Genomic DNA, 144,179 nt, shown 5'->3' on the forward strand with positions numbered 1-144,179 from the left:
CGAGACATAGGTGTCAGTAGACTCCTTTAAGAGTTTTAGCTTGTTCAATGGTCGCAACAAAGAGAACAGGGGCAGGGAAGGAGCTTGTTCTTACTACGTCTCTTTAACTAAGGCAGTTCTCAGTGTTTCCAGAGCATGCACAGGATCTAAGCCCATGTGCACAGGCATCCCAGCTGTTCCCACTCAGGATTTTTACCCATATTTCAAGTACTGCAAATTTCTATATTTTCATAAGATACACATTAAATTTCAGGGCTTCATTAACAACACTATCAGTTACCTCACACCACCTTTTGAGTTGCAGGTTCAGGGGAAGGCTTTCAAACATTGACCACATTTTGCACTCCCAAGTCTCCACTTATGCCTGTGTATCCAAACATTGTCAGGTTTACAACAATATCTCCAAAAACTTCACATTCCAAATCTTTTGCCTGTTATGTCATATATGCTACTTGTTCAGAGGAGTGGTGTTTGAGTTCAAAAATTTTCTTCCTGTTACAGTGATTCTTTACCTCATTTGTCCAGGAATATGGGAATTTCCATACCTTTAAAAATTCCAGTACTCGTGCTGAATAAAACAAATTGTATCTCCTTCAGTAGTGAATGAAGCAGGTTTTAATCTGTCTCTTCATGACAGTGGTAAATTTGGCCTTTACAGGTCTGCCCTAGCAGAACAAAGGATTTGAAAAATGAGGTGCTAACTGCATTTTTATCTGCAAATCCAAATGTGGACTAATCCATTACAACCTCTTAAGTTTGCTGGCAATTGCTTTGTCTTTTTGCTTAAGTGGAGGTCTATTTTTGTAGTCTTTGCCATCAGATCCTAAAGATTAATAGCTTAATATAATTGTTGTGAGGGTTTACAAAAAGAATACAATGTTGCCTCTATACAGGTACTAAACAGGGTGCAACTTTATTTACAGTGTAAAGTGCATCACATGGAAGTCGTTTAAAACACACAACAAGCAGTGACATAAATGACAATACAGTACTGGGTAGGGTGGGGAAAATATTCCAGCAAGTATCAAAACATCATCAATAGCACTAATATGACAGCCTCTAGTTTCAGCTATTCTGTCCTAACGCCCTATCTCCTTACAAAACATGTTGACTGGGTTGATCCCAGGACTCCATGTACAAGTCACTAGTGTGAAGCTGGGGTGCTAAAAGCTGTTCTCCAACCCTAAACTGTCCAGCAATGTCCTGCCAGATCTAAGCACTCTCCTTGCCACTGCTGTTCTGCTCTGGACAAGACCAGGACAGAGTCAGAGGACACACCAGAGAAGCACACTGGAAAAGAGACAAAAACACGAGAATGACATATAAATAAAGATCTACTTTTCTCACCTATCCACTTTTTCCCTTGAGAAGTCCTGTGTTGCTTACTGCAGCTTTCCTTCATTTGCTGTTAAGGCAGCAAGGAAGTCAAGGAAAAAAGTGCCTACAAATGGTGGTGACTGTGTGCTGAAATGTGGACATTACTTACTGAACACTAACTTCAGTCAAAGCTGTAAACGTCGATGGCTGTGGAGCTGGGAGACAGAAGATTTTGCTACGTGCTAGCAGACTTCATTAGAAAAAGAAGGTTGTGGGAGCTAAAACCACAACTCTTCAGCTGGTTGCAGCTCCCACTGGGAAGGAATCTACATTCACATTAATTTGATCCCCTAATGACTCCTATTCTTTACTATCTGTTTTTCTTTTTATTGGCTGAAAGCTCCTAATGGCTGACAACTTCGCTTGTTTCTTTCTTCTTCTTTTCTGGTTTTGGGCTAACAGCCATCAGTTATGTGTCAGTATTTACTAGAGCCCTGTTACTGTAACTGTGAGCTTGTTTTGGTGTCCTATCACTTTCCTGTATCAGGGTTCATGCATAAAAGGAAGGTACATCCATAAAGTGGGGTGGGGCAGTTGTGCAGACTCTTAATCTGGAGGGTAACTAAGCAGGAATAGGAAGCTACAGAAGGTAAAATTTATTTCTCTTTTTCTTTCCCAATGATAACTGCAAATTAAACTTTTCTGTTATTATTGGGAAAAATGGAGCTTCTGATCAATGACTCTCGTTCTGACTCTAAGACCTTTTTTCATAGATCAGACTTTTTGCTAACTGATAACAGTTACCAAACATGTGACTTTGAAAGATGCAATGCATGAGATTTCTGTCTTGTAATTCCACCACTCTACTTAATCATAAATTTTAACATTTCAATTCATCAGAGCATGACTTAATGATGGAATTCATGTGTGTTTTCCTCAGACACAGTGGGATCACCAGTCTGAGAATGAGAAATCTGAGAACATGTATGCTCTCAGTATTTTTCAGCCAACTGAGCATTTCTGCCTGTGTGTGTTCAAGAGAGGCCTTTTCCAATTTTTGAGGATTCTGCATAACAAAACCACAACATTTTTGCACGCAATAGCAAACTTTCACTCATAAACCTAGCTGGTGCCTTCTCTCTCCATCTCAGGGGCAGTCAGATATTGGGACCCAATCCTAAGATATCAAAAACAATCACCTAGCAGATATCTATGAAGAGATGTACTTCATTTATATAGGAAAGGGATGGTGGTTACAGGCAGGTTGTGAATCCCATGGCAAATGGAAGGTGCAAGTTTCAGAGATCCATCTGCTTCCTACTGCTGGATCCTGGATTATTCAGCTCAGAGCTACACCTGAACAGCCTGTAGGTCAGAAAGCTTCAAAGGCTCTTGTTGGCTAGACTTAATCCATTCTTCTCTGAACGAGATGATGTTCCCTCATCTCTTTTACTAAGAAATCTCACGTAAAACTCATGCTGATGCCTCCCATTAAGTCACTCTCCAATGAAGTTAATGTCACATAAACTACACTACAGAATCTTCTTCTTATGCTCACCAGAAACTGTGGTTACAACACAGACCTTATCACATGCAGTTATAATTTTTATCAGCTGAAGTTCCAAGGCAGAGTTTAGAGGCTCATTCAGCCTTGTGTAACACACTTTACTGTTGAGAGCTCGTAAGCAGAGTTGCCATATTCTGTTTAATCATGACTGACAGTATAGTACAGTTTAATTAGCTTAATTAATGTAAGAAATGGGAGGGACTTCACCTTAAACAAGCACTCCTCAGTGGATTGTAGGAATCTTTACATTTGTATGTGTATGTGTGTATGACACCTGTGTAGCAGCATATATTTGATAATACTTTTATAAATGAAAAATACAGAGGATTTCTTTAAAAATTGAAAGATGTATCACAAAATAAAATACAAAACAAGGGAGCTGGGGAGGGGTGGGGGAAGGGAAACAATGGATTTGATTTACAATGCATTAGAATCCAAGCCTTGGTGCCTAGGCTGAAGAAAGATATCTGAATGTAGAATTGCTGCTCTGATGTTAAAAGGGATAGAATCCAGCCTTCCGTTTCCTGCATCAAAAACAAAATAAAATCAGTGGTGTACTGAACATATCAAATGATCAACACTGAGGCACAAGAGGATGGTGTCTGAAAGTATACCACAGATTAGAATGCCACGGCTCAAAGAGGTGGAGAGAGTGGCCATGGGAAATAGAAATATCTGACATTTAATTTAAGTCATGGTTTATCACAGAGAAGTTTGGAACTAGTCTTATTCTGCATGCTGATAAAAACTTTGGGACCTTTCAGCTTCCCCTTATAAATCCACATCTTGTTAACTGCAGCAGGGAATCTCTGGTATCATGTTATTTGCCTGTATTGTTTTAGAATTCCCAGGTATCATATCCCATAAAGAGCCACAAGTAACTGAGGCCAAAACATAACAAAATGTGAAACAGATCTCAGAGCTCGTTTCTGTCTTCACTTCACCCATCCAGCTATGTTTGGGAAATGTCCTCTCAAACACATGTCCTCTCTGGAAGGGACAAGCTGCTAGATCCCAATCCTGCAGGGCTAATGACCCACCTTCTGTGCTCTGCTGCACAGAGCTATGGACTTGGACAAAAAAACCCAACAAAAGAAGCCAAGGATAGTCCAGTTTGGGAATAGCCTGAAACTTTTATAATGAGATAAACTCCACTATTTTTGGCTATTATGCCTGCTGGATTTGGGCTTCTCTACTTCATGTCCTAAATGGATATACTACCAGACTTCAGATGCATACCTTTCTAAAGCTGAAAGATACTGTTTGTTGGCAAGACATTTAAGTTGCTTCACAAAGGCACATATAATCACAGCTGACAATTGAACACTCTTTGTTTTGGACAATGTGATTTCTCAGTTAAGCATCTCTTCTATAGTTCTGAGATAAACTGTCTATCAGAGGGATAGGAAGAAATGTCTGTCACTATCTGCCCAGAAAGAAGAACAGAAAAAATTACAATGTCACAGGCTTCATCTGCTCCCTGCAGAAAAATATTAATATTCATCTGGTTCTTATTTAGCTCTCCAGGATAACGACCACTGTGTTCAGCAAGAGCCTGTGTGAGTTGAGGTATATACATTTTTTGCTATCTTGGCCCTAGAGCTGCCAGGAGATTTGAACTTGGACTTGCCTCACAGGCACCTTGTTGCACTCTTTAAATGATTACATCACTCAATGCTGGGTGTAAGATGACTTATTATTTATGACAAACATTGCATAACCCCAGTCTTAAACATGGACCTAGCTAAGGCGTATACAGTTCAAAATGAACATTAGTAAAGAGTAAGCCACCAAAATTTCCCAAAGAACATTCTGTATTACATGTCAAAATCCCACCTCCATTTACATAATGAAAAAATCAGTCTAAACATTGTGGGTTTGCCTCTCTGATTACATGTAAAGATAGAATTTTCAGAGTTTTCTACAAGTTTGGCAATCATTTTGCAGAGTACCTTCTAAGGTCTTTACATATTGCCCATGAAACTTGAGGCATCTAAAGGTTACTGATTTACAGGATCTAGAGATGCTCAAAATGTTAAAATTATTTCCTCATTCCTCAGGTTTAGAGTTCAGTAGGGTGTGATTCAGTCTAGCCCTGGGACAGTGCTCAGTGACACTTACCTAGAGCAGTCAGGTCCAGTCCAGGAAGAGGGACAGTAGCACCGGTTTGGTCGTATGCACCTCCCACCATTTAAGCAAGGCAACTGGCAAACAGCTGCACACAAACACACACAAATTTGCATTAATGAACACATCCACAACAAGGTGATTTGTTGTGGAATAGTAGCAGGACACTGAAAATCCATCCTGCCTTATTCTCTTAAGAATGGAAAGGGCAGCCTGAGAAGCATACGTCTGCTAAGTGTGATTTGACTCCTTCTACTACTTTTGCTGTCTGATGCATTGTATAAGCTGCCTGAAACAGCCAGTGTGTAATTTCACATTGCCTTAAAAATTCTGTTGTTCTTTGATTCCAATTAAGACAACAAAGGAATGCAAGCAGAAGTAGGAGCAAGAATTAGAAGAATCGTGAGATGAACAGGAGAACAGGAATAAACTAGATTTTTTTTTTAAAGGTATGTGACAGCTTAACACTAGCCAGGACAAGCAGACACCAGACATGGGAAAAAAGTATAGAAAGAGACAGCAAAAGCAGAAGAAGCTGAAGGTCAGAAAGCCATGTGCAGACCAATAGCAGCAAGGAGTAAGACTTCATGGAATGGCACCTGCATGGAGACAAGGAAAGGAAGCAGAGAATGACAGTAAGATCCTGAAAGACACTGGATAGCCCTAAGAGGTGAGACTAGTTGCAACAGGGCATTAGAGAAAACACCCTTGTCTGCCTTACAGGTCACACTGAGCCTGGCTGAACATGCTTTTGTGTCACAGTCTAACCCAAGCGTATCACGTAACCAAACACAAGTCAAAGTTTCAAGTCTTCCTATCAATTTTGAGATTGAAAGGTAAAGAACCACACAGTTTATAGAACCAATTTAGATATACACTTAATGAGGTCCTTCAAACACAAACATTTATATTGCAGGAAAGATGTGAATACTTTAAAGCAGATAATGCCACATGTAGAGGACAGACCTAAAGATACTAGTGAGGAAAAAGTCTGGGTAATATTTTTGCAAGGAATATGCATCAGGGAGCACTGATTATTATGGAATTACAAGAAATGGAAATGAGTAGTCACAGGAATGCAAAAAACCTACTCCAGTTCCTCTGGGCCAAACAAGAACAAAAAATGGCAGGAGGCTACTGTGATAGACCATCCATATACAATTAAGTGCACCAAGTGCATAATGTTGAAAATTACTTCTGATTTTGGAATGAAGCATATGACCAAAACATCTTTAGCTGTCACTGAAGTATTTCTCTATCACAGCAAAATGTCAATATCAGTAGCTGAAACAACAAATGATTAAAAAACTTCATAAGCAGTGTTTATGATGCAGATGCAGTTGTTCACTATAATTTTCCCTTTAGCTACTGAAAAGCAAGTCAAGCCTGTACAGATTTGAATGGCTGGCCAAAAAGCCAAGAAGCCTTCAATCCTCCTCAAGCACCTATTATAGCTGCAAAGCTTGTGAAATATGAGAGGAAATTATGCATTATGCGTTAGGCAAGAGTCCCTTCAAAATACAATAGTTCAGAGTAAAAATGTTCTCTTTGGTATTTCAATTTTCTGCAGAAGGATTTGGTTTGCAGTGTATCGCACAGCTTATCCCCCAGATTCACTATTCTTATCAGTTAAACAAATACTATGAACATTCATTAACAGAGGCATGAATTACTTCCCAGCTCATCCCATCAGCTACTTCAAGGTCTTGCAGGAAGACAAAACTGGGCTTTAAGCTCCTGTTAAAAATCAGTTAAGGTACACCTGGACAATAAAAATACAGTGAAGAAACTGAAATAAATGTTTAAAAATAGCTAATATTTGTAAATGTTTAAGATTTAACAATGATTGAAAGATGTTTCAGTAATCAGTCAATTGCTGAGTTTTATTGTCTTTTCACAGGGAAAAGTCTTTCAAAATCTGGTGTTTGTTCAGTCTTCATATGAAATCCCATATTCTAAACTCAGATTCAAATATTTTCCATAAGTACAGCCAACCTCATCTCACACAAATGGACTGGTTAGGCCACAAACCTGGACACTAGAATCACTCCCCTCCTACCTCTCACTATTTTTGTGTGCTCCATGACCTTCACCTTTGGTTAGGTGCAAGTAAGATCTAGCAAAAAGAAGTGCACATTGAATTTGCTCAAAGAACTTAGATGATACCTAATGCAAGGTACCCGTGTACAATGTAGCCATTGAACTCAATCACCCTTAAATCCTTGCTTTGGTGTGCTCTCTGTCCTGATTCAGTACCCAGGCAATCAGTGGGCATCCACCAAACCAGACAGCTATGTGGTGAAAAACCTCTGTAATACCTGCAGCTTGTTTGTGAATTTAATGGTGACCTGCATTTCCTGAAGATGAAAATGAAAATCATGCCCCTGGAATTGAGAAAAATAGTTTTATTCTTCTCCTTGGAAACCCTTTCTCCTTTGCACTGCTTTTTGCAGAGAGTACTTTTGTGAATACTGTCTGTCCTTTTTGAGAACAAGCTTTTCTGGTACTTTTAAAGACTCATAAGGGAGGACTAGTCTGAAGGTAGTTTACAGCTGGGAACAGCAAATCTTCCAGGAACCTTATTGTAGGCCTGGGTTTTCCTGTGACAAGCTCAGGAGTTTTATGAGCCCTAGAGAACTGTGCTAGGTATTGCTAGCAGAGTCCCAAAAAGTGAGAAAAAAAGCAGGTGAGAAGTTTTACCCATATGGCAGCGTGATCCAGTCCATCCGAGGGGGCAGTCACATTGGTAAGGGGCCACACAGCGACCTCCGTTGAGACATGGCAGAATGCATATTGCTAAGGAGAAGAGAACCAGAGAAAATAATTATCTCCCATGAAAGCAAAGAATAGAGTGTGCAGGAGACGAACTTATGTTTAACTAGAAACTCTACTGCCCCTTGAAGTGTTTGCATGGAGTATCAGCAGAGCTGAGCAAGACCTACCCACCAGGCATGAGCAGCTCCTACAACTGGCATGACAGACAGATTTGACAAAGAGTAGTGGCAAAGAAATGGATAGGCCGGAGCAATTGCTGGAGTCCTTCAGGTGCTTGTAGGCTCTGTGTTCCTGTGAAATGAGTCAGGGCTGTTTGTAATATCCACAGATATTGGCCACTTCTGTGATGGTGCTAACAAACCAGTTCATGCTTTAATCACAAAAAACTGGATTGTTCGTGAATTCTCTGGGCTTGCAGATGTAGCATCCAAAACAAGTTAATCTGTTCCCTGCCCATAGAAAAGCACTTTGTCTAGGCCAATAAAAACATGTTGAGACAGGTGAAACTATATGCCCCTTGGGAAAGGCAGCTTGGATACAAGGCATTTTGGGTGAAAAAGGCTAGGGCTGGAAACTCTGGGGAAGAAACAAAGCACATACCAAGCAGCGGATGGCCTCTGGACAGGGCAGCAATTGAGCTACGCTGCTCCTGTGAGCAGATCTGCAAAATTCCCAGGTGTTCATGCTTTAAGTATCTTCACAAAACTATCATCTCCACTATGCTAAGTGAACAAAATACTTGAGCGTACCTGCTCTAAGAAGAGCAAAACTTGAGCTGGGTCTCAAATTTGGACCTTCAAGAGGCATTTCCAGTAGAGTTTAATACTGGGAGGGTGGATGGGGGCTGCGTAAGACTGAGGTAGGGGTTCTTCCTTTTCTTCTTCTGCTGCACAGCACAGTATTTCCTGGTGATACAGCACTAACCTGTATCACCAGGAAATACTTTTCTAAATCATTAAACTTGTAGTACCATGCAAGTTTTTTAGAATGGTCAGCACTCTCTCAAGAAGATGAATCCTATCTTTTTTGTGAAATGTACTGTGAACTACAAGGTGACTAAATTATCTCAGTGTGCTTACTGTGGCCTGATACTGACAAGTCAGTGCTCAGTGCTCAGTGCTAGCACTCAAAAATTCCTTGGGCTTCCAGAACAGGCCCTCAACTTCAAAGACTAAACCTGTTTTTCTCTTCACTGCTGCACCTTGTTTGACAAGCAATGCAAAATTGGTGTTGTACTGACCAATTGCGGGAATTCTTTTCTCTTTTCTAACTATCTATACTAAAGTAAAACAAAACAAAACAAAACAAAACAACCGAACCAAAACAAAAAAAAAAACCCTAGTGCCTGTACCTTCATGAAGTGTGACCTGCCTGGTCAGTTGCCAGTCTGAATTGGATGATGACTGAAACGGCTGGGATCATAAATGAAATGTCTAGTTCTGGAGAATGCTTCAAGTGTCATTACTGATGAAATTAATAAATGCAATTGTGGGATACCAAACACAGTTTTTTCAGACACAGGGTGCAAGCCTCTTCTGCTGAGACTGTGAGACTTACAGGACTCAGTTGCACAAATGGCTGTGGTGATACTGCCAGGCACAGGTACAGAAAAAGAGGAGCTGTGTGAATATACAACATAGCTGGAGTTTCCATAAATGCAAAAAGATAAAACTTGCTGAACCTCTTGTTCTCATTCTGTATCTACTACTAATTTCTGCCATGTGCAACTGATACTGTCACAGAGAAGACTTGAAAGCTGCAGAGATTCAGAGGACCATTGTAACATATGATACATCTTAAATACTTGAACCATATTCTTTTCCAAGAACTAGATGAGAATGTGCACAATTTTTGTAGGTTTCCATGTATATTCAGAGTCAGGGGCAGTGACTCAGATTTGGGGACTGTGACACCACCCCTGCTGTAGATCTTGGACATGCTAAAACCTTACATCAGGGCCATACTGAATACTAAATACTAAATAAAGGCACTTCCTTTTCTCTCCACATAGGCCTATGCCTTACTATATGTACAGTAATAAGGTTCCTCATGCAGCAGTTATGCCAGGCTGAAAGGGTTAAATCTCCCTAATTCCTTGTGCTAAGACCACCATGAAGAGGAACATGGATCAAACTGGCATCCCAATGTCATCCAGGGAATCTGATTTGAGAGTCAGATTCAGCTCTTTTCAGCGACAACAGATCCAGTTCTCTAATAATTTGGAAATCCATGACAGGAAAAACCAGTCTAGAACTTGTGAGGGGCAAGTATACAGGTCAGGAGGGACAGCCTGGAAAATGTGACACATTACATTATTTGAACATGAACTGATGAGGTTCATAACCACAGACTGATAAAAACAGAAGCCAAGAAACTAATGCAGCCACCAGCAGAACACTCATGTCTCTTCTGTTCTAATCACTGTTCATTCCCCAAAACTACTATCAGGTATTGCTATTAGAAACAGACTTTGGAGAACTGAAACAAGGTGTTCTTCAACCACAGTGAAAGAGCACTGAGAAACAAAATCACATCAATTTAAAAAGTGCTTATTTTGCTTTGAAGATGTAAGGGAATGGTTATTTTTCTAGAAACAAGCCAAGTATATACCTTTCTGTTCCCTTACATTTGTCAAGCAGAATATATTAATGATTTTTATGGTTTTATCTCTTATCCCTCTTCTGGTTCACTGCAGTAAATTCATCTGTCTTACCAATAACACCCTTAGGATTACAGTTAGGGATGGCATACATACGCTCTTCACAGAGACGGCCCATCCAGCCATCGGGACAAGAGCAGGCGTTGGGTCGCTCGCAGACACCGCCGTTCTGGCACGGGAACCGGCAGACAGCTGGAAAAACCGCGATTTCATTACAAACTCTGGACACTGAATTAGAAGCCTAGTAACTCAGCAGTAACTTGCACAGACCTTTGCAGAGTAAAGCTTAGAGCAGAACAAACAAATGCAGTGAAGTTCAGAAACATTGCCTGATTTTGATTTCCAGGGCTACATCATCTTCTGGCTCTATGTGTTTGATTAGGTACTGTAAGCAAGAGTGTGGAATCATTAAGATAATCAAAAGATTGTCCACAGAAAGAATGAAAATGTAGACATATTTATAGTTGAATAAATTATTTGGATAGTGTTTCAAGGCTGACACTATTCTTTATCTGATTTTTCCACTAACTTTTTTAATACAAAATTAAAATATCCATACAATACACCATAAAAACCTATTACCCTCCTCACCCCTTCACCCAGGCCTTCTACATTGACTCTGGAATAGAATCAAGCTTTCTTCTAACCTTGGTATGAAACACCAAGATAATGCCATCTGGCATACACTGTCTAAAGTAAGATTAACTGTGTGATAGAACAGGCAATTTTTACTGCACTATCATCCACCATAATGAGAAGTGACCAAAAAGGGTGCAGCAGTGGCACCGTAAGTGTTCACCTCTGGAACTCAAAGTATGACTACAAACCTCACCAAGCATTCACACTGACTGGGGCTCCTCGGCTTCCATTCCTATTAATATGCACCTGACCATGAAAGTGAGGAATTTGGAGTGGAGTCTGTCATGCTGGGCCAATGTGGTGCCTGGGCTGGACAGACTTTGGACTTCTTTGTCACTTCTATGACACCGTACCATCTCTTGTCATACACATCCAGGGAAACCAGGTCTACCTTCGAAAACCAGGTGAAAGCTATGCACAAACATGTTATACTTAAAGATTGTTGGAGGAAGCACGATCTTTCTCATGTTGGTGTACACACTATACAGAGAAAATGAAAAATTGCAGCTTCAAGACAATATGACAGAACAAATAAGTAATAAGACTGACAGTAATCTCAGGAAACTCAATCTGAACTCCTAATTGCATCTGAACTGCTATTGTTAATTTGTTATTAGGTGAGCAAAATATGCATTTAAGCTTTGAGTGTTTGTTAGCATTCAATACAAACAGTGGATTGGCACACTGAAACACTGTTCAGACCTGAAATCCTCATTGGAAAGAATGCAAATCTTTCCCTCAGGGAGACAAACTTGAGTCACTCCTGGAGCTAAGCCATGCTAAAATGCAAGATACAGCTTGGAGTCTGTTGAAATGAGGCCAAGGCTCTGCCATGTTATTTTTCAGTCTCAAGAGCCTTCCCATCAAGTGTCAGCTGATAATGAGAATGGGAAGAGATCTCTGAAAGATTAACATAATTTACAATATTTTAACAGTGATTTTGAAAATTTTTGTTGTAAAAATATATATTACTACATAGACAGCTTGTCTCTGGGTGTTGACTAAAGCAGAATAGTGTGCCAAACAGGTTTTCTGCAATGGAAGAACCATTTAAAACTTTGTGTGATCTACACCACTTAAACAATATTACGTGAATGCATAATGGGATGTGAGATAAAATATTCATGTATAAATGATATCCCACACTAAATTCAAAGCCCACAAAATAAAGTCTCTGAAATATTCTTCCTCTCTGTTGATGTAGAAGATGCAGATATTTCATGAGTTACAAAAATTGCTTTGGATGGCAACTCCTTGCTAGTCAGCAATCAGATGTAGAGATAGGCTTTTCCTGGGTTTCTGTCCAGGTCCTAGTTGTGAAATTGAACGAGAACGTATCATCCCTAGATGTGCACTTGTTATACACCAATTTAGGCAAGCAAAGGCTACTTGTCTGTAGCTGTGAGGATTATTCTTATCAACAGACAAGACTAGAAAAATGGACTGGAAGTTAAGCTGAGATCTCTTTTTTATTTTTTTGTCTATTGTAAAAATAAGCAAATGAAGTCCTGATGTGCCAGGGAGAGAACAGAAAGTATCAATTGTGACTTTAGTTTATGGTAGCAAATCTCACATCTATGGTATCAATCTTTTGACATCCCCTTGTAAATTTATCTACACAAAAGCATTACACTGCTGCAAGTCAAATGTGTCAGAAGGGGAAAAATAAATTCTGTTATCTGTTTTCAGCTTTACAAAATGCTTCCTTGCGGTTGTAAGTGAACAATTTCCTCAGGCCCCAGCTTCCCTCTCATAATGTTCTTATTTGCTGATGGGGTACAAACTTTCTTGTTGACAGATCCACATGGACCACTCAGAGTCAGCAAGATGTGAAGAGGGCAAACAGAGAAGAGTTTCAGAGCACTTCAGAAAGAAGAACCCAGAGTCAGGTAAGCTGTGTGCATCTGTGCAGCTTAATGAGTCCTGCAGATATTTACAATCAGCAGATCCAGGCTAGTACTTCTCACCCCTGAAACTCAGATCAGAATCTGGCCAGCAACGTCTAACCAGTGGTGATTCAGGCAAGTGTGGCTGTGGTGAGAGGCCTTTCAAAGAAGTCTGCTTTTTAATTATAATATTTACATTAACAAACCTGTTCATCTGGGTCAGAACGTTTCAAGCAGGCTTAGAACACAATAATCAATTCACACAGCCATAAACAAGAAATGCAGCATGAGTCATTACAAAGAGTACTTTCATGTAGTTTCTGATGTAGACCACAAAGGCTTGGGTCCTGTAGGACTTTTGTTAGGAAAATCACTCATATGAATTACAAAGCTGTTTTGAAAGATCACTTTGACATGTGTCATGAAAATGCAGGACAGTCCTCTCAGAAACATCTTTAATTCTTTTAAAGTCCCCTTTTAGAAAAGAGGAGGGAAATTGTTATTCTCCTCCCTTAATACACAGGTTATTCTGCTTTGTTTTCCACCTTCATCATGTCTCCACCTCTTCACCTCATTTTTTGAAATAATTTTGCATAATACTTTTTCCTCTGAACAGTCCCAGTAGATATTGCAGTGTTGCAAACAGAACGTTTGACAGTGCTTTGCAGATCAGCCCTTCTTGGTTCCTGGTGACCTTTCTTAGCAGACAATTGCATCCCTTGCCATAAAGGAGTTCTTTGTAACTAATAAATACTAAATAAGAATAAAAAGTAAAGCTGGTGATATTAAAAGGACAATTGAACAATCCAAAGTGCTACAACTGGAACAGATATTATCCAAATAATTTTGCTATTGAATTCTATCTTAGGTAAAGTAGCTATTATGCAGAGATCCCTTGAATTCTGTAGCCATCACAGTTTAGAAATATGAACTTTTTAGAAACAGCCTTGTGCTTTGGGAGTGCAAATTTCCAACAGCACTTTTGGATACATCATGACAACTGAAGTAACTCAGTTGCTTTTCCTTCAAATCTTCTCTACTTGGCTGCGTGATGGGTAGTTGTTCATGCCAGTGGCAAGCCATGGTCACAAACCCAAGACAAACCTGTTTCTCAGGAAAAGTTACTTTACTCCTGAAATATTCAGGAGCTGCAAACCCTCTTCTTTGGTTCTGGTCTCCTCAAAATGCTCTACTGATCCATGATTTTTAGGCAAGACATTGTAACTATCAGATACAGGAATTTAATTGAGTGCCTGCTTTCATAGAGAAGGGTATCTCAACTTATTTAGCTATTACCATTCATAATATTTTGCTGTCAGAATTCATATAAAAAAACTGATGAGGGGTCCATGATTTTCCAGGCTTAGCACAGTATAGAATCCTCTATCTCCAAATGATTTCTGACCTAAACAGGAAGGAAGAAATGTTGCTTGTATTTTGACATGGGTAGCTGAGACTTGCAGGAGAGGCTGACCTGGCAGTTCTGATAATGACTCCAATGCTCCCAGGTGAGTGTCCTTGAACTTTTCTTCTTCTGTGTGAAGAGGAATGGGGCTGCTCATGACTGGCCACTGCTGTGTTGTAAGGTTTTCTGCTTTCTCAATAAAATACCTAAAGCTCAATTTGTCATGGTGGCTGTTCCACAGTTTGAAATAAGACTTCAGGGTGCAGCTAACTCCCTGCTCCACAGCTGCCCAGCAGCAGAGAGCAAGCCAAGCTTCTGACATGGAAATGGCAGATGACAAGATCTCTTCCACCAAAGCCCTATGACCCTGAACTCTTTTGCTGTGCCTCATCCATGGCTTTAAGTTAGTATTTGAATATGCTTATATATGTTTTTTATTGTTAAGTTTATTTTCTCTTCAATTCTTTGTTTCCCCCATTTTCTGTTCAAAACCTTTTATTTATTTGAATCTTCTAAATGGAAGAGTTAACTCTTGGCTTTAAAAAAGTGAATGTTTTAGCTCAACAGACCAAGAAATAACAAATACCTGCTGATCTGCCAAGTGTAGAAAGCCTGGTATATTGTTAAATCTATGGATTTTCTAGAGGGCTCAGTGTGTATTATTTAGTGAGCTATATCAATCTACCTCTTATTGCAAATTGAATTTCAGGAGTTGCCACACTTTAAACATAGTGAGGGACTATGAACACATTTGATCTATTTTGGTTTCTGCAGTGTTCAGTTTTTGACTGTGAAAAACTGACTGGCAGTGCTTATCTGAAACAGGTCAGCTTGTCAGGAAGATAACTAGTTCTGTCACTTTTTGCAAAAGATGTCAGGAGAAAAGATACTAGGTGTGGGATACAACATTGTAGCAAAAGAAACCCTAAGACTAGCTGGGACTAAAGAAAAAATTATGGAAGCCTTCTCTTTAAATTGGAAATAAAGCAATAACATGGAATTAAGTGCCCTGAGTGAAAATATGACTGCACTAAAACTAGGAAAAATTTCACTTTAATTTTTATTGCACCCAGGATGACACCTCTGTGTTTATGGCAAGTTAAGCTATCATTCTGTTAGTAATACATACTTACCTTTGCAGGTAGGTGGTGTTGTCCATGTTCCATTTTCCAAGCAAATACTCCGCAGGGGCCCCTCCAGCATGTACCCACTGTAGCATGAATAGGTGATCATGTCTCCATACTGATAGAAGCTACCACGAATCAGAGCATTCTCTACATGAGCTGGGGGACCGCAAGATATCTCTAAACAAAAGAAACCACCCAGATGTTGGTGAGCTGCAGAGCCTACATGACACAGATTTTAATGCTGTTGTGGGGGGAGGTGTCACAGACACCTTCCAGATGGTCAATCAGCAATGGAGTCCAAGGATCCAGACAAACTTAAGAAGTAGGCTCATGAGAATCCCATGATGTTCAACAAGCCCAAGTGCAAAGTGCTGCACTCAGGTCAGGGCAATACCAAACGTGAGTACAGACTGGGAGAAGAAGTCACTGAGAGCAACCCTGAGAAGGGCTTGGGGGTTCTTCATGGTGAGAGGATGGACATGAGCCAATAGCTGCATTTTTGGATGCAGCCCTGAAAGCCACTGGTATCCTGGGCTGCATCAAAAGAAGTGAGACCAGCAGGGTGAGAGAGGGGATTATCTCACTCTATTCTGCCCTTGTGAGATCCCATCTGGAGTGCTTCATCCATCTCTGGGGTCCTCAGGACAAGAAAGAGTGGGTCCAGAGAAGGGCAGAGAGATGGAGCATCTCTCCTAACCAGACAGGTAAAAAGAGCTGGGATTATTCAGCATGGATCCAGGAGAAGGCTTCAGGGAGATCTCATTGCAGCTTTCCTGTTCCTTAAAGGGTCTTATTAAGAGGAGGTAGTATTTATATAAGAAGATAGAGACAGAACAAGAGGCAATGATTTTAAACTGAAAGAAGGTACATTTAGTTTAGATATTAGAAAGAAATTCTTTACCCAGACAGTGATGAGGTGCTGGAACAGGTTGCCCAAGGAAGCTGTGGATACCCCATACCTGTAAGTGTTCAAGGCCAGGCTGGATGGGACCCTGAGCAACCTGATTTAATGAATGGCATCCCTACCCATGGCAGAGGGGTTGGAACTAGATGATCTTAAACGTCCTTTCCAACCCAACCCATTCTGTGATCCCATTTGTCTAAATAGTATTGCTTGCCAGAAGTCAAAAGGCTTTCCAACATGCTTGCTAAAGGATACTGCCTTCTGTCAGTATCAATAAATAAAATGAAAGGCAGCACCTCTTTCTGCAGCTCTTGTCTCATCACCCATAATCTCATAGAAATCATTCTTAGGGTATTTAGGGTATCCAACAATCAACCCAGTTCCAGGGGTTGCAAAAGGTAAATGAAGAATATATATACAGAAGGGCCTAGTAAATAGTAGGATGAATACTGTTGAAACACCAACCCACACAGATGTTTTCTGAGTCCTTCTAAAGGAACACCTCTGTTAGAAAGAAAGAAAACATAGCTCTTCTCTAGAGCTTCTTAGAGCCCTCTGGAAACTACCAATCCCTGTGGAACAATGTGTCTTGTACTTACTTTCACACTTTGCTGTGGCTGGAGTCCAGGTCTCATCAGCATTGCAGGTGATCACAGACTGCCCTTTCAGCTGGTAGCCTTCCCTGCACCTGATGGATACATTCTGGCCAACATGAAAATCCACCTCTGACAGAAGGGCATTCTCTGGGATTATGAAAGGCACAGGACAAGGGTTTGCTGTTAAAAGTAAGGGTGTGAGGGAAAAGAAGGGAAGAAAAAGAGATGGAAGGAAGAGAGACCACTTTAGAATAGTTTCTGAAAATTTCAAACCCAAAACATATGAGAAGAAATGGACGCTGTATGTGAACCCAATTTGTAATTTGATTTGAAATGATGAGATTTGGGTCATAAAATAATAATTAAAAAAATTCTAATTCACTGCTGCCACATGGCTTGCTATCATGTTCTGCTGATGCCAGGACAGGGCATACTAAGGATTTAAGTGAGAAATATCCTACTTGTTACTGTGAAACATTCTCTCTTGTCCTTCCTGTTTACCATAACCTTCCTATAAAAGAGAACCAGACCTATCCTACTTCATGTTCGGAGGGGCTGGATCAATAAAGAGCAGCAAAAATTCAGATATTTGATTAGAGACTTACTGTGTCATTCATTGGAGTTTAGAATCTCTCTAATTTTATTTATTGCTGGCTGTAAGCTTGCTGGGCTATTTTTGCATGGTCTATTGGTGATCTCATCACCAGTGTGGAAAATATTGGCTCTATAGAGAGCAGAGATTTATATCAGTGTCTTGATACTAAAATGAATAAATACGTTGCAATACAAAAATTAAATGTCTAAATTAACCATCCTAAGAATACACTAGGTCTTAAAATTAGTTACAAACACATACAGTAACAAGAAAGGCTATTGTGGGTTTGTGGGTACAGTGCACATGTACATAACACAATATTTCACAGAATTGCAGAAGAATTTATACAGCCATTAAGTACAAGCTTCTTCTCCAAACAGGGCCAGTTAGGTTAGAAGTTGCTCTGGAACCTGATCAGAAATTTCAGTTAAATTTGAGTAACTGTGGATGAGATCTCATGTCCTCTCTGGGTTTCTTCTCCTCTGCTTGACTCTGTTGATGGCAAAAAGTTTCTTCAAAAACTTCACTGGAGCTTGCTTTGTTGCAACTCGTGTGCATTGCATTTCACTCTACCACTGTTCAACTCTGAGAAGAATCTGGCACTTTTTCCTTTGCACCCTGTCAATATGTCACTTGTGGATGACAATGAAGTCTCCCTTTTGCCTTCTCCTCCAAATGATTCTCTCACCTGCTTCTACTATATATCAAGTGTTTGACTATAGTAACTCCATTTTACGTCATCTTTCCAACTAGAGGGACCTATGCAGAAGGCAGCTTGTTCTCTTACTGTCACAAAAATACACTCAGAGAAATTAATGCTTTAACTTGCATCAGTAACTGCCCCTAGTGTTTCTCTGCAAAAACTTTTCCATTATGAAGCAAACACACACGTTTACAGAGAGGCAAGGGATTACTCCATCTTCCATCTCTTGTGCACTCTGCTGCTGGTTCTCCTTCCAAGCTGTATCCCCTCTCACAGAGATATGTTACTGTACTGCCAACTGTATTGTTTTCATAAATTGCTTTCCCATTCAGCAAGGAAACTGGAATTTTGCATCTGGTCTCTGCAAAGGAAGGGGTCTTATTAATTCAGCTTGATATTTAGTCCTGGACTTCAAACATTTCCTGAATTAATAACACATTATGTTAAAAGTCACTACAGATGTATAAATCATGAAGAACATTGATTCAGTAACCCTGGGAAGGATATGTAGCCAGCCTAGAAAAGAAGCTTCTTCTGGTGATGGAGAAAAGCCCCAACAAAATGGGAAAGTGAGGGCACATTTATGACTTCAGACTGGGGCCAGTAGGGCAGAAAGATGGAAATCATTCTTTCTTGCCACTGATAGGTTCTCCAGAAACCCCACATTACAGAATCAGTCTTCAAAAGCAACTCAGTCTCTGGATTATATAATATCCATGCATAAGGGAGGAGCTATTGCTTATCCCATATTGAAATGTTCCAGGACATGAAACCAAACAGTTACCTTCACACAATGGCAAGGGCATACTCCAGCTCCCATTGGCAAGACATGTGATATTCTGGGGCCCAACAAGATGGTATCCAGAGCTGCACACAAAGGTTACATTACTTCTGTATGTGCTTCCAGTAGAAATGGCCTCTGCTTTTGCAATGGAAGGATGAAGCCCACAAGTAATTTCTAGGAGAGAAGAAAACTTTTGGGTTTTATACACAATGAAGACTATTCCTTCTATGAGTCACACACCATCTGATAGCTCTGTTCTCATCCTGAATTAACAGAAAGACAGCAGGAAAGAAGCTGTGAACTGTTACATGGAGAAGAGTTATACAATTCCTTTCCCACTCTTTCTCCTGGGGTTCATACTGCAGACACCTGAAAGTGTGTCTGAATGTATTTGGTGGTGTTATAAGACATGAGGTGTGTTCAAACTGACAGAGGATCCAGAATATTTCTTCTGTGCATGACTGAGGCTGCATTTTCTGTCCCCTTTGTGCTCCTACAGTGGAAGATGATCTCAAAATGTGCTCCAGAACAATGGCAGTACTTAAGAAGAATCTTGACCCCTGTCCCACACTGTGGAGACCAAGTAAATTCATTAAAGGTGAGGGAGAAGAATGCAAGGCATAGGACTATGACACCAGCAAGAAAAGATGGAAAATTATTTTTTTGCAAAGATTATAAATATTTGCATTTTATTTATACGCCGTATGAAATAAGTCATAAATCCTTCTTCCTAAGCTCCTTCAATTAGTTATTTTCTTGATAGAGAGCCAAGACTTGATCCTAGGGAGCATAACTGTGGTATCCAGACACACTGAGTGGCCAGGATATACTTGCTTTGGCATGGCAGGGGTGAACATGTCCAAGGCTCTGCACACCATAATTCAAGGCAAGTCAGATACGGCAGGCCACATTCCTACCCTACTGGCCTCAGCATGACCCTCTCCATGTTTATGCCATTTCAATGTGCCAAAAGGAGATTGCTTCTGATCAGAGAAGTACTGCTGGCTTTTCCTCTTGCTCCTCCTCTTACAGCCCTTTGCTGGAGAGAAAGACAGGGAGGAAGCCAGACAAAACACTCTCCTCCTGCCCTAGCTTTCCTGGACGTCACATTGCTCTGCTTGCTACTTACGTATGCATGTAGGGGCAGAAGGGCTCCACTTTCTGTCAACGTGGCAAATCCTTCTGCTTGGCCCCTGTAGCTCAAAGCCAGGGTCACAGCTGTAAAAAACTTCACTGCCAAACAGGAACTCCTCTCCCTGAACAGATCCATTTTCTATCATGTCTGGGGGTCCACATGATATTCCTGTAATGTAAGCAATACTTTCCAATCAAACAAAATGCATATGGCTTGTTCTGTCCATAGCTCCTCCACAGGTTTTACTCTGAGAAACAGGAAAGAACACAGCAGTTACCTGGTCATTGCCAGGAATTTGCCCATGAGTAGCAGAGCAGAATCATACTTGGTGCTTCCACTTCATGCTAAAAGTAAAAAATTGATTGCGATTGTGTTGGCAGGAAGCCTCAGGAAACTGTTGTCTCCTTCAGCCAACAGCTGAAGTCCACATAAACATTTGTGTAGAAACTCCTATTTCAGCACTGCAATCAATGACATCTCAGAGAAGTGAAGTGCCTTTGAGAATGATATCCACAGAGTTACATTGGAGGATGCTAAATATGTGTAACTCCTGGCAACTAACGTGCTCAGAGGTTCTCAGTAACCGCAGAACCCATGACCTCAAGTGTCAGACTGGAAGCTCTCTGCAGAGGAGCAAGGCAGAAAGGTGTAGAGATTTTCTTCACACTGCTACCTGCACACACCAGCAATTCTGCCCTTCCAGGTTGTTACCAGCAGTACTTACCAAAAATATTTAGGTAAATGCAGACAGTATGGGTTATAAAGCAAAATGAGCATTAGTGATTTCTGTTGAGTGATATCACCCTTGACCAACATTAAGCGATAGATTCAGGAAGAACATACTTCTGCACACTGGCACACTGCCACTCCAAAGCTTGTCTTCTTGGCAAGTCCGTTCTGCATCACCCTGTGAAACAAGACAAAATGCTCAAAGAACAACTTTGCTTTAATTAACTCTTTTCTCCCATCATCTTTAGTATCCAGCAAAGTGAGGAAGTTTTTTCTCCATGTGCCACCCATCCAAAGAGAAAATGATGTGCTACAGCCCAAGTTTACTCCTAGAGTTTATGGCACAACTTTCTGCAAAATGATGGGTGTCCTTTATAAATCAAAAGTTTGTGGGGCCAGTTAGTTCTCTTGTCCTTATATCTCTGGAGAATCATCTATTTTGGTCAGTTTTATCATTCTTGTTCCTAGGAATGTGTTGTGATGACAATTTTTCTCCTTTCAGGACTTATAGGAAATTCAACTAGCAATTTTTTCAACAACTATACAAGCTCGAGTTTGATAAACATGATGTGCTGATTTAACCACATCCCAAACACTCATTCTTTATATTTGCTATAAATTACATTATTTCTTTCTTACATACAAGTTTTATGGACAGCCTAATAGCCTAGGATTTAATTTTTATTTTATTCTGAGACATGGAGGACAATATTTAATTATGTCCCTTGCTGTAATGTACTTTTATTACAAAGCACACCTATCGATAAAGAGTAGATGTTTGACATGTTGTTGTAGGGCATCACACCAAAGGACTTTGCTTCCCAAAGGAAAAAAGCAGGACTCCTATAGTGGGGACACAGTTTGACACTAGGTGGCGAAACTGGATTACGAAGCTTGGAAGAGTTTATTACTGTAAAACAACACTGGTTTACTGCTTCCTAGAATTATTTGAAACAGCAACTCTACCTTTTTGTCTAAATACTAACACCTTCAACTCCAGTGCATATTTGCACTATTTGACAACATAATGAAAATTAAAGTCTTTGTTACTTAAGCATTCTCCAAACTCTAATTTTAACTTGACTGAGTGAATTAACTTCTGACTGGGTGATTTTACATGCATGAAGTTATTAATTAGTTACTGGTGTTACAACAGTATGAAGGAAGTGCAATCCTGCACTCTGCTTGGCCCTCACAAAACCAGCATTTAGAGCCAGCCTCTGTCCTGGAGACATCTCACCACCTCATGTCTCACTCATCACCTGGGAACAGTGCAGATCATGCTGTGCCTCAGCAACCTACTGTCATTTCTGAATTCACTGCGGCTTTTGAAAACACCCCTGAGGCAGCTCTGAACTTGGTAGCCTGAATCCTGATACTGGGAAAGCAATGCTATTTCAGAGCTCAGGTGGGGATAAAAGCTGTAATAAAAACAATGGACAGGAAAGAACTTTGATTCCTCCTCCATCAGGGAATAAAGCTGTCATTGAACAAAATGGAATATCTTTGATCTATCACTTTAATACCATCTAGCAATGTCATAGAACTGAGGGCAGTGGAGTTTATGAGGAACTTTAAGTCTGGAAGGCACAACTTTTGGCACACAGACATAATGATTGGGACACTATGAATCAGAAAAAAAACCATAGTCTAGCTCTGGCTAAGGAACCAGGTCAAGGGAGTACATGAGAAATTAACTCTTCTGTGACTTATGATCACAAGCATATGTAATGCTGCATTTGCAGAGAACTTCAGTTAAGAAAACTCAAATACTGCAAGATACCTGCTGGACATATACCTCTGAACAGGATATTTGCTTCAACTATACCCTTAAACCATTCAAAGACTGTCCCAAACATAGCATGAACTGTCTACAGACAATAACAAAACCAGCAGACACCCAGCTTCCATGGTGTCAAAATGAATGAGGCAGTCCATAGCAATCACTCAGGAACTGAAAATGAGAACTTAAAGTTTAGAGTGTTGGAGATTTGAGCTTGCTTACTTGTAATTCATAGCCAGAGTCACATTTATAAAGAGACACATCTTTGAAATAGTATTTAGTGCCAACCACAAATCCATGCTCTGGAGACTCTGGAGTTCCGCACGACACAGGACTGCAGATGTCATCAGAAAATGGTGGCATCCAAACACCATTTTCCTGAAAAATAAATGTAATTAGAAATGTAAGAGCACTGCTTTATATGTGCAATCATATCTAATTGAAAAAGAAAAATCTTGGTAGGAGCATTCAGTTGCTGTGGGTATACAGATATAATATTATCTGCTCAATCCTTTATAAAACTTGGTAATTTAAGTAACATTTTCAAGATGTTAACATAGACTAGTGTTATCTTTGGCAGGAACACTTAGCTTGAGATTTAAAAGGCAGAAGGAACAAAAAAATGGGGAAAAAAAGCTTGGAAAAGCAAGTTCACTGGAGCAAGGTCACCTAACCACTCAGGGAACAACACATCAGAAGAATGAAAACTTACATCTGCCTGATTTCATGTTTTGTATTTCTCTCCTGGTTGAATGTCTAACACCATGACTAAGTGCTTCAGCAGCCTTCTCTGACTTACTGAGGGAAGTCTGATAGCTGAAGAAACACTTGTCAAAGACAACTACTCCTATTTCTACAGATATTTGAAACAGCAAAATGAGGGGAAAACATTTCATAAGAAAGACTTACTCTGCAAACCCACACATGCTCAGCTTTTCTCATACAAGTATACCGTGACTTTAAAAGTCGATTTACAAACTCAAGATGAGGCTGTCCATATCTAATGTGACAGGAGGTTACCAGTGGAACTGATTAAGATATTTGTTCTTTAACAGAGGATTCAAGTTTCTACAGGCGTACAGTGGATGTCTACTGCCTCTTATTCTAGAGATAAAGCTCTGCCTGCAATCCTCAAAATATATTAGAAATCTTGGACATAATTTTTTTTTAAATCTCAGACATGATTTAACGCTTGGCATGTGATAAAATGAATGGTTTTCTAAAATGAATGCTTTTCTAAAGGACAGCCTTTTGATAGAAGGAGAAATAAAATATTTTTAGATCTGAAAGTCCATACATAGAAAACAAATAATATTCTTATTTGGAAACAACTAAACATACAATATTTTGCAGAATATGCTTTGAATTTTTTAGTTGTGCCCAGTAAAGGGCCAAAAGGTAAGGAAGATAAGAGAAGCACTCCTGAATTCAAGAAGGCCAGCAGAATAAAACAGTGCTAATAAAACTATACCTTGCATGTAGATGTGCTTGCTCCCACCAGAGTGTAGCCTCCTACACATGACAAAGTGATGCTTGAGTTCACAGTGAAGTTGTTCCCAAGAACAATTACATTAGTGATATTTCCTGGAAGGGGACACTTTCTGGGGCAACAGGAAATACTTTGAGGGGACCATTGTCCATCCTCCTGGCAAGTGCATATATCCACTTCTGTCGCCATTGTGTAGCCTTCCAGACATCTGCAACACAGCATGAAGACCTGACCAGAGAGACACAGCTAGGAATAACCTATAAATTAAAAAGTCAGGACAGTAACTTTTCAGCACTAGTTGTTAATAATATGTTTTGAGATTTTTCTATTACTTCAAGGTAAGCCTGTAAGAAGTAGGTCTCAACTGAATTAATTCTTTTGCAAGAGCTGGAGACTTCAGACTTCATTTCCAGCTGTTTCATGCTGCTGTAGCATCACAATGGAAAATGAGTTGGTGGCTTCAGTACTCAGAGGGTAGTTTAGGAAGTTTTAGGGCAATTTCCACACTGCCCATCTCTTTGCTAGGAGGGCCTTTGGCGAGGTAAAGAGAGTGTGTGAGCACCAAGCAATTCTAAAGATGATCTCACTTTCTTCCAAGAACAAACTAAGCCTTAGCCTTGCTTAGACACCCGAGGCTGACTCAATGGTGTTTTACCAAGAACAACTCAACCGGTTTGCACTAGTGGGTTTAGTAGTGGGCAGCAAAAGTACTCCAGGAAATTAACAAAAACCCCTCAGTTTCTCATATCTGTCAAAGGAGTAACTTGCTCCAGTGCTCCAGACACACAGTGCTGCAGTGCAGATAATGGGAGAAGAGGGATATCAAGTCTTTTGTATTACAAGAGGCACCTGAAGCAGAAGGAAACCATATATACAATGCCAAGAGGAGAGAAGCTGCACACCCTGCTGACTGTTGCTGTCACCTGATAAAAAACTCTATATGTTGAAAACAGTGCTTCAGTGGAAGAGAATAAGAAAGCAAATGGAAATGGAAAATTAAACTCAGTGGAGGCATCAGCCCAACAGGCTGAAATGCCTTTCTGGAGTTTTCCTGAGTGGTCCAAATAGTATTTTATAAAGTGCATGGCAATGTGAGCTTTGTCAACCTGAGTATGTAGAAACTTGCACTAACTGAAGGTACATGAACCTTCCATCTTATTTCCTTCAGAGACTTTTAATGAAAACAGAATAGCAGTATCATCCTTACCTGTACTGGACCTTACTTCCATAGGTGTAAATGTTCCCAAGAACCTCTGCATTTGGGATAGATGGTGGTGGGCCACAGCTTAAGAGCTCACAGCTTGGGTATGGCTTCTTCCACACACCTGTCTCAACACAAGTCAGTTCTGGATCCCCCTTCATGACAAAACCTGTCAAGCAGGTATAGATGATTGTGTTCTCATCTTCAGAGCTGCTCCCATTGATAAATGTGTTGGGGATGATGGGTGGAACACCACAGGAAATCTGTCCGCAGCGAGGAAACCCAGAACTCCATTTGCCAGCTGCCTCACAGGTGACTTCAGGAGGTCCCAGCAGTTTGAAGCCCTCCAGGCACTGAAACTGCACACTTATCCCACAGCTGAAATCTGTACCAAGAACGATCCCATTTTGAATCTGTGGTGTAGGACACACACAGGCTAGGCAAGATGGAAGGCTCCCACTCCAGGAGCCATTGGACAGGCATTGCCGTAAGGGATCGCCATGCAGCTCATAACCAGGGAAGCATATATAGTGGACAAATTCCCCAAAAGTGAAGGCTGAGCCATTCAGAAAGCCATGGGAGATGTCTTCAGGGGGTCCACAAATGACTGGTTCACAGTGTGGTGCTTCTGAGTCCCAGGTACCGTCACGCCGACAGGTAAGCGTCGATGCTCCTTGCAGGCTATAACCATCATTGCAGTGATAGTGCACTTCTTTATTAAAGCTGAAATCTGAACCAGTAGTTCTCCCATTGGGAAGAGGCAGCGGCACAGGGCAGATCACAGCTTTGCAAACTGGAGTGATTCCACTCCAGCTTCCATTTTCAAGGCAGACTCTACTCCTGTCGCCATCTAACAGGAAACCTTCATTGCACCTATACTCTGTATGTCTCTGGAATGTGTAGTCCTCTCCAGTTACCTGACCGTTCTCCAGAACTGGTGGTGGGCCGCAGGAAACAGGAATGCAGATTGGTTCACTGCCATCCCATTTCTGGCTCTCTTGGCATCTCCTCTCTGAGGGTCCATTTAACTGGTAACCAGGATCACATTCATAGTAGACAACACTCCCATATGTGTAGTTTTCCCCTCTTACCTTCCCGTTCAAAGGATGGTTAGGTGAATTGCACATTAATGCTTTGCAGTAAGGAGCAGTGTGACTCCACTGCCGACTTTGCAAACACAGCCGTGTGTCAGAGCCAACCAGTGTGAATCCTGGCCTGCAGGTGTACCTCACTGCACTGCCAAGCCTGTTCTCTGTGACGTGCAAAAAACCATTCTCTGGGGGGGATGGCAAGGTGCACTCTATTGAAACACAGGCAGGGGCAGTGCCGTTCCAAGCCCCATCTTCTTGGCAAGCTAGAACAGGGTTTCCCAGCAGCTCGTAGCCAGAGTAACATGTGTATAAAATGATAGTTCCAAATAAGAAAGTGGTGAGCTGCATTGCACTGTCTTCCTTCAAGGAACTTTTGAAGTCCTTCATGTTGTCAGCCAGCAACACATGTGAAAGGGAGGGGTTCTTTGTAACACTCTCCTGGTCAGGACGCCTTTCCCCGTGTCTCAGCTGCACGTACTCTCCGAAGTCAATGTGAGGAGGCAGGCCACAGTCTGTCGGAAGGCAGGTTGGTGTAGAGCTAGACCACCCAGATTCTTCACAGGTCTGCATGGCAAGGCCTGACAGCTGGAAGCCTGGCACACAGCTGTAAATGACCATGGCCCCATAGCTATAATCTGCACCCTCCACAAAGCCATTCTCAATGGGTTGAGGGGGCTGGCAATTTATGGCCTTGCAAGAGGGAACCTCTGTACTCCACTCTCCCGTTTCTAGGCATCTCAGTGTTTCCTCCCCTTGGAGCTGGAAACCTCTGTCACAGAAATACCTAACTGTCTGTCCATAATGGAAATTTGTGAATGAGTATTTGCCATTGAGAATCTTCTTAGGCCTTGGGCATTGAATAGGTTTGCAAACTGGCTTTCCCCCAAGCCACTGTCCATCTTCTCCACAGAGGACAGTTGTGTTTCCTAGAAGTTCAAAACCTGGTTTACATGTGTAGAGGGCTGTGCTAAGGAAGGTGAGGCCCTGCACATCAACTATGCCGTTCTGAATTTCTTCTGGTTGAGGACACTCCACGGGAATACATTCTGGCAAAGGCAAGCTCCATGAGCCATCAGCCTGGCACCTGATGGTGGACTCACCCTTCAGCAAAAACCCATCCACACAGATGTATTTAACAGTGCTTCCAAAATGAAGGGATGAAGTCAAGGGGTCCCCAAAGGGGATATAGGGAGGTGCAGAACACTGTACAACTTTGCAGAAGGGAAAGGAATCATTCCACTGCTGGGACGGCAAGCATTTCAGTACAGAGGAGCCATGCAAAACATAACCCTCCTTGCAGGAGAACAGTACAACACCGACTTGGTAAGACACTTCTCTCAAGACCAGCTGATTTTCTGCTAGGGGTGGTTCTGGACATTTTGTGGGCACACATTTGGGGCTTTGCTTTTTGCTCCATTTCCCAGACTTTTGACATGTCCATGAAATATCTCCAATCAGCTCATAGCCTTCATCACAGAAGAACTCAACTTTGGAGCCCATATCAAAAGTTTCTCCCTTGGAGTAGCCATGCTGGATGGATGGTGGTTTTCCACAGCTGAGGGGAGCACAGTAAGGGGGCGATTCACTGTACCACTGCCGGTTTGCTTGGCAGATAAACACTGGGCTCCCAACCATGTGGTAACCAGAGTCACACTGATAATTTGCCTGATTTTCAAAGAAGTGCCCAGTGGTGTCCTGGAAAACAGTTAAGACAGAGACATGTCTGAAATGAAGACGCATGATTTGGGCAACAGGAGACTGATTTAATTTCTTGTGTTCTCCTGGTCTAGCTTCTAGCTGAATCCCTGACAGCAGTAAAGGCTGTCTCAGAAGGAATGAAGGCAAGTAACTGGCACAAAATATCTTGCCTCAAATAATGCACTCTTCTTTTCAGGAAATCTGAGACCAAAATAAAACAGAAAATTCAAGCCTTAAAAGGTAAAAGCTAGAAAAGAATTCCTCTGCTTTCTCCCTTCCTGATCCATGAGACCAAAATAGGTGTGGAAAGGAAGATGGGAAAAAAATGGATCAGGGGAAGCTGCCATCAAATGGCCTATTATTGTCATGATTCTTTACCTTCTGTGTGTATCTAAGGTTGGAGCCCTCAAATCTACTGCAACTAGGAGACATTTATAAATGCCACATATGCAGCTGCAGGGCCTTGAGCAGGCAGCTGAGGAGCAACTAAAAGTTGCAGTCTGGGCTTTGATTAAGGCAATAAAATTTTTTTCTAACTGTAAGGAATAGATGAGGGAGTGCTCCTACCTAAGGAAGACAAAACAGAGTGATATGCATTAATTAGAAGATGCATCTGTGTGGGAGTCTGAACAGAAACTGTTGTTAGTACTGCTGGAAACCCATGTGGAACTGGAATGTCAACCTCCACCCTCCAAATTTAGCAAATGCAGATTCTCTGGTGTCTGGTATCCCTGGTATCTGGTATCCTGATATCTTAAATCCCTGGATTTAAGAAAGGAAGAGGGATGCTCAGAAGAAAAATGCTTCAAAAATTCAATGTTAAATCTTTATAATAGTGGTTTTGATCTTCCTTACCACAATATTGTCCTTGTGCACCAAATGTGCAACGTTGTTGCAATTTAATTTGCTAAGGAAAGATAAGTTCTGACTTCAGTAAAGAAATGTGTTTGCATCAAAAGAAGAAAAAATATCTCAAGGTGATTTATCTATTGCATATCAGATTTTTTTATCGCAATGAGAAGAGCAAGGCTTGTGAACTGGCATCAGTTCTTCAAATCTAAGAAGGCACTTGAAAGCTACTCAAGAACCAAATAAATGAAGACTAAGACATTAAGGAAATCAGTTGAATATGTCTCCTAACTGATAAACCATTTTATGATAGGAAATCCCATGGAAATAGTCATGCTTTTCAGGTATGATTCTGATGCAAATCCACCCGCTTTTCCCCTTCCTTATCCTATCCAATCATGTACTTCCTCAGTTTTAACAGAAGAGCAAAACAGAAGGAAGAAAACCCCAACAGCAACAGTTGTGAAGATATATTCAGTTTGCCATGGTACCAGGCAGATGAGAAATCACATTCTGTACCTTAATAAAGCCATTCTCAAGCTGCGGTGGCTCTCCACAGGACACTGGGTGGCATGTGGGCAAACTGCCACTCCAGTTGCCGGTGGCCTCACAGGTCCGCTTCTTCTCTCCCTTGATGTAGAACCCCTTGTTGCAGCTGTAAGCCACCACTGCTCCAAAGCTGTAGTTGGACCCACTGGCATAGCCATTGCTAATGTGGGGAGGCTCTCCACAGCGGACGGGGATGCACTGGATGCTCAGAGGAGAAGGATTCCACTGGCCCCCTCGCAGGCATTCAATCTTGGCTGAAGTGTTCAGAACGAAGCCTTCCATGCACTTGAAGCTCACAACAGAGCCAGCTGCAAACTTGGCTTTACTAATGGACTCCAGGATGCTGTATGAGACGGTGGATGGCTTTTCACAAAAATCAGCTATGCAGTGGGGCATGTCCCTGCCCTCTGGAGGCACCCATGTCCCTTCTGCATTGCAAAGCAGCTGAGAGTTATCAGCCAGGCTGTAACCATCCAAACAGAAGTAATAAGCTATATCACCAAAGAGGCGGTGGCCACTCTCTGGTGATGCATTTTCCACATGGGGTGGTTCATCACAGGATACTGCCAGGCACTGCTGGTGGCTCACACTCCACTTGCCACTGGCTAAGCACTCTATGGTTTCAGGGCCAACTAATGTGTAACTGTGGATAAGGAAACCACATAGGAAGTCAAAAATACAAGCACTGTCAAACTCTCCCTAAGGTTTCCTGAAGCCCTTGCAGTATGAGCTTGTTGCTAGAACCCCAGAACAACAGGATCTTTTAAATTAGCTATGATCAACTTCAAAAGGAAAATCCTAAAGCCTACATATCCATGAGTGAAGTATCACAAAGGTGGATATACTAGCACACCTTGTGCACCTTTACCTCTCTCTCATCTGTCTGTCCAATGACCATTTCTGAGCTTCCATTTTGGCCTCAAAGTACTACAATAAACCTAGTATTGTGCTGTAATGGTCCATGCAATCCTCAAGGAAATGATCCCACTCAGAAACTATTTCTTTTTACCAAAACTGATTGGAAAAGAAAGAGATGAAAAGCCTAGAAAGGTCTTTTGGGTTTCTGTATTAGCCCTTTCAATCTATATTCACACTTGCAAGCAAAGTGAAACCTCTTAGTGAGTTACCCAGAGGTGCTCTTACCAATAACACATATAGCAATTTTAAAATAACTTCTTCCTAAAAACTCACTGTTAAAAAATATTAGAAAGTCAATAAAAAAATTAATGCTGACTGGAAAAAACCCAATGAAATTATTTATAATAAAATTCTACCACATTAATACTGTTAGTGTAGCTGTAGTTCTCCAGTCTGTCTCTTGGAAGCAGGGACAGGCATTAATCCATGCAGCTCATCATCCCACTTAAACCCCTGCTGCTTAAATATGCAACAGGCAGTAGTGTACTCACAGTACCTGTGACTGTTTTCTTAATTTTTTTTCTCTGTAGTGTGCTCTCACAAAGAGCAAAGAAACAATAACTACTGCAAAGTCCCCATTGACTTTCCAACTGCAGGCTGTTCAGATCTTGAAGCAACACCTGTAAAACTGTTTTGTCTTCTTTGCAGAATTTATTTTCAAGGCCTCATGACTGGACCCCAGAAAAAGAGCCTATTATGTGCCAATGTTTAAAATAATCCACTGTCACAGGCAAAGAGCTGTGACAGTCTTTAAATGCTGCTATCCTTCCCCATTTAAAATGCTTCCACAGGAAAGAGAAGCAGCTTTTAAAATCACAATACAGTCTAGAAAACATAATAAGGATGCTGTGTGTCAATTATGTTTCAAATAACATTGCAAAGCCAATTTATAAGAAAAATGCTGGCTTGTCATTTACCATTTTACACCGAGAAAAAGCAGAAAATCCTTCAGTCACTTTGGACCTAAACTGGCAAAAGCTCTGCTTACCTGCTCTGCCTTTTAGACAGAACAGTTTCAAGAAATTTTATGCAACTGCTTATAGGCTGTAAAGATTATTGTGTGCAAAGGTTCTTGCAGGATCAGAGTCCAACATTATACTTTCATGCTTGATGTCATCAAAACTGAGCCTCCTCTTTGATGAAAATTTCTCTACATAGAGTAGATAAAAATAAATTTAAAATAATACACGTCAATAAACAAAGAGTCTTAATTTTAAGGAAATAGAATTTAGAACACCACAGCAGACAGTTGTTAAACTGCATCAAAAGCATTCTTACACCCTGATGAGACATAAAGAATTTGCTATGATCAGAGCCTTGAATTTAACAGAGAAGTACTGGTTCTCTAGTAACTCCAAGGAAAAGGGTTTCTGATTGAATTGTGCTACCATTCCCCCGATTCCTCTCTATTCTTCTCTTCCTGAGTGTATTCAGTTCCCCTGAAACTACTTTAAGAAATGTCTCTGTCTCATACTAACCTGACCACCCACACAAAAAATCTCCATTGCATTTAACTTCCAAAAGTTAAGACAGAAGTAGTAAACATGAATTAGTGTGCAGTTAGAAAGGACTTGTCAAACAGTGCACCAGTTTTACCCAACCTGATCCAGTAGTGCTGATCCAGTAGTGTTGATCTACATACCCTTCCTTACAGGTGTAAGAGACCGTGTTTCCAAAAGTAAAGTTATCTCCTTTGATGACTGCATCTTTGATGGCAGGAGGGGGACCACAAGACACAATGTTGCAAGCCGGTGGTGTGCTGTTCCAGCTCCCTGAAGATGCACAGACAAGTACAGAAGGTCCCTGAAGGCTGAGACACAAAGATTATTATTAAGGCATCATTTCATTCTGGGTGAGGGATGGAGAGTGAAAGAGCTGCTTTGCTTTCTGGCCCCAGTGAAACTAGGGAGTCTTTCTCACTAACTTTAGTAGAGGCCAGAATCTCATGCTTTGCTTATGGAAAACCACCCCTGATGCTATTAAAAAAGGCTGGTCTTCACATCACTTTGAAGAGCAAGCTGGTGGATTTCTTGTGAAGCCTCAAGACTCTGTGCAGACACACACCATTTCTGCTGCAGCTTTGCCCCTCTTTGAGCACAAAAGAAATACTTGTTTAACCTTAAAAATGTACTTGTATGCCATCAACAACATGCCAGTCTTGAGACTTGCAACTAGGCCTCTGCCTAACACCTGATTCACTCAGTGACTTAAAACACTATCTTCAGCCAGGACACTGAAGGAAAAGCTCCAGTTCAAGTCTGTTCACAAAAAGGCATTCAGGAGGTAAAGGATATTGCTTGAGTGAATGGCCACACACATTTGAAGTTGATGATATTTTTTGGCTTCATTATCTGAGGAAACAGGATTGGTTCAGATGGTGTGACTCGGATGTCTGAACAGAGTGTGAAACACTTCTCTGAGACCACCCTTCTCTCCAGCTGCTATGTCAGTTATCTGTGGGTTCCCTGTAGGGCCCACATCATATCTGAGAGCCCTACATGGGAGTGTCTGATTCCCTACAATTTGGTGTCAAATTGTATTAGAACCCCATGTTTAGCTGACTGAAATAAGTTAATGGAAAAGAACACTGACCTGTAATGCTTTTACAAATTTGGTACAGGCCCTTATGAGGGAAGTAGGGCTTTGCCTACCCGTGGCAATACGTTTAAGACTAAAAACACCTAAAAGGTGCTTGAAAGAAGATATTGGGTCCAGAAATAATGCATAAGATGGACACTGTTTGAGAGGGCTTCCTCTGGAGTGGTAACCACAGGAGAGAGCATCTCTCTCACCAAGCTATGGTAGACAGGTAAAGACAAAGAATCAAAATTGACGTGGTATTTGCTGCCTGTATGTCCAAAGTCCACAGTCAAAAAGCTCATTGCACTGCCTGGTTTAGTGGGGTACAGATAAACCCACAATGCAAATCTATGACTTAACACTACACTTAACTGCAGCTGAGTTATCCATTTGTACTAACAGAATTAAAGCATTCACCAAATGAACACACTTCACCTACCTGCCTGCATCTAGACAAGGAAATGATTGCAGCAGGAAAATGTCATCCCTAAACAGGTCCATATGGGACAACTTATGTCAGAGCATATCTGCTAGAAGTACAAGCAGATATGAGGGGAGGCAGAAACCTGCATGAACAGCCACATCCTTGGATATAGCATTAATGTGTTAATTTTTAATTGCAGCATGTTAAAAATATGTTTGCAGTACAATTGCTTACAAATGTAAAACAGAACAAATACTTAGAATAAATTACTAGTACAAAGAGTTAAAGGAGTAAATTAGTAACTTCCAGAAAGTTCCTTCACAAAAGGTGCTGTAAAGTAATAGCAAAAGTAATATGAACTACAGTTGTAGAGGTATAATGATATTTAAAGGCAAATGAAAACTTTCAGAAATAATAAAAACTATTTTTCTGAATATTCAAAATATTTTTGTAAGTTTGATGGTAAAATGAAAGCATTACATATGTATATAGCAAATCCTGAGTGACTTTTCTGAACTGCTTTTCCAATTCTGTTTTAGTATTTTATTATTCTGAGCAATGATCCCAGCTTTTTTCTTTCAGATATAAGTCAGACCTAACAAGCATGCCACCTGCATTTGGCTCAGGCACATTTGTGCATTTACCTGTATCCATTGTCACAGGTGTATGATACAGAGGAAAGATAGGTTGTGCCACTGAGTGTGTACTTTCCATTGCTGATATCCTGTGGGCTAGGGCACGTCACCATTTCACAGGAGGGGGGAGCATGACTCCAAATGCCACTAGCAAGGCACAGAATTTCCTTTTCACCCACCAAGTTGTATCCATCATTGCATCTGCATTAGAAGAAAAGAAATGCTATCAAACACAGGGCCTTTTATGCACAACATAATCAGCCATCCCTTTTTTCTCATCATCCACACCTGCATAAACCATCTTTCTTTTCAGGAAATAGAGAAGTAGCACTGGAGTAAACATTCAGCTCTGCTAATGAACAGCCACTCTATAATCAAATGTCTTTCCATTATTTTAATCCCATCTTGCTCCTCTCCTTCATTTCAACCAATCTCTCAATTCAGCCATACTCTTATTTGCTGCCAGATTGTCAATCAGTTATTAATACAGCACTTCAAACATACTGAATTCCTACCTGTACACCACCTTATTATGGTATGTAAAATTTGAGCCAAAAATGGCACTGTTCTCTGGAATAACTGGATCACCACAGGATATAGCTTTAAAAAGACAGGAATACAAGAGAGGTTGATATAACACAAACAAAAATGAACAGAAAATTAGGATTTGCTTTGTTTTCTCTGAAAAGATTTGAAGAAATATAAAGCCCTAGGTAACAGTGAGTTCTTGACTAATCTGTAAGTGACATTTAGGACTCTTTATCTGAATTCACCCTACTGAGAAACTGAACTAATTGGAAGTAGGCAGTTTTAACCATGCTACAAACCACATGCTTGGTTATCAAGAGGACTCCATATCTACCCCTCTCTATGGACAAAGTAATTGTTTTTTGCTCAGATAGTCTTTGTCAACTCTTCACTTTACCTGTTGCTTCATCTCATTTGTTCTGGTTTTCTAAAGAAACAATTTCTGCTATTATACCATGACTATGTACATGCATCAGCCTGTCCTTTCGGGTTGCTTTTAATCCACTGAGACAGTTAATGGTCTTTAAGTGATTAATTGCTTGAAAATGGAAGGCTGGGTGGAGAAGAATTAGAATTAGAAGAACACTTCTAATGCTTGCATTAGACTGAGTCTATACCTCTGACGCACTGGAGAATCTGCGTAAGAGAGAACCACTACAGACATGACAACTATTCTTATGTCTTAAGAGAACAAAGACTTCAACACTGACATCCAGATCTGTTAGGACAGGGTTTCATAAGCTGCCATGGTTCTAACGGCTCTTCACTATTACTTTTCCCCTCCCATCTGTCTAATGTTAAAATCACATTTCAGCATGCATTACCCCTAGGAACCAACCTTCACAATAGGGTGTTGGGTGGCTCCACTCTCCGGACTCCATGCAAGTAAGTTTCATCGCTCCTGTCAGCTGGAACCCTTCTTTGCAGGAAAATGTTACTTGACTGCCAACACTGTAAGTATCCCCATGTAAATGACCATGCTCTGGATTTCCTGGATTATGGCATTTCACAGGTTCTGAGGAGAAAGAGGGAAACTACAAATAACATACTTATGTGACAGGTTTTATGAATAAATTAAAAGAGATATCCTTGGGAATTTGCTGAAAGTAGAAGGCAAAGCACATGGAAAACACTGAAGTAGTTTACATAAGTAGTTTACAGCCTTTTCTCTTTTATATGTTAATGACTGAAGACTCATGCAAGTAAGCTAATCTCCATGTTTAAGGACGTGGAAGAGCCCTCTGTAACTGAGTTTACATTCCTTGTCAGAAGCAAACATATCTTACAGTAATTTCTCCCTCTGTGAGGGAAAGCCCATTCCAGCAGGTCCATCCCTGAAAACGAAAACTGCTCAACTACCTTTTATGCCAACCTATGTCACTGTCTAGTTATCTTCTTCCAAAGTTACTTGTTTAATGTTTCCACAGGTAGCTCTAGCCCTAGGCAGAAGCCTGTATTAAAATGTTTCTTCACTGCGCAGCTTTGCTGTGAGAAGTGAAACACTGTGGCCTTCCCAGGTCTTGTGCTTGGCATGCAAGTAGGTTTTTGCATGTGTGTATGTCTTGGAGCAGCATCCCAGTGACAGCTGTATCCTCACGGAGAGGTGAGTTTTCAAGAAACAAAAGGAGACACTATCACAGCCCCATCCAGACTAAACCAACCTGGAGATGAAAGCATGCCTGTCGTAGATATCAATTGTTGTCTCACAACTGGAAGGCAGGATACTGGCCTATACAGAATCTCAGAAATGCTAGCTGGATGTTTTTCTTTCCCATACCTGCACATTTTTTGCCATCTCCCGTGTAAGGAGGGATGCAAGTGCAAACATAGGATCCGTTTGTGTTGAGACAAGATGCGTGCTTATCACAATCTGATCCAACAGCGCATTCATCAACATCTGCAAAAACCAAAACAAAACAAACCCACAAAACCCATGTCTCTAGTGTGTTATTTATAGCAAGCATTTGCTTTAAATTTCTGCCTTACTGTCAACAGGAATTACTTTAAGTAGTAGAATTAAAAATCACTTACTGCAATCACATTTTTCATCCATTGGTAAAAATACTTAATATTTAAACAAATATTTATAACTCACTGTAAAGTTTTATTGTAATTTTAATTATAATTTACTCAGCAGTATTGCACAACATGAGAAAATCAGAGATAAATGTTACTAACTTTCAGTCACTACTTCCACATAAAGTATCTGGTTTCCAAACTGCAAAAGAACAGATATTGTAACTATTGTACTACTAGTCTGTGTAGACACCCTAAGGAAGGATTTTAGCATTAAACTCTTGCTTGGGAAATCCTCTTGATCTCAACCTTCCTACTAAGAAGACAGGAAAACTTAGTCAAGAGGAGAAACACTCTGAAAATATCAGAGCCCCATCTTTGGTGAAGATAATTAGACTAGGCCCAAAAAGAGCATGCAGTTGCCAGAAGAGTTAAAAATAAATCAAAATATATTAGTTATTATAATTAACTATTTACATGATAGTAGCACCTAGAAATCCCAACTGATAATTTATGATCTGTGTAGTTTGATGCTATGCTGCAAAAACAAAATTAAAAAAAAAATCCCTCACTCCAGAATACTTCATAAAATCTTTTAATCTTGACAAGGATTAAGTAAGGAAACATCCTTGGTATGAAAACAATGAATCAAAATTGCAAAAAATCAATTTCAAAGTATCTAATTGAAAAGTGCTGGCATCAGGGATTATTCTCAGGGATTATTCTTCTCTATAAAAATGCTTGTTTCATACTGTTAGAGAGAGGTAGAACAATTCTTAATCTAAATGCCCTGCTACAGGACCCCTGTTGATCAAGGTATGCCATGCAGACAAACAGTTTGGGTTCTTTGCCCATTTCCAGTAAAAAATCACTGGTTAAAAAAGCAAGAAAATTTACTGAATTGGAGGGTTATTCTTCACTACTGGATGAGTCTGATCAGCATGAAAGGACCACAACACATTGAAAAGAAAAGGAGTTTCTGATATGCAGCATGACAGCTGCACTGTAATACCAAGACAGTTGCCAACTACACAAGTACCAGGAGAATGCAAAGTGCTGCCACAGCAGAACTGGAATGACTGCTTCTTCTGTAATGTCTTGTTAGGCAAGAGACTTCCAGTGGGGTGGAACTACATGGTGAATCAGACCCTAACAGAACAAAAGGAATGCTTCAGGGCATAGGTGTGCCAGGATTTGTTAGCACCTCCCTGAAGCATGAGTCAGAAAGGTAAATGGTGGGTCAGGGTGCCAAATCCACTCTTGTTTTCATTTTCCCATAACACAGCTTTAGGAGAGACAAGGCAAGCTGGAAGGTGGGGCGCAGGCTTTTTCCTTCTGAACATTGTGACTCCTACAGCATGGAAGTTGAACTATTTGGACAGCCTTGATGTACCTGGGATGATGTTTGTAGATTCTGAGGAAGTGCTGCTGGACAGGATGCTACAAAACTAAATGGATCCTACTCCAAAGTGAATTCTGGCAGAACTAAAAGACTTTGGTAATTTCTTTTGCTTGTCTTGACTGAAAAAAATATGTGCTATACCAAAGAATTAGGAGTCAAACACAAATCTTGCCAGTTTTTTACCATGCAATTCCCATGGCTAAGATCCAGCACAACCAGATGCAGCAATCCAAGTACAGCTAGGTAGTGGACTCCAGCAGGGGAATGCTGGAGACATGACCCTGCAAGACCAGTGACACCTAGTCCTCGGTACACAGTCCAATGCCAGCCTCTCACACCTTTCAGCTTGTGCCACTGCACCTGGCACATCAGACCCAACTGACCAGCGAGTAAGTTAAGGTGTGGCAACTGTATGAACTGCGGTCACAAGTGTACTCCCAGCGCTCTCAAAGCTGCAGCTGCTTGCTGGCAGGCATATCTGACCCACCAAAAAACCCCCACAACAGAAAAAAGGCTCAGAGAACACTGGCAGAGGTGATCTGCCCATTAAGTTAGGGACTAAGGAGACAGCAAGGTGGCCTTTTGTTCAGGTAAACATCAACCAACAGTTGAGTGGATCAACTGACAGTGTAAATGCTTCTCCTTGAGCTCATTAAAGAGTGTGAACGTCTTCTGACTTAGCCAGACCAGCATAGAGGAGTGGAAATGAACACATGGTCAACAAGAGGTGTAAATGTCAGACAGGTACCAATGGGCTTGAGCTGGCCTCACACATTCATTCCCAGCTACTGGACATGTGCAAGGTCATGAGGGTGAACATATTACAGAGCTTGATAATGCAAAACACACTGGAATTATACCTAAACTGTGTATTACAATTGCTGTATTTTGTTAAGTAACTTGAATTTTTTCTCTCGTGCTATGCAGTCCATTTTGTATCACTCAGCTTGATTGGAAATCCTGTGCAGCATCTACTGTCCTCAGGTCAGTAAATCTGATATTAAATACACAATGTCCATGTGTGAAATATCTAAAAGAACCTGGTCAGAGAGCATGAGACACTGACAGCATGCTGGAGAGCAACAAAATGCACAGGTCAGAAGCACAGAATGCAAGGATTGCAGGACATGGAAGGAGAAAGGTTGGGAGTGCAATGCAGGCCTATATAATTTTATATATGTTTGATAAAAGCAGGATGTGGGGCATACAAGAGGATGGACAGAAAAAGGTGACAGAATGTAGTTTTGGTTTCACGTAAGGCTGAGCATGTTATTTCAGAAAAATGAATATTTTGGACTGTGGGATTATGGTTAGCCTCCACAATTTCAGAATCAATGTCTGCTCAAACCTAAGGGCACAGGAGAAGTGTGAGATTGTCAGTGCATGCAGCCAAATGTATGGCACATCTTACCAAGGCATGATGGTGAAATGCTGTTCCAGCTTCCATTGTCCAGGCAGAGCATCCTGGAGTCACCCAACAAATAGTAGCCACTGTTACAGTGATAGGTAATAGTACTGCCAGCAAAAAAGTCCTCAGCTGAATAATATCCATTTTCTAAAGTTGGAGGCACTCCACAGCTGATTCCTGCAAGGTGGGTGAAAAGAGGGCACAGGCATTAGCAGAGCAAACACAAATCATCTTCAGAATAATTCCACATGAGAGCCATTACCACATGTTTTTCTCTGCAGCTGTACAATCCCATTAGCAAGAGGGCCCAGTCCTTTTCTGAAGTAGCTAATCAATTCCAGGTCTAGCAGAGAGTCTTGTTTTCTGGGCATTTTTCAATAAGAGTCTTAGCAGGACTTTCCAGCTCTTACTAAGAAAATTTTGCTAGCTCTTGAGGACACATCTGTGGCTGAGATCTGAGCAGATGCCCTTCAGTCACAGAACACTTCTGATAAGAAATAATCCTTGGTGAGTTATAAAGAAAAAAGAAAACTGAGTTTGCCTTGTTGTTGTTACTTCCCTTTGCTGAAAATCAGGCTCAGGATTGTTGTGCTTAAACACTGCAGAAGTAGCCAACAGAGACTGCTAAGAGTTACAGTCCTGGCCTGAGATGAGGGAGTGCATGAATAATGGAGAGACTGGAGCTGACTTCACATACAAACCTGGGCATCCCTTCGATTGACTAGAGTAAATAATCCCATCTGATCCCAGTTGTGACAGCAGAAATCATCCCTGTACCTGCCTGCCAGAGGTTTTTATTTATTCTAGCAGAGTTTCTCCTGTGCATCCTTAACTCAATCAAAAAGTCTTAACTTATTCCAACAGCTAAACACAGCTCATCTTTGTAGATACACGGGTTACAGCAAGTCCTAGTCCCCTAGCTGTGTGCAAGGATCATGCAACAAGAATTTAAAGCCTATAGTTATGGAAGCCAAGTACTTGTTGGGAAGGAATAGAGCTGGAGAGTTTGTAACAAAGACAGGCTCTTAGGCACCTGTGGTTTTGGGGGTACTTAGCACCAAGAAGAGGAAAAGGATTCTGGTGGGTGAAGACAGTGATTACACTGAGCCTGATTCAGTCAGTACTTTTTCAGGCCTACACCATTAGTATAGCCTGTAGTTCATTATGCAGGAAATAGGCATCTTCAAGTAACTTTCATTCATCAGGTCCTTGTGAAACAGGTACCTTAAAGGCCAGTGGGCAAGTCTAGTCTTCATCTACTCAGCCTGTTTGTGGCAGGTCAGCCCTCTTCTGTCTCAGTTCTGTGCTCAGCAGGTAAAACTGCTTGGCCCAATGCAGAGAAAAGAGAAACACTAACAGGATTCTGGTGGTTGTCACAGCTCACACACCAAGAAAGTGCAAAGCTGTTTCTGCCAGTGAGCTTTCCTTCTGCCCAGCAGGACTTGCTTTTGGGTAAATCCTCATGGGCATGCTTTTGTTTACACAGAAGATGAGACTTTTGCTACAAATTACTGAATAAAGAATAAAGAGGAAGACATTAAAACTTAGATCAAACTATTTTAAAGGCATTTTTAACAAATTTGATGATTTCCTCCAAACTACATATAAATTCTAGGATTATGCAATATCTGCTTCTGGAGCTAATTTACTATTCTGCTGAAATGAAAAATGTAATCAGCTCCAACACAAGCAACTGCAGTCATATGTGCAGTCACAACAGAGGAGGACCAAAGGAAAGGAGAAAGCAGGAGCAGGAATCATATAATCAAAAGAAACTTGGCAGCCTGAATGCATACAGCTCACTTTCTTTGAAGAAATCCGGTAAATCTTGGAGCACTTCCAAGTCCTAACAGAAATATATACTGCCTATAAAGAAATTAGGTCATGATTACTCAAGTCAAGGCTTCTACTTCAAACCAGACATTCTCAGTGACATCTAAAAATTACAGAAATATTTTAGCATTTCCTGTGCATCTTCCACACTCCTAATGCCACTGGGGAGGAAAGTACCAGATTGCTGATCCAAATGGACTAATTTCTCTAACAGCCATGGATGTTAGAAACTGGCTGAAAAACATGTAAGAACATGGTTATGATACAGTTTCTGCTCAGCAAAACATGAGTTTAGTTTTAAGCATACATGTTTACGCTGTAACATGAATGGATTCAAGAGCATGACAGCTGCAAAAAAACCCAGGCCATGAATAGTGATAGGATCCAAATAAACAGCAGGGTTTCCTAATCCGGCCAGCTCACTGAGACAACTCACTTTCACATCGGGGAAAAGGCCGCGTCCACTGTCCCAGGTTAAGGCAGTGTTGAACAGAGTTTCCCACTATCTGGAATCCTGGGTCACAGGAAAGGCTCACTTTTGACCCTGGCTTTAAATCAGCAGAAGAGGCCCGCAGATGAGGTATGGATCCTTGCAAAGATGGACAATCTGTGAAAAGAATATATGCATTCAGTAAGAGGTACAGCTACATGCTGAAATGAACAAACTGGTTATGTGATTGTTTGATCCCGTATAAGTTTACCCAGGAAAAAGCTTTCAGAAATGTTATGCATGCTACATCCCATGGGTCCAAAGGGTTTTGAGAATCATCAACATATAAAAACAGAAAAGGAATCTACAGAAAAAGAAGCGAGGAGGCAGCAGGTATTTTAATACTATACAATAATTATTAGAATACAAGGCAGGAATTTTTTTTTTCTGATCCACTACCATCTTCACTCTTTTCCCATCTCAATTCAGGAAGCAATAAATTTTTGTCATAGATTTCAATGAACTTTTGTTACAAAACCCCGGAATTTGAAGAATGAAGGACTGCATGTTCTAACTGTCAAATTATCAAAATAATTTATTCAAGGTTAGTAGAGCAAAGGCTGCAAGTTTGCTAGTTGACCCCATAAAAGAGTCTTATAGTGTTGCTCAGAAAAAAATGGGTTCTAGGAAGTAAAGTTCTAACCAGCACAAAATATACTCTTGTAATCTATCTTCACTCTTCCAACAACTCCTGGCAGGAAATCTGGCCAGGCTAGTACATTTCCTTTTTGCAGTTCTTCTGGACAGGATGTAGCCAGAGATTCTACCTATGGATTTAAAAAAGTTGGTTAGATGATGTTTAAGGACAATGTAGGAAAAGAATATTAAAAAAAATATTCCCTTCATGCGTGTATGCAGCACTAGAACAGATGCTTGAGGGAGTAATGCTCATCTTTTCTAGCACAAGAGGTTCCTGGCTGAAGTACTTATTATTCTGTTCTTATAAACCATCTAGATATGGCTGAGTCACTACCTGAAGGACTACTTGACATACAGACAAGGTATTGAACACAGTTCTTGAGACACAATTGCATTTGTTAGTGTAAAAGAAGAACACATCTACGTCACAGAAAAAGACAGTAATGAGGCTGCAACCTGAAGAGAACACTTATCTATTTGCAGAAAATGTCAAATAGGAGCCAAGAGGAACTTAGTGTTCAAGATCTGGATCCTGAAAACTGCTAGCCCTGCACCATATAAAAGGGACAGAAACACAAAAAGGAGAAGCTTAATAAGGCAATTAGTTGTTTCCAGAACACAAGTTTTGTGAACTGAATTAACTAGACTCTGTACAACACTGTAGGCAAGGCCCAGCCAAAGTGGGATGGGGACATAAATAATGGAGTATAGAAACAGGAACTATATAGGTCAGCTAAGTACAGGAGAAACAAAGGATCACACTATTAGACCAATAGCAGATTGGTATCTTGAAAGAAGATCTGGTCATATGTCTTGGATAGAAAAGTTTTCTCAGATGGGTGATAGCCTTCTGTCAAGTTTCCAGCAGATAAATTCAACCAAGAATAATATTCTACAGTGTCTGTCCTTGTGAGATGGAAAGGTACATGATGAACTTTGGAGTGATTTGTTCTCATATTGTTCCTACTCTGAACCCATTGAGGCAGATTGGACTTTTAGCAGTCAGTTAGACTTTTATACAGTCAGTATAGGTGGAGAAGGAACCAACATTCTCTGTTTATTCTGAGGCCATTTCAAAGTTCTCATTTCAGCAAACTGTGCCAATGGAAACTGCTTAGGCCAAAGGCTGCAAACAAATTGCAAGGGATCTGCATGAAAAAATTTCCAATGTAGGAAAAACAAGTTTGGGAATCAGCGCTTCCAAGCCATATGATGAATGGAGGGTCAGAAAGGACCTCACAGTTCCCTACACACAACTCATATTTCTGTTGCTGCCTATTCAACAACAAAGCTACCAGAGTGACAGTTTACCTATACAAAATTAATGTGCAAGTGAATAAACAACTAAAGCATGTATGTAAAATCTTAAAGACTAGATTCCACCATCCTTTATTCACTAAGCAACCTATTCTGTCACCCTGCTTTCCTTTATGGCTGAGAATAGAAAGTTAAGACTTAATGAATAGTTCCAGCTGGCCAGAACAAACCTAATGATTACAGATTACAATAGCACTTTACTATTCCAAGCTCTGAAATAAATGAGGTAAAAATTGTATTGGAAGCTTGACTCAGCTTCCTGTCTGGTGTTACATCTGTCTTTTCAGATGAGCAACACGGATACTATAAATGAACAGCAGGATTTTCTTCCTTGTCCTAACTGTTGCATCTGAAGCAAGTGGGAATTCAATCAGACCTGTCATTTAAACAGGGGCAACTACTGAGAAAGTTTCAGAAAGTTGCACTTAAAACTCTTTACCAGTGTGCCCTGTAAAATCACATGTACGCTTATCAGCTTCAAAACTGCTAGTGAACAAAAACTGGAAGATCTGATTGGCAATGCAACAGTTGGTGACCCTAAAAGTAAAGAACTGTAGCAGATAGTTGGGTGGTTTTAAACCCATCAGAGAGGCAAAGTAGTAAAAATACAGAGAAATAAACGGAGGAGACATATGGATGCTGGAAGCAAAGATTCTGCTTTACTTTTTTTCCTATTCATGCTATTATTTCTTATTTGGGTCGGGGATAACAAACAGCTATAAACCATCAATTAGTGATGCAAATTTAAGAAAAATCAGGAGAAGAGCAAAACTTTGTAATCCAAAGATTCTTCCTCAAAGAAATTTCTCTAAGATTAAACATTTGCCTTTGTTGTTCAAGTGTTATCAATAGTTTAGCACTTCTGACCTTCAGAGTTGAAATAGTAATGAGCAGGAAGCAGTGATGGAGCACTGTCCTCAGGTTCGCAGATAATATCAGACAGGTGATAATATTACCAATCAGTGTGCTCAAGGACAGAGTTGCATGCATAGGCACTTTGACATGCTGGAGTAAAGATAAACTTCAAAAACTCAACAAGGAAAAATGGCAAGGAAAAAAATTCTGAACAATATAGGTGAGGAGAGCCAAGACCAGTAAAAGAACTCTGTGGAAAAGAACTTAGGGATTCTGGCAGGCAGTGAGCTGAGTACTGGCCAGCTGTGCACTGTGCAAATATTGGGGACCAACAGCATCCTTGGCTGTGTGAATAGGATTACCATCAGAAAACCAAGAAAGTGATTATTCATTCTCAGTGCTTATTAGATCACATCTGAAGTACTGCATTCCATTTTGGGTAATTCACAGCAAGAAAGACACTGACAAGCTGGAGCAAGCTCAGAGATGGAATGGAACATTTGCCCTGGGAGGAGAGCTTGGTTCAGCCTAGAGCAGAAGCAGCTATGGGACATCTCTCAGCAGCCCTGTGTGTATTGGGAGATGATCAGGTACAGACAGGCTTGTACAGCAGTGCATGGTGGAAGACACAAGCAGTAGTCATAAATGGAAGTGGGAGGTCCCAACTAGGCATAGAGAAACAAATTCCACTTGAGGATAACTGAGCACTGAAGCTTGGCTCCCAGAAAAGTTGAGGGATTACTGTCCTTGCAGACATCTTTCAGTCTTTATTAATTTTTAATTCAGTGGAAATTTGGTGCTGCCAAGCTTTTATTTTGGGTACCTGAGTAGGTGTAATTCCATATTAAGTTATCCTGCCCTTTCAGACTTTTTCTGGAACCATAAAGCTCAGATTTTTCAGTGTCTAATGCATTGACTGAAATTGTGATGTCTCCCCTCTGAAGTTTTAACAGCAGAATGAGGAAACTGTATGTAGTCTGAAAAACAAGCACTTTACTTATTCCACTGAATTTCTCTCTCTTCTAGCAGTACTGTTAATTTTTATGCATGATTTCCTTCCTGTTTTGAAGCCACATACTACAGAAAGGCTCAATCAAAACAGAAGGTGACTCAGTGTTGCTTTTACCAGGCTTAGTTCTGCTTAAAGCTACTTTACTAACTACATTAAGCTTATTACCCTAAGCCAGAACTCCATCTGATCCCACTGACTTCTGTGGGAGTAGGGGTGTCCCCAGTATGCTGACCTAGAGTGCCTTCTCAAATGTTCATCCTAGGTTCAGAGCTCTCTGCTCAAACACTGCACTCAGGACTTACCTGCTGTGGAGAAAGTACATAGTCCCAAATGTTGAGCTGGCTGATGGAGCCCACAAAAGATTCAGCTGGGTTGAATCCTTCTCCTTTTTGATCTTGCTCTTGACCCAGCACAAGTGCACCACCACCTAAACTCAGAATTTGAAGAGGGGTAGGAAACAAAGCCTTACAGCAGGGATCCCATAAGAAGATTAATAACTAAACAAAACAAAAATTTTTGCTGCCCTATGTTACTTGGATTTTGCAGTGAAGACCAGCCACTTTCAAACTCTCTCAGAAAAACCTCTTGGAAGACTTATGTTAGACTGAGATAGGTCAACCTAGCAACTTGGAAGTGACTGTCAAACTCACATGGGAGCAGAAATCACCTATGGCTGCTTCAGGAATGATATTGGCTCAATGAGATCACTTATAGGTCAGTATTTGAAGCATAACACACAGCAACGTAAAATACAGTTTTGAGCAGGTGGGGCCCATTTTACAATACCAACTTACAGTTCCTGCTTCAAACAAAATCATACAAACTCATACAGATCAAATGTGATTCTATACCCCCCTTGTGTGCCATGTCTCACAGCATTAACTACCCTCAGTGTGGGAGTATGATTCCATACTCCCACACTGTGGGTAGTTAATGCTCTGAGACATGGCACACAAGTTAAATTTATTCACCTTGTCCATTAATATGTGAACATGCATCTTCTACAACCTAGGGTATGTGGACAAGGTCAAAAAGTAATGGAGACAGCACACTTCAGTCTTATCTCTGGAGAGAAATCCAATTTAAGTGGGAAAGACAGGGGCAAATGCAAGGGTCATGGACTAAAATGCTTTAGTACTGTATTTTTTATTTTAATGAAATAGTATTTTGAAATTCTATGTAAATTTGGATGGTGGCAGTACGCAAACAGTACCAAAACAAAACCTCTTTGCAGCCAAATGATACCAAGCTTTTCATAGCTCTTTAATGCTGAAGATACTATTTTTTGTGCCCTCTGATCTTATACTATAGATAACTGGTCACAGGAAACAATGAAATAGCAAACTTCACTTGTTAGAAAAAAATACAAACATAACTTCAAATATATGCCTGAAAAGAACAGGAAAAGGCTAAGTCAATAAACGCTGAACACACGACACATATGTAAGGGAAATGCCCAATAAACTTTATTTTGTTGAGTTAGACACTTACTCTCACAAAGCCATTCCAGAACCAGCCCTGCACAGGTTTCTTTGTGGACTAAACTGTGATGTCCATAAAACAAGCTACCTACCAATATACCTCAGAAATGTGCATTTTGTCTTCAGTGATGCTGAGTTCGGGGAACTGTCCTCACAAAATAAGAACAGCAAACATGAGCTTTTCAGAAATGCTGAACATGCGCATATATCCTAAAAACACCGAAACATTTCCTTGCATATTCTGAATAAAAACAGAACGAAGGCAACCAAATGTGGTATAATATAAATAAAGCATACCAGGGATTTTTGATCCGACAGAGAGCCCGCTGCCTCCATCAGACAGTTTTCCATCGATGTACACCTTCCACGCCCCATCCCTGCACGTCCACGTCACTGCAATGTGGTGCCAGTTACCATCGTTCACTGAAGGACAGTCTGTTATCTTCTCTTTCCCATTCACATAAAGAACCCAGCTGCAGGGAAGACACAGCACACTCAGCTGCATGCAGCTACCTTAAAAGCATGGTCTGTCTCCCATGACTCAAAGAAATGTTATTTGACTAATAAGATAACAGGCATGTAATAACTATCATGTGAGAAATCTCTCTTGAAAGATCATCACAGAGCACTTGGAAGTTGGCTATCATATGCAAAGCATGGTGAAATGAGTGACATGCTTTTGTAACAAATATGAAGGCTCAAGTCATGGCTGCATAGTGGATTCTTAAATTTTTCTTTTGAGTCACACTGGAAGTCACACTGCTTTTGCAAAAGTGCAAGTCATACTCTGCGTTTAGAATCATGCAAGAAGTACTTTGCTGAGCTCCATTTGTTCCACTCATTGTCTCAATAAGCCATTAAGAAAAGATGTGAATATAGTACAGAAAAAAAAAATGTTGTCTAAACTCACAGCTCTCTTGCCATTACTCTTCTATAGAGCAAAAAGTGATGGGAACAAAGCAAGAAGAAAATAAAAACAAAGAGACAACTCTGTCAAGGGAGTTTGGATGCAGATTTTTCTACCCCAAAGTACGCAAAGCTTACATTCAAACTTCTGTTCTACACTTCCTTTATCAATCCAAGACATCTGTAAGCTATAGAAAAGCAAAACTGTGATTTACCCATTGTAATCAGTCAGAAGAAATGCATTATCACTTCCATTTTCTACCGCATAAGAAATGGGAGTCCCATAGTTTGTGGTGTCAGTGGATTTCATCCAGAATGTACAGGTGATGTCACCAAGAGATGGTAAAATACCATCAAGCATGACATATCCATAGATACCAGAGACTTCAAAATCAAGATTGAAACCAGAGGACTGTTCTGCAACAAAGACAAAGAGTATTCAGAACAATAGTCACACAAACATGGAAAGAGAATCCAATGAAATCTAAGCAAATGCAATAAAGTGGATTGAAGTCCTGCACAAAAAATATTCACTAATTTGAATAGAGATAGAAAGAACTTTTGGTAGTGTAACATCAGCCAGCATACAGAGCTTTCCAAGGCTAAAATACAGTGCTTGAAGACAAATATCCAGAAGACACTGTTTATCTAGCAATAACATGAACTGAATCACTGACCTGACATATCCATCTACCATCTACCATCCAACAACATAAAGAGGTATAATCACCTCGTTCCATTTAATCAAGTTTTGAAGAAAAAACCCAAAACAACTCAAGATTTTTCCTGTTCTGGACTTACTGAAGTACACTGCCTGGTATGGGACAGCACTTCTGTGCTACTGTTCAATGCACAGTGACATGCTTTACAAGTATGCTACATGTAATGTTATATAGTGGAGCTCTCCTGAAAGGTGGGTGTTAAACTCTGACATAGGATGGCAGGTGTAAATGTCTTCTACTGTCTTTGGGAAATCAACATGGCTTCTGTTTAAAGATTCACCGGCTACTTTATAATTTTCAGGGAAAGGGATTTGAGCCTTGTGATCTCCAGTATCCCCCAGGAAGTTGTGCTATGGGTGTGACCCATGCCACCTGTCCACAGCAAACTTGATACTCTTTTGCCTGTAGGGAACTTGATGCCTTTAGGACTTCTGAAGCTAAGACTACCCCTTACTAATCTCCAGCCCTGTGATACAAGGCCCGACACAAAATACAAGAAACAGAAAGATCTACTTAACCCAGATAAACAGAGTAAATACAAATTAAACTCAATAGACCTATGGGGTATTAAAAAGCTAGAACCATGCCTTAGAAAAGAGAAATGACTCAGACACATGCTGTTACTTGTCTGCAATTACACTTATTAATGCTGCAGTCACACACTCATCCTCTCACAGTCCCACCATCCTAGCTACTTTCTGAGGAAGCTGTATGAAATCAGCCCAGCCAGTGAAAATCTTGCACAGAGACTTAGTCAAGCCACCTTTTTCTGAGACTTAGTCCTGTGTACCTGTTTCACACCTGCTGCCTGTAAAGCCAGGGGGACATTTACAAACGTACGAGTTCAAGGCATCCACACACGTGGCTTGGTTTAAGCAGGGACTGGAGGCACAGTCATTGATGTTCACTTCACAGTTCTGTCCTGTGTACCCTGTCACACACAGACACCTATGGAGGAAGAGAAGCACACTTCAAAGGTGACAGCCATCAAAACAAAGAGTTCTGGCTATGAGGCCAGATCTGCCAATGAGAACAGTATATAACAATACTAAGAAAAAAAAACAAACAACAGATTATATACTACAGAATTAATGGAATTTTATTTTGGTCATTCCTCTTAAGCATGCATAATAAGCATGTTTAAGAGGTCATTTCTGTTAAGCATGCCCTCTATTAGCTGCATAATAACATGTCTAGACAGGGACAATGCAATATTTAAAGAGCCTGCATTTTTTATATGAAATAATGAGACATAAGCATTACACTTCCACAAGTAAAACATACCTCTTACATACACAGAATTAATGATGAGAGGTATTCAATTTTTCAGATAGTCACCTTTATATATAGGGAAAACCAAGCCAGTATAAAACTGATACTTGGAAAACCAAAACTGATACTTGGAAAACTAAAACTGATACTTAGAAAACCAAGGTGCTTGAAAGGCACTAAAACTTCTGGGGCTTTTGGGAGGGAAATGACTAAACTAAACACAGATGTTAATAGCTGGCCCATCTACCTATACAGTGATCTAGGATATGACACTTCTGATGGCATTTGTAGCTTCTGATCTGAGTTCAGATACCCTAAATCATAAAATTAAATAGCTGGAAGTTTCCACTGGGGTTTGTATTTTAACCTCTATTGGCTCAGTATGTACAGCTATCCCTGTCCTTCCAAGCTATAGAAATGTAGTATTAACAGGTCATCATTAATGTAGTATTAATTGGTCATCATGTATTATTCCAACAGAAAGCAAGATAAGCCCCTGAAATTTGGAAAAATGGTCATCTTTTGGAAGATCAGTATTAAAACCATGCAGTCCTACCATGCTTACATTTCAAACTCTGCATATTTTCTTTGCTGTTTTCCTTGGAATTTTTAAGAGTCAAGACACTAGGATATATTTTCTTGTCTTTTAAGATCTCCTTCTTCATAAAGGGACCACTTATTTTGGATCAGGCTGCCAAAATATGCTTGTTGAAATCTGAGAAGGCTGAGGCACCTCAACATGTCTGACTTTCCACATTATATTACATCAATCATCTGTTTTTCACCTGAAGCTGTTGATACCATCTCTGCATGTAGCTCCATTCCTACAGGGTCTGCTGAGACACTCATCAATGTTTCTTTCACACAAGACACCAGTAAAACCTGGGAGACATTTGCAGGAGAAACTTCCAACTCGATCTTCACAAACAGCCCTATTAAGGCAGGGGTTGGAAAGGCATTCGTTCATCTCCCTTTCACAGTGATCACCTGAGGGGGAAAAGAAACCAACAAAGTAACAGCTCTGGATTGAATTAACCTAAGAAAAAAGATTATTAACCCATCTCCTTTTTTTAAAGGATGTAGCTGATCTTCTTAGAAAAAGCAAACATCAGAGTAACCATGCAGGTTTGGAATTTACTCCATTAACAGAGGTTAAGTAAACACAGAAGAATTATGGGAACCATGTTAACAGTTACAGAAATAACTGTAGCAAACTGTCAAATTTAAATGTGACTAATTTGGGGTGAACCAGGAAATCACCTGAAAAACTATTCTGAGTAAGTAATGAAAACCTGCTATAAAAGACATTTGGCTGAAAACTAACTCTAAGGAGAGATGTGAAAGCCAGAAACATGTGACTCTGTGATTTATGATGTGAAAAAGGCCCTATGTCACAAGCACTGCATGTGATTTTATAGTGGAGCTTTTTGGCAACAGCTATGTGTATTTGTTATAGAAATCTGTAAAAGCAGACTATGGGATTGGGGAGTAGTTTTAATATAGACCATTTTGTCTACTGTTATAATATTTTTATTTTTAAATAAAATTAAAAACAACAATTTGAACCCATTAAAATGATGTTGTTAGTTCCTTAACATCACACAGCAAGTTCATTGCAAAATTAGTAATTGAAGATCTAGCACTTAGAAAATCCTTCTGAAGTCACATTTACACTGCGGAGAATCTGAGAGACTAGATGGACCTAAGGAACATCCATAACTAACATTCATATCACCATGTAATATATGTATTGCTATATAGCAGTGGGATGGAAATACTTTGGGTAGGGTAGGAAGACACATTTTTTGGTCAGAAAGAGTAAAAGCTGACTTAAAGAGAACAACGTGTACCTGTGAACCCTTCTGCACACGTGCAACGGTAGCCATTCTTGCCATCAACACAGTGGGCTCCATTTAAACATGGACTGGAGCTACATTCATTTATGTCCTCCTCGCACAAGAGACCTTTGAACATGCAGGATTACAAGGCATGATCAAGACACAGTGACAGACTGTATGCTGCAGTGACTGGATGTAGACAACAGAACAAAACCACACCACAAGCATGACAAAGGTTACCGAGAGCAGGTGACAAAATTGCATGATTGACTGTACTACTGAAACACTCCAAAGATAATCTGTGTTATTTAGATGTTGGAATCAATATGCAAAGTCCACTGTGAATCTTTATAATGTTTAAAAACCCATCCAGCTACTGCTAATGTTGACAAATGTATAGTCATAAATACGAACGGTGGGGGAGACCATTTCTAATGGAAAACACAGCACCTTATTTTTGATCAAAATCAACCCCTCAGTAGTTTATTCCATACTTAGAAATCAGGTGCTGTTTTGGCCAGCTATTCGAGTGTGTTAGTGTCCCTGCAAATTTCAATACCTTCAATGTGCATGAGAAAGAATATAATCAAAAGTCCACTCACTTATTCCTAAGGCTACAGTAAAGGAACCGCATAAATGCTGTGTCTAGTCTCACAAGCACCTCCCCTGTTAGTATTTACTAATTCCCTAACCCTTATTCCTCTTTTCAGACCAGAAATGTCACAAAGGAGAAGGGTACATACACACACACACACAGACACACACACTCCCACACCCTGTCCTTGGATGCTTGCCCTTGTATTTCAAAACCTATTCACATATAGTAGAACCTTACTCTAAGCTATAGATCATATTGTTTTCCTGTTATAATTGGATGTGGAATGACACAGCATTTGAGCTTTGTGTTACTTACTTGGCACAGAAACCAAGCCTGTCTGAAGAAAAGCTATGAAGTGAAACAAATTACCTGAATAGCCTGGTTGGCAGTGGCAAACAAAGGTCCCAATGCCGTCTTTGCATATTCCATTGTTTTGACAAGGAGATGATTTACACTCATCAACTTGTGTTTCACATTTCAAGCCTAGAATGCAAAATAAAGGACTTAGAATTGGAAGCCAAAATTTAAAATTCTTCAGAAAAATGGATGCCATGACTATCTAATGTAGGAAAACATGATTAATTCCCTACATTAGCAGACATTCAGGTTTATCATCTTTTCATTAGGTTATGCTTTAACACAGACCTAAGACAAATGTTGCTAGAAAGGTGTGATGCACATTGGGCAACAGACTTCAGCTTCAGAGAGGGGCAATCAAAAATAACTTCTTGATAACAGCTGGATTATAAGATATCTCTTTGATTTGAAGCAACTGGGTAGCTAACACTGAAGACAAGTACAGGCTCTGTACAGGTAGAACTAGCTGTCAAGACTGCAAATTTCTAGCTTTTGTTAATCATAAATATTGCCAAGTGATAGGATTTTCACATCCACCAATTCCATTAAAAGAAATCCCATTCAAAACCTTTTCGGCAAAACACAACATAATTCAGCAAGGACATGAAGAAGTATCTATTTTTTATATATTCTAAACATGTGATGCATATTCCAATTAGTTAGGCTTATGCTGAAATGCTTTGCTCCTTAAAACGTCCTCATTTTAAGGGCATCATGAAGTAGTAGCTACTTCACCTGCTTCCCAGTTTTTTACCTGTATATCCAAGTGGGCATATGCAAATATATCCACTTCCTAATTGCTTGCATGTCCCATTATTGTGGCACGGTTCCAGGAAACACTCATGAAAGACCTGCCAAAGGCACAAATGATACACTTACAGCAAAGCTGGCACACAATACTCTAGTTTTAAACTGTATGCCCCACTAGTCACACTGGAAAGGTGGGATAAAAAGTCACCAGCTTTAGCTTCTAGCTCCTCCTCTGTATTCTCAGCATGCTAACCATTTGTGGGTTTTTTCCTACTGAAAAATACAGCAAATCTGAATATTATTTTAAAATTACATTTTACTTAATAAAATCTCAAAACTGTCTGAGCTATGATTCACAGTTTTTATTAAACTACATTTATATGCAAGTTCTCCACTTTGCATCCCTCTACATCAGCTATCGCTTCCTGCTACTGGCCATTAGGTGGCCTGGCAGGGAATTTAACCATGTGGCATTATTTCTCCTGTTCTTGCAAACCGAAATTCATCAAAGCCCTTAAGTTAATGGTCAACTAAAACCACAGGAGATTAATTTGTCTCCTGTCCCTGTGTTATATAATAGTTCAGGCCAAATTTGTCATGAGTCAACTTTGCTCCTTTTTACACAATTCCAAATTCCAATTCAATCAAAGCAGTCTTGTCAAGAGTTACAGACTAGAGGTGAGAGGCTGAGGGCAAGGAGGCATCTCCAGCAAGCACTGTCACTAGACCAACTTCACTTGTATTTCAGAGAGGGTACTCACAGCAGAGGGAGCTCTGCTTGTGTCCTCTCAAGTGTATCTGTGTTACAACATGTAAACTCAAGATTTTATGTCTGAGGCGTAGATGTCTGGTAGAATTTTCTGGAACTCAGCATATGGAAGTCCTCAGATGACTGAACACAGTCAATATACTTTTTCTACATTGATTGAACCTCTTCCATGTAGTTTACTTTTCTTTTACAAATGCAATAGGTATTTAATACATCAGGTGAAGGCTGTCAACAGCTGATGCCACTTCCTCTGTTCAACGAAATTGCTTCTATTATTACAAAGAGAGTTTGAGTGTTCCCCTCTTAACCATTGCTTTCATCTCTTCAGGAAGTAAAGTCAGCAAAAGAATTACAGTTAAAAAGGTCTTACTTGTTTACTGCTGCATGAAGTGCTTTTTCTTTCATTTGAGATAGCACTGGAAAATAACACTAAAATAACACTGTCCTTACCTGACTGCTGGCTTTATACTGCTTGCTGATATTTTCTGGGAAGGCTGGTACCATCATTATACTTTCCTCAGCTGCTGAAAAAGTAGAGCCAAAACCTAAAGAGTAAAGATATGAAAGCACTGTTAATAATGCTGTGAAACAAGGTCCCTATTCCATGGGGGCATTAAAACTGCATGTAAGTAATGTGCCTAAAGAAATGCTGAAAAAAGTGAATTTGATAAAAAGAAACTTTAGAGTACCCATTACAAAAATATGTAAGGACAAACATTTCTAAAACACATACATGTATGTACACAAAAAAATATTTTGTGTCTTTTTATATGCAGTTACAGGCATGCATATACGTATTAGTGTATATTTATATATATTTCTCTCTATAGTATATTTGTATAGTACACATAGGAAATGTACACACACACTGCTTATGTATACTCTGTTTATTGAGCCTTGGCATGCATCAGAGTTAGTCTTAAAGTCAGAAGCAACACCAGTAGGCAGAACCAGCTGAGAATTTCACTGCTTGAAAACAGAGTCCAGAGCGTAAGTTGGATGTTTTCTGTTAGGACTACTTCTGGCTATATGTTTTAGATGTTCCCCTTAATCACTTTATGCAGCAGAGATTATTTGGCTTACTTGAACAGTCGGTGATGGATCTGGCACCAATAATGGTTGTTGTTCCATAAAAGGGACAGGACAAGCAGTAGGACTTCCCCGGGTCTGGTTGATAGTAGTCTCTGGGACAAGGGTAGCAAGGTGTCAAACCTGTACGAGAGAACTCGCCTGCAAGACATGGTACTGCAAGAGGAAGGAAACCTTTTTGAGCGACCTGATCTCTTGCACATGCACTTTACTTCCCTCCACCTCTTTATTATCACTTTTTCTTCTCCTGTCATAGTGTCTTCTTAGACTTAAAAGGAACAAGATGAAATCTGCCAAGAATTTACAACTCTGGGAAATGTTAATTTAAAATCTTCTGTGAGAGGCTATGTTGTTCTCAAAGGATTATGGCAATATCTGGGAAGTATTTAATTCTACTACTTTTGCTGCTCTGGAGGCAGCTTTTAAATGGAACTTCCCTTTTGTCTTTCACACCTGTTTTTTTGTTATTGTTTGGTTGGGGTTTTTTAAAAATTTGTTTGTTTGTTTGTTTCAGTTGTTGGTTTTTTCCCCTTCAAGAAGAAATAAGGACAAAGACAAGACTTTTTTGCACCTTGAATCCTTACAGACTATTTCCCCGGGAGTTCTTCTGGCAAAGCTTGCCAAAGACAATTGAGGAGAACTGCTTTGAAAAAATTACTGAGCAAACTGTGTTAGAATTCAGAACTTTTGTATAGAAAACAAGGGAGAAATTATAGTGACAATTTCCTTTCTCTTCTGTAAGGAAAAATTTTCATTTAGGTACCCATCACATATCTCATTTTATTCCTTATTATATAAGAATCAGAAGGATTCTGATTCTTATATAAAAATAAGGAGGGGAATTGGTAACAGGAAATAACCTATCATTTTGATGGAAATATTCCTTGGTCTACACTTAACCAGAAGAGGAATTCAGTTTCAGGCAGATGAATTGGATAACATTAGCTGATATTTAAACAACAATTTACACATTTTAAATATTTAGTCTAAAAAAAATTCATTACCCTTTTTGTTACAAACCTCCACAAGCTGAGACATCCACTGCACCTCTTTTTACTGTTGATGTATTTTCTGGACAAGAGATGCAATTCCTGGATCCAAATGATGGCTGATATGTTCCAAGTGGACATGTTTCACACGTCTCAAGGCCATTAGGTGAATAAGTTCCCTGCTTGCACTGAGCTATAAGGCAAAAGAGTTCAGAAAGTTTGAGCAATGTCCAACAGGAAACAGGGCTTCTGATCTCTGAAAATAATGTTGAAATCACAATACACATCACAAGGAATTTTATTTCTGGAGCACACTCTACTCTGAAGGACTTAATGGGTACAAAGAGCAAAAAAAAAGACTGTTGTGATAGGGTACTGATAGTGCAATTATGAATTATTAACAAGTGAATTCTCTGTAATCAGCCTCACAGACTGCAACTCAGTTACTCATTGTAATCAACAAAACTAATGGCAATAAAGTCAATAAAAATTAAATCAAACTAGCTATTTCCTTTTCAGAAGAAGTCATGAACACATAGTGGTTCTGTGCTGTTCAATGCCTCAGCACCGTAGGGTAGGATGGAAAGTGGCTGGCAAGGATGACAACGGAATTATTTTAAGTGTATTAGTGTCTGAAAAATGCAATCACAGAAATGAAATACAGAAATGAAAGACAGAAATTAAACAAAGCATCAAAGGCCAACTCTTCTCAGAACCTCCGCCTGGGCATCCTGCATGGTAGAGCAGTGATGAAAACTTAGATATTTCCATATGCATTAAGGTGCAATTAGGACTGCTCCTTGTTTCACATGCTAGCTTCATTCCAGTACTTCCACCATGGGTCCAGAAGGATGTCACCAAGAATTCACAAGTGGCTGTCCCAATAAGACAGAAGTCCCTACCTTTGCACTCGGAGATGCTTCTAGAGTGTAGATACTCAGTATAGCTTCCAGATGGACAACTTTTGCATTCCAGCTGCCCTTCCTCATCTTGATAGGATCCCGTCCAGCAGCTTTCACAGGTAAGATGTTCCAGGGAGTAATAGGTACCCAAAGGGCAGTTGACTGTAATGTAATGTTGGAAACCTAAGTTTCCCTCAGAGTGAAAAATCATACATACCTCTCTTGCCCCTGGAGTTCCCATTTACTCAAAGTTTTTATGAAATGTGGCTCTGTTCCCCAGCAGGTGGGGAGATATCTGTCTGGAACACTGCAAAGATTTAATTATGCACAAGAAATGGAATCCAATATCCACCTTAGCTACACATCACTCACAGGACTACAAGGGTTAAAAGACTGCATATCAAGCACTGTTTTCTCTGTATGGCCAAGCAAGGATATGCCTGATTTCCCCCTGGGAGTGGAATCCTGGGTACAAAGCATCCCTTTTCCACAGGCCTTGGTTAGGAATATAAACATCCTTTGGAAGTCAAACTGTGCAAAGCATTTTTGCAGTTTATTGTTATGGGAGACCACAAACACTGGACTGTGTCAAATCATAACCCTCTGCAAACATCCTCTAAAAGCTTGTTTTGCAAAAGGATTTTAAATACACATAAGAAACAAGTTATCTGGCTTACCACACATTCTCCCTCTCAGCACAGAACCAGGCCTGCAGAAAAGAAAGGCTTTCTCGGTCTCCAGTGAGTTGGTGTCAGCTACAATGAGTTCAGATGCAAACTGAAAAGAATACATAGGTTCCTTATTGAGAGTTCTATTCAGCCTGTTTGTGATCATTTCCAGAGTTTTAAGGAGCCGTCTCTGGTTTTCCAGTTCCACTGTATCATTCCTTTCATCAGGCAGTGGCACGCTAGCTGGAATATAAACAGCAAACACAAAAAACACAAAAATTTTGCAGTCAGCACTTCCGGCATACTCTGGAACTTATCATGAGTGCAGTGCTAAAGCTTGTCAGTGGAAAGTGAAAAGGAGGCCATGTGCACAAAGCTCTCCATGACAATGAGGCTGTGATCTTTCCCTCAAGAAGAAAGTATGTGATGAAATGGGGCTATCAAATGTGTCCAGAGAACTGCCATCTGCATCTTCACCAGGCTTCTGTGAGCTAAAGAAGTTTTATTGAATCTCTCAGAGACACAATTTTTAAAAAGAAGGAAGCAGAAAAGTTTGGTGTTTTGACTTGTCTCACCTGTGATGTTAAATATTAACTTGATTTTTTGGTCAGTCATTGGAACATTCAGCTTATGCCTTTTGACCCGAGCAGGTGCTGCTTTTACAGAGGCAGAGAGATGCTTGGATAAATCTTCCCCTTGTACAGCATCAACAAAATCACCATAGGAATAATCCAGGTGGTTTGCTGTTCCCCAGCCAGCAGGTCCTGTGGGACATTAAGAAGAAAACAAAAAAGAAATCAACATCATGTGGAAAATAAGAACCTTCGCTTATTTCTAAAATACAACTCCAATATAATCTGTCTGAAGCTCTGGATGACATGCGTTGGCTTTGAATCTGTACAAGTGGCCACTGTACCTGAGTTTTTACTAACGAAAAATCTTACTCCTGACTGATACCTTAGAGGTCCTGAGTCTGGTGAAATTAGTCAAAGCTTTAAAGAACTAGTTATAATAGTCACATATTGCAATTCTTTCTCTTCATGCCTTGCATGAACCCTCACATGCACCCTCATCTGCCAACAACTTCTTCAACAATTCCATATTGCCTTTGATTCCACCTCTTGCCAACTTACAGACAGCATAGCCTATGCCATGTCTCCACTGCATCTTCTAACAACTCCTGAACAGTTCTAACATTGTCTGGCCTCTCAGAAAAGGCATCACCCTATTTGTGTATTACCCCCAGACTGGCATTTCTTGTTATACACAGTGAGTCAAATTCACCCTTCTCTAATGTCCTTCATCACTCTAACATGATTTCAATCAAAATATTTTCTGTACATAATCTACTTTTTCATGATTACTAAATCTAGAGGGATGTGGTCTATTTCATTGATCTAGATTATTTTTTAAAAGACATGAAGACAGAAAAAAAAAATCTGCCGATTATCTGTTAGCATCACAAATATTATGTTTTGTTTACAGTGGTAACTAGGACAAGTTAACTCCACAGTTTAATATTGTGTGTTTCACAACTAATTTTCTAAACTGCTGTCCCTTATGCCTTGAAGAGAGTTGTCTCCTGCTTCCACAGTGTAAAATTATGAGAAACTCCTGGAAAAACAACAACAAGGTTATTTTGGTAAGAGGTTGACATGAACCAGAAGAGAATAGGACACTAAATTCCATGTCTGTAAGTGTTTTTTCCACATGCCTTTACAGATTAGTTCCAGCTGTCATCAGCATTCATTCTTACCCTGATGACAACTGCAGACTGAATGTCCAGACCTGCATCATGTCTGAGCACAAACAAATGCTCTCAGAGTGAAGCATTACAAAAGGTGAGCATAAGCAGGAAGTTCTAAGTAACTCCACTACAAACCTGTGCAAGAGACACAGTCCTATAACAGATCCTGATGTGGATCTGCCAAAAAGCCTCCTGCTAAGGTAGGTAATGTAAGTTCTCCACTTTCAGCTTTTCTGCTCCCAGCACCCCTATGGGACTCAGAAAGGCCAAGAATAACAGCAGTACAACACGGTCACTAAGCCATTAAAAAATGGACTGAAAATGACAACATACTTACTTTGGCATGAACCAAAGTGGGAACAACCACTAGGATGGTTATGGCTTTCACTCTGATATTGCAACAGTCATGGTGCAAAATCTGCCTGTGCATGCAGGAAGTATTTTCACAGCAAATAAGCCAACTTAAGTGCATACAGCTTTACACAATGAGGATTCTGTGGAGATCTGAACTGGCATCACAGATGCTCCTCATCTTCTTAACAACTTCCAAATCTATTTATTGTAGCTTTTCAGTATTTTGGTTTGAAACTATGTTTTTAAGAAGTTCCTTTTTTCTAGGCTAACCAAGCAGGTTTCTAAGACTCTGTGTGTGTGTGCTTTTTTTCCCTCCCCACCATAAGGCATCCCAGGAAATTCTACTCCACATTATATAGGAAGCAGCATTGATACAAGATATCAAAAAGTTCCACAATATTTTTATAAAACCTTTTATGCAATTGCTTATTATCTTATGAGTACCACAGTTACTTAAAAAAAATTTAAAAATCTCACTAAAGACATTGTGGCAAGAATCATGCTGCTTTAAACCTGGATGGCTAAGAACCTATGGAATCAATAATTACCAATGGCAAATCCATTTTCGTAATCATAATTATATTCCAAGCAGTGTTTCTGTGTCTGATCTTCCAATCTGCAGTCAATATCATCAACATCATTACAGAATGATGGGACCTTTCAACATAAAGAAGAATAACTTTAAGAACATAAAAACACATAGCCCTCTCCCCTGACTTACAAAAACTTCTAATTACAATGCAAAGTACTGGTTCTGTCAGCGACACTAGATTTCCCCTTTCATGTCTCTTATAACCCTGACAAGGTCTGGTGGAAGACCATGTTTTATTGATACAGCTTGGAAATAAAGCAATTTACATAAGTACAATCTCTTCATTACAGGAGATCTTTTTTTTTTTTAAGAGAAGATGTCAATTCATTACTCATGCAATTAGCCACTCCTGCATGCCAAATCTAAGAATACAGAAATGAATTCAGGCATTTTTCTCCCTGCCAAAGAGGACTGGAGAACTCATATTTATAAAGCACCTGTGTTTTCTACAGCTATGTTACTTGTAATTCTGTCAGGTTTAAAACAATGCTGTCACTTTTTTCTAGCTTTCAAACCTTACTTCTTCAAATTCTTGGGAATAGTAATAAGCATATTCAAAACAGCCTTTCTAAATGTTTTTCAAGACTGTTGCATTTAAATGTAAATGCTTGGATAGATCACTACCCACTTTTTTCTTATCTTTTACTTGCCAATAGGAATGGTCCAAGCACTGGAACCTGGTAGCACCAGGGAAGGAAACAGAAATAAAACCAATCAAGATTTCTCTACTGGAAAGAACAAACCCAAATCAGGGCAAGTGAGTAACAGACATTTATGTCCAAGTGTTAGACATTGCCTGACATGTCACCTAACTTTTCAGCCACTTGACAAGTGTTACTGACATATGTTCCAAAGCTGCAGGAGTCTGGCCATTATCTGTATGTGCTAACAATGTTTTTTTTAGTTAGTAGACAACCTTTTATTAGAATATGGGCTGTGTTCTGCAAAAACACCTGTACATGCCCAGTTTTCTCTACTGGAAAAATGATGTCGCACTAGGCCTGGACATCCACTCCTGGGATCAGAACTCAACATTCTGCTGGTTCTGCTTCTCAGATGAGGAGAGATTTGTGGATTAACAGGGGAGATTGTGATATTGAAGTGGAGAGCAAGAGTCACAGCAGAGAAGAAAGACAGGGCCTGTTCAAATTCAGTATTGTGCAGTTCTTAATGATAAGAGTGAGAACTCAGAAGCTCATGAAACCTGACCAGATCACTGCTGCTGGATTTCAGTGCCTGGAGGTACACACCAAACATGGAATGTATCCATTTGTACACGTGCGTGTTAATTCGTTCTATTTGGTTATATATTATACATATCCTATACAAAATGCATTTATTTTATCACATCCAATTTTCAAAAACAGCACTGAGGGGACAATTGATTGGGGGTTTCAAAACTACACAGGTTCTCTTTGGAAGCCTACTGAAAATCTTGGATACTTGCATAAATTCTGTCCTGTACAAGTCCACATTGGACACCAAACTGAATTACATTAAAATGCCAGTGAACCATCTTTATTTTTAAAAATAGCTTGTTACCCTATGAAAAATCTCAGATTTAACTTAAAAGCTTCTGCTGTCAATTTCCTTCTAGAAAATTAGTTATTTGGAAAAAGTAACAATATTTTTCAAGAAGTATGCAAAGGGAAGGAGTATTTACTAACCTACCATTTTACCAAGTGCACTCTGAAATGCATCAGTAAAGCTGTTTAAAAGATTGTTGTCATCACATCGTGTTGCTTTGTAGAGCATTTCAAAGGATTTGAATCCATGATTTGCAAAACGATTTACTGAAAAATGTTGGAGAAATAAATTTTTATTGATCAGTGCAAGAGTTTCAGAACTAAAATCAAGACAATTTAGGCTAAAACTGAAATACAAGAAGGTAAGTGCAGTCTTTGAATCAGCAATCCAATCACTTACATCTCAGTCAATGATTTGACCCTTTGGCAGGCATGACATTTACTAGAAAAGTTAAAGGAAATTAAAACCCAGGTAACTTTTTTACTTCAGCTTTTTCTCAATGGAAGAAAACAATGAACTGTCAACTAAACTCCATGCTGACTTCTGAGAGGAACGCCATAAATATGAAAGTCTTATTATTAATGCTGCTAGACTAAATATAAAAATTCTTGTCCAGAAATTAAGCCAAGTTCTGAAGTGTCCAAGTTACCGATTTTGAATTGGCAGCTCTGAAACATAACTCTAGTTTGTTCATAGCTGAAACACTGATTTTTATTGCTGAAACCAATAAATTGACTCTGATGGAAGTGGATGCAACATGGTACCAAGACTGGCTTCAAATGTAGTTCTAATACATTTATAATAAAAATGTCACTAAATGTGCAAAATTCCACCACTGAAATTTTGCATGTGTCCCTCTCAAAGAGAACACATAAGCTCTTCTAAACTGGTGGTAATTAGATATGTAAGCACAACACACACTGTCAATTTCAATCAGTAAATTGCAAAGACTGTTGTATTCCTACTAAAAAGACACTGATAGTGTTTGTTAGTAAACTGTTTCAATTAACCTGTTTGTTTTGCCATCGTTGTTATTTTGTGACTCCTGGAATTGAAATTCACTGCTACTTTTGTGATTTAGACAGCTTCCGAAAAAACATATTTACAGACTTCCAAACATTATTTCACCATCTTTGCAACAATTCAGAGGCAGAGGACAGAGTATATTTGTTATATATATAAATAGAAGTCAGATTTTCTAAAATATTTTCAATTGCTTTCTCATTAAATTTAGTATTTCATGAGTTGCAAATCCATTCTAATAACATTAATACTTACAAGAGCAGCTAGGCCATTCTGGAGAATAAGGAGGTTTCCAGAGACCATCATCATATGCACAATAGTAGTTTTCACTTGTTCCTTCTGAAAAGCTGTAACCCTCTGCACAGTGCAATGTGCAATTAACTCCTGCTTCATCTGATGTGCATACAAAATCACCATTCACAGGCTCAAAGGAAACATCACAGGGAGAACCTATGAAAAGTACAAAGATTTATATATTGATTAATATGGTGAAATAAGTGACCCTGCATGAAAACAGCACTGATAGGATTTCCAAAAGTATCTAGTATTGACTCGATCTTGCCTCTGTTGAAGTTTGTGGATGCATTACTTGCTATATCCACAAAGTCAGGATCAGGCTACTGCTAAATAATTCTCAAATTCTGCTCTTGCAATCAGAAAACCAGAAACATGAAGACTTAAAAAAAATGTTATACATATGAAAAACTATTTACTAAAATAATTTAAACCATCAATCTAAGTTTTCACATAAACTTTATACAATGAATTCTAGCAAACTATATTACATCTTGAATTCTGAAATTAAACATTAAACATTCTGGACCCTCACAATAACAAATGAATTCATCAGAATCATCTTAGGATTCCCTCATGACCTCAGTTATGATTCATGTTTCAGGCCAGCTGTGAAGGAAGTTGTGAATGTCTGTAGATACTATGTCACAAACAGTGAACCACAAGAAGTCTGAGATGCTATAGACCTTGGTACAATGCCAGTTCTAAGCACGGGCTGGTTCTTGCTGAGATTTAGACCAAATCAGAGACTAGCACACTCATCTGCAACTTACCTTTCCTGAAAGCTATACCAAAATTCCTGTCTGCATGATTTTAAATTCTCTCTTCACTAACAGATATTTTTATACAGACGTCCAACTGAGACATAGAAAGTAGAAAGCAGATATAAAGTAGATTTTTCATTCTTAATATAATTTATGTGCCAAATGATTTTGTTGATTTTTAATGAGAAAGTGAACTATGGGGAAGAGATGTCTATGCAATAAACAAAATGCAGTAGTATATCTAAAGGTAAAGGCATATTCTAAAATCTAAAGAGTGTTTTATTATCTGCTGCAGTATTTGCATGTAATTAGAGAAAAATTGGCAGAAAATTCCTTTCAACTATACATTTGAAGCAAGATTCAAGTAACACCTATTAATACATTTAAATGGGTTTGCAAAAATGGTAAGTTTTACTGCTTAATGTATCATAATTTCAATGCTTTTATACCTAATTTGAATTTACAGTACCAAATTCACTGCTGTGCTGATTCAGTCGTAGATAATTTATTTGTTGGTACCGGCAAATATTTTGACTGCATTCAAGTTACCTCAATACAAAATGGGAATAACTAAATGAGGAGGTGGAGCAGTCTTGCATCCTTCATGATATTCAGTTAAAACAATGCCAGGTCTTGGCCAGAATTTGAAGACAACGCACCCTTGATGACAATGTGGATCTCGCATGTCCTGTTGTTGCCAGAAGGATCCACAGCTGTGTACTGGACTGTTGTCTCTCCTTTGGGGAAGAGATCTCTAGGTGCATGACTCCTAGTGATGGTCAGTGGACCACCTAGAAGAGTTAAAAGATAACCTAAAGCATCGGTAAGGAAAAGTGTTGCTCATACCCAACTCTGACAAATGGAAAAGGAAATGGCAGCAAATCTTCCAAATTATTTAAAAATAACTAAGTAAAAGGAACCTCAGCAAATCTCAAACTCCAAGGGATCAAGGGCAAACAGGAGCTCTCTAGCCTTCCACTGTCTCATGTATATTTTGGGGACCACTGTCTCACCTGAATTGTCTGAAAATTCTGGTTCTTCCCATGTCACTGGGTAGTCATTCTCTGCTGCTTGCATGGGTGGTGGAGATCTGCACCTGTCAACAACAGGAGGTTCTGCATCTGCAGAATTTGAAAGGATGGCATGACATTAGCTTGCAGAACTACTGCCAGACTCAAATAGCATCTCTAACCAGAACAGCAGCTTTAATTTCATATTGGAAGATACAACAAAGGTGCATACTTGGAAGTTGCTGCAATTGGAAGATGCTGAGTGAATGGATAAGAGTAATTATTCTACTGAATTAATGGTTTCTGCAGTGTTTGCCTTCTCTGGAGCAAACCCTGGACTACTTGCAGGACACCTGAATAACACAACTGTCTGACAGAAATACTTGAATAAGGATTTGCATCAGTGCAATATGTGTGAACTTTGGAAACTTTGTTGGAGTCTTTCAAGAATTAAATAGAGACTCATGATGAAGGCAATAACTGACAATGCAATAATGCATTTAATAAACCAGGGTGAGGAGAAATCTTAACAGTTAGAAAGAACAGCAGAATACAATGCACCCCAAACTGAACATTGCAAGCAGTGACTGCACGTATGCAAAGCCTTTATGGAGATGACAATATTCCTTGGCTTATAACTGCACACATGAAGGCCACAGTGACTCACAGTCTCTTTCTGCACAAATAAGAAGGCTTCAGCCATGATAGACAGCCTTCCCAGTGATTTTTACCCGCACTTACCAATAACCTTGACATTGAATGTGCATCTTGCTTCATTGCCTGACTTATCAGTTGCTGTGTAAGTAATGTCAACTTCTCCAATTGGGAGAAGAAATGGTGGTATGAAAGCTGGGGTAACATGAACAGAGACCTGTTACAGGAAAACACTAATTATTTAAAAGCCAAAGCTGATTACTAATCATAATATTCATGTTTTAAAAAGTGGACAGAATAGTATCCTTCAATGTCAAGCCTGTTCATTCTGAATGCAAAGAGCCCCTTAAAGTAATGAGGACACACTTTACAACAGAGTGCTCTACGCCCCTTCTTAAATCTGCCTTCCTTACGGCAACATGGATTTCCCTAGTCAGGATCTTGACCCTGACCTGGTGCAGATTACAGCACTGTGCATTAAGAAAATTCCATACTGACCCTTGTTTGTCAAATGGGACTGAAGGCACACTATGTCAGCTCAGAACCTGTTTGGTCTGCTGACAATTCTCCAGCTGCAAGGGCAGCAGACCTGGGAGAGGAGTAGAGCAGACAGTGGTGGGCCATAAATACTTACATGTCCAGTTTTAATTTATGTACCTGCATGAGTCAATAGCCCACAGATGCTTCAGTATGGCACTTGGCTTCTACAGTTCATTGAACGACCCTGTGACAGCAGAGCTGTAGTACCTGACCATAGCTATGCCACAGAAAATGTCTGAACTTAAATCTCTTTTACTGAGATAGCTCAGTTTCCTAGTGAAAAAAAACCTCCCGCATTAAAAGCTCACACAGACTTGCTGCTCTTCTGCTGACTCCTGATAAAGCATTCAGTTGGTGTAACTTGATCATGCCTGAACCTGTAGGGAATGTTGCTCTTAATGAAACAGCTCTGGAGCAAGCTTTCCTGGTAGCTCAATTTCCAGGCACCCTGACAGGCATAGCAGCCAATGGCCACATTTCTGAACCCTGCACAGGAAAATCAGATTTCTCTTTCGCACCCAGGAAGCTGAAATTGGTTTTTACTTATCACAGTGTGTACTTGTTAGCCCCTTAGATTAATGAACTGGTTTACTTCCTTCTGAGATGAGTTTATTAAACTTCTTCACATTCTAAGTGCTCATTTTTAAGGCAACTGTCTTCATATTATAAACAAGAGCACATTCTTTCTTTTGACCACATAAATTAACCATATAAGGTTTTATGCACTGATACTCCATGCAGTGTTCTGTGACTGTATAAATCTAATAGAGACAGAAAATGCTGAATTCTCAAGATACAAACTTTCTGGGAGATTTTTCTTCTACTTCTGCTTATCAGAAGAAAGAAATTCTAGTGGATCATAAAATTAATTGAAATCAGACAGATTGCCTCCAGTTAAACAGATACAGATTTTGACTTGCCTCTTCACCAGAGTTATCCTTAGCTGTTGGTACCTGCCAGCTGATATTAGCAGAGTTATGATGTTCCAGAGTCACAGTCTCAATATTGTCTGGGCAGTGAATCTGAGGCGCTTCAATATCTAAACCAGAAAAAGACAATCTGGTTTTATATGTAGCATTACATAAGTAAAAGCTTATAATCACTCTTTTTTGTACTGCCTAGAATAGAAATGTAAGCATTTTTGTAAAATTTATGTCTCTACCCATTTGTAATTCTTTCCTAGAGATTCACACATGCATAGTAAATTCTCCTGTGGAAAGGACAGAATTCTGCTGTATTTTTGTTTATCGCTGACTACAACGCTATTCTGGTTTCTACATAGAACTAAACCCCAAATAATAAATAAGAATAAATTTGTTTCTTTTATTATCCATCCCTTCCTTCTCCATCCATTTCCTTTCCCTGCCCAGACACAGGACACATACAGATGAAAACACTTGTTTCTGATAGTCAGCAACTAAAAAAAACCTGAAAGTAGTTGTCTCATGATATAGATACTATAAACAAGACAATAGTGACTCAAATTCTCTGGAGCATGCTGTGGAACTGACTTAAAAGTGACAGTGTCAAGAATCCAGACAGCAGTTGCTGGAAATGTTCCTTAATAAACTTCTGTTACAAGGTATTATGTGGGGCAAATGGAGTCTTGTGACATGTGACAATGCCAGATGGTTCCAGAGGACTGGTGGTACGATATGGATAACACCACCACCAACATTTACACCTCAAGTTTCTCTGACAAACTTGAAGTACTTCTTCAGTTCCTTGGCACAGGCCCCCCCAAAACATTTGTGGTCAGGTTATTTTATTGCTGTAGTGCTTGATAAATGGTCTCTAGAATCATAAGACAGGGATACATTTGGCTCTGAACTCATCTATGCCCAAGAGGCTTTAAAACAACTCAGAACTGATATAACTTATATTTTTATTATGAAATAGTTCCAGTAAAAACATAACTTGGGCAATTAAATTACATAATTAAGGAGGCAAAGCAATAAATACGTGGGATTTTGCCTTCCTTTGAACTCATTCAAATGAAAATTTCATTAGAAATGCACTCTTATAAATAACTACCACTTATGGTTCACACTCCCTTGACCACAGCCTTCAGGCTGGGGCAAATTCCAGTTGAAAGTGAAATTCTCTAAAAAGGGTAATAATAAATAAGTCAGAAAGAAAATGGCTCTTTTGAACTGGCCAAATATGTTGGCAGCAAAACAGAGAAAGACAATAACAAGAATGAAAGCAACTGAAATACAACTGTTCATTTTTATTCAAGAAGAATAAGCTTCATAGTTTCTCAGTGCCTCCTACATTAGGGGTTTATGCACTGGTAGTACCTAAAAGCTTGAACCCAAGCCATGCTGTTTTATCTTGATCTAAACACTTCAGCTTGTCCTGGGATCCCACCAAATATTAAAAACTGTGGTTTGGCCCAGGTTTACACAAGAGATTCAGACAAACAATGTGGTAATCACAAAATGGGAAGCAGTATGTTTAAAGAGAGAGAGAAAATCTTCCTGGCCTGTACAGAGGAAAAAAAGCTTCAGTTTCTGTAGCGACCCGGCATGACAACTGGCGTGACTGTTTTCTGTGCTGTTCCAGCACCCAGGGGCTGGCCAGGGCCCCAGTTTGGGGGGAAAGAAATAATTCTCAGAGCACAATAGTTCACAAAGAGGTGAAGAGCACATTCCCAGAGAAACTCCTGTTTTTATCCTACTATAATCCAAAGCCAGACCCTTTCCAGTTCCATTATGACTGTGTGTTAGGGAATAAATAACCTAGCACTTCTAGAAGAGGGGGGTAAATATGGCAGAACCATACTGAAATGCATGCCACCTTCTGCCCAGCTTTACACTCTGTGTCAGCCACTGCACTTGGTGTTAATGAATTCTGGTCTTAACTCTTGTGCATTGTTGCTTAGGGTATGTCAACAGCAGTAGCCACTCAAAGACAACTAAAATGAACTTTTCTCTATAGTCTATCAGCCAGGCCTTACACAGCCTTTACAGGGTTTACATAAACTTGTGCTAAAACACAAGTTTATTTTACTATTACTTTATTAGAAGTGTGGGTTCCACTTTGAATATCTTCAAGCTATGAGCATTCACCTTCACTTCAAAATTTCAAATTTACCTCAGGCAGCTTCCTAATAAATGAGAGATGGAGCCCAGGAGAGAAACTTGATGATGAACACTACAAGATCACACTCAAGGGATCTCTGAACTCCACATTTTTATTACAAACTACAAGTAAATCTGACAGGCAAGCTGTAAAGATACAGGCAATACTTCTTACACACTGTGCAAGTTGTGCTTTCCCCACTCCAAGCCTGTTCTCACTCAGTTATTTGCTGTGCGCTTCCCTTCAATTCTGCACTCATGTATACACAGACATGATTTTGTGCTCTACCTTTACACAGAGCCTCCTGGATGTTTGCACTCCATCTCCCAAATGAAATGCACCTTATTTCTTCTCTAGCTCCAGACAAGATGAATCCCTGGGGACAGCTCAGCTGGCACACAGTCCCAGAAATGGCAGGCTCCAGCCCACATCTGGGAGGGAGAACTGTCACACCTGCTGGTTTCTGGAGGATGGGACAACGCTTTTCTGCAAGACAGCAGCAGAACATGACTTTTAACTGCCATACACAAAGTACACATTCAGAAAACCTGCAAATAACTTCATATGGAAAATTAGTGGGAACAAAAAGTACACAGTCTTTTCAAGAGTCTGTAGGGGTATGAGTGCACCAAAACATTACAAGCTGATGAAACTTTGCTACTTGATTTTCAGTTATGACTGAATTAAACAGCAGCCAGTTTATCAGTTCTTCTATTTCTTGCTCATGCTCTTCACTGAAACTGAAACATGATAATTTTCATGCAGATCCACTATCTCTTACTCTATAGATTTGCCTTTTTAAAAATTTCTTCTTCTTTTCCTCACAACTTCATCTTTCATGGTTGCTTTGCAGTTGCATTTCTTTGCTTCTATGAAAACTAGACTGTAGCAGGAGAGAGGGCATTGAAGAGGACCTGTAGCTTTCTACAGCTTCTATACTCCATCTTGAAATAAGAAAGGGAGAAGAAGAAGGATATTCTTCCATGAACTCTTTATAGGTTAGGGACATGACACATGATTTTGCTTACTGCATTCCAAACCAAATTAAATTGGACTTGGTCTTGTCTGCGTTCAAAACAGCTGGAAAGACTCAGGGTGATCATAGGAAGCAGCTGAGCTCTGTAAAATCAGGGAGGGTTGATGGTTGCTTAAAGGTTTTACAGGAAGTTTTGAACTACTCCATTAATAAGGTTCACTACAAATCCTGAAGACAGTTTGCATCAAGGCAAAAACCATGATGTATTTAAACAGGTTCACAAAAGCTTTGTTTCATTCTTAAGCTGTTGTTTTTAGGAATGTTATTTTTACTTCAACTATGGAGACATTAACAAAGGGGCAAAAAGGGATTATCTCATGAATGCAGTTTGCACACTCTCTGTACTGTTTCTTACAATAGTTAATAGGCAAGAAAAATGCTCCCTTATTCAGAGCCAATGAGAAGACCTGTAACTCTTTATAACTTGTCAGTGTAGAAATCAGACAGGCCTTTCCACCAAGAGAACACAAAAACCAACCCAACTCAGCTACACAGAGGGCAAGTTCTACTGAGCTTGTAGCAATGGTTTAATGACACAAAAGTGATTCACATTCAAAATACTTCACATTCCTTTTCTCTCCTCTCCTTTCCCAAAACACATAGCAAGTAACTGAAAACTGGTTTTTATGCATGAAAAAAATTTAAAGATTCTAAGCATTCTGTGTATTTTCTGAAATTTAAACCCTCAATGCTGAAATGCTTAAAAGCCCAAGCAATTAACAACTGCACTTCATTTCAATAGGATGCACAGGGCACAAACACTTCCAACTCATTTTTATAGCTCAGGGGGACACTGCTGGCTCTGCAAGGTGGAACAACTCCATCAGGGAAAAAACCCCAAACCCTAAGTTTTGGCTGCTCACAACATGAAGGTAACTGACAAATAGCAAAAAGATAACAAATTTTAAAACCAGTATTTGTAGAGGGAAGCTAAAAGCATTAAAATGTATATTACTCTGGGAACAAGTAGAGAAACTGAAACATGTAAGCATGAAAAGCAGAGAAAGTTGCAGCTCTCAGGGAAGTAAAAACAGCTGGGCCTCTTGCTTGAAATACATCCAGCTATAGTAGAAAAATCCAACTACAGCACAATCCTAAAATGTCTGACAAAAATCAGAATAAAATTTGGTATATCTAGCAAAAGGGAATTTCTTTTAAGTAAGACAGGTTTTTACCAGGAAAAGCAACTGCAATAGTGTTGTTTAGATTTTTTATCTGTGCTGAACTCCAGAATTTGATCAAAAAGTCTGATCCAAAAGTCTGGAATTCATTAAGGGTAGAGGGATTTCCATGACATTAGTCATATTAGTAGGGAATTAATAGAGGAGTATTTCTAAGGAGACGCAAGAACCTGCTTTCACCTGCAAGCACCTGTGATGAAACATAACACTGTATCGTAATTTTCAACATCAAAAGGAACTTGGTAAATAAGAAGATTACAAAGCATATCATGCCTCCTTCCTTCAATCCTTTGCCAAGATTGCTGCAGGAAGTAAAACTGGCCAGCTGCAATTAGGAGTGTGAGTTAGCAATTCTTCCAACGCTAGATGGCATCAACACCCTGGATGTCGTTTGTATTTTTACTTCACTAAACCTTGAACAAAGAAAGGAGAGAAGCATCTTGCAAAATTTATTTATTTAAAAGTGATTGATATTAAACTTTTGCCAATGAGCAGGAAACAAAAGAACATGACTATGGAGCTTTCCCAGTTTTGTTTTTTTTCTCCTAAATGACGAAGCTTCCCTTTTTTAGCAGATATCTTGTTTGTCAGACACCTATAAAATACATGTAGCCTCCTCAGAAGTAGCTAATTGTTAACAATATCTTTAATGAAAAAGACAAAAATTTTAAACTTGTGTAATAGCCAAACTTGTACTACCTTCCAGTCTCTTAGAAAGAGATGCATGACAATAGACCTCACAGAACTGACTGTAAACAATCCAGGAAATGTTATGTTTTGTGTCAGCATCAGTTTTGGTTACACATGGCTCTGGTACAGTCTCAGTGAGCTAACTTGCAAATATGGCAAACTTTGCACTGATGAGCAATCAAACCCAAAATACAGATAATCAGCTAGAAGGATACCCTGAGTCCAAGAAATCTGTTTCAAGGTAACAGACTGAAGAAAACTCCATTTCAGTTTTCTAACAGAAGGATATGAAATTAATAAATTATCAATTGCAAATGCCCAAATACAGCAGGACTTCCAGTACCTTTTATATAGCAGACTGTAAATAATAGTTAGGAGCTATTTGGACTAAAAATTAACAGACAATACTTCCATGACAATGATGATATTCAGAAAATGGGTACAAAGGGTAGCTTCAACCTTCAAGAGGAGTATACAATATCAGTGTTCTGATTTACATTTCTCCCTGAATTAAACTCCACACATGAATATTAAACCAGAATTTCAGCAAGCTTGTTCTAAACACCAGTCACAAGAAGCAGCAGAGATGCTTCCTAGCTAACACTCTTTCCTTTCTGACAATCAAAGGTAACTTTCTCACTAAATTTTTCAGACTCAGCAAAAAAGATATTGCCACGGGTAATCCAGGAATGGAGGCAATATTGCATGGTGTGAAGAAATCTTCTGATAGAAAGTAGAGCTGGATTTTATTAATCAAAATGCTAAGCTAGGAAGGATGAATTCAACTGATGAATATAGTTAATCTTCTAATTATAATATCCCAACTGGATTTCAGGGTCCCTTCCTTTTGAAGTTAATTGAAGTTTTTCCACTGATTTTAACAGAAGAAAGATTAGGATCTCTTAGCAAACTGTCTTGTTAAATTATTTCTTGTGGATTATTTCCATAATTTCAGAGAATGTACTTACAGTTAGAAATTTATGCTTGTCTCACACAGGTCCACATTTTTAAGACTGCAATAAAACAGTAAAGAAATAGCCAGAGGTTCAAGTGAAGTCACCCTACTGGCACTGCATTTACTGGATCCAGGTGACATATACTTCACCCTAACTTTAGTCAGCACTGGATCAACTTTTGTATTGGTGGACTTCAGACTTTCCCCCCCGCCGCTTCAGTCTATGCTTAGAAGTGTTTCAACTGCATTTCATCATCTTCCTTTCCAAAGTTAATTCAATACCTGTCACTAGTCCTAAACAGATTTGGAATATAATACAGACCTACATATCCCTGCACAGCTGGTGAGACCTCTGAATCCTGATTCAGAGGTGCTTGGCTCCTAATTTGTGTAAACTCTTGTTTCCTTGCTGTGAGTCCAGCACAAGTGACAACTACTGCACCTTTAGTCAGCACTCACAGTGCCTGGATAACATAAGCTAGTCCTTGTCTGCATATCAACTTTTGTTTTATGATGATAACTCAAACTGCTGGTTGATCATATTTAATCCCTAGACCTACTGCTTCTATGTTTCTTGCAACACACTGTGTGACAGTGTCTGACACTAACGAGATCCAACAGCCTTTCAGTAATCAGCAGTCACACTGTATTTAAATTATAATCTCTCCACTTTCTCCATTTACAAATTCCTTTGCCCTTCCCCAGCTTCTAAGATGTGCATAAAACATCCATTTACAAATTCTCATTTATGTCTTAGCTTCACCAGTTATTAAAATATGAAGAATTTCTCACCTATGATAACATGTCAGAAAAGGCTGCACTCTAACACAGAGTTAGATCAGATACCTACCCACACACTTTGGCTCCTTTGAATCCCACTGAGAGGTTCCCTGGCAGGTGAGTTTGCTGTTTCCTTCAATTTCATAGCCCTCATTGCAGATCACAAAACATACTGTCTTGTAGGAAATATCAGCTGTTGAACAGTTAATGTGTCCATTTTGAGGAGACCGAAGTCTGGGACATGTTCGAACTGCAAAGGGGAAAAAAACACCAGTTCACTCTCAGAACTGAGTATCAGTGGAGTTACACTACTTTGCCCAGTTTTCAGAGGTAGGAGAGATACTGTGTTGTACATTAGTTACAGTAGTTTGTATGAATTTAGGGAATAGAGCTAGTACAGAGTAGATTTTTTCAAAGGCTTGATACCTTCCTCTTCCTAAAACATAGAATGTATGAGGTTGGGCACACACTTCCAAGCCCACCTAAGTATTGACATAAGTTCAAACTAACAGACTAACTGTGCATCTGGTACACAGTGTGCAGCCTGAGATGGTAATGCCTATTGGCCTCCAACACAGGGCAACTGCAGGCAAATGGCACCCTGTGAAAAAGTGTGTGCTCTTGGGAGTTTCTAGTCTCCAACAACGTCTGAGATACTTTTGGGGGATTTCGAACTGGCAGGCTGGTATGGGCTGAGTACACACCAGGGAACAGGCTAAGAGCTTATGAACAGGTTAGATGACAGTGTCCCAGTATTCAGGAATTTTCTCAGGCACTCTGGTCTATATTCATAGAATATAGTCATGTGAAGGCCTCAGCAAATCAGAAGAGAAGATGTTCAACATGCTGGAGGAGACAGAGAGAGAAGGAAGGAATACAAGCTGTTTATATGGCTTGTATAGCAGGTCCATAAGAGATGAAAAGGAACAAATCAGGTTATCGCTGATACAAAAGGGACCCTTTCAGGTGTCAGGCATGGAGACAGTCCTGGCTCTGCTCAGCTCAGAGCCTTTTTCCCTGTAATGTCTTGCAAACACTGAAAGCAGTGTGATTCCAAGGAGAATGCAGTCCTGTGCAGGATGTGTATGCAGAAAAGGAAGCAGGGAAGTGAAGAGTGATTGTCTTATGGTTTTACTACTGAATCCTGATGCTCCAATATAGCACAAAGCTGCTCTGTAATTAAGATTGATCCCAGAAGATCTGAATGATCGTAGTAAGAAAAATGTAGCAATGGTATGACCTGGGTTTATGTTCTTTGTTTCAATGTCATAACCCAAGACTCTACAGTAGGACCTATTTCCTCTGTACTGTCTTTTCAGTGCAGTTCCTTTTCAGCTAAGAGGTCATGCTCCAGGATTTGTGTCTTTGATCCCCTCCAGACAAAACTCTGAAATACATATGCACTACCTGGCCTTTGGGTCCCTCAAGGAGCTAAGCTCTGCACACCTGCTGTCTGGAGATGAGCATGTGATGATGATGATGATGATGATACACCAATAACCAGCTACTGGCTTTCCAACATGAGTGGAAAACTCTGATCAAAACCTGACCTCAGCTGAAGTTGGCAGATACAGTCCAGTATGTTCAAAAGAGGGATAAAAACAAGTAAGGGCAAATGGTGTGATGCCCAAAAATATAACCAAGACTGCAGTTCCCTAAATTCAGAGAATGGCTATGGTTCAAAGGAGCCACTGGAGCATTTCTAGTCCAACCTCTCTGCTCTACATTGGTAATTCTAGAGCACATTGTACAGGGTTGTGTCCAGACAGCTTTGAGTATCTCTGCTGAGGGAGACTCCACAGCCTCTCTGGATGGCCTGTTACAGTGCTCAAGTCACTCTCCCTGTAAAGAAGTTCTTTCTTCTACTCAGGTGGAACTTGCTGTGCATCAGTCTCTGCCCACTGCCTCTTGTTCTATTGCTTGGCACCACCAAGAGCCTGGCTCCCTCCTCTTCAGATACTTATATACATTGATAGGGTCCCCTCTCAGTCTTCTCCAGGCTAAACAGGCCCAGCTCTCCCAGCCTCTCATCCCTTCCTCACAAGAGGAGCTCTGTTCTCATTTGATTGTTTTCCACAGCTTCTGTTTACCTTATTGGCAGGAGGGCAACCTCTGGTGATGGGTGGTTTCAGAGAGCTGCTTCTCTGCTGTGATTTGGGAAGCTGATTTTACCAATTAACCTAATCTTGCTACTGTCAGGTAGGAGGCAAAACATGATCTCCTCTATAAATGCACTCAAAGGGAAACCAACTTGGCAACCTCTCCTTTCTCCATTATTGCTTACTCTGCACACAACTGGACACCACAAACACCTCAAACTAATTAATGGGCATATAGGCCGAATGCTGCCTCAAATGCAAGCCAGGTCTATAATTATCACTAACTGCACAGCCTCTGAAAACTACAAACAACACATGTAAAATAATGTCTTTAAAAAAAAAAGCTTTGGTGGCACCTAAGTGGAAAAAAAGTAGCAAAACCTATATATATGGGATAAGAAAGAAGGAAAAGAAGACATACAGATGTACCTATTATGTCTTTATATTAGTACTGTCTCACATTACTCCCTGAACTTATTACTACTTTCGTGCTTGCATATGCACAGGCATTCTTTAGGAAGTGTATTTAAAAACAGCCTTGAAATGCTCATTTGTGAGGCACTCTGAGCTTCAGAGTAGCTTTATAATATGCTGCACCTAGTAGGGGGAGTAAGAAAAACATATTTACAGCTCAATCTCAAATGCTTTATCCACAAGAAAGTAGGCTTGCTCTTAAAAGGTTTCTACAGAAGTAGAAATACCCAATCTGCAGTAAAAAGAAGCAAATTCTACCAAACTCTACCTACTACTTAGGAAGCCGGAATGAATTAATAGCGGTGAGGAGGCTCTTGTCAATGTTCATGTGCCTACAGAGAAGGCAGTTCCTTCACTACCTGCTGTCCAGCCATTTCTTCTGGAAGGACTACACAGCTGGAGTGCTCTTGCCTCCTCAAGTGTTTCAGTGTTCAAGCTTACTCAGCGTCTCAGCACGGTTCTGGCAGAAACCTGTACCTGAGCCCATGTTACCTCAGTCATGGTTCCAAGCATTAAACACCAGCCCATCCGCTTATCAGTAACACATTTTCCATTTCCAAAAATCCAATGAAAACAGGAACAACAATAACAGGATATTCTGCTTGCTCTGGGGTTTCTCCTAATAATTTTTTTCTGGACTAAACATGGGGTTTGCAGTATTTTTTTTTCCTGGGTCACTGTTAATTGCATGACATATGACTGCATCAATCACTTTCTAATAACACACAGATTTTAGCTAGCAAAAGAACTGAGGAGTACTTAATGTCAAAATCCAAAGCAGTGGAAAGGGATTTTACTTTCCTCTCCTCTTCCTAATTTATGTGATAAAATACTCTTGGGATTAACAAGACAGCTATAAACCATGCCTTTGATCTTGCTCCCTTTCACAGTCTGAGTGAATTAAGACTAGCAGATCCAGCACATGTAACAGTGGTATTTTCAATTTTTTTTTTAATTGCAAGTCTTCAGGATGATGGACAACAGCACAAACAAAGCCAAGTCAAAATATATCCTTCCAGTGCTTCAAAGGATATTAGCTCAATATCAAGACAGTATCTCAATGCAGACTTTTCCCTCACCTTCCAAATTCCCTCTTAAAGATCACACTCCAAATAGACGAATTCCTTTAAATGCTCCAGCAAGATTTTCAAGTAGTAGAATCTTCCACTTCTCCATGAAAGAGAAGATAAAGGATCCCTTCTTTGTACCTGACTGCAACTTTCCCAGATTTTTTGGACAAAGGGTGCCTGTGTGACAGAAGCTTTAACAGAGGGTGCCGTTTCCCAGTGTCCCAGTCTGCTTGAAGCAGCATGCAGTTCTGACTGCTGGAAAGTCCACAGCTCCAAATTCTGCTACTCAAGATACCCTCATAGTACTGGCCAGCAACTGATATTCTATTGAAACCTTCTCCTCTTGTCAGTGGAAGCTAAAAAGGAAACCTAAGATTTCTGTGATTATTTGAACAAAGTTCCTACAAATCTAAGCTGAAGTAAAATGCTATACAAAGAATATCCTGAGAGACTGATTTCTAGCTCAGATTCCTCCTTCCAGAACCAAAAGTTGCTGTTTCTTTCAGGGCTGTAGTATTTGCTGTACTGTCATAAATTGCTAATTCCACCAAAGATCAGTCCTGCCTTTTGCCCTGAACACAAGGTCAAGACAAGAGTTACAGAATGAGCTGATGGCTTTTTATTTCCTAGCTTCCAGTGTAGCACACTAATGTCAAGGGCATTCAAGTCAAATTAAACATGCTGAACTACATCTTGTGGATGTTGAGGAGATAAAGGCTTCTACCTGGTTTATTTTTTTTCATTCTCTCCTTGGAAGACATATGAGACAGATTTACAGGCCTGGGATTGCAGTTTTCATTCTAAATCATCAAAAACCCAAACTCAGGCAGTTTTGTTGTAGCAAAACAAAACTCTGTTCCTATCAGAAAATCTAAAAATATTTTTTTTCAGGATGCTCTTTCTTGTGTCTCAGTTTCACACCTTATTTTGGGCTGATATTCTTTCATAGTGAAATTCTAGGGTATTGTCAGTGATTCCCTATTGAAATTCCACTCAAAAGACTTCCGAGGACTCTGCTCAAGTCCCAGGCTTTCCTATTTTTGGTAAGAAAAAACTGAAAGAAAGCAAAATGGAATTCTTCCATGGCTAATGTCTCCCAAGACCAACAACCCTCTATGCTGACAATGTGGTAGATGATCTAAAACAGCCAGGTGGCAAGGTCTCACTCTATATTTAAATACTTGGTAGGATTTCACTGGATTTATACAGTGTAGATACAAAAATTCATAGAAATTAGGTAGACAGAGGTGAAGAGAGGTTTAAGGAAGGAGTCTGTATATTCACTTGCAAAAGACTGTCCATCTAGTCAATCTTGCTCTGCTTTTTCTGTTGCAGAAGTCCTTCTTCCATTTTATAAAGGAAGGAAACAGAGTGATTGGGGTGTTAGCCAACCTTTGGAATGAACTTTCACACAGGGGTAACAGGATCAGATCTGCACAACCAACCATATAATGAGTGAAGAAAACCACTCCTAAGAATGAACAACAGCAAAAATGCTTTTCAAACACATACCTCTGCAAGTAGCCTCTGATCCAGACCACTGCCCATTTGGTTGACAAAGCCGGATGCTGCTTCCAACAAGATCAAATCCTGTCTTGCATCGGATTCCACAGGCAGCATTAAAGTAATTGTTGCAGACATTCTGGACAAAGTGACCATTTTCAGGGGGCTTCAGCTCAGGGCAGTGAACAACTAAATAATTAAACAGCCACAACAAAGTGGTTACTAGCTAGAGTGCAATAGGTCCCTGAAGGAAAACAATCATTTAGAATTTCTAACTCAGCTTGCACCTTGGCATTTTTGCTGGTTTGGAATGACAGAGAGAATCTTGTATGCATTTGACATGTCACTTACAGTACAAAACCACATTAAAAATTGTCCCAGCACTGCATTGTGCATTCCAGGGGTTTTCTGTTTGTCGATGGAAACACTTACCTTCACAGGTTTGTCCTACAGCACGATAACCCTCTCGGCATGTGCAATCCTCAAGGGAGGTACTTCCCGGTGGAGAAGTATGATTCTCATCAGGACATGAGATACAAGTGCTGATTCCACCTGGTGAACCTTCAGGCTTGTACGTTCCTGGTGGACAAGCTTTCAGCAAAAGAAAACAGAAAGGAATCAGGACATTCATCTTTCACCTAGCATATTTTTTCAAGTGTGTTGTTTTACTCTTTCTACATTTTCATTTATATATTCAGTGTCACCTAGGGCAGGAGCATTCTCCACTTGAAGTACTGCAGACTTCTTAACAGGTTTGAACTAATGCCTTCCAGACCTGGTGGAGTTATCTATAGTGACTGTCTGGGGACTGACATTAAGTCCATGATTAATCATCTTGAAAAGGAACCCAGTCCCAGAAGACACACCAGATTTTCACTGACAAAACCTGTGCAGACCTTATGAAGACATTCTTGATTCAGAACTGTAAAAAATCACTTCAGACTTAATCCTTGCCATTCAAAACTACAAGATGTTTAATGCATAGAGATTCATAGTTAAAAGCTAATACAAGCCAGCAAAACTCCTGCCTTTGATTTACACATTATGGTCATATGATATATGTGATCTATATACTAGGTGTGCTGAAATGTGAGAGGCAAAAACAATGAAGGAATTAATCAAAGCAACTACTGCTTGAAGCCTTTGCACTCATTTATATTGCATTTCATATTATTAATTCTGTGCAACTGCACACACAAGCTTTAAAAACATTCAGGTGACATTTTCTAAGGCAGAAAAAATGCACAGGGAAAAGGCACATCTCACCAGAGAACTTCAGACGGGCTTGATAGCTCTAAGCCTTACTGCTCTCTGCCTTGACTTCTTGTCTTCAGGAAATCACTGTAATTTGTGTTTCTTTCACAAGACGTGTGAATTAGGGGAGTGACTAATCAACAGGACAACACAGCAACTGCTGCTAAAGTGAAATTTTGATTGACCACATTACCATTTGAAACAGAACGCAAAGACACTTGTAAAGCTGAAAAATGTAACTGCTAATGAAAAGTTCAGGAAATATTCTATTATGCAATAGGAACACTGAAACCTGGCCAAAAAACTCTCACTCCATTAACTTGTCAGCAAAATGGCCACATTTTCTCCTTCAGACTGCAGGTCAGGCGCTGTCATTCTCCTCTCAGCCAATTGGTACCATTTGATGTAGCTCTGAATGGGATGAACAACTGTACAACCATAACCAGGCTCAAGTGACTCCCTCCTTACACAGTTAGGTGTGCCTTGCTTGTGGAATTGGTCTCTCCTACAGACCTGTATTTACTGGAGCTCAGATATTCTGGCAGTATCAACTTCCTCTTTGGTAGCTATAAGACCAACTTGGTCTATTCTGAGACTTGGATGCAAAGATACTCTGCCTCTTGTCTTACTAATGAAAACCCACTGCATTCTAGGCAACTGAAAAAAAAAAAAACAACAAACAAACCAAAAAAAAACAAAGGCAAAAGAAAATCCATTTTCCTTTCTCCTCACCTGTCATGAGAGAATTGACTTGCATAAGCCAAGTTTTATGGAATATACCCCCCCAAAAAATCAGCCAATATGAGCAGGTGGCACTTTCCAGAAGGAGGATGATTTTTTGGATACTTTCCAGAGAAAATATTTTTGTTGGTTTTTCAAAAAACTTTGAGTGGTTTTTTTGAAGAAAGCAACTGAGTGGCTTCCAGTTAAGAAGCAGATTTGGGTGCTGAAATTGGATTCACTAATTTGTATTTTAAACACACTTTTAAAGAGACAATGACAATGCCTATTCAGTAAGAGATATAAATACAAAAGAAAGCAATTCAGGAATGAAATAGGCAGAAAAATCCAATCAGATTTAGAGAAGGGATTTTTTAATTTTTGTTTTGGGATTTTCAGAAAAGTATTGGGAAAAAAAGTCTCTTTCATATAATTCACCTGTTCTTCCCATCCAAGACAACCTTTCTGGACTTCTGCTTCTATCCTTTGTTCTGTGCAGAAATTCCCATCTTGGACATCACATGTCTCCAAAATATTCTCTCCTGCTTTAGATGATCAGAGTACCAGAGGCATTGCTCTGAAATCTCTGACATATTTCCATCTGGCACTTTGTGAAGGTCTCTGCATCCTTTTTAAAACTGTATCCAGCACAAAGTGATGAATGCATCCAAGAGGACACAGGAAAGAGTGAAAATTAAGCATCACAGGGGACCTGCTCTGTGACAGAGATGCCCTCCATATGCCAGTTGAAGTAAAATAGCCTCTTCTTTTCCATGTATGGCATATAAAATGACATCTAAACTAGGTGTTCCATTCCAAAAAATCTCCCCTATAAACCAACAAACCCTCAACCTAATTTCTCTCTTCCTTTCAAGCTCACCTAAAATAAAAAAAACAGCAGCAATTTTCTCTCTGTTTTGAGAACTATGGAATAGAAGTAATCACCCATTCTGTGATGTGAACATTTTTAACAATAAACCCAGTAATTTGCTTAGAGCTTTGAATCAGTCTGGCTTTGAAGAAAATGATTAATTCTGAAATCACACTTACAATTTGCTCTTTCCAGTCAAGCAGCAGGAGGTAAACAACACTGTTAAGATCGTTATTAATGTCTCTACTGAGAAAAACATGTTTTCCCAAATGTCCTCGTTCTTTATGTATGCTTCAAATGCTTATCACTGCCTTTACAGGAAGTTGAAGTATATCCTTAACTTGGCATTTTATGTGGAATTTTCTTTAAGTCTGAATCTCTGCTAATTGATCCCACATATGCCCTAGACATATTCAAACTATGAAACTCCACACCAGTTTCATTCAGAATCTTTGCCAGAAAGCACTGGCTTACAGAGACATTTCCAGGTGTGCGAGATCACACAGTCTATCCTGAGATGTCAAAGAGATGATTTAAGAACAGAGCATAAGCACACTATGAATTTCCATAATTTCCATGACAGTCACAGAGGTTAGCCTGGCCACAGCTCACGTTAAAACCATCCAAAATCAGCTGTGGATGAGCAGAGCCCTGGCCATCTGCTCTAGACTGTCCACATTTGATCTAGCTAGATGGTAGATCCATCCTAGACAGCACTACAGCACGGCCCAAGTCTACACTCAGTGATGGATTCAAAGCTAAGACAGAGCCTAAGGGACAAACATATCTGAAGAGCACCTGTGGCTCAATCCATGACTGATCATACAGTCAGGAATTTTCTAGGATCAAGCAGTGTCAAATTTCATTCTAGTCACCTGTATGCATTCAGCAACCAGCAAAAAACTTACTACAGGGAAAGATTATATTCTTTGGTCCTAATCTGTAAAAGTAATTTTTTTTTCAAGGTTTGGTTCCCTTTCCAGCAATGTCCAGGTGTAAAAAGCCTCAAAACAGTGTGTGAATAAACCCAGTGTAAATAAGCACCAATTTAGCACTATCAAGAATAACAAAAAGAGGCACAAATTTAAAAATAGGAAAACAATTTTAACAGTATCAGTCTTTAAAGAGAAAGGAAACTCATATGCACATTGCAAACATGATTTTGAAAACAAAAGATGTGAATTTCTATATATGTGAACCATGTTGTTCTCTGCCCAGAAACAAGGGGAGGAGCAAGGAACTGCTTTTTGCTTAATCTAATTCTCCTCTTGAGACAGAATAGTGAACACTGAGCTACACCAGATGATTACCTCTTTGTTGGAATATATCTGGAAGCAGAGATTAGTGTGTGAACTCAAACAAGCACAAGGCCCAAATTCCCAAGCACACAAAGATGGGTCATATTGAAGTTGTCATCAACAACCTGCTTTCATAAAAGGGTAGATATTCATCAACAATTCACACGCAGATTCTATTATCTATACTAAGGACAGTGCACTAAATTTCTGACCAGAAATGAAAATGAAGTAATACATGGTTACTTCAGCATGCCTCCTGCATTTTCCTCCTCACATATGTTCTCCTAGGGTGTATAACTGACTGAAAAATTGTAAGAAAATCGAGCATGTCTCTTCTGGTTTTGAACATTACTGGGCTTGATGACATGTTGGGCCACCAACAGAATGCACTTTCTTACTTATACTTAAGTTGCATATAGAAAAGAAATCACTAGAAAAGAAATATGACAGGGGTTTGCTAGAATCAAAGACCCACAGGACAGACATAAAAACATTTCAGTCAACTAGCCATACTGACAGCACACCTATATGTCAAGATGTTGTTTGAAGATAAACAGTGAACGTGGAACATTAGAAAAGGCTGCGTAAAAAAGTAAAGAACAGACTTCTAAATTCAGTAGGAATTTTATTCTGCCTTCCTACAATTATGAAATCACTGACATTTTAATCTTTATGCAAGAATTTACTATTGTAAAAGTGACAACAAAAACAAAGGTTTATTTCAGAGATTCATCAAACAATTCATATGTATTATGCACTTTGGCTTTTTTAAAACTGCAAATACTAAAGCCATCAGCAAAGTTAAGCCAACTAGCACTGAACCCCCACAATGGCATAAAGTCTCCAGTCTGGACTTAAGCAGGTGGAGATCATAGGACAAAGCATTCATCTACTCTGTGGCATGGGATCACAATTCTTCCTCTAAGTGTACAAGTACAAATTTTAAGGATAAAAATTTCTGCCTTAAAAATGTAAAACTTTCAAAATCCTGGGAGAGCAAGCAAACTCAATTCCTTCTCCAACTAGTCCAGTGCTCTAAGTCACTGAAATGGAATTATTCTTCAATTATCCCAGTGTTAAGAAAGAGGAGACTCAAACTTCACTTATTTCAAAGATTAATTTGAGGGATTTTGTATTTTTCTTCAATGCATAATTTCTTCCACTAACTGCCTTTACTAAGTAATCCCTGGCATGAACCGTTTTTTCCACACTTTATGCTAATGAAGGATCTGATTAAGGATTTATCTTTTGTGGGATATGACAGGAATCAGCTAGGCAATATCCTGTTCTCTTCTGCATCACCCTGAGTTCTATTGATACACAGCTACTCTGATGACTGTAGTCTATAATTCTCATTTTTTCCTCAAAAGCGCAAAGCCTAAATGAAATGACACCTTCATGCAAATCTCCAATAGTCTTTGTAACTCAGCCTCCAAACATCTTCAATAAGGAAAGAAACCCTAGTTTGCCATTTAATCAAGTTGCGTTTATGATACTGTAATTATTTTTATGACATAGATTGCATGGATAGGTACTTGACAGATCTGTCCCAGAATCACAGTATACCATGAATACCTGCTCTTACTTGGTTTCCTCGTACTCACTAAAAATGATGGAACCCATAGGTTACGGAATCTCCAGATACTGGACATGGAGATTTTTAGTTGTGTGGATCCTAGACCTAATATATGATTCCTTGTGCTTCTAGTAATTTTTTGGAAGTTATGTGGAAGATCTGAAACCAAAACCTCAAATTAAGTCACATTTATGTCCTTGAAGAACTGCAGTCTGAAGCTGTGGGTTCTCCCTTCCACTCCTTTACTTCACCTATTATTGCTATGCATTGGCAACAGTGGAAAAAAAAAAAAAGAAGTTGTCACTGGAGCCTTCAAGTGTGTAAAAAAAAGTGCTCTGGTAGCTGTATTTGCAAATAGTCATGTATTAGATTTGCCACCATGAATAGATCTGACTATAAAACTTATTTATTTTACTAATTGGGAATTAAAATTTTAGTAATTAAGGATATATGGATAAATTCCAGTACAGTATTGTGCTACATTTTTCTACTTTCATATCTGCATCTCTTAACATGACAAAGTACTGCATGATCAGATTCATCTAAGGCCAAGCACTCCCTTGCTTAGAAGCAGCAGTAGGAACAAGGGGCTAGTATGAATTTCTTTTGACAATAGCCTGCCAAATACAATGCACTTTACAATGACAAGCCATGGTGTTATGTAGGAAATGGAGATCCCATTCCACACCAAGCAGTCAAAGACTTCTTGGGATGTCCTACAGTACCAGCATACAGTGTCGCTCATACAACCTCCTGCCTCCAAAACTCCTTCTGCTGCTGCTGCACACTTTAAGTGTAAGCGACCTCTGCAATGGAAGAACGTGAATTACATATGGGAGGCCACAGCTGCATGGAACTACCCAGACCTCCGCCATCTCTGTGTATTTCACAGTGACATCTCTTGGCTTTTGCTGCAACCATCTTATGAGTCCTTCTCAGCTTGGGCCAGTAGCATTACTGGCCAGAGACCATCACGGCCTCTGAAATATATTTTACTGCACCAGCACATAAAGATCTTTAAGCTTGCTTCTCTAAGACTTTCCACATGATGGGTCTCTATTGTAGAGATTACTTCCAGAAATTACAGCTTTTGTTGTCACCCTTATTATCTAGGAAGATGGTTTTTCTTAAGATCTTCTGTATAGTAGGTTTGTCAGGTTGCCCACATTGTGATTATGAAATGCCTTTAGGAAGATAAGGAAAAACAAATCTAAACTTTTGGCAGATGCAGTAATCCACCTTTCTGCAGTTTGCAACATGTATGATGCTTCAAAATACCCTCAAACAAAACAACAAACAAACAACAACAACAACCAACTAAACAAAAAACCAAGGCAGGAGTATGCTAGGATTACAAAAAACAGGCAAGGGAGTGGCTTTAGTTAAACATTTGACATGTATGACTTGTACAAAGACTGCAAAGGAAAAGCCTGAGCTTGCCTTTATGCGTAGGGATCAGGGAAGGATTTCTAAATTTTAGCATATTCTCCAGCTCTTTAATATCTCCTATTATGCCCAGCATGTGCTCTGCATTAATTTCAGATGGCATTGAACCTGCTCATCCATCTGCACTTTGTCAGTATTTTTTAAGCATCCTTCTCAAAGCAACATGATTAGCAATTTAACAAGCTAGATGTCTCTGGTCTTATTTGATTTATTTTCCTCCATCTCCTTAGTAGTTCTACAAATTTTCTCTCAGGCAAAGGCAGCAGGCTGAAACAATTCAGAAGTTTAGCTGGCTCTACATGATACATAGGGGATGGTTCATTCAAACAATGAAGTTGAGGTTGCATACAGCAAAATTGATATATTCCACTGCCAAGTAGTCTGCAGAATTTGCTACAACACTCTGAGATGATTCAGCTCTAGATTTTTAAGCACTTCAAACAAAGTCATAACAAACTTTCAGAAGAAAAAACATTTTCTTGATAAAAATGAGAATCTTGGATCCCCTCCCACAGGGCAGAATATGTTGCCTGGAAGGAGATCCAATCGTTGGGTGAGCATCTCATCCTGCTGCTGCAAGCATCCACAATGTGGAGAACAATCTGCCTGCTTGAAGAATATAAGCCCAGGAGGCATCACAGCTTGTAAACGTTAGGATGCCAATGAGAACCTTCTCCACAGGGAGGTCTGGCTATGCTGAGCATCTCTGGGTAGGCTTGGGGCCAGCACATTCACACAGGATTACTGCAAAGCAACGACTCTGAATGCCAAACACCCTCCTTGGTCATAGCATCAGTATTGACAATATAGAGGAAATCCATTTATGCCCACTTTTAAAACTTTTTTTAAGAAGAAGGCCAACTATTACATGTTACAAGCAAGATGAGTGCCTCCAACAGATTCATACTTGATCCACTCTTGCATTGTAAGGACACAGAGCAGTGAGATGTATTTTATGTGTTTTACAATCCTAAAAACAAAGACTACTGATAGAGGTTACTACATATACTTTTACAGGTTACTTCTCTTTTTGTTTCAAAGCATGTGGCTTACTTAAGAATGAGAAAAAAAAATCCTGATTCCATGCACTGTAACTTTAAAAGAAGTCTACTTATGCTTCATTCAAACTACAAAATCACAAGATAGATCCTGACAACTCGTGTAATATCTATATACAGAAGTGACCTTCAGGTACTGAAGTGAAGCTCTTTGGGTTTAAGTGTCAGTGCATTTCAGACAGTTACAGGTTTGCTGTTTGCATGGACATAAAATCCAGCCTTGATGATACATTGGAGGAGATGCCCAAACATACACATGCCTATCAGTGACAGATATCAGTTCATACCAGCACTTCTGATTTTAAAATTTGAATACTGATTTATGTCCTCATGTGCCCCTGTATTTATAGAAGTTATCATGCTAAAAGTGTAAAACTAATTCCAAAACTACAAAAAATTCTTTCTAGGAAATTAATTCAGTTAATATTGTTAAGTTTGCTAGGCAAATAAAGATTATGTATGAATTTATTTACATGCTAGAGAAGGTTTTTTTTTGTTTAAAACTTCATGCAGAGTGACACCCTTATAGAAAAAAGGGGAAATACAATAAATTCTGAAAATGCTTTGCTCAGAGCGGCATTGCTATACAGTGGGCTTCTCTGGACATGGTCTTTATCATAATCACAGACACATTCCTCAGCAAACCTTGATCACTGCTGATGTGATAGCACATGCTACTCTAAATACTACTGTTCTAAGTGCCCTGGATGGCATCCTGCTATTTAAATATACAAACACTGAAAAGGAGCTTCGCCATCCTGTACTAGCTGCACTTGTTTGCCATTTTGGTACTGTTGCTGTGAAGTTGCACATTCTTTTTTAGAACAGCAAATTCAAAAAACCCCAACAAACTGACTGACTGATGTAAAGAAAATTCCATTAAAGAGAATCCAAACATTTTGTTTCATTTGTGCTACACATAGATGAGCAAATACCTGCTTGAGAGATCTAGTATCTCTCTTTTCTGAAGGCACTGGAAGCCCAGGGTTCTCTAGGCCTGGTCTAACCATTTTACCATGTATGAAATAATTCTTCTTGTCCTTTCATCCTTTCACAAAAGGTTCTGGGTCAAGAAGGAAAAGAGAAGGACAAGAAGAGGACATGTTTGCATCAACCCATCACGTGCCTCCCTAACAGGAAGGACTAATAATCAGCAACTAGGTGCCTAAAGGGCTAAAATTATCCCTAGATCAGATCCCAAGTGATGGCTGTTACATATGGAAGAGTTGAAAAGCTCCACTGGGCTGTGATCTGTGCTGCTCAGCTAACTCCTGTGCGACCTAGAGGCACACACTGGGAAACAAGAAATAGATTTCCTTTATCCACAGCTTGAAAGAGGGATAACTTGGCAAAAGAGGAGTCTGAGCTGGGATGAAAAACCCATTCTTTAACAATTAATGTGCTACACCCAGAGGAATGTGAACAGAAGTGAGAATCTCCACTGCCTGCGACCCCTGGGAGTTGCTGAAATTACCACAATCCAGCCAGCAATTGCTCAGCACAGCCTGCACTTTCGTCCAGAAGCAGGGAGCAGGAGTCTCATGTTACAGCTAAGTCAACACATCACCTTCTCCTGGGATTGCTCAGTTTAACAAAATAAGGGAGAAGGGTTTAGAAGCTGACAAAGCATGCATCCCAATCCCCACAACACTAATAGGTTACTGCAGGGAAGAACATGCCTGGTGGTTCAAGATCCATTTCCACTATGTTCACCAACTCAGCAACTTGAAAAGTTTTGTGTTCAGTGATTCTTGGGACTTAATAGTAACCAAAAATTACTCTCTGCTCAAACTCAGTGAGCAAACTGGTTTTCCTGAGAGAAGCCAGTTGTGTAGGGAATCCAGGAGTAGTCAAGAGACATTCTCAGATTTTCTCATTCTCATTGATACAAAAATTGTGAATTGTCTCTCTGGCAAAATATGAACAGAGCCCTGTATGTTCCTGAATAATTTTGCTAGCCTAATATGAAATACTCCTTTTCTTCTGTTGTCTCCAACACCCACTCCTAACAGCTTCTGGTGCATATAATCCTGGGGTTAAAAAAAAACCAAACCAAAAAAAACCAGATACCTATTTCTGCCTCCTTTCTCTGCAGATCAGAGTAGTGCCAGTGCTCAATCACAGATGGGGAATGCAGCAAGTAAAAGTTATTATAAACAGGAAAGAGAAGCTATTTCTGCCAGACCCTCAATAAACTGTCACTACTGCATTAGGTGCCAAACTTGGCCTCATTTCCACATCCCTTATTTTTATCATTAAATATACTTTTTAACAACAGTGATTATACTCCTATTAAGTAACATTTCTGAGCACTGAAGATATAGCACATGACTGTGCAGATGGAGAACATATGTCACTATTTCCATGTTTATTTACTTAGTAGCCCAGGGTAGGAAACAGAGCTTTTGGTTAACTTAAGACTGCTGGAGGACATGCAATGGCTCAGGCCAGTAATCAGGCCATAAAAAGTGTTGGTTTTGCCAATTATTTTTTTACATATTGTGAAACTAGCCCAACTATTTCTGCATAGAGTTCAGTAAGCTGTTGTAATCTTGATATTATAGTTCCTACTTAATTCCTGGAATCACCACTGATACTCCTGATTTAGCGTGAAAAATGCCATAAATCCCACTCCCCATTCCTCAAGCAAAACTCTTATAGAAACTGACAAGATTCCTTGAATTCTTTTAATATTTTCCAAATATGTATATCAAAATAAAGTCTTGTTTACTGAAAGCCAGAGCACTGAGATAACAACTATGTCAGTATGCTCACTACTAACTGCTGCTTGCTCAAGAAACATTTGGAAAACTGACTGCTTTTCACTTCATTTTCTCCTGTTGTCCTTGTCCCCTCCCTCCCCCCATTCCTTTGCAAGATATAAAAGATGTCCTTAAGAACAGATCTGACCCTTGCTAAAGCAGTATCTACTGCAGGAAGAGGGTCACTGCAGATCCGAATGGAAGAAAGTATTTTAAAATACTAAGTACTGTGGCTGTCAACAAAGTGAACATCACTGCTGCAAATTAAAGGTATGAAATATAGAAAAGATTATGTTGCATTACCTTAACCAAATACACAGCCTCAGGCCTCAGTCTAACACAGCTTCCTTCTCTGAAGAACTGCCATTTAAAACATTTTTGAACCATGCTTTTCATCCCCCACTGGACAGCCACTCTTCAATGACCTAATTTTCTGCAATGCAGGAATCTTCCTGTAAAGAAGCAATCCCAGGGCAGTAAGGCCTACATTTCTAAGGCCCCTATTTTGCTATCAGTGTTGATAAAAAGTGCTAAAGTAGCACCTGTAAGATCCAAGGACTTTACTGAAGAGCAGTTGATTAAACTAGAATGAACCCCCCCTGTGGAATCTGCCAGAAAGGGAGCAGGGAAACATCAGAGTGAGGTTGTCTCAGGAACTGTCAGGCTCTCAACCTCTCTGCACATTTAAGTGAATCTGTGCTCTGTGTCTCAGTTCTCCATCTTCTTCTCTGCTTGAAAGGTAATTTTTCCACTTTAAAAATGCAGAAACTTGTTCTCTTTCCAAGGGGCAGCGGGATTCTTTGCATGTTTTGGGAGAAAAGGACTACACTTCCAGTCCTACCTTCCCCATTAAATACATGCTCTCTTTCTAAACTCTTTTGCCATAAACAAGACTATACACATCTTCAGAGATGGAGAATAAGAAAGAGGGAACACTCTTAGCAGCAATCTGAAGCAAAAAGGAAAAAAAAATGTAAGCGGCAAAAATTATTAAATCACTGCTCAACGGACCCAAGACTCAAAATTATCAAACCACAGAGTTTTAGCTAGAAAATCTATTTCTAAATAGCACTTGATTCCAAATAGTTATCTTCACAACATAATTAATGGTATCTACAAACATCCCATTTTTTCCTGAGATGGAGCCAAATTCTTAGCTAGTTGCTTCTACTTTTGGAGACTGTGAACCAGTGAGGGTGCAAGTGACATAAACTACCACTCTGATTATGAATGCATAAGGCACTGCACTTTCAATGTAGGAGGCCTCCCAAAAATTACCTTAAAATATGAGAATAAATCAATCTCTAACATCACTGGGAGTGAAATTCAAGATGTTAGAGACAGCTTTGTGAAACATCACATTCATAGACCTTGAACTTATTACCATTAATACTTGCCTGTGCTACAGCCTTGAGGCAAAAACCAGACAAGTCACAGCTGTAATCCATCACCTCCATCTGGAGGGATAAGTAGGTAAAAAGAAGCAGGGGAACAAGAAGGCAATAAGGTCCTTCTCACAGGCTCTCAAGAGTGCAAAGTTGCCATCTTGTCTGAGACAGAGGGGAAGGTGCCCAGGCAGTGGATGATAAAACGCTCTTGATGGTGAAGCACTATCTGAAGACAGCAGAATCCTGGAGGTGGGCAAAGCAAGATGCCTCACTTCTTAAGCTGGAATTGAGGGCCATACACATGCTCTTGGGGCCACAGGATAGCTTATTACTGCTTCTAGGCCAAACTCCTCTGGCACTTTGGCTGGGAGAGCCATTACCATGGGTGAGTTTTGTGCCCTTCACTACAAGAAAGACACTAAGGCACTGAAGTGTGACCAAAGAAGGGTAGCAAAGATGCAAAAGGGTCTAGAGCACAAGTAGCTGAGGGAGCTGGGCATGTTTGGCCTGGAGAAAAGGAGGCTCGGAGGGGGGAAATTATTGCTCTCTACAACCCCCTGAAAGGAGGCTGTAGCCAGGTGGGGGTCAGCCTCTTCTAAATAGCAAGTTATAGGATGAAAGGAAATGGCCTTGAATTGCACCAGGGGAAGTTTCAGTTGGATACTGGTAAAAAATTCTTCACCAAAAGGTTAAGAAAGTCAAACATTGGAAAACACTGTCCAGGAAAGTGGAGTCATCAAACCTGGAGGTATTACTAGATGTGTAGGAATGGTGCTTAGGGACGTGGTTGAGTGGTGGACCTGGCAGTGTTAAGTTAATGGTCAGAATCAATGATCTTAGTGGTAACAGTTACATGATTCTATGAGTAATGAAAAGGAGTATCACTGCTAAGTAGTGAAAAAGGTAGGCATGATGTGAACCCTCAGCTGCTGTTACACTAAAGAGACAGTGGCAGAGGGTCCCTCAGTGTCTGAGGCAAGTAAGAGCCTTCTCAATTCAAATTTTGATCACACTACTTCTGTTCTCAGGGTTTGGACTGTGAGCACAAGTTGAGCTACTGGTCCACTTTAAAAGCCACATATGAACGCAGCTTGGCTACTCTCACTGATGAAATCAAGTGACTAATGAAAACTAAGTGTCCTTGCCTCTGTGCCATGACCTAACCAGAATGCCTCCCATGACTTGTGCCATGACCTAGCCAGAACCCGTGTGCTGCCACTGGGACAATTTTTTAGTGTTTTTGGCCAACCAGGAAGAATATGGGTGCTCACAGAAGCGCCATGTTTCAAAAAAGGTGTTGCATTTCATAAGGCATTTTGAATTTCCATTCAGAAATAAAAGAGATAAAAATTTATATATGTGTTTTACTCCTCTACAATTCACAATGACATAAAAACTCAAATGTAGGGATTTGCAAGTGACAGCATATTTTGCTAAAAAGTTGAAGCAAAAGCTTAGATTCTAAAATGAGGGAAAAATTTGCATTTCATGTGATATTCTTTGCAAGCTGACAACAGAAATAGGCCTAAGAGATCAGAATATGCTTAGGCATACATATTAATGCCTCTGTGAGACAGAAAACAATGCAAGTCCAAAACAAAACACCAGCTTAAGAACATGTAACTCTTCTGGTAAATGACTATGATGCTTGGCAAGCACTACTTACATCCTGTGCTGACACCATGACTCCTCAGAACAAGGCCACTCAGCCTCCCACTTTCCTCCTTGTATTAGAAAACCTCAGTCCTGTGAACTGAGTTACCTGACTGACTTTTGCAGTATTTCACACTCCTGCAAGAAAGCCCCTCTTCCATACCTTCTTTCTTGGGACTCAAGGCACCACTGTGTCACAGGAATAACAGATGCAGAAGATTCAGACAAGTTACCTACTGCCTTTAAATTTCCCAAAAGCACTTCCTCCCTGGACTGGACTCCCCAAAGTGAGCATACACAGTGTTGCTGATGTCAGATGGACTGGTCTCGACTGCTAAGATGCTAAAGTTATTGCAGCAGGCTTTAGCAGACTGGCATTCCCATGTCTGCACAGGCTTCATGGTATGTTCTGAAGTCAGCAGGAGGGCAATGTGTGAAACAAGGCATAGAAAGACAAAACACAGTAACAGGCCAGTGTTTTCTTCCAGAGCTCCAGATATTTTTATACAGGCATAAAACTCAGAATATATGTCTTTAAATTCATGTGACTTAGGGTATTCCCAGCCCATCATTGTAGGTGCTTCTGTGTTCCACCAGAATACTGCCTCTATCTCTACACAGCTTCTAATACCACCTATGTTTATTTCTAGGTATGAATTGTTCTAGGGGAACAGAGTTAGAATGCACCAAAAAAAAAACCAACTGGAGCTGCCATAAAACCAAAAACTGGAGCTGACATGGAGCCTGACAGTAGTCAGAGCAATGCTATACTCTCAATTAATCTGTGAAGTACTAACCAACAAACAGCTTAGAGTTACTGGCAATAAGTTTTGAAAAAAAAAGACATACAGTACTAGTAGCCTCAATGTAGAAAAGTTGTTGTACTTTATCTTCTGGAATTTTTGAGAAACAAGCCACACGCCACAAGGAGATGGCAATTTTGCATGGATACTTACTAGCATTTGCATTTACAAGGGAACACCCTTTCTTTGAACTTTTTGGGGGCAAAAGTTCCCCCTCCACCCTTTTTTTTTTTTTTGTGTGTGTGTGTGTGTGTGTGTGTGTGTGTGTGTGTGTGTGTGTGTGTGTGTGTTCAGAATGTTTCTTTTGATGTCAGAGGACAAAACCCCCAGCAGATTTTTGTTAATGGCCAAGAGAAGGAGCCAGTTCTTAAGTTGTTACAATAAGTGCAGGTCTGTATAAAATCAGCACATCTGCCCATACTGACACAGATAGTAGATTTTTGCCATTTCTCTATGCTTTACACTGCTTAAAACCTGCAATTTAGTCCCTAATTTTATTGGGTTTTGTTTCAAATCTGTCAGGTCCAAATTGTATCTATAAGATATGGCTATAGACTATATACTAGGCTAGACCATATATTTAACTACATTATACTCACTTATGTAACATCAGCTTCTCAACTCCCCACCAATCCATTCAACTCCCCACCAATCCAAGGTCCATTCATTCTTCCTACTCTTATTGACTAAAACATTTCCTATTCAATAAATTTCAGACTAGGGAGAAAAAATTTAACTTCTCAAACTACAGTCAGGTGTTAGTTTTACTAAAACATCTGCATTGGAATTGTTGAGTTGCTGCTCTATCTTTGTTTTGCATGGTTACAAACTAAACCCTAGGGTTTTCTTTTTCTGCCAGAGTTGAGTTTAAAATTCAAGGAAGACAAGTTACATGCTACACAGTTACGAAAAAAATACTATAGAAACATTGCTACCCCTATTAGCTATCGTGTTACTTACAATTTTTACTTTAGCAACAGAAGATTTATATAGTTGATACACAAGGCGAAGAACCACTTAGTTCCAAAGACTTGATCCAGATCTCAATGATTCTAGTGGAGATATGCTTATCCACTTCAACCAGCTTGTCAAAACTATGGATATGGTGAAAACCGACCAGCAGCTTCATGTGCCATTTATTTATGTGAAAAATTTGTACCAAACTGACTGAGAAAAGATCCTTTTTTTACAATTTTGCAGGTAAAGCCCCTGCAGTTAGATGTTAAAACTCATGCTTGTCTTTTTTTTTTTTTTCCATGGAGAGCTCATGGTCTGACTCTAGAGTTTGTTAGAGTTTTTCTGGTGGACTAAATCTTGACTTAAATTCACTGCCAGAAATGCCTCATTTTCATAAAGCAGGTTGTACAGATGCAACGAACTGCTTTGGTGTCAGAAGTCACCTAAAATAACAACAAAGCTACTGTAGGATCATGTAGCAATCTTCATCTCTATCAATCATTCATACAAAACAAAAAAAAACCCCAAAAACTCAACCAAAAACTCAACATCAATATTGTCAGCATATTCCTCATCTCTCCTGAGATGAGGAATATGCTGACAATATATTTTAAATTTTCAATCCAAAGGAATTTATCTCTGTGGTGTGCTACATTTCAAAAAATCTTGCAGCATCCACTTAAGTTTTACCCTCAGCTTTGCTTTGCTTTCTATAGCAACAAGTAGGAGAACCTCTACCTAATTTCCAGAAGCAAATGGGCTTCTGGAAATACTGGGCTTCAGGGGACTAATTTTTAAGAAAGCAGGTTTAAATGTAAGAAATCTGGAATAGCATGTCTGCATGCTTCTGGATGTATTTATTTTGCACACAAAACACTCATAAAAGCCATTTTTCTCCAGTCTTCATGAAAACAATAATTATTAATGTTTTTACATTATTGTTTTAAGACTTAAAAAGACTTTTAAAAATATAATTAACGTGCTAAACTTCCATAGCCATGTCTATAGCATTTGTTTTTTATATCCACCTTTCTCATCCACTTTGCTTCCAGTACTCTCAGTGGAAAACCACTGGAAAACTTAGTTATGTTTCTCCTGTAGTCAACCATCATGATGTTATGGTACCCTCACTAGAAAAACACATTTACATTTCTTTTGTATTTAACCATCACGATGTCTCCTGAAACCCATAAAGAGTCACAAGATTTATAAGAAACAGAAAAAAAGACACAGAAGGCCAGGAAGGAATATTTTTGCCATTATTAATTAGGCATCAATTCAGCATTACTTAGTTACAGGCATTTTGCATCCTTCCTCCTGGTTTAGCTCCCTCCTCATGACAGCCAGGCATTTTGACACAGCATACTCACAATAGAACCTCTGTGTATTATCACAGATTGAAAGTCTCTTTGTAACAAAGAAGATTAAATTACAAATAATGAAGTATACAAATGCATCTCATCCCCCCACAGGTTACAGAAATGGGATCATGATTAAAGAGCTGTTCAGTAAAAGGGGTGAATCACAGGCTGACAGATGTTGTACACAGAGAAAGGTCTCTCTAGTACAGCTTTTCTGTCTCTACAGCAAGTGAGTCTAACTCCTAAGTCTTTCCAAACTGTTCAGGTTTTGAAAGCATTTCATTATTGCTTCATTAAGCACGTACATTCCAACTTCCTTGCACAACTGTAATCCAAGTTATTTGAAATCATCTGATGTAAAATTTTTATTTGCTTTCTTGTTTTGGTATATCAAGATTTGCAGGGTTATGTGACACAAAATACCACACTAGCAGCCACTTAACACTTTCTTCAAAGAAATGCCCTTTTTTCAATTTGTCAGTTTTCAATAGCTGCAGGTCTTACAAGGAGCTCTCTTTTAGTGACAGCTGAGTTAGAAATAAAGAATATTTTTCTGATTTAGAAATTGAAAGCAAAGGAGGAGAGAGAAATCAAAACAAACTCCCACCCAGTTTTAAGATGCAGAATCAATGAATGAAAGCATAAAATAGCACTGCTTTGTGAGACAGCAAGAAAATAAGTTCTAAGGGCTTAAAAATCTGCAGTTCCATTAACTAATTCAAACCTTCAGATTCAACAGGCAAATTTAGATCAAGCATAGATCTTACTATGCTTGAAGACATTTTCTACACTCTTTTTCACACTCCCTTTCTTGCTTTCTTTTCCCTCCCTGTCTGTCAGAATCTCAGAGTGGTGGTTCTCCTCCAGACCCATGGTAGGCACCTGCTGAAGAGTACAGCATATGTTGTACGTGGAAGCCTTGGGACTTGGAGGAATCTTGAAAACTTAGTTAAAATTTCCAAGTACCATCTGCCAAGTTTCAAGATGGTTGGTAAAGCTTCATTTAGTCAGTACCTCCAGGGTAGCTATAGAAATACCTCCCATAGAGAAATACTGAGAAAGGGTGATTCAGCTTCCGGGGAGTGGAAGCTCCTATCAAAAGGAAGGGAGGAAGGAGACAGCATGGCAGGAGAAATATTTACTTTCCTTTGACTAGATGATTGGAGTCACCACTGGAATTAATGTTCTTCCTGTGTGACTAAGGAAAGAACTGTTAGTAGTGTATTAAACTCAAAAGCTTTTTTTTCTAACTAGAAAGATATGCACTTTATGAACATCAGGTTTGGTTTTGCATTCTCAACAGGAACAATCCAGAAAATCTCATGGAAAAAATGCTCAGATGAAAATTAGGTCCACAGTCCAAGAAACCACAAAATGCAAATCCTCCCTCCCTTGCTGGACCTATGTACCCTCAGTTTAAAATCTTTTCAGTAATGTGTTATGAATTAATACTTGTAAAAAAAAAAACAAAAAAAAAGAAGAACTTTTCACATGTTTTCATGTTTCATTGGAAAGGCTCCTAAGAAATCTAATCCATGTGGTGTTTTGAAGCCAAGACTGTTGCCCTAGTAGCTGTGCATATGATTACTGATATGCTGCATATTCCTAAATAAAAGCTTAGGCAAGCTATTAAATATTCATGCGGATGGTGGAATGCAATAATTATATCCAAGCAGAAAGCTAAATATAAACAAAGGAATGAATAACCAGCCTAGAGAACAAGGAATTAAGTTACTTGTTCTGCCCTGTGAGCTGAACATCATCTTTATGGATACCTTGTTCTGCAAAAAATGGGGTCTACATGTTAGACAAAAGAAACAACTAGTTGAAAGACAGCAATTTCCTAATCTCTCCAATAACAGTGGTTGTGCTTAGGAGTAACTGATGAGGTGAACATGACGGGTACTATCTTCAGTTGCATCATCTTGAACCTAGAAGGTCATCCAACCCAAGAGACCATCTAAACCAGAACTTTCCTAGGAGAGTCTTACTCAAAAAAAAATTGTGAAAACAGCATGTCAAGGACATATATTCTAATCCTGTAAGAAAGAGAAAAAGATACCAATGGAGATCTGAATTATTTTTTTAACTTTCCTATGAAAGGTGCAATTGATTTAAACAACTCATCTTTTATTGATGAAATGGAAGAAAGAGTCCTAATGAGAAATCACAAGATTTATTTTTGCTGCCTTCTGTGTTTTTCTTTGGCTGTCCCTAGTTTGAGCCTCAAGGAATTTGTAATCAAGGAAAAGAAGGAGAAGAAAAAGTGAAGAGTGGAGGTGCTCATGTGCTCTGCAGTACTCAGGTACTGGTTACAATCCCGCCTCCGTTTTTCCTCTCACTCCCTTCCTTTGCCACAGTTATCACAGATATCTCTGGCCACATGAAGTACCCAGTGTGGGCCAAGAAGTTTTGCTTGGTTTGCTTTTTAAAGCAGAGAACAGTCAGTCTGTTCTTCCTTTAGTGGCACATCAACAATACTACAAAGAGTGGGAGTGGGACACTGAAATTCTGCTTTTCAGCACAAAGCATGTGGCTCCTATTTTATTTCACAGAAGATTTCTAGGGTGTTTTCTGCTAATTATGAAAGTAAAAAACTGTACGGATTTTTACATGTTATTCTGATGTCTCACATTTAAAACCATAAACAACAGTAAGATTGTTTATGAAAAGCAGAGAATACAGAAAATAATCACAGAAAATAAACACAACAGCAAAACTAACAGATGCTACACAGAAAAGCAATTTCCCTCTTAATTCAAATTCTTTTAAAAAAGCCTTACTGTATTAGGGAAACACAGACTAGTGGAGTATCTTCAAGTTTTGCTAAAAAAACCCTAGAGATATTCCAATTAAAATCGAAGTCCTGTCACTGTAAGCTTGCCACAAATCCTCTTGCACATTACAGAATGAGGAAAAGTCAAGATGCATTCTTAAGATTCCTTATGCTTTACAAATCCACAACTATGCTTGGATGCGAAATGTTAAAAAAAGGCTGGAATCCTTTTCAGAATAAAAGATTTCAAAATAGTCCCTTTTTCCTTTAAAGAACACATGTCTGTCTGTTCAAATACAAGAGTTGAACAGAGCATACATAAAGAAAAGATTTGAGTTACTTAGGTCAAATTCTCCCTAAAATACATGTGTGCAACTTCAACTACCATCACATATACAGCAGATGGCTGCAATTATCAGCTTACTTGCAATGTATCTAATACCAGACTCTTCTAGAAGTTTACTTCAGAAGCACCTTTCAGAAGCACCAAGGAAGCAAAAATGAAACTTTTGTCTGCAGCTGCAAAGTACCCATTTTAAGAAATCTGACTTTTACCACTTTTGGTCGTACCACTTGAAAGGTATGCTTACCCTGTCAAAAGACCCTTTCATGAAGAAAGGGCAACTCTAAAATGATAGTCCTGCTCTCTTGACTAATAGCTCAAAACAACATTTAATGACACAAACTACTGGAAAAGACAGAAATGCTGTATGTATTTTGTTCGATATCTTACTATGGCACTCAAGGTGAAGGAAAACTACTTTATGACAAAAGGAAAAATATGATGAAAAGGTGGTTTTGTCTTAAATAAATTAATATTAGAATTGAAAATAAGAGAAATGTATTTGTTTAGAGTTAATCAAGCACAAGCGTATTTGTTTAGAGTTAATCAAGCACAAACGGGAGCTGCAACCACTTGCATAAAATACAATTCTGATCCATTGTGCCAATGCTGATATAAGTTCCTAACTGCATTCCTATACTCATGTTGCTTTCAAAACTCAATGAATTCCTGCTTACACACTGAAAAAAGGAAAGGTGTTCCAGAGGCACAAGGAGAATTACAATGTGATAATTGGCAGGGAATGTAATACAACTTTACAGATCAACTTCTGTAAAGAAGTATAAACCATTATTCTAACCATACTTCGAATGCATATGAGTAAAAAGGACTTGTCAAAAAATTAGTAACAAAACCAGTTTAGCAAAATGTCCCAATGACAAGTCTCTCTTTAGTGACTCAAACGTTTTCTTCCTCTATGGTAATTGGAAGTCATCATGGGGGAATTGAAACACATTTCCATGATTGTAAGTTTCACCCAGAATTTTTCCTGCAAAGATCCACATATATAGCCCCTCTCCAAACAGGAGACTTTATGGAAGTTCAAAAAGTGATCAGCAAAACTCATGAGGGAAGAATGTACTATGAGCACTTGAGAGTAAAAGGTATTACCTCAGACTCTGTAAACTTGTAGTCACAAATTTCAGGTGTGCTGTGTTTTAGGAAAGTTTTACTTTGTCAGAACATTTGCCCTATTCTTACCTCTTTCCTGTGCATCTCTTTGAGCTATTGCTGAAGACAAGGTGTGAGGTGAATTTTGCTGCTACAGCTATTCTACATCTTCAGCCAGAGAGTCTTCCAGCAGTCTTGATGCATTCTGATCCAGGTTTATAGCCATAATCCTCAACAGATCTTTCAGCTCTCAGATAGATTAGCCATGCATTCAGAGCATGCAGAGAAACCCTGAAAATGCTGAGACATGAGACTCACCTGTACACTCATGTTGTAGTCCTTTCCCATAGTATCCTTTTTCACAGATACACTCGAACTGGCCAGTGTGAGTGCCACACTTACAGCTTGCCATGATGTCACAGCAGTTCTCGTTTGCCTCGCAGAGATACGAACAATGAGATATATCTTCTTGGATATAGCTGCCAGAGGGCAGGTCTGAAATAATATCAATTTATTAACCAAGAATTCAAACAAGAGTAAAGCCACAGTCTCACATTATACCATTAGTGAAACACTTGTTAGAAGCCCTAGGCTCCAGCTCTAAGTAGGCAGTATGGAGCAGACCCTAGCTATGCTCCATATGCAAAAAATTGGTGTCCTTATTCTGGAAAAGGGCTCACTGAAATCCAATGGTGCACTCAGGTTTTCTCCTCGTTTGAGTCTAACACTGCCAGAATGCAGTCTCGCTCCCAACAGAAGCTGTTGGGACAGGTTTTCCCAGCTTTGGTGGATTGTTCTTCCGATTTGGCATCAGGAGAATATTTGGTCATGGTATGTAAAACTATTTGGTCACATTATAAACTAAAAAACTTCAGCACATTCACAAAGACCAATCCAACCTTACCTGGAACAAACAGGCAGGCAACAAAGCACCAGAAAACCTTATTTTACACTGTTATTTTAAAGTAGTATGTCTTTAAAAATTATAGCAAATAAATTCAAATGACTAGTCTGATGCCTGTTCTATGCCTCAATCAAGCAGCATTGTCAAACAAATGTTTAATTGTGTGCTCTCTCTTGCTTGTCTACCCTATATTTCAGAAAGAACTTTTAGGATATAGCAGATTAAAAGAGGAATCACAGTCTGAACTCTCTTTCCAGTTTTACTGCATGTGTAAGGTCATAAACACAAACTGTATTGACTCTTACAGAGAGGGATCTAGATTGGTTCTGAACAGGCTGTTGTTGCTGTGTGAGACACCCTAAAAGTATTAAGTCTAGTTCTAAAGTGTACACTTGCTGCCTCTTGTACCTGAATACGAGGTTCATTTGTTCAAGCACAAGATACATTGGGCCAAGAGCACAGTCTGCTCTTCATAGACAAAATGAAGAGCTGAAGGGATGTAAGCATGTATATACATCAGTAAGGAGAATTTTTCTCACATCCTGTTGGTGATGAGTTAAGCCAAATAAAGTTTATCCTTTTAACTGAGGGACAAACACCTCTGCTAGAAAGTAGGAGAAAAATAAAAAGAGAATCAACACTACATGAAGTGTAAATGCAAGACAGTACTGGAGAGCTTTCTATTCAGACCTCTCTGCTCCCTGTAGATTTCTGAGGTTAGGACATTAATACCTTCATGAAGAGCTCTGCGTGCCAGAGCTTCAAACTCAGTAAAACTGTGAAGAAGATAACAGTGATCTTCTTTTGGGTGGGATGCCATATCATTCAGCTCTCGGATATTCCCCTGCCATATCCCAAAGGTGAAGATCTCCACTCCAAGGTCACGCAAGGATGCTGCAATGGGTCTTGGGTCTCCCCCATTGGAATAGCCATCAGTAATGAGAAATATCACTTTTGTAGCATTTCCGCGGGCATGCCGTAGTATTTGCTGGAAGAGAAAATGAAATTGCACACCTCAGCAAAAGGTAGACAGTGGTTGGTTGGTACACTACTTCCTCCATTATATGACTCCTATAACTTGAATTATACAGCTAATAAGGCCCTTGCAAGATCATCCACTATAACAAAGGTCAAACAGCTCGTAGAGCCTGTGGTTGATGAAGGCAAATCACCTGAGTCACACTTTAGGTGGTCACAGTTTACACAACCACAGAAATCATCACATCATAAGAAATAAGATTTTTCATGCTGATTGATTAAGTCACCCATGCATCAGATTCACAATGATTCTGAGGAAAGCTTAAGTGACTTTGTTCAGACTGAAGTTTAAATAGGTACTACAAACATTGAAATTCTAGTGCAAGACCCAAAATACAATCTAACATATTTTAATGCAATATTATTTTTTGATCCACTAAACTATAAACCCTACTGCTGATTTATTGTAAGCCTTCTCCTAACAAATATTTGGACTGTTGGTTATTTTAAATTCAGCATAAAATTCCCCATTTGTCCCTGTTGAATGATGCTTTCCTCCCTTACAACAGTTTGCCAAGATCACTTCGGATTGTCCATCATGGCCTAAAAAATGCCTTTAGTTCCTTCTACGCTGCTGCTTGCTCTTCCTAATACTTCACACAAAGCATGTATGATACTGTTCACAACCGCCTGAGTGAGACCATGCCCCACAGATTCCTGCCCATTTCAGTCTTCCAGTCTGACAATGCACTAGACTTCCTAATCATGGCCAGGTGCTGTCCACAACTCTAAAGCAGGGGATTGTGAAGATATATTTTCTCCATCCTCTGGGAACTTATGCAGAAAGAATTAGATGCAGACTTCCAATTTGGTAGCAGGTATTATGCTCATGTTTATTTCAATAATAGATTGCACTATGCTACAATTAATGCAAAAGACCACATTTAATAGACCTTTGGATGATACTCCAAAAGACATGTCATTGTATGACAAGGAGGTAAATGTGATTAAGACACTCTTAACAAGCACAAATTCCAAAACCAGAGATCAACCAAGCTGAACTGTTTTATTACAAAATCTTTATGTAAGTCTTATGAAGTAAAATCATCTGGCTTTCAGCTGATCCAAGAGGTTACTAGCTAGGCCAGCCTAAATAACCTACAGAGTTTTTATACCCCTTCTCAGTAAAGGGGTATATAAAGGCCAGGCCACATTTTAGGACAATTGGATTTTGATTTGTCAGTTCTCTGATTTCAGGTAGATACTATGCAAAAATAAGCACACACACCATAATTCAAAGCACATACCATTGGCACTGTGGTCTGAGAGACTGCCAAGCAATATTTTGCTGTTGGGCTTGATTTTATTACTACTTGTTTGCAAAACCCAAAGGGAGTGAAACCAGATTCTCTTGCAGTCAAAAATACCCTTCACAAATCAAACTTATTGTTCCTCATACTGCTTAAGTTATAAGTGGAAAACCAGAATGAAGCAGGAAAACAGAATGAAGTGGGAAACTAGAATGAAAAGAATCAGGAAGAAAACGACAAGACAAAGGGCAACATGAAGACAAACAGTAAGAAAAATGTACAAATGCCTAATTTCAAAATGAATTCTGAAACTGATGCTCTAATACAAGTGACTGCAGACAGAGACAGTAACGTTATTTATAATTCACATGTATAATTAATATATTTACCATTAACTGTGCTATTTTAAAACAGAATATAAACAACTTAAACTTCTATCCAACTTCGCAAATATTCAGGCTGATATTCTCCACTCAGGATGCTTGTCTAAAGCTATTTTAGTAAAAATGGCCCTTTTTTGAAAAACAAGACAAAGAAAACATATGTTCCATCCCTACTCACTTGGTTTTGGCAACTGCAGCATCTCTGAGCTTTGAAAAAAGAACATTTAATCTGCAAATTACATAATAAAGGTGGAAAAATATGCCCCAAATACATTCAAATTGTGGAATGTGTGTAACTGAGAAAGAAACCACAACTTACACAGGGTTAAGAGACATTATGGAGATTGCCAGTGCAAGCCTCTGAAGATCCCACCTACAGGCAGATTGCTCTAGCAGATTATTATTTCACCTTGTGATTGTGCCATAACATGTACTGAAGGGGGAACAAAACTTAATTTTGGAAGTATGGCAATTTCTGTAGAATCCTTCAGCACTGTTTCCCTCAGTGCATAAATAGGGAGCTTCCCACACTTTGTAGATGAAGGTAGTGGATAGCATTCCACATTGTCCTGGTTCTTCAGCAGTTAATGCTCATAATCAGCAGCAGTTATACTTCCACATTTTCCCTCAACACAGAGACATGTCTGTCTGCATGGCCAGTGAACAAATGAGCTTGAGCCCCAGTAGTCTAGACAGGACTACAGATATCTCAGGACTATTTAATTCTGACTAGCAAATAAGCAGGGATTTTATTTTACAAAATTAGACTGCTACAAATGCCCTCTGAAACTCCTGAAACACAAACCCTCCATGAACTTCCAAGTAATCAAGATATTTGAATGATACTCCAAAACAGTTTGCCAAGAAATTGCCTGGTCCCATGAAAAATTGCTTACCAAGACCTTTTAAAAGATGTGGGGGTTTGTGTAAGTGGAAAGCATCAGTGAAAGACCATCTTTGAGGAGTAAATGACTATTTTTGAGAGGAAAATATGCCTTGGCTACACAACCCTCAGATAAGGCAAGAACCAATATCTTTTCTGCTGTCTGCAACCACCTCTGTAAGAATGGCACTTCTTGTCACACAGACACGGACTGAGCCAACAGGTAAGAGAGCATGAAGATGTCTTCCTGCTACCCAGAAGACTCGAATATTCAGGCACCAGGGAATCTGAGTAGAGAAATAGACAGACAAACAGACAAGATTGCTACATATTGCCCCTAGAAATCAAAACAAAACAAAGCGACTGACCAGATTGGCCCTCATGTCTTGCAGCTGTAACTCTAGACACAGAATCCCTGCTGCATAAAAACAGAGGAAAACAAAAGGGAGGGAAAGAAACATTCAGCATGGAGAGGGGGCAAGGAAGAGGTGGGAAAGAAGACAAAAGTCTATTATAAAACAATTTGTCTATGTCTGCTGGTCCACTTAGGTTTTTTTTTCTTTTTGTGAGAACAAGAGGACAGGCCACCAGCCTGTCAGTGCTGCTGACAGTCCAAGTATCAGTCTCCATTCCTCTTCTCTGCAATATTTGTGCAGCATTTCACATAATTTTTGTTTTCTCTAACCCTGACTTACATCCCTCTATTCTGAGTAACCTCTCTCTCCAGAAAGCTGTTTTTCCCCGAAGAAAAAGTTCATATATTTTAAAATATTTGTTCAACCCCTAAACTTGTTTAACCCCTAAACTTGTAAGTACATGCAGAGATTGTTCTTCAGCACCTGCCAACTTAATGGACTGCATCTACATAAAGAGTACTTTTTTTTTTTTTTATGACAAGGATTTCTAGTCCCTTCATAAATCATCAGGTTCTTCATAAATACAGTTTAAAAGCCCTCTAAATGGTACTAGTAAATTTAAAGTATAAATTTAAAGAACCTGTTTCTTTGACATGAATATCCACATCTGCTTCTGATTTTACCATCAAATGAAACTGAGCACCAGCCATAACTTGAATTACAGGGCTGAATGGCCTGTTACATTGAGAATTTAGCCCATTTGGTCAATACTATAAATTAATAGCGGACAAGTATTAACAAAACAAAACAACTAGTGCTATTGATGATTGAATAGAAATTCATGGGGCCCCTAAAAATACCTAATCTTTTACCATTTCAGTAACTAGTTTCTTGCCTACACTTCCTTCAGAATAGTAGATCAGTCAGTTTCAGTAATCCTTACAGATTTTAAATAAAACATTCTTTTCACATTAGCAAAAAGTTATTACCATCTGTATTGTGTTCAGTGACTGTTTGGTGTGTACAAATATCTGGCAGTCTAATCAATTTTTTGTGCCAATAAAAGTCCTTAGAATTAAAATATGAAGTCTTGTGCAACAAAAGAGTTATCATACAAAATCCTTCTCTAGAAATTCACTACTGTAATGGAAAACAAAATCCTATCAGTACAGTCACAAAACCAGCTAAATCCTAACTTCTGCATTTTTACCATTAACATGGAGTCTGTAACACAAAATTTGGAGATGAGCAGTATTGAAGGGCAAAGACTTCTTCAGTCACTTGACAGCCACAGCAATGATGTTGTCAAAGGTTCTTTGTTACTCTCTCAACTACATCTTCTGCTTGTAATCCATAAACATATGATCTTGGGCCTGATTCCTGTCTTTACTCTCTCTTTTGATTTTAAAGAAGATTCTGATCATACAGAACTGAATATTAATATATCTATCTAGAAGGAAACAACTTGAAATGGGTTACCCTCTCTCACTTTACAGACCAAGCCAGGCTGTAACATCATACAGCCCCAGGAGTAGCTTGCCTGAAAATGCTTAAGTTGGAGCCTAACCCTCAAAATAACATTATCTAACATTCACTTTGCAGGAAAAAACACTACAAAGCAAATAGTATTTCTTATAGATCAGGAAGAACCACCACTGCATCTCAGAAGCAAACCAGAAAGCTTTCCACTAGAGAGCCATTCAGCTGTTCTAGCCCAAAAGACCACTTACACTGGATTTCCTTTCACTTTAGGAATGACTCAAAACATATACACCAGGGGGTGAGCTCTGAATAGAATGAAATTATTCTTTTTCCTATATGATTACTTATTCAATATAAAAGAAATAATTTCCATTTTATAATATTATAGAATGATTTTAACTATCCATAATGAAACATATTTGTTATTAAGCCTATATTAAAATGAATAAATGTTAGTTTATTACAAAAAACACTGCAGAGATTTGTTCCATGTATTCATAACAATATTAAAACAGGACATCCTAATTTATCATAGGTGGCTTCAGAAGCAGATCAGTATTTCATTGACAAAGGAAAATGGCAATACTAAGTATCTTTGCCAAGCTCAACTCTGTTCCAAGATTTCTTTGCTTTCACCTGTCCCCCAGGTAAAAATGTTCAAATCTGACAGGAGATTTTACATAAATAAATATTCTATAAAGAAAAAAATAACCAGTACTGTGATCAAGCATAGCTTTTGGTGAAGCTGAGATATCTTATCACTGAATCCAGAGCACTCCTGAGGAATCTGGTCATCTCCCAAGAATAATGCAGAGCTAGAGTGTGACAAATACAGTTCCCCTGCATCAGGAAACTGTTGCCAGGTGAAGAATTGTTTGCACCTCGTAGGTGGTTGCTCTTCAAAAACCACTGGCCTATGGAACCACACAATGCTGATTCTGTAGGAAGAAGATCTGGAAAGCAACCCAGACCAATTTTGCAAGCTTTTATGAGTTCATCAGGCAGTCAGGTACAATTTTGAGGTTGCCCACCACCAGGGATCACCAGTCTGCCAGGACAGAAAGCATGCACACAGGGAAGGGAATGTAAGGTAATGACTTTGGGAAAATTATTATCATATGCATAGTTTTTTTCCTGGGAAAATCTATTAATATATATGTAAAATATAGTCTATAAACAGGAGCTTTTCCTGCACTCAGCAAGCAAAATATTTTGGAGAAGATATCCCCTTATGCATCCAAATGAACAAAGAATGCCTGCTTCTTAGTGTTACATTTGGTGCTAGGGAGTTTTATCTTATTGATTTTGGGTACATAAAAGACCTGGCTACACCTCCTGAGCTCCCTGTCTAAAACAGCAAATACAGAGATTCCATCATATTTTCTTTTGGTTACTATACATTACTCTTTTCACTGCTCAAATTGAATGAATCTTATCCCCTCTTTAGGTTTCAAAAATTAACTAAAAGATAGTCCCCAGTTAGAGGTTTTGGCTTTGAACCTTTCCCACTCTTCTCTGCAATGCTACACAGGCCCTAGGGAATAAGCTGTCACCTACCTAGAAGAAATTAACTAATATTAAAGCTTCCCTTGGATATTTCACTAGCAAGAAATGCAATCTTGATTCAAAGAAAAGATGTATCTATAGAAATAATCTGGATATTTAAAATACTTAGATAGTTATTTCAGTAACTGGAAGGCATGATCTGAGTAAATCTCACAACTATGTCAGACAACCCCACTATGTGGATGAAAGCACACAGGTGAAAAAGCCAGGCAAGTTCATGGCCAGAAAATGTACTGACATGACATCTGAGTAAAGACTGACAGATCTAGTAATGTTCAGATGGGGAAAAAGGGTTTAAGGTCCTCTTATCCATGCATATTATATAAATACTTAATGAGGGGGGGGGAGTAAAAAGATGTATACAGAATCTTCTAATTGGTAGCAAGAGGCAAGAAGCACATATTTAATTACCAACTTTACACTTAAAGAGAGGAAGCAATATTTCTGCTGCAAGAGTAATCAACCACTGAAACAGGTTTCCCAGAAGGTTTGTGGGCTCTCCATCCCTGGGTATATTCAAATACCAACTCAGACACAGTCCTGAGCAACCAGAATGAAAGCAACCCAAAACAATCACTAAATGGTTTTAGTGATGGTTTTTCATTTTTTAACCAACTAAACAACCCAAAACCATCACTGGCTCTACAATGATAGGAGCTATAACACAGAATTTTGACTCACACAGTTGTGTTAGGACTGTTGGATATCGTGATTTGACATCGAGGGGCTTGCAGTTTTGAGCTCTAAACTAGAAAGAACAGAATGCACCTCGTTTTCAGGAAGCAACTAACCTGCATATCCTTCATCTTCAATCATTCTGATGTCTTCTAAACAGGACATTAAAAAACAGGGCATGTTATGAATATAGACATTTTCTGAGCTCTTGTGCTATATAACTTTTAACAACTTCATCAAGACTTTGCAAAGTTCCTGGAGGCCTTTATATGATACCATGTTGCATGCTATACTCAACATATCACTTGCTAATAAATCTCAGTTTGATTTAAAAAATAAAAAAATCCTAGTTTTCTTGTCTGTGAGCAGTTTCCACCATTAAAATTCCAAAGATGTTATTTGATTTCTTTAGTACTGCTCTGGTCTTCTGCTAATAATAAAAATAGGGACTCAAAAATATTTTACTAAATATGTTACCGATTTTCGTGTATTTTCAGACCAAGCAGTCACATCACTATTGACTAGTTCATCTGCCAAATATTTGTTTCTTTTGTGTTTGCTTTAAGCATTTATTACTTTAAATAAGCAGGGGGAAAGAAGAAAAGCTGAACTGAATAATTAGTTCCAAAAGGACAAACACAATTCATGACCTGGTCCATCTACTGCCAGCTGTTACTGCTCAATTATCATCTGAATACTTTTTTTCCCCCCTTTTCTCCAGGACTGCTAGAATTGAGCAACACTAACACAAAGTTATCACTGATAAGAGATGTCCCTGACCAACTGGGTGTAGGGGAGTGCTTGGGAGAGAAACCCAACTCTCTGTTTAACTGTTCATACTGTCCATGCTTAGCAGAGCACCACAACTCTGATCGTTAAAGCTCTTTACAGACTGCTGCTTATATTCAAGGAGGCTCTTCATCTTCCTGGTTGAGGTTGCCAGTGAGACCTTGAAGCAGAGGAAGTACTATAATTTTAAAAAGAGCTTTTGTTTTGGATTGTGTTAATGTCACAGAGAAGTAAGCAGTTCCAAAATTTAAGCAGGGTCCTAGTCCTACAAAGAACCCGTTGCAAAAAGCAATAGTGGTTTTAATTTCTGCACCTAGAAAAGTCAGAAAATTCTTAGCATCACAAACATGCAGCCTCACCTGCAAAATCTGACTCACAGATTCCAGTAACATATGGAACTGGGGGACAAAGGATAAAATATGTATCACAGAACATGTAAAAATAACATTCAGAAGTTTAATGCTGAGGCTTTTGTCAGGAACTACTGCTAAATATTATGTATTTTGTTGTAAAGGCCTCTCATAAGCTTAGGAAATGAATTAAAAATGAACCAACTTATTTTGTCCTGACTTCTTCAAAATTTTAATGTTGTGAATTTATTCCTTCTCTCAGAACAAATCACTCAGCAGCTTTTCTGGTTTGTCTTTGTATCTCTGAAGTAAAGCACACGATAAGACTGATTTCTCTGTGAGGGTCATAACTTTTAAGGACTGGGGATCAGAAGAGGCTTATTGTCAGACCCTTCCAAAAAGGCTCTGAGATGACAACAAGAAATGGTTTTCTCATGAAAAAGAATGTCTATTCCTGAAACATTTAGGATGATATCATCCAGATACCATAATGGTGAAATGTTTAATTCATTGTATTGTTGGTTCAGATATTACATCCACAAGATTTATTTTATTTTGTGCAGCAATATCTACACCAGGCTTCTAAATTACACGCTTCTGATTAGACTAAAAGGCAAGGCACAATTTTGTAAGCACAAGCAGAAGAATTCCAAAGAAGAGGTTTTCAACTAAAGAAAGTATTAACTCTGATTAGGCAGCCACAGATATTATGCTAAACAAAGCACTTTTTGACTGTCCTGACAAAAGGTCAGAGAAAAATTAACTATTTAAAAACCTCTAAAGGTAGGTATATTTCAGGCTTGGTCTAAGGGCAAGGAAAAATGTGCAGATGTGTATCTTGCCTCTGACTCTGCCTTATTAATCTTGTGAACAAACCCCATGCAAGGTTGGAGTATGCAGGACCAGTACTCTTCACAACACCACACTGATTAAAACTGGAGACTTAGAGCTGACACCAGTGGTGGTTGACAGAAACCCCACTTGCAATTTGGTAATCCCTAACTACCAGCTCTGCAATTGCAAAGGTGGTGACAGAGGTAAACCAAGTTGACTTTTTGATTTTTTTTACTACCATATCTTTAACACAGACTCCCAAAGCCATGTCAGAAACACTGTCAACCAGCCAGTTAGCTCTAGTTGACCTAAGCCATCATCGGATATTTAGAACATGATGCCAAAGATAACCTAGAATCTGCTACTCTCTCATTATTAGCTGCAGATTTTGCAGAGAACATAGAAATAGAAATCCACGAATACATGTTTGATAACCAGACAATACACATGATTGTGAATGTTCATCTTTTTAGTGAGAGGGCATTATGTTTTTTTAAATTAAAAAAACTTAACTAAGTACATGGTAGGAAAAGATTTTCAGTTCTTAAGCTCCAATAAATTTTTCATTTTAATTTGAAAATGAGATTCTGAATCTGAAAATGCATTGAAAATAAAAGCTAATTTTCCTAGTGGGTAACAATGCTGCATCTTGTACTTTTGTCATACAGAAGAAACAAAGCCAGTGTTACTTATTTAAACAAGCATTAAATAAGCACTAGAATTGTTAATCCTAAACTGATATGTGCTTACATTCTTTTGGGGGACATTTTTTTAATATTTATTAACTATAACACAGAGCATGGTATTTGACATGCTGGTTGGACATTCATCACACTCCTCCAAAATCACATTAGATACAAACACCAGATTTCAAAGACCAGATTCTCAGAAAATGTGGAACCTTACTCTGTAGGTGACAAACCTTCCACTTGCATATACCTATACCTATACTGACTGCAATGGAGTGAAGATGAATTACAAAAACAAAAAAAAATTACCTTTTTAAGGCAACAATTATTTTTATAACACAGAACTCCCAAAGGCTCCCTCAGCTACTCCTTTGCCGGATTTTTTACAGTTGACATGTCTGAGCCTGTCTGAGTACTACCACTGACTTCTGCTTGACAGTAGTGCACACCTACAACTTCCACTTCAATTATGAAGAGAAATTGTTCCCATTTTACTTCCACTGAAAGACAGAAATTAGACTATCTTCTTTTTAGAAGATACAATTTTATCAACACATTGCCACTGGGACTAGTTTAAATAATTTTTATTTTCGTCTTTTTTTTTTAGACCAATAAAACTAATGCAGCTTCAGGATGTTTAAACTGTCCATCAAAAAAGATAGCGCACCAATGCTGCCATATATGTAACTGTGACTCTCAGCTGCTAAAACAAGAACCCATTAAGCTTCCATAATTGCATGATGACCCCTCAGTTCTGTTTCAAAGCCCATCTGGTAACAAATGCACATCCTTCTCACAAAACATAATGGGTGGTGTTAGCAGCGGCTATCTCTCAGGATCAGAAGCTCCAATACAGTTGCCTATAGATCTCTCAACACTTTTCACCACTGAGGTCTTTTGGCTTTAGTTGCATTCCTTAAGCATTAGGAAGAACACTTGCTTTAACCTGTTTGTATTTTCAATTCTGCTTTGGTTCTTTCTTGCTGTCACAACAGCTCTGTAGCTTTCCATAATGCAATAAGCAATCTGCTTAACATAAGCTGCATGTAGTTTGTGCTGTCCCACCAACTTATGCTGTGAAAAACTGAAGCCAAAGAGTTTTGAATTAATGAGCTCTGTTTCTTCCCCTTTCTAAGACTGTTTGCATGTGCCTTAAAAGAAAGACTCCAAAAATGAGCACTTGCTAGCTCAAGCATGGCACAAAATCACAAACAGGGTAGCAAACCCAAATATCAATAGAAGTTCAGCCATTCTCATCAGGATTATGTCTCTTGCGACTGTCTCTTGTGGTATATTTGGCATACTTCTGTGAATCACATAGAATTTATCTTTAATAGGCGGGGTAGGAATGCCAAAGTGTGGTCTATATGGCAAAAGTTAGTAAGGACAGCTTTGACAAAATACAGAAACTCTGCAATAAACTTGTCTGCAAAGTACCTTTGGAGAGGATACAAAGCTGCAGCGTCAAGGAGAACTCTCTTATGTTTTTCAAAGAAGATGGATGCTGTGTGGTTGTGCAACTGCTTTTAGGATGATGTTTTGCTGCCACAGGTTTTGAGACAGCTACTGCTATGTAAATCTTGCTCCTGTTCACTCATGTTCCCAGGTCAGACACTAACTGGCCTGATGACCTTGCAGAATTCACTTATCTCTCTGCCTCTGTGGTTTCAGTGGAACTGTCACAGATGTGAATTAATGACTTTGAGACCTACCAAAGAAGAGGGCTGCACAACGATTTAAGTGCTGGGTTTATTCTAACAATGCACTTTCCTTCATTTTCTATTACTATAACACAATCACAGAGACTTTGTAATGCTTTGCAGATACTTTTGAGTTTGGAAAAGCAGCAGATAATTCTGGTCAGAAGAATAAGGAATCCCAAGTTAAAGTGTAAAAGAAAAGGAACAATTAAAAAAAAAGACACATTTTAGAAAAGTGAAAGAAGAAATAATTATGGTTGTACCAAAGGACAGTTAAAAACATATGGCAGCAGTCTAAGAGTCCAAAGGGAATAGCAGAATATTATACTTTAGAAACTTTCTAGATTTATTCCAACAGTAGTATTTTAAACTTAGAACAGTCATTTTCTGAAGAGTGTCTAGGAAGGAGAGTGTTCTCTGAAGATGTTAATTTGTGTGACATGAAGAAATCATACCGAAGAAAACCACAGTACAGTATCTTTAACCAAGAGCTAGTAAACAGACCGGAATTTAACCTTGTCATTCTATCTTAATTTTCCCTGTCACCATGCAAAGATTTTTCTTCCCACATTCTTATATGAACACAGTGTAAAATGACAGTCATGCTGTTGCAGCCACAAAGTTTAGCTGGGCTCAAGAAACTAAACTGTAGGTTTCTGAAGGGATTTTTTGTTTATTCCACTTTAAAGATATCATTAGTCAAGATTTTGTATCAAGACGACAGATGGTATTTCTTAAGCTTATATTTTGTTTTTAACGGTTATTTTAAACTTGTATCATTAACTTTTTCACACAACACCCCTGGGATGGATATATATTGAAACATGGCTTCACAGTGGAAGATCCAATACAGGGATGTGTTTTCCTAAAGCAGGTTTGGCATGTGCAGCTCTGAGCGCATTTTAAGTGAACTTGCTTTCTCCTGCCAAAAGTGAAGAAAAGAATAATCTCTGCCAATTTCATATGCCCAGCAGTGACGTACCTCTTGCAATCTCGCTCCTCAGCTCCAAATGAGAATGTGTAAGTGTTTCAAAACAAGTGCACCCAATGCTCATCTACAGGACACTACCAGAAATTAGATTAAAAAAAAAAATTAAAAATTGCAAATGAGACTTGGTTTGGTAGTTGTTTATGAACACAGAGGCCAAATGACAAGGAAGAGCTGGGCCTAGCCTTGTAAAAAAGCTTCCTGGGTAGACTGGCTGTCCCTTGACCATCAACTGAGAAGTCTCCCCAGTAGGACCAAGTGCCAACACACGTCCAGGGGCTGCCTAGACCAAATTTCTGCTATGGGTCCGTACGACAGCATGAAAAGTGATTGTGTTACGGGAAATGCTCCCGGGGACATGCCCCTACTTACCGGTATACTGCACGCAGCTTAAGCGGACCTTTGTAAGTCATCAGCAATTAAAACAGACACCTGGCAGGTAGGTCTGACAGCTAGCGGGCACTCAAGTCCCGCTGCCATGAAACCAGGCAGGCATTTCAGATGCCAGAATTGACTCATGTATCACTTCTGAAATTGAGACACGGGCTCCATGACCCTTCAAAGAACGAATTTCACACGTTTGTTTGCAAGGGCAGCAGAAAACATGGGAGTTGCAGGTGCAGACAGCACGGCAAGATAGTGACTAATTGCTCTGACCAGAGTATTCTGCATCCTACACCCCATTGTACAGCCCTACACCCCTCGTCGCGGAACACCCTCGAGCAACGCAGAGAGCCACATTCCCACACCACACACTGCACAGACAGCACACCGTACACCCCACGCACTACCGCGACTCGCATCGCCGTGCCTCCCCTCGATGCCGACACCTCGCCCTGCCACAGCGCACCCCGCACCGCACGGGTGCGGCCCCGCCGCTCGCTCCTCTCAGCGCACGGCGCACCCCCCGCACCGCGGAGCCGCCCCGTCTCACCGCCGCCTGCTGGAAGGCGCCCTTGGTGTAGGTGCCGCCGCCGCGGTAGGCGATGGCGGGGATCTCTCGTCCCAGCAGGGCGCACTTGTGCTGCTGCGGCCGCCGCCGCGAGATGTAGTCCACGCGTGGCACCACGTTGCTGCGCGAGGAGAAGGTGACGATGGCGACACGCGTAGCCGCGGGCACCACGGGGAAGTCGGAGAGCAGCTTCTTGACGAAGCGCAGCTCGCTGAGGAAGTTGGCTGGACCCACGCTGGACGACTCGTCCACCAGGAACACCAGCTCCAGCCGTCCGCTGCGCGCCCGCAGGCGCCGCACCTGGCGCTTGAAGGCGCGCCCCAGCTTCTCCACTTTGCTCTCCGTCGTGTCGGGCAGCGGCGGCGCCTCCAGGGACGGCGACGCGAAAGTTGGGGCGCGGAAGAGGGCGCCCGGCTGGCCGCCCGGCCGGCCCTGCGGCGCCGACGGCGACAGGGACAGCGACAGTCCCCCCCAGCAGCAGAGAGCCACCAGGGGCCACATGGCGTGGCGGCGGGTGCCGGGAAACGCCGGCAGGCGCGGGAGAAGAGCTGCTGGTCGCCCCCTGACGCCCCACCTCTTCTCTACTCGGAAAGGCGTCCGGCCTGCCTCTCTGTCTCCCTGCCGGCCTCCCCGCCGGCCCCCGCAGGTATCCACGCCCTTTAATCCCCCGCGGCTGAGGCGCTGCCCCTCGCACGCCCCTCTCTCTGTTTTCCCCTCCTCGCCTTTCGGTAGCGTTCTCCCCCGCCCCGTCCCTCCCCGCCTCCCGCCGCCCCGTCCCGCCCCGATGGGTCCCACACGGCTGGCGGGGGCCAGCCCGACAGCGGGGCGGGTGGCGGTCACTGGAAACGCGCCCAGCAGAAGCGAAGGGGGGCGGAAAGGCAGGACCCCCCCGAAAAGTGAGGAGCGCCTTTTCCGCTCCCTCGCCGCGCGGGTTGGAGCTGCTACTCGCGGGGACGGAGTGAGGGCTTGCACTGACACGTGCTGAATTAATCGTGGTTAATTTAGCCCTTTGTTTTGCGGGGAGGATGCGCCTGCGTCTGGGAGGTTTGAAGGGTCCATATGCTCTGGTCTCGCTCCTGGCTCTGTCACAGTCTCCCTCTCTTGTTCAAGGGCACACTTCAGCCGCCTGAGGACTCAGCTTTTCAACTTTCAAGATGTAGCAATACTTCATTTATGTACATCTCGCAGCAGTGACAGCGAGATGTCCAGATAACATGGGGTGAGTGTCCACAAGGTGTGTGCATGAAGGACAGGGACAGCACTTGCATATGTACATCAACACGTGCTTGCAAACATATACACTGATGTAGCAACAGTGACAATAAACTGTGGGTGTTATGAAAATTCCTGGTTGCCAACTGTGACATTACTAGCCATTTCTCCGAAGAGGTCCTCTGCTGTCTTCCTGTCTGTGAGTCACTTAGGAGAGAGATACACTCTCAACGAGACCTCCTGGCAAATTCTGAACCCACTACCCTTCAATCGATCTCAATACAGATTTAATTCTCAAGAATATTATGAGTTGAGAACTTGGGTTTGTTTTAGCCATTGATTTCAAATGGAACAGTTTTCTACTGTTCCTTAATCAACTGCATTTTCGGGAGTAACTTAGTCTCAGAAATGTTCCCCTGGGACAGATTAGCCATGTAAACCTGTTGATTGCAACTTTTGGCCTTTTGTTGGAATTTTCCTTCTTTTACATATTTTCTACTCCTTCTCTTGAGTTTGCTTCTGTTGACATCACAACGTGATGGAATACACAGGTACATTGGTTCATTTGCAAGTTCAGCCCCACATTTACATTCACATTTGGTTGAATTATACATTCCTTACACATTGAGATTTTTAGCTGACGGAAAATTGATCTGATACTGTCCTTTTGACTTCCCAGCAATACTCAAATTTCACTGCGAATGACAAGACACTAAGTAACAAAATGTTATTTAATTAGGGAAATGATGCATCTGATGCACACATCCAACATGTTTTTACATGTTTTAGGTTTATGGAGTAATCCAAGTGCTTCACAAAAATCTGTTTCTTGAGTATACTTCTGCAACTCAGTGATTGAAGAGAAAATGGAAATCAGACACTTACAGAGGCATATGTGAAAAACAGTTCTGGTACCAAAGGATGTGCTATGTGATGGACTGATCAGTTTCTGTTCATGTTATAGTGAAAGAGACAACCTCATACTTGGGCTACTATGAGACCTTTTTGTCTTGAAAGGGTAGCTGAAAATTGCTACAACCACTGAAGTCCTCAGCAAGCTGATTTGCTCCATTGGTCTTTGGAAGATTAAAGAAATGATGCTCCAATTGCATCCACTGTGGTCATACCACACCAGTCTTCTCATCACCTTAGTCTTCTCACTCACCTTAGTCTTCTCATCTATATTTTACTAGGCTGTAAGACTGTGTTGGTCTTTGCACAAACCAGGATGAAAGAATGGAAAAGTATAGGCAAGATGAGTGGTTTCTCAGGGTGCTCCTAACCGAAGAGGATCATTGCAGTTACAGTGTTCTGCTATTACCCCTGAGTTTTCAGATCATAAAAAGTACTTTAGTCTGGGTTAGCTTGTTGGAAAGCTAACTGTCAGTTCCTCTGTTTCACCCATATTTACATATTCCCAGATTCATCTTTATAGATGCCACACATTTTAGGACTCAGAAGCAGAGGAAAAGAAGACATACTGAAAACACTTTTAGCAAAAGAAAAACAATTCATGTCAATGGCCCATTGCCAGTGTGCAATCAGGTATGACTAATGGTGAAAACACAGTAGTTAGAAATTAACAGTAGTTAATTTCAGTCTTGGTGATCTCATCAGAATTACAAATGCAAAAAAAAAACCCAGGGAGATTCTAAATTAATCCTTGATACATGTACAAATTTCAAAAGCATGTATTTTCTTAAGTCACACAGGCCCTCCTGTCATGCTGCACAGAAATTCTTACTGGTTTAACAAAAATAAACATGTGTACAGCGCTGCAGAGTGAACTCATCAATGCAAGATGTAAATATATCTATCACACAGGGAATTTGTAATAGTAGACGGATAAAGAGGTGAACAGCTAAACTTTGACTGTGGATGCAAGATTGAGACGCTAGCACAGTACTGATGTGAAACAAAATCCAGGAAAATGTAAATGGCAAGAGGAAATTTCAGTCCATGGATAATTAGTGTGCAAAAGGCTCTGAAAATAATCAGTAACTTGTATTTAGTGAATAATTATCCTAGTATATTTTCCCTTGTATATAACACAGGTACATCTCTTTACATTGGATGGTATTCAATCTATTTGTGCAGAGAGGAGACACTAAAGACACACAAGAAGTTAGTGTCACAAGACACTGAGAAGTTAGCATCAGCATCTGTAGTAAAGGAAAGCCAATGGTAGGAGGGAAAGAGTGAGGGCAGCCAAAGAATTCAAGTCTGCTCCTAATGTGATTTAATAAAACCCTAGAATAATATCTGGAATAAACTGAAACTTAAAAGCTTGGACTCAGCATGCAAAATCCTCAAGAAAGTGTTTTATCCACGAGGGCTGTACTTGCAAAAGAAAAAGTTGTCTTGCAGATGGTGAAGGTCATGTATGTATGTGTAAGCAGCAAGCATTCTGTTCACTGTATGTTCACTAAGCTTTTCTGAAAGCAGCATTTTCAGGGGAAATCTCTGTTGTAATGAAATTGCCTTCTCCAAGCCTGCCTGCCAGCTTTTTACAAATCCTTTCCATGTTGGTGTGCTTAAGCCCTCTTCTTTTGATGGTCTTTTCCCTGTTGTATTCATGCATATTATTTGCTCTTTGGTTCATACTGATCTGTAGCAGATGGGGAGGTGGAGAGCAGAAGGAGTTTTTCCCACTTTAAGTGTCCCTGAAGGTCAAAATATCTGCCCTGGGCTTCATTACTTGAACAGAAAATGCAGGTTTAATGTGGCTTCTGATGACAGGGTACTTAAGAAGGTGGTGCTGGACTATGACTCTATTCCATTACGAAACAGCAGGTAATAAAAAAAAAATTAGATCTTGTGAATAAACTGTCTTTGTCATGTGACAGAAGAGGGCTGACTGGCCCTGAAAAGGAAAGTTTAAGAGCACCACTTCAGCTGCTTTTACAATCACATTACTGTATCTCTTTAATTGTCTTATTAAAATCCACAGACTTGGTGAATTCCAGTAATTCTTTACTGTCTCCCCACAAGATAATATGGTCATTTAACACCACTCTGATTACTAAACAAAAGGGAAATCTTTACCCCCAGTTAAAAACCCTTCTGCAAACAAACAGTCTGAGGATTGCTGTCCTTGAGCCAAATAGGTTTTTGCTTGAATTACTCAATGAAACATGGCCAAGCATCTTTCCAAATATGGAGAAGAAAAGCATTGTGTTTTCCCCCCTTCATGTTCCCCCAAATACAGCTGGACAGAGCACATCCTTGTACTCAGCCCACACAGTATTTGTGCCTGCAGAGACAGCACCACAGTATCACATACCCTACAATTTTTGAAGGAATGCAAGTCATTTTTGTTTTTACAGTAAGGGTGTTCTGCTAGCAACTTTGTACCACAGTGGAAACCCAGCTGCAAAAGAAATGTCTTCTGCAGGAATTTTACATTCTAAATTTTAGCTAAACTAGAGATAAAATGACAGCTTAAGACCAGAAATCAGAGCCTGATGTTAGTTAAGCTTGTTCTAAGACTCTCTTTGTGCTCAAGCACACAGCGTTCATCTGGGGAAACCTAACACAGTATGTAGCTAGCAGAGCTAGGCTTTCTTCCCCTTCAGCCTTTGCCAGGGTACAGGATTACTCTGTGCTGTCCACTTCCCCTTGCAGATGTCAGAGAAGTATTTCAGCAGGGGGTGTTTAAGGAACTGTATGAGGAGGAAAACTTTCAGGAACAGCATTTACAGAGTAGGGGTAGAAATACTTTCAATCTCTTTACATGAAAGCAGCAGAGCTGTTCTAGAAAAAGGGGAGAAAGAAAGGGCTTTGGAGAGTTCCTTCATCCTCTTTCTTCCTGTGCCTTTTAGGAGAAAGAACACATCCAGCTCCTGAGTGTGTCTTCTCCTCTTGGCTGAGAACCTTCACCTCCCAGTGCTGCAGTGCCTTACCTGCTTGCAGCTTCATTCATTGCCCCCAGACTGTAGCAAAGATCAAGCAAGACTGCAATCTTGTTGCAAAGCAGGGTCTGCTCTTGGAAGCTCCCTATGTTAGAATGCATTGCTGGAACGCACTGTCTCAGCACTTTTGGACAGTTAAAATTTAAAAATTTTTTTTTAGTGGCAATAGTGAAAGGAGGGAGAGCATTATACAGGATGCAATGTGCATTCAGTTCTGAGGAGCCAAAGTTAGGCTATCAAGATCTTAGTCATAAAATCTGAGAGGATTTTTTGGCCATTTTAGGCCTCAGTTGTAAACAGAACATATGGAGGAAACAAAGAATTTTCTATAAATATAAGAGTATTCTCAAGAAGGAGGAATAAAAGGAGATCAAGCCCTTAAATTATCACACTTTTATCATTAAAAGTTGGGAGAGATACTTTGCAATCCTTTCAAATACCAGTAATTCACTGGCTGTAATTATTTTAAGATAAATTTTCCAGGGCTAGAAACTTGAAGTCCAGACTTCCCACATAAATACTGTTTAAACACACACAAATTGAAGGCAGTCAGTTTTGATTTATACACAGATCCTATTGACACCTCTGGGAGTTCTGACACAGACTGAGGAGAATACATAGCACTTAAATGAGAGCAAAATGTCTGTCCACATGACTTTGGAAAAAGATCATTATGTAGGAGGAGAAGTGTCAGTCTGCCAAAAATTGCTCCTTTCAGGCAGAGGTCTGTGCGTTTTAGTCTTCAGCAGAGCAAACAAGCATTTGAATGAGCCAAATTATGGGTTATTAGTTCAAGTTACAAAAAAAGAAAAACAAGATTCATATTGCTTCTCAGTATTCAGACAATGATGAATTTTAGTCATAAGAATTTTGTTTTCACTGTGGACAAGCCCAATACACAATAAGGATATCATATGGCTAGCTTCCAAGATTAAAAAAAAGGTAGGCAAAATCAAAACATCTGCTGGTCTCTGTTTGCACAGCAGATGTTCACTACACTTCTAAGCTAAGCTTTTCAGAATTCATGAAGCATACTTTATCCATAAGCACACAGTCAGTCTGTCTTTGGCCTACAACATTCATGCTAAAGTGAGTGTATTTTGCCATATTCTACACCCTGAAGTATGTGCTGTATGATTTTTGAAAATCCAGGCAAACGCTGAATGTGAGAAAAACATGGAAGGCACCTTTGATCATAAAAGACAGGTTCATATTCAAGGTAACTTGAGATTCTGAAAACTCCAGTGGGACAGGACAAAAGATGTAGACAAAGTCTGTAGGGTGAAGCCTGTTTATGACATTTTTTTCTCCTGAATAAGCTGATACAATTGAAAAATATGTTTGGTAGACAGTCTATACCAGGTTGCTTTTTCAAACCTTGCTGTATATTTTAGCCTTGAAATACAAAGGCATTGTCAGTCTTTCACTCTGCTAACTTATAGCATAGAGGTACTGCTGATTGAGCATGTGTCCTTCTCAAGATGTTCTGCACTAACCCAGCAGAGCAGTACTCAGGGATAATGAGGGTAAATTTCTAAACTGTCTTTGCTATGTCCCAAAGCATCTACGAAATGGCCTTCACAGACATGACTGGAAAGTGCTTTTCTGAATGAGAAGTGCAGTTCTGTAATTTCCAGAGGTACTGAAGTTTAAGGAGCAAGGGAAAAAAGGTTTGGGGAGTGCAGAGCAGTTCTACCCAATTGTAACTGAAACGCACAAGCAGGAGAAGTGTGACTTTTAGCTGTGGTTAAAGAAAGGACTCCATTTTCAAGGGAAACAGCTACCTTATTAAAATTCACACAACTTCTAGTATTGCATATGAATATGAAATATTTTGGATGTGCATTTAAGTTACTATGATGAAAATACTGCTCTCAGACAAGAAATTATCTTCAGCTTGGTAGCAACAACTGAAGAGAGTTGTTGCAATGTGTCCTGGTTGCAGAATTTTGTGAATGTCTTTGCCTGGGGAAGCCATGAGGTTGTGGCCTACCCATGCCATCATGGTTTTTTTCCTGGTGGTAAATACCTTTTTGTGGGTAAAAGACCTTCTCTTTTTGTTACTATTATTAATATTAATGTTGTTATGGTGCATGTTTTATTTCACTGCTTTGTACTTTCTAGAAATCGTTACCTCAACCCATAGTCTCTGCTTTTGTCCCTCCCTTTACCAGAAGGGGTGGGGGGAAGGGGAGTCGCTTACTTGGGGTTTAATTTCCAGCTAGTGGAAACCAACACAGAAAAAGGAATAGGATAATATATTATGAGGGAAAACAGAGTTGATGAACAGAGAGAGAATTCACTATCATTTCTAATAAAAAAATTACATTTTATATTAGGTGAATATGTTGGGACCTCTCTTAAAAGGAGATGCTTCACACACCAGTGTGTAGTGAAGCACTTGAACTCTAAGCCATATAGAAATACAGAGGATACCTCAACATTTGTGTGCAGAAAAACTGTGGAATAAAAATCCTCCCAGTGCCAGTACAAATATATCTCTTCCACCTCTGAAAACATGAAGTGCTGTACCCTAGATTTTAAAAGAGTGTTTATTATACTTGCCTGTCTTTAAACTGTTTCCTAGAATTTGTTAGTTAAAAGACTTGCACACAGCCAGATGCTTATTCCAGTCTGATATGACTCATTATATTCATACTACCTCGCTTTCCCTCTGTATAAGAGTTTCTATTCATATTACCCACAGTATTATTTTGAAATTAAGCCAACCCAGGACTGAAGATGTGAGAAATTGAAATGCTTTCTGAATTACTGTGATACACATCTAGGACAAAGAGCTCTTACAATCACAGTGCCACAAGAAGGAAAATATACAAGGTTTCTCTTACAGAAAGAAGTGTGAGTTCCATAACTAACTTCAGGGACAGCAGTAATAATTAGCTTTGAGCTCAGGATGGGAGCAGAAAAAAACTGAAATGGAAGCTAGATCAGCAGAAAGGTCCAGTTACCTGTTTTACACATTAATGAGGGCAGCATTGGGGCATCCCAGCCAGCAGTCATGTCACAATACTGGGACAGCTGGAAGAGTGTCAGCCTCCATCCTGTACTCATCTAGACATCTGCTGCATCTTTTCTGTCCTAACAGCAGGTACACTCAGCACCCCAAGAGCTTACAAGTCTTGTTTGAAGTCATTCACGCAGCCATGCCACATCCCTTTTGTCAGCCTATCAGAAGTTAAAGCAAACAGAAAAGAGGACATGCTGTGTTTTGCATTTGGCTTCCTCGCCCACTTAAAATAACACCAAAGATCTATGTGTTTGCAGCAGTTAAACTAGAAAAGTGTTTGGAGTAAGCTTAAGATTATGTTTAAGCAGTCTGACCTATTTGGTTCATGTGGGTTTTTTATTTTCTGGTTGAAGGGACAATCAGGTTATAGCCTCTTATTGTTAACAGTCAAAAGTGTCTCCTTTCCTGCCTGGTTAAGGAAGGTTGGATAATACTAAGATTTCAGCAAAACAAAAACAAACATCAGGAGCTCAGACTGAGACTCAGTGTTCTAGGACTAATTCTTACATGCATATTCAAGCATAGTTCATATTTATTATTGATGGAAATTTTGTCAAAGTAAGGTCTAAGAAAGACATCAAAATTTGGATGGACTTTGGAAATCAGTGAAGCCAATGGAGACATGGCAGGTGACAGCATTTTGAATTCCCAGATTTGAATCTGAAGCTAATCATCTAAATGTTATACCTGTATTCTCTTGTGTGGAGGAAAGAATTGCCTTTCTGTCTTCATGCCTATATGTCCATGTAAGTGATGCCCTTAAGTCTGTCTGGTGGAAGAAGACACATCAGTGTGATGAGCTCCACACTTAGTGTACTCCCTTCTCTGTACAGTAATCATGTCTGGAACCATATCTTGCTTTTTACCTTGTCCATGGTCTTGTATTTTGTCTACTTGTCACAAAGATTTTCTGTGCATGTGTCAGCAGAGCAGTATTGCATGACTAAAAAGAAGATAGATGAATCTAGTTTAGTCAGCATATGATCTCACTTCTGTTGTTTCTGATATTTCCATTAGATGAATTTTCTCAGCATGTGAAGCATGATCCTCAAATGAAATAAAATAATGATTATTATCAGAAAGGAAATCAATGAAGTTAATTGCTATCTCCTTGAAAAGTGTATGGTGGAAGATGATTTGTACCATATTTTGTCAATGGAGAACTAGTAATTAAAACTTGCATACTTTGAAAAAATTGCTCTATGGGTCAGTACTGCCACTATTCATAAAAATATATTGGGAGAAAATATATAGAATATATTTCTTGGAATAAATTTACTGTATGTTGTATAAAGCATATTTTTGTTATAAACAGGAATAATTTTTTTTCCCCACTGAAATTACCTGAGGTGTGCAAAAATTAAGTAATGATGAAAAGTCATATCTAATCAACTTAGTGGTACTACTCTTTCAATTTATAAATTGTGTACCTTTGTACTCTCTTCTTGTTCCAGGCATAGTTAACTGAAACTGTATTTTAAAGCCATTGCAATTTCATCTGGTTTTTCAGTGCCATGTTCACTGAAGTCTTTATTATTCAATTGCTGGTTTATTTTGCATTAGACAGCAAGTTTTGGGAGAGATTTGGTCTAAGGATCTCCATTCTGTTGCTGTGATGTAGTCTTTGTCATCAGTGAATAAACAGTCTGTCCCTATTGCAAGTGCTGTGGGCAAGGACAGAGATGCCCAGGGAGGGAAGAGCTTTGGCTGAGGGTAGCTAAGCAGAGAGGACTTCATTGTGCTTCAGCAGTGTCTCATCCTAAGACAGAGCTGTTATCAGCACCATGCACTTAATCGTGCTGCATGACCAAGATCAGCTTCAATTAGAATTTACTTCTTCTTGCAGCTTTGCAGTCGCCATCATCAGGGATGTTACAACCCCATTGTCGAGGTGAGTTATGACAGCTTGGTGGACCCTGGTATGACTGTCATAGCTTATGCACCTCTAAGAGAATCAATCGGTTTAGAGTTGCCACAGATCAAGTCTCTTAAGATTATATGAATTAAAGCTTTAACCACAGGTGTTCACCGGAAACCTGGGCTGGAATCATCTTACAGCAGTGTGGAGAACTTACAGGATATAAACAATACCTACTCACATGCGGGAAGGAAAATTCCAGGGCTTGTTAGTAGTAGCCATTAGGTAGGAACTGAAGATCCTGAATCATAAATTTTATGTGGAAGTATTTTGGCTGTTTTGCTTTTGTCTGTCCTTTCTATTGGTAGTTCTCCTTCCAAGGTTTGCATTTGCATTTTCCTTCCTCATCATTTGACTGTACACACAAAACATACGCGCTTGATTTTACTCCGTCTTTTAAACATATAAGTGCAGTGCCATGATATCAGGATTCAGTAAACAGGTTGTGTTCTGATCTTTCAAATAGACCCTATGAGCCTCCAAATACAGAGGGCACCTGTGCAGGCTTCTACACTGATTTTAAATTCTAATTTTTAATTTGAGTAGACTCAGTCTGTGATGATATACATACACCAAGAAAATGGGGACAATTTCTGTTCATTTATTTAGGATACCATTATTTCCACAATGAACTGACTCTTAGATACAATCCTTAAAAGGTCTTTCTTGACATCAGAGGAAGGGCCATAAGAGAACATAATTTGTTTGAAAATTCTCTCTGTGAATGAAAGCAATGGCTTTTTTCTCCCCAATTTAAATAGTCTTTTATACTCAAAGCTTCTTGCTTATAAACACCAATTTTCCTATTTATTTACAATTGATTAAACACACTTGCAAAATCATTCCACAAGGAATGCTCTTTTTTTATTCTTCAGAAGTACAAGAATTGCTTCACTTTTTTCCTGCTGTGTTGTTTTGTTTGTGCATGTACAAGTGTCAGCCCATGGGTTACACTTTTTAGATAAAGCTTGTTAAGGTGTTTACAGGTTGCATCATATAATGTAATTTAGAAAGGAAATAGTAAGATATTTGGAAGCAATTTTGTTACTTAATAGCAGTGATGGGGGCACACAGTCTTTGTCCATCTCAAGAATGGACAAGCTCCCAGAAGTGATTGTCCCTGCCCTTCCAGATAAAGACCATATGTTAACTCTTTAAGAACATTGTAGATACCCCTAACAACTAGTCATTTATGTAAACTAAGCACCTTGAAACACACCAGCTTCACATACCAATCATAAAATGGTTCTTTTTGCTGAGGATAAGATCAGCTTTTTCCTCTGCTTCTATGTGTGAGACCCATGCTAGCAGAATCTTGCTTTCTTCTTCTCTCTTGTTGCTGTTGATGAGGATTTTAACTTTCATGTAGACGTGCTGGTTTGGATAAAAAAATGTGGAACATATCTTATTTACTTAAAATTAGAGGAATGAAGAAACAACAGAGTGATTTCCAGATGTATTTCCAGACCTCTTACCACAATCAATGAAAAAAGGGTCACTTTTTTCCTCATAGAGATTTAGTATCATTTAATTGATAAGCCCTTCAAGAACTATAGAAGGTCAAAGTGTCTTGTTCCTTCTAAGAATTGTTCAGTTTCCCTGACAGGAATTTTGCAGATTTTCATGTTGCACTGGCAAAAATAAATGGATTAGGAGTCTAGTATTATTGTATTTTTAAAAAATGTGAGAAAAAGGACTACAGTATATCACAAATCTATATTGTTTATTACAGTTTGGGAAAGTTTTAATGTTAAAAAATGCATAACGTACATCCATATGCTTTTTCAAAGGTTCCTTTTATTTGTTGAACCCTTAAAAAAATCTGTATAGACAAGAGGGAAGAGGAAGCCTAATGCTGCATGAAATCTAAAACTGAATTTTACTACTGTGGTATCCTTAAAAAAATAATTAGTTATGATATTGAAAATGATTCTTACACTCCTATAGATATATGATCAACAAAATTTTAAATTTTTCTTCTGTCTTGTTTTTTGTCCCATGCAATCTCAAGTTCATAGCTGCAGGAGTTGCCAGCAGGCCTACCAAAAGTCATAAAACATTGATATACACACATGCATTTAATGCTTCAGTTCATGTATGTAACTCTGGTTAGGAAAGATATGCATGATAAAACTTCACAAAATCAAAACCAAGTCCAGTGACAGCTAAAAGTCACTCTTAAGTAATTAAATAGTTGAATTTAAAAAAAAAAGAGTATGAAATTTGAACTCCCAAAGTAGAGTTTGCAGAACTAAAATTGGGATAATAGTAGAAACTGCCTTCTCTCTGTAATGAAAGGCTACAAGAACGCAGAAATGTTTCTTTCTGGAAAAACTAGTAAGAGCTTTAAAACCTGTTAATTTCTTTACTAAATTTTGTTACTTTATTATCAGCTGCATATGTTACAAACCATCAAGCAAGAACCTTTTAAAATAATGAATGTAGGCAAACCTAGTTGAGCATTACTTTTCCCCTCTCCATTAAATATTAAGAAGGAACTTTTTCCCTCTTTGTTTCATCATTTCCCTTTAATTGTTTACTTTTTTTCTCCTGCTAGCATATTTGAGAGTTTACTGTAAGGATACATCTTTCTGCAGTGTCAAAACTCAGGGGCAACCTCCCTTCCCCTAGAGAGCACCTCAGAAAAGGTAGAAGGATGGTGAGTAGAAGGATGATGAGTTCTTGGGAAGCTGTGGGGTGTAAGGGAAGCAGTTGCCCTTTATATGTGGTGGCTAGTTTTCTTACTCCAGGTGGTAGGAAAGAAGGGAGGGTGCTTTTCCAGTTTTAAAGGCTAGGGTCAGCTATCCTTCTTGGTGTGGAATATACCATTATGGGTGAGTATGATTGCTGCTAGTGAGCTATGCTGTAGGATGCAAAGGAGCTGGAGGTACTTTTCTAAGGTAAATACTGAAAAGGAAGGAACGGATATTAGAACATTTCATCCTCTTCCTGTGTCTTTGGCATGACTGTCTATCTCAAGCCTTCTCCCCAGAGTACAGATGCAGTGAAGTGAGCTGTCCACTGTTATACCTATGACCAAAGTGTGGTGTTTCCCTGAAACCTAAACTATTGCCTCACCTTATGACCTTAGGGTAAAATGGACCTGTTGATGACTCTGGGTTGTTGCTTCTTGAGGATAGCCAAGAATGGAGGCCTTAAAGGTCACTAACAAAGGTTAAGACAAAGAGCATGAGGGGAGCTGGAAACCAGAAGGGTCTAAGGACTCCTATTTTCAATTATTTAAACTGAATCATGAAAGCTACAGAGGCAAAAATTCCCCCCACAACCCACTGCACTAAGCTTAAGCAAAGCCAGATCAATTGCAAATAAAGACAGATGAACTTCATCAGAACAAAACAAGGAAGGATTTGAGACTTATCTAGATAAATGAGATTTTGATGTTAGAGCATGACTTTTCTCATAGGCATAATTTATTTTAATTATCCTGCACATGGAATGAGAGGATGCTTTGGACAGAAGGAATTTTGCTTAGACATCTTGACCTAATTAAGAGTGCATTGACATTTTATATTTGAATTCTGTCACTAACATGCACATGACCTTGGAAAGTCACATTGATTATTGTTTCATAAAACAATCTTTAACAGTCACATGAAGCAAAATGGGAAAGCTCATTTATTTTTCTGGGCTCTGAATATAAAAAGATTTGACCAGTTGCACATTAAGATTCTAAGATCACTACACAAGTATGTTTAAAAACTTTAACTTCCTTGGCCTGCCTTCTTAAATAGTCTGCATAGTTGTGGCTAAAGGTTAAATGGCAAAATGCTAAGTTCACCGGCAAATGTTCTGGCATCCTATGGATGAACATACAGAACACACAAAATGTGCTCCTGCACTGTGAGAACAAAAAAAACCAGCATGAAGTACATGAATCCTTCTGGAAAGCTGATGGCTCTGCTCTACTGGCATGATTTTTTTACATACTCTTCACACTGCAGGATTGTTTATTTGTTTGTTTGTGCTTTTGTTTTATTTTGTTTTTTTAAATTTATTTTCAAGAGGAACATGTAGAATTATTATCCAAATAAATGTAGGATTAAAAAAGGACTAAAATATATTAAAAACACAACTTAATTCCCCCCACTCCCTCAAAAAAAAAAAAAAAAATCCTAGAATCCTAGAAAGGTTACCGAGAGTATTTCTGTTGTCTCCTTTGCCTTTGAGCTGGGGCTGGTATGGCCCTGTCAGATCTGCAAAGTGATACTTGGTTTAGAGTTCATAGACTCACTAGATATGCCCAAAGGCTTTCAAAATGATTTACCAAACATGATTTTGTCTAACATCCAGTTTGAGAGGATTCTCAAGGCAAGCATTACTGATTTGCTGCTGAGAGGTGGAAAGTGTGTGCTCAGAACTTCTGCGTCAGGGGAGATACATTTTGTAATGTCTCTGCCTCCTAAAAACATTGAAAGAGCTTCGTTTTTTCTTTAGCACATGTTGAAAACAAGTTTTAAAAACTTGAGAGCTATTGTGAAACAGCTATCCTCTGGCAAATTCTGTTGGTTTTGCCTTCCAAATGTTTTAAAGTTTGTATTTTGTCTAGAGCACCATTTTTTTTCAGAGAGTCACAGGAAACATGCAGCATCTGGCTGCTACCTTAATCATATATTTAAGACCACTTGAAAAGTTTTAGGGATACATTCAGATAACAAAAGTGGTTACTCAGAGGCTGGGAAATAACACAGATATCTGTCTTGGCTGTTTGGACAAAGCTGCTTGCTCTGAGTGAGGCAGGAGTTATAATAAATAAAGAGTGCTGACAGAATTAGTCTTTCTGCACACACTGAATTAGTCTAAATTAACGCTGTGACTCTCACAGGGCTGGCTACTCCACACAAATATTGCTGGATTCTTTAATTGGACCAACAACTATTCATAGTAGTTTACCAAGTATGTAACAAAGGTATGTGTTGATAGGAAGAGGGGCATGCAGGTCTATTGGCTTCATGCTGTTCCTTCAATTTTATTTATATGCTTATTTCTAGTGAAGATGCAGCATTATGTGGATGATGTACAGAGTCCTTTAAGGTCAGCTTAAGCTGAACATCAGTTGTATTGTCTTACACCCAAATGCTAAAAACAGGTTGGAAAGTAACCATTTGCTACTTATTTTAAAAAGCATCTGACTTCATCTTCAAATTGGAGTAGAGATAATTTTTAAAAAAAAATTCAAAGTAATAAAAAAAAGAAAGAAAATCTAACAGGGATAAAAAGATATAGGGAGAAAACATGTCATTCCACAAATCCATGAACTTTTAATCCATTAACTTCACCTAGTTAATGTGAACAGTTGTGTATATAATGCTACATGCTACTCAGATAAGCTACATTTTGCAAAACAATGCAGCCACCAACACAACTCTCCCTGGAGTCAGTGGAAAGAGGGCAGTGTTCAACATTTGAGAACATGGTCCCCATTTCCATATGTTTATGTGAAATGAAACTCTGGTGTGCACCTGAAAATTAGGTTTTCCTAATGTATTTTCCACACTTATGAATGCTTATGCTGGCATCAAAGTAGAATTATGGCTTCTGAGCAAGACCTGACACACACATTCTTCAAACTTCCCAAGCTGTTTCTTTTTCCTGGTAATCTCAATTTTGATTGCAGTTTGAAAAGGTGAAATAACACCCATTGCAGCTGACACAGCTCTTGCAGAGTGTTTGTTTTACAGCGGTACCTCTCTTTTTGGCTGAGCTGCTTGTCTTTTTCCTGCTCATCTAGGAGCCTCATGAGCCCATGGACTCCCGAGAGACAATACAGGAAATTGCATGGATCACTTTATTGTTCTGAGTTGTTTATTTAGTTATGTGGGGCATTCCTTATCTCTGACATTCCAGAGAAGCCTTACTTTGACTCCGTGGATACTAGTTATCAAATAGGTGAAGTTAATCTGTCTGTTCTGCTCTGTCTTCTGCCTGAAATATATCTGAAATAGTCAAGACAAGGTGAAACAATTGCACTCTGTGTTAGAAGACCAGTAGGTATTTGTTCACGCTGAATTTGAAAAGAAAATGAACCAGAAAATTTATAACATTTTTGTTGATATGGTGAAGTCAATTTAGTAGGATGAATGTAGGATTGGATTGATTGCAATATACCTTGCCAACAACATTCCTGAATAAATGAGTGAAGAAGGGAGCTTGAACTGCATAAGAAGAATCTCAGATTTGTATTTTTACTTCAAGCATAATTTCCACCTGTCTTCTGTTGTTATGGTCAAGGTGGAGGTCCAATCCAAATGAAGGAAAACCAGAGCCCACTGTGCATTGCTATGAGTTTATTCTTGCACTCCATGCATTTCAAGTCCCTGTATATATCGTGGGGAAAAAAAAAAAAAGACGCAGCTTTCTCTCTTATAGCTACAGAGAGAAAGATAGAATAAAAAACATCCCAGTCCTATATGAACTGGTCATATAGCCAGATCAGTAACATTATATGCCTGTTCTCTTGCCTTGTTTCAAGTCACAGCAAACAAAATAACAGAAAATCCATCATATACGTGAAATAACTCTTGCTTCTGGGAACACGATGATTGAGAATGTAACTATAAAAAGTGAAAATGTAGAGGATTGAGAATTATTACTGCTAATAATTCAAGGGTTAGAAGCAATGGATTTAAAATGAGAAGCAGCCAATTTAAACCAGCAAAAATCCTCCTTTTTCGACCACTTCTCTACACTACATAAGTTGGATTGAAAATCACTAGGGGGGAATTTTGCAGAGGATAGTGACATTAACAGTTAAAACAGGCTCAATAGATTCAAGGAAGAGAACTATGTATAGCTATTAATCTTTATTGTAGTCAGCACTTCAAGAAGAAGAAAAAGAGGAAGGAGAAGAAGGAGAAGGAGAAGGAAAAGGAGAAGGAGAAGGAGAAGGAGAAGGAGAAGAAGAAGGAGAAGGAGAAGGAGAAGAAGAGCAGGAAGAAAAAAATGAGGTCTTGTCCTGTTGTAAAGTTTTCTTCAACCGTCATTAGCAACTGTTGTTGGAAACAATTGCTGCTCAGAGCAGCATTTGGCCTCATCTAGCATAGCAGTTTTTGCTTCTTTTGGAAGTGCATTTTAGAGCTGGTCACTCAATTTCTTTTCAAAATCTTTCGCTGGCTTTTACAAGAGCACATTGAAACCTCTTGCTTAAGAGGTTACTTAGCAGGCTGTGGTTCTAAAAAAACCAATTTGTGTGTGTGGAGGCAGCAAAGGGAACAGCACACACAGAAGTTATGGACTCAGCTAAAGCCAGCTTACTCTAGGAATGCAGAGAAAAAAAGTACTTCTCTGCTGTTTACATAACTGGAATGTTTCCCTGCTTGTAAGCAGGTCAATACTTTTAGCACCGCTCTGTTCAACACTGCCAAGATGAAAAGTTTTGTTTCATTCAGGTGCCTCAAAGTACAACAAATGTGATAGAGCAGCCTTAGAGTTTATCATGAAATATGCAATTTACCAGTGCTGCAGGACATGTTCTGTTGTAAGCCATATTTAGCTTGTCACCACAGGAGTTGAGTTCTTGAGTGTGTTTGTGCATGCTGCTAACCTGGACAAAGTCAGGAAGAACAGAGCAGAGTGCATGTCTGAGAGCTGAAAGTCTGTTTCCCACCCCTCCTGAAGACAGACAGGGAGGGAAAGCTCACTCCCAGGGGTGTTGTTTAAACTTAGCAATTGTTAGGTCAGAGCCTTGGAACAGCAGACAGACCTAGAGATACCACCCAGGGATGGGATAGCCTGAGAGACCTGTAGAGACAGCAGAAGAGGTTTGGAACTGACAGTGGAGGAACCCCACCCAGATTCCAAAAATAATATGGAGTAAGACTTACTCTGCAAACATATGAAAGGTTTTTACAGACATTTACAAGTTCATGGTAACTTGAAATTGTCATTCTACTTGTTTTCAGGGCCATTTCTTAATCTGTTTCCCTTTGTCCCTCCTTGGTCGATTACAAAAAATTTCTTAAAGAAGCTTTCTGTTCAAGTGAGGACCAATAAAAAGCAGTTGCAAAGAGGATATTCAACATCCATTTTAAAGAGACAAATTCATATATATGCAATCCAGTGAGCATTTCTGTTATGATGGCTCTTATTTTTCTACTGCTTGCATCTGATAAGATGATGCACATACTTAGAGTGTAGATTCATACTAAAAGCTTGGCTGGATCACAGCCATAATACTTGTCTTAGAGAATCTGAGGTACAGAGAACAAACAGATTTTCACCATTCTAGTGTCAGTTAAATCATAAAGTGTCTTTGCATAGAATTAGCTCTTTCTGTCAAACTGACAAGGATTTTTTAGACAAAGCATTAGCAGTGCAAAGGCTGATGGCTGTGCAAAATCCTCTAGATTTCTAAGACCATGATGGAGTTAATCCCCAGTGTTTCTGACTTAGTATGCTGGTTTATGAAGTTTCCTTTTTTCCTTTCTCTTGAGTAAAGGTATTAGGCAGGTAGGGAAGAGACAACATAGTGACAATAATGTGCCCCCTATGGGGATCAGGTGGAGGAGAGAGGCTGGCAAAAAGCTTTTGCCTCCTGTAATTCATCCTCATACAGGCCTCTGCCCTGCAAAAAGTGATGGTGGTTGCCTAGTCTCTCACAGGGGAGAACGAGGGCTTGCTGAGCACTGCTTTGGCTGTTCATGTGGAAGCATCTGAGATCACTTAACATGCTTAATTTTCTCCTCTTATGCTTAGGTTTTAAAATACTGTTTATGTTTCCCATTTGTCAACAGCTTGTCCAGGAAAGGGTAGCTCAAAGAAGATGATTCACTCTGATTTGAGTTCTTCACTTTTTGCAGCTGTGCAAAATGGAGCACCAAAGTTATGTATTTTGGTTAAGCTCAGAAAGAATTTGTATATCATCAAGTATTGCTCGCCAAAAATCTTCACAGCTATTAACTAGACCTTGAAAGGTACAGCACTGACCATGTGACTTGGTCAAATATGGATCTAACTCCTTGTGAAGTACCTGGAAAGACAAGGACAAATCAGGTATCTTAACTTAGAAGCAAACACATTTAAATTAGATGTCTTGTGAAAAGAAGAAAGGAAACAAAAGTCACAGCCTGTAATTTATTTTTTGTGACATAAGTGTAAGTAAGTAACAGAATTTCTCATTTAATTTATAAGGGCAAAATAAATACCACCAATACATACTGAACAGGTCACTCTGGAAAAGGATGTGTTCACAGGATGGGAGATTGAGGACTGCTTCTTCTAGAGTCCAGCTACTCCATGAAGATTGCATTAAAGCCTGTAAAAATTTTGCAGTCCTAGAAATGAGCACAATTAATTAAATCTGGTGTACCACTCCCTCATATTTTTCTAGTCCACTAGTCTGGTTTCATGTGCCCTCCTAAATTCATATCTACTGCTATCCAGGCTTAATTTCTCTCAGTTGTAACCTGTGTATGATCAGTCTGGGCTGAAATAAGATTCTTGCCTTATTTCTCTTTTGAATTTTCCAGCAGTGCAAGAACAGCTCCACAGACAAGAATTCTGTAGAGCTAAGCCTTCTCCAAGCTCTAGCCATATAACTACACCCATGGAAGAGCAGTAGGAGACACCATGGGCTAAGATGGAGACTTGGCAAAGTGTCCTCTATTTTTCAGCTGTTGTACTGACACAGGATTCCTGATGGAGCCATTGGCAGGCTGTTTCTCACACTCAGTCTGTGTGTCACTTAGGAAGCAGAGGGGAACAAGTCTCACTTTTCAATCAATTCAGACAGATTTGACAGCAAAAAGTAAACAGCATTTGGCAAAAGTCACTCTCAATGAGAGTGTCGTTAAGAAAGTCACTCACAGAGAATATGTATACAACTTCCCTCCTCTCATTTTTCCCCCAACCACTACAACATGAAAGATGATAATTTAGGTTTGTTTTCCTAAAATTATGATCCCCATTGCTACCACATCACAGATTTACCAGAAGAGTTGTTTCAGCTTCCAGCTAAATGAGGCAGAATTTTTGGACATCCGCCCTGCTTGATTGATGCAAATATATTCTGGAAATAGACCACCAAACCCGATGTTAATATACCCTAAATAATGTCCCATACATACAGAAGAAAGGAGGAAGACAGAAGAGATCTGGAACTTCAGGCTAACACTGGAAGCCTGCTGCCACCCAGGCATGAATATCCTGTTAAGTAAGTGGGAGGACATCTCAGCACATCATCTTGTCACCAATGCAAAACACCTTGCTCAGAATGTTCTTAGGATAAGATGAAGAGTAGGGTTTGGATGTCCATGGATGAGCAGAAAGAGTGCTTCAGCTAAACTTGTAGTTAAAACTAGGGATGTACTTCCCCCCTTGTGGCAGCAATAGCCTCTCTTTCCTGGAGGGGCTACAGCATCATCTAGTGGGAACTGACCAAAACTGTCAAAGTCACAATTGTATGATCCAATTGCTGAACATAAATGAATGCCCATAGCATTTTTTTGACATGGGGCAGAAAATACCCTCTTTCCTCCTGGGAGAAAAGGTAATCTGGAAAGGACTTGGTGCAGCCAAGCCACAAGCAGCCTGTTGTAGTAGCTGCTAGATGAGCTGAGTGTCTCCACCAAGGCTATCCTTCTCCTGCAGAGATGCTTTAGACACTCCCAAACTGAGCAGGCAAAGGCAACAGTGAAAAATAGCAACATACTGGTGCACCTATGAACATTGTGGTTCTCTATCTTTGTGCCAATGAGCGGGAAGTGTTTGAAGTGCGTTGAAGTTCCTGGGAGACATACATGTCTTCCTCTTTTCCTCAGCTGCTTTCTTTCTTGCTTGACAAGAACCACTTTGGTCCTAACTGGGAAACCCTCCGAGACCGTCAGTGCTAAAAGAAAAGTCTCTGCTATTTAGAAGGAAGTACTGGGGGTCCTGCAAGTACTAAGCAGCAACCATGTAAAGTTGTGCGAGCTGCATTCTGGAAACTAGCATTCAAACAATTGCTTTCCATAAAGACAGCTCTGAAATGTGTAGAAGACAAGGTCCTATTTCAGTGCATTTATTTTTGAAGGTAGGTCAGAGGACAGTAACTGCTCTTGCAATTGCATGAATAGAGTGAGTCTAGCCTTTCCACTAAAACTGAGCAGTGAGGCACGCTGTCATTCAAGAGAGAGACAACAAAAACTCTTCTGATGCAGATTTCAGCCCCAAGTTTCTGTGCTGTCTTCCAGGAGGATAAAGATAAAAAGTAGCATTTACTCTTTCAGGAGGCTAACTTCTCTTGTGGATCAAGAGAAAAAATGCAGGGTGAGGTGAGATGGGTGTCTGTACAAACTCAGCACTGCAAGTCAGCAGCAGTGGCCTCAACAAAGTGTCCTGCCACCCTCTGGTGATACTGTAGTGAAACTGCTGCAAGCATTAGCAGTTTCCTTGTATGGTCACTAACACAAATGTTTTCTTAAAATGTGATCCAAACCTGAAAAAGACCAATTTTTGTGGTTGCCCATCTGATTCTGTTGAACACAACATACTTGCAACACCTGGTGAAGATGGATTAAGTCAGGACTTTGCCATCTACCTGGGGGAAAGGAGGCATTTTAAGATAGTATTGCATATTTTACTATTTTTTCCACAGAGATAGATACAAGAAAAGCTTAAAATTAGGCAAGCTACAAATATTCAATTACTGACATACTATAGACACAATGACATTTGAGGCTGCTCTAGTGCCCAAGAGCTCTGAGCAGAATCTGAGTGACCATGAGTTACTGAGATCATTATTTTCATTACACCCACAAGTGATTTAAAATAAGTAGCACAAATGAGGCAAAGAAAGTCAATAAACCAAGCAGCTGGTCACTTCTTCCTGGTGGAATAATCTCATGTGTCCTTGTAGATCAAGAGGCAGAGTGAAGTGGTACACTGCAAAGTAGATAACAAGTGGCATTTTCCCATGAAGTTTTTTCCAGAAAGATTAGCCTGTTTTGAGACTGCAAGAAAACAGATATTGTAAAGCAAGAGCTGTCCAACTGTGCCATTTTAACACACAAAGAAAATCCAAATTGATAAATAGTAATTTTCATTTAAAGATCAATAATATCTTTTGTTAGTTTCAGCCCACCACTGCTCTTTTTCAAAAGTTTTCCTTTCCATTTCAGGATGGTAGAAGAATGACAATCTTGTCAGCTGACAGCATGGTAAAATACTTTGATTGCAGCATCTGTTGCCACTTCTACCAGTGGTACAGCTAAGCCATAAGAAGCGGCCCCTTATTTGAAGATCTGGTAGGTGCTTGTGGAGAGATATCCATCAGAATGGCTGGCGTCACAACATTTCAGATGCAGGGACAGAAAATGGTGTTGAAAGCAGTAAGAGCAAAATATAGTTCTGATGGGCTTTGAAGGGCTAATTCAAAATCCATTGAAGCAGATATTTTCCAAGTCCCAATTTTGTGTGACTTCTATTTCCTGCTCTTATTTTTCCTTTGTCAGTGACTTTATGAGTTGAAACAATATTTTGTAACAATTTTACCTTGGTCCCTTCCCTCACAAGCTTTTGAGATTACTTAGGGAAGGATGAGAGTGACTACATTGCAGAGCTGGGGAGAACATCTCAGAGTTCCAAGACAGGCCAAACCTGCAGGGTAGCCTTTCCACCCAGCTGTGTCCTCCACTCCCCAGACAGCTTATTGCTGGTCAGAGCTGACAGCTTGACATTGGCTTGTTGCTGCCCCTGTCACAAAGTCCACCTGCCATCCATATTAAAGGAGCCCACACACAGCAACTCTTGCTATGGGTGGCTGTGTGCCCTGCCAGAGCCTCTTGTTGTGGGCATCACTGAGGTTCAGCCAAGCTGGCAGCAAAAACCAGGAGGAGAGGCTGGCATGGATTTTATGACATGTAGCAAATGCAGACTGTAAAATGTGAAGCCTCATGTTTTTGAGGGAAATCCTTCTATCCTCTAAAGGTTGTTTTCATCTCGCAAAGGCTTCAAGTTCTTGTGCTCTAAGGAAAGTCCATCCCAAAATACCTAAAATGCAGCAGACCCTGCATGAATTAAGATCTGCACTGCACAGATCTTCCTGAGGACTGCTACATGGATCTTATTTAAACACTCTCCACATCTCCTGAAAGGCTGACATTGAGAGCAATACACCCTAAACATTAATAGAAATGACCAAAGGTACAAATTCCAGCCTTCTCCTCTGGTGTAAATACTTTGAGCTTTTAGCAATGTGCAGCTGGAATGCTCTTTTCAGGAGAAGCAGGCAATGTTGTCTGGCTAGAGAAAGAAGTAACTAACCATTCAATGCACTATTATCTCTGAGCTCACATGAAAACTGGAATAGTCTCCCTCACAAGATCTCTGCTTGTGGGTTTGTGGTTGTTTGTTTGTTTTGCTGTTTTGTTTTGTTTTGTTTTTTTGTGTGGTTTTTTTTTGTGTGTTTTTCATTCTTTTTCAGGAGGCACTGAAATGAACGAGTAGCAGTTGTACTACTCTGTACAACCCCTCTTCCTCATACAGTTTTCCTCCTGCACCATGCCCCCCACAGTAACAAGGGTGTCTCAGAGGGAATATAAGTTGCACTGTAACAGGCATCACTACAGAGATGTGGATGGTAATTGCAGCCTGAGCCTCAGACTAAGCCTTGTACCTAATTATCCACAAAGGCTACCATGGCTTTAGGCTAGACATTCCCGCATGTTTTGATGGCTAGGGATAAATATTGGATGTGCTCCCCACCACACTGACTAGTCTCAGTGCCTTCATGCCTCCTGTCTCAAGCAGAGAGAGAGTTTAGAAATGTCAGCCCATCTCTAGACAAGCATGATTTTGCTGTACATGTTTTGGAGGAAATGTCCCTGGGGCCAGTGGTGGAGGGAAGCCAGGGAAGGGCAGAGCAGCTGCCTGTGTAGCAGTTTGCTGGTGTGCATGGGGCACACTGACCATGAGGGGTGGTCCCATGGAGAGGGACTCTGGGCTCCTTGGACTTTGCCTGTGCCAAGTGCTGCTGTGCAGCCACAAGTTCCTTGCAAGGACACGGCAGGTCTTGTCACACGTAGTTTGCATGCATCATGTATGGCTGGCTTGTGAACACCTGGTCCTCTTTTCACTGCTCGACAGAGGTAGAAGTTGATCACATAATCTTTGTGGGTTTTAAGAACATTCCTGTTACTTGTTTCCCTCACTCACTGTGACTAGCACTTTCATGGGAAGGAGGTCTTTTTTCATGCAGCCCAGAAGAAAAAATGGCATATCTGAATTGGAGTAGCTCCATGAAAAATTAATAATCCTTACAGCCAAACATTGTATCTGCTGCCTTTCCTCTTCACATCTTGTCTATTCCCTTTCATTACAGCTTCCATCAATGCAATACCACAGAACTTTTAACTTTTTAAACTTCGTTAAAACTCCTTTTATAGATAAGGTGAGATTTTTAGTGACAAATGGGAGGTTTTGTGGTCTGAATGTCACTTGTTACTCGGCTGTCCTTTTTCTTGATTTAGACAGTGTTTGGAAATGCTTTTTGGAATGAACAGCCCAGATCTTCTAGGTAAGCATGTTCTTAGCAGCAGCTTGTGTCAGTGCATGTGTGCACTGACCCAGGGGCCTGGGGAGAAGGTCAAGGCTGGGTCACCCTCAGTAGGCACCCCCAGACAAGAACTTCACCTCCCTCTATCTGAAGACAGTGCAGTGAATGATGGAAAAAGAGCTGAGTCTCACTATTGGTAGCTCTGCTAGGAACTATGAATTCCTGCACTTCAGTGTTCCAGATTTCAGAGTCTGTTCAGCCTCTGAACAGTTTGGAAACAGCTGTTTTTTTTTTTTTTTAAATTATTTTCTAGTTTAACATCTATTTTCCCCCTACTTTCCTGGAATCAGGAAAAATAATGCAATTTATGTAAGAAATAAAACTGTCCCTTGCAGAAATTTCTCTTCTAAATGTGAACCAGCCAGTTTCAGATGAAACCACAAGATGTCAGTATGTTCACAAAGAACAAATCACTGGAGATGGTTTAAAACTGTGCTGAGGACAGTCTAAGCTTATTTCCCCCTCAGAAGTTAATATTTACACAAAATCAAAGATTATGCTGAGTAGGAAAGGACTCACAAGGTTCATCAAATCCAGCTCCAGGCCCTGCAGAGCACCATCCCCAAGAGTGACACCATGTGCCTGAGAGCATTGGCCAAACACTAATTGATCTCTGTCAGCCTTACTGCTGTGACCACTTCCCCGGGGAACTTGTTCCAGTACCCAACCACCCTCTGGCTGAAGAACCTTTTCCTAATACCTAGCCTAAACCTCCCTTGACACAGTTTCAGGCCACTCCCTGTCACTGGTCAACACAGATAAGAGATCAGTGCCTGCTCTTCCTCTTCCCCTCAGGAGAAAACTGTAACTGCAGTGACATCTCCCCTGAGTCTCCTCTTCTCCAGGCTGAACAGACCACAAGAGCCCAGCTGCTCCTCACTTATACGACATGGCTTAGGAGAGCAATTCATCCTGGGGAATTAAATATTCACATGGGAATGTTACTAGTTTGAATGTACCTGTGCTTTACTCATGGACAGAATCAAGCAGTGGCCATGCTATTTTTAGAATTTTGCATTTTTCCTTGCCCTCTGTAGATTATATTCCATGAAAATGCTCCAAGTAAAGAGAAACCAGAGGAAGGGATGAAAATCAGGGCTGGTGTTTACTGAAAATGCTCATGACATCTAGATTTCTGGGTCATGGCATGTATCAGATAATGTTTGACAACTGTTTTGTGCCTCTGATTTAATGACCTCCATGGAATTGCTCATGAAAAGACTTTCCCCATCTAATAGATCAACGCTGCTAACACACAAAGCAAGGATGTCAAGGAAACCAGGAAGCGATACTCAGAAAGGGTGTACTGCTTGTACAGTACAACTGTACAAGCTCAAGACAACTTGAGGAAGCAATAGGGACCATCTCAGACCTTATTTATATCTTAGGCAGTCAACCCATTCTCTCCCATCCAGAAGAATATTTACTAAGTTGGTAAGATCAAAGGTGGCAATAGAACCTAATTATTTGCCCTGTCAAACTTGCAGAAGAGCTGTCCTCAAGCTGAACCACCCACTGGACAGGCTTCCATATGTCATGCAGTGATTGATAGAATCTGAACATCCATGGAAAATGAAAGAAAATCTGAAAGACAGATGTCTCAAGAGCTTTAGGAACTGTCTGAGGCTGCATGTGGTCAGCTCTACTTGTTAAGTCTGTAAGGCTGGGTAAACCTCTCTCTCCGTATTTGAAGGAGGCAAGATAATATATCCCTGAATAATTTATTAGGAGACAAATTCTGTTTGCTTTTAAGCTATCTGTTGCAATTCATGCCAAGTTCCAAGAGATCCTGTATCATCTACAAGAAGAATCCAAGTTTTCTCACTTAGTTGAACAAATCTTCATGTGTTATGTAGGTGCTGTGGTTCTGTTGGTTTCCATCAGCACTGATCATAGCATTCAACATACAGTGACTGCAGATGCTAAAATGCAATATCTACTGAAAGAAAATTGTAAGTTTACTTCACTTCTGCTCTGTCTTATTTTGAATAATGTTGTGATCCATTCAGCTAGGAAAATCTACCCTGTGAAAGTTATGGGTCAAGAGAATTTAAGATTATAGATGTGGAGGAAGAGATCAGAAATAGACAGGATATAACATATTTTCAAGTTTTTTGCCAAGTCTTTGGCATCTTGTTCATTAAATCTGAGAAAATGCCCTTCAGGTCTTAACTTATGAGCACTGTGAGTACTGTGGGTAACATACTGGCATGATGGTTTCTCAAGCAGTGGTTTCTCAAGAAGTGGTTAGAGAAACTTGATGCATTTTGGGAACAAGCCCTTGGGTCCAAACATTTTATAAAACAACTGAATGAAGTGAAACTGCTACTGGAATAGAAAAAAAAGTCATGCCAACCCCTCCTAACCCCAAAGCGAGCAGCTGTTTCCCTCCTCAGGTCCTTCTTTGATAAGACTTTTTTGCCTGATGCAAGAGAGAGCCATGTTGCAGACCAGTACATCATGTAGACTATCAGAGTCCTGTTTTTTTCTCAAGTCTGAAATACACATCTGTATTTCTGCAGTACTTAAAACCAGACAGCCATGGTGAAATGAGGAAAATGGTGCAGTTTAACTGTGTCATGAGGAGGGTGTTGTATTGTTTCAAAACTTATGGAATATGCATCAGTCTCACAGAAAGCCCTCTGGAATGAGTTTCACAATAGGATTTGGTTTCAAGAGCTGAAATTTCACCTGAAAAAGGGGATTTTGCAGATGGAAAGCTCACTGTTACTTCCTCTGTGTATCGTCAAAGCACATCCTGGCATAATGAAACATTTAAGTGTTTAACTACATGTTTGGAGCCTCTGAAAAGAGACTGACATTTCCTTTGTCCACAGGTCCTGTCACCATGGATGCATGTGCTGTATATCCAAGTTGCTATGACAGCATGAGCACAGTGCTGACAGGGAACTGTCACCTCCTCAAAGGTGCTCGGGGACCAATACAGCCCTGGTGAAGGGAGCAGATGGAGGTGTGAGGTGGACTCAGATCTTACTCTCGAAGTACAAGGCAGGTAAGCTATTGGCTATGATTCCTCATTGGTCACAGAGAGTAGGCATACTTTCCCAGAGACAAAGCTGGATTCCTATACATGTGGATGAGAGCTTTAGGCTTCCTCACTGCTGGAGTCTGTTTTCAAGAAAAGTTGTTTTTAATTTTAAGTCTTATTTCTTACAGCTTTTCTGACTGCACCACTTTCAGACATTAAAATATCACAAAACACCCCAAAGTACATGCCTCCAACTTACAACAGATTTAAATTTCAGTAAATGCTAAATTTAATTTTTAAAATAAAAAATCTTTTCACAGTGGAGAAAGGCTTCTTTGAGCTCTACAAATGAGAAAAAGCTCTTCAGCAGAAAGAGTTAGCATTAGGGATCTTATTTATTCATTCTTCAGAGAATCTGGAAGCAGATCTGAAAAGTGCCAGATGAAGTCAGATAAATTTGCAGCTGTCTCAGTCATAATCCACACTGGGAAATGCAGGTTAAGCCACCACCTAAAAACTGACTGGGCTGCTGCAGCCCCGGTGTATTGAAGAATACCTGAACATATCAGAGATAAAGGCCAAATGGTTGGACAAATTGAACAAATTCCTGCTTTAACAGGCAAAAAAAAAAGTAGAGAGGAATTTTCTTTTATATTTTTGTATGAGAATCTACCTCTTTTCTCTTATTGGAGTTTTTAGAATAAAAACGCTTATGTGAAAAGCTGGTCTAAGATTTTGCTTGAAACATTGTTAGTTAAATCCAAGGCGGAGAAACTTAACAGGGATTAGAAGCCAGTTCTTTAGACAAAGAAATAAAACAAAAAGCTTTCTAAAGACTTCATTAACTCATGGAATAACTGAGATGGGAACAGACCTCTAGCTATGCAACCCCCTGCACGAAGCAGGTCCTATTAGAACAGGTTACTGTGTGCCTTGTGCTATCAAAGTGTTAGTGTTTCCAAGGCTGGAGATCCT

General features: G+C 39.7%; 1 protein-coding gene across 1 annotated transcript; it reads right to left on the bottom strand.

Annotated features, from left to right (window-relative positions):
- Positions 1-888: 888 nt before the first annotated feature.
- On the bottom strand, positions 889-116,099 carry SVEP1 (sushi, von Willebrand factor type A, EGF and pentraxin domain containing 1). The gene is made up of 50 exons (XM_066568820.1): positions 115,581-116,099; positions 102,396-102,651; positions 101,078-101,254; positions 79,816-79,974; positions 79,393-79,572; positions 74,308-74,487; positions 69,884-70,081; positions 67,432-67,550; positions 66,059-66,188; positions 65,321-65,428; positions 64,967-65,098; positions 63,505-63,699; positions 62,371-62,492; positions 60,656-60,764; positions 58,582-58,770; positions 58,016-58,249; positions 57,339-57,500; positions 56,468-56,629; positions 55,442-55,603; positions 54,809-54,903; positions 53,594-53,690; positions 52,852-52,965; positions 51,897-52,010; positions 50,832-51,033; positions 49,565-49,722; positions 48,268-48,469; positions 47,444-47,619; positions 45,968-46,092; positions 42,486-42,609; positions 41,789-41,959; positions 39,523-39,696; positions 36,471-36,590; positions 35,532-35,708; positions 34,681-34,765; positions 34,175-34,366; positions 32,169-32,336; positions 29,579-30,251; positions 25,428-28,207; positions 24,203-24,428; positions 22,954-23,109; positions 21,063-21,126; positions 20,214-20,387; positions 19,085-19,258; positions 18,488-18,661; positions 17,006-17,182; positions 15,509-15,679; positions 10,542-10,637; positions 7,712-7,807; positions 5,006-5,099; positions 889-3,408 (listed from the first exon to the last, which is right to left on the bottom strand). The coding sequence occupies exons 1-50, from the start codon at positions 116,097-116,099 to the stop codon at positions 3,378-3,380; spliced, it is 11,073 nt and encodes a 3,690-aa protein (XP_066424917.1). The 3' UTR covers positions 889-3,377.
- Between the last annotated feature and the right edge of the window lie 28,080 nt (positions 116,100-144,179).

The sequence above is a fragment of the Molothrus aeneus genome, chromosome Z (genome assembly GCF_037042795.1).
Source record: "Molothrus aeneus isolate 106 chromosome Z, BPBGC_Maene_1.0, whole genome shotgun sequence".
In the NCBI taxonomy this organism is placed as follows: Eukaryota; Metazoa; Chordata; class Aves; order Passeriformes; family Icteridae; genus Molothrus; species Molothrus aeneus.

Excerpts from the sequence above, each read along its gene's own strand:
- SVEP1 (XM_066568820.1), bottom strand. The coding sequence starts at position 116,099 with ATGTGGCCCCTGGTGGCTCTCTGCTGCTGGGGGGGACTGTCGCTGTCC. Across the intron at positions 102,652-115,580 it reads GCGCCTTCCAGCAGGCGGCG|CAAATACTACGGCATGCCCG; the intron begins GTGAGACGGGGC and ends TTTCTCTTCCAG. Across the intron at positions 5,100-7,711 it reads TGGATCACGCTGCCATATGG|CTGTTTGCCAGTTGCCTTGC; the intron begins GTAAAACTTCTC and ends GTTTGTGTGCAG.